This window comes from Thamnophis sirtalis, unplaced genomic scaffold (assembly GCF_051295495.1).
Source record: "Thamnophis sirtalis isolate CommonGarterSnake01/CBP01778 unplaced genomic scaffold, rThaSir2_p1.2 scaffold_13, whole genome shotgun sequence".
Taxonomy (NCBI): Eukaryota; Metazoa; Chordata; class Lepidosauria; order Squamata; family Natricidae; genus Thamnophis; species Thamnophis sirtalis.
In genome coordinates this window covers 11,550,917-11,685,024 of record NW_028261393.1, presented here as the reverse complement: position 1 = coordinate 11,685,024, position 134,108 = coordinate 11,550,917, and the positions used below count along the sequence as shown (strand labels likewise).

At 46.7% G+C, this 134,108-nt stretch overlaps 1 protein-coding gene across 1 annotated transcript; it reads right to left on the bottom strand.

Annotated features, from left to right (window-relative positions):
- Nucleotides 1-12,424: 12,424 nt before the first annotated feature.
- Nucleotides 12,425-69,213, bottom strand: KIRREL2 (kirre like nephrin family adhesion molecule 2). The gene is made up of 15 exons (XM_087728208.1): nucleotides 68,679-69,213; nucleotides 41,582-41,731; nucleotides 40,396-40,545; nucleotides 39,315-39,472; nucleotides 37,247-37,397; nucleotides 34,544-34,649; nucleotides 33,371-33,519; nucleotides 31,993-32,120; nucleotides 30,350-30,476; nucleotides 27,655-27,755; nucleotides 20,879-21,077; nucleotides 19,394-19,504; nucleotides 17,676-17,785; nucleotides 15,247-15,330; nucleotides 12,425-14,318 (listed from the first exon to the last, which is right to left on the bottom strand). The coding sequence occupies exons 1-15, from the start codon at nucleotides 68,734-68,736 to the stop codon at nucleotides 13,872-13,874; spliced, it is 2,229 nt and encodes a 742-aa protein (XP_087584334.1). The 5' UTR covers nucleotides 68,737-69,213; the 3' UTR covers nucleotides 12,425-13,871.
- Between the last annotated feature and the right edge of the window lie 64,895 nt (nucleotides 69,214-134,108).

Sequence of the window (134,108 nt, the reverse complement as noted above, 5' to 3'; positions counted from 1 at the left end):
CATTCCCTCATGATCAGCTGGGACTCAGGAGGCAGAGAAAAGATGGGGGTGGGACCAGTTGGAGGTGGTATTTACCGGTTCTCCGAACTACTCAAAATTTCCGCTACCGGTTCTCCAGAACTGGTCAGAACCTGCTGAATACCACCTCTGCAGCTGGGTGATCTTGAATCTGTCACCTTCTCTCAGCTCTAGGAAGAAGGCAATGGTAAACTACTTCTGAAAACTCTTGCTAGGAAAACTGCAGGGACTTGTCAATCTCCAAGAATCAGACATGTTTTAATGGGGGGGGGGGAAATAACTTTTAACCTTCTGGAAGGCTGTGAAGACCTGGCTGTTTTCCAGGCATTGAGACTGGTGGGAAATTGAAACCAAGATGTGTGTATTATTATGTGTAGATTATTATGGTGCCTTGGCTGAGTTGATGGTTCTAATTCGGGGTGGTGGTGGTGTTGCTTAATTCTTCAAATATGTTTATAAAGGGTGATGCTCAATATGTTAGCGCCCGTTAGCTGCTCCAGGTGATGCACAGTCATACAAACTTTCTAAATAAAGGAAGACAAGAAGCAATGGGTGGAAACTAACCAAGGAGAGAAGTAACTTAGAATTTAGGAGAAATTTCCTGACAGTTAGAACAATTAATCAGTAGAACAGCTTGCCTCCAGAACTTGTGAATGCACCAACACTGGCAGTTTTTTAGAAGATGTTGGATAACCATTTGTCTGAAGTGGTGTAGGGTTTCCTGCCTAAGCAAGGGGTTGGACTAGAACACTTCCAGGGTCCCTTCCATATAAATCAAATAAACCTAAACCTAAACCTAATTCTTCCATTCCATTCCATCCCATCCCATCCCATCCCATCCTATCCTATCCTACCCTACCCTACCCTACCCTATCCTATCCTATGAAATTTGGTTTTTGGCATTCAAGATCATTGGATATGATTATTCTACACTATCATGCTCCTATTTATAAAACTCAGGGCCTCTGTGAAAGGGAAGGATGACTACTGCGTTTGTGGTGCAATCAGAACATTGTGTGTGTTGAAGTTGTTTTAATGCAAACCAAAGATGCCTTTTAAAAAACAAGTTGACATCATATTCTTATGCAGGCCAGTGCTGTGTGTGAGGTAAGTTAAGGTGGTTCTGACAAGTGTCGTCGGCATCTTCATATCCGGTCACATGGGCGGCAAGCCACTCCCATCCGGTCACACGGGCAGCAAGCCACTCCCATCCGGTCACATGGGTGGCAAGCCACTCCTATCCAGTCACATGGGCGGCAAGCCACTCCCATCCGGTCACATGGGTGGCAAGCCACTCCCATCCGGTCACATGGGCGTCAAGCCACTCCCATCCGGTCACATGGGCGGCAAGCCACTCCCACAAAGGAGGCCACACCCACAGAGTAGGTTCGAACAGTTTTTGAAACCCACCACTAAAGATCAAGATTAAGAAGGCTTCAGATGGATTGCTGGGGATTGTATAGTTGGTTTCCTGCCTATCTCCCATTGAGAGAAAAATGCAATTTTAATGCACTAGACTTTGGGCATTGCTGCCTGCTTGTTTTATCTTGGCTCTTGAACTCATTTACCATGTTGCGCTCACTTCGTGTTTGTGTGTGTTTATTGCGTTTTTGTTTGCCGCAGAGGCCTCCGATCAGAGAGTGTGTTGTCAGTCGGGCTGTGAACAAACAAAAACAAACAAACAATAAATGTTGGTATGATGCGTTTTGCAAATAAGGACGTGAAAACCAACAGTTGACCCGGAATACAAACCCCTTAAACAACAAAATTATCCAGCTTGCGGATTAAATATCAACAGCTCAGGAAATGTATACTCAACAGCCAACTAGCTTTATCCCTGCACTTTGTTGCTTTAGTGCACTGCTAATGCGCTATATGAACAAACTCATGGCACGACAAAACCGCGGTCCACTAAAGCGTGCTCAACGAAAGCGTGTACGTGACATCAGCAGCAGCGCGACAAATACGATCGCGGAGAAAAAAGGGCACTTTAAAAAGCGCTTTTAAAGCAAGCCGATTCACGTAAAGGTAAGAGTTAGGTTTAGGTTTAGGGTTAGGTTAAGGGTTACCGTTAGGTTTAGCATTAGGTTAAGGGTTAGGTTTAGGGTTAGGTTTAGGGTTAGGTTTGGGGGGGTTAGGTTTAGATTTACGCGTTAATTTTAACTTTACCGCTCACAGCGTGCTGTTTTCGTCGCGCTGTGATGACGTCACGTACGCGCTTTCGTCGAGCGCGCTTTAGTCTACCGCAGTTTTGTGGTGGAACCGAACAAACTATCATAAAGCCAGGAAGCAGCTGACGGAAGATGGAAGCAGAAGATGGTGCCTGGCTGTTCTCCTAGCAGAAGCTAGGGTTTTCTTCCTTGCTAGGCTAGAGCTCCAGTGAGAGTTTCTGGGAGCAGGGATCCCCCAACTCCCGAGCAACATACCAGTACTGGCTTGTGGCCTGCTAGGACAGTGGTCACCAACTGGTGGTCCATGAGAAAATTTTGATGGTCTGCAGAAAAATTATTTACATTTTTTATATTGCACTAAATCAGGGGTCCTCAAACTATGACCCCTGGGATGGATACGTGCAATGAACGCTTGTGTTGATGCAGAGAGTCTCCCCCTTCGGGGTCTTTTTGTGTGGGTCGGAGGGAGAAATTCTGACTCGGGGTCTGCTTCAGCCTCCTGGTGTGGGGCTTTGGGCAAAGACTGGAGGGACGTGCCACTGGTGGCAAAGAGCCAGAGGGCCTCATTCCAGTGGGACGGCATCATAGCCTGGAACTGGCTGACCATCTAAGCCCGCTGAGCCTCCAGGTGCCGGCACCTGGCTTTGCACTCCTGCAGGTCTCTCCTCTGCTTGGAAAGCCTATGCTCGTAGTCCTCAGTGAGGTGCTTCTGCTGAGCCTCCTTCCCAATCAGATCCAATTTGAACTGAGCCAGCTGTTTTGAAACAAAATTGGCTGGGTTGGATTCCCACAATACTTTATTTTAAACCCAGGTTAAAAAAACACACTCAGGTTCACATCCATGAAGCCCAAACAAGCCATTCATCAACTTCATTTAACGATCCCATAATCCCTTGCAGAGTGGAGTCTGGGCAACTGAATGGAGCGGCGTGTTTATTGGCCCGGATGCCCTTCCTGTTGCCAATGCGGAGATATATTCAGCGGATCCATTCTCATCATGCCCAGAGAGAGAGAAATATCTTCCTCTACCTAGGATCGAACTCACGGCCCCCTGAATGTGAGGTGAGAGCTCTACGTCTAGGCCACCGCGCCGCTCCAAGCACAAACATCAGTTCGATCCTGACTGGCTCAAGGTTGACTCAGCCTTCCATCCTTTTGAAGTGGGTAAAATGAGAACCCAGATTGTTGGGGGTGAGAGGCTGACTCTGTAAACCGCTTAGAGAGGGCTGTAAAAGCACTGTGAAGCGATATATAAGTCTAGGTGCTATTGCTATTGTAGTCTGACTCTGCCCACTGCTAGGAGTTCGATCCTGACCAGCTCAAGGTTGACTCAGCCTTCCATCCTTCCCGAGGTTGGTAAAACGAGGACCCAGATTGTTGGGGGCAGGAGGCTGACTCTGTAAACCGCTTAGAGAGGGATGTAAAAGCACTGTGAAGCGGTATATAAGTCTAGGTGCTATTGCTATTGCTATTGCAGTCTGACTCTGCCCACTGCTAGGAGTTCGATTCTGATCAGCTCAAGGTTGACTCAGCCTTCCATCCTTCCTGAGGTTGGTAAAACGAGGACCCAGATTGCTGGGGGCAAGAGGCTGACTCTGTAAACCGCTTAGAGAGGGCTGTAAAAGCACTGTGAAGCGGTATATAAGTCTAAGTTAGATTATAGCTTTATTGGTTAGCCTATGGGCCACATCAAAGCACAAGGTTCAAACGCAATAAAGCTATAAGTAAGTACTGTTGCTATTAGCAAGGGAAATACTGACCTCGATTGTAGTTGCAAGGGAAGGATGCCTGTTTTTGACCCCAAGAAGATTTAATTTGTGTTTTAAAAAAGCAGAACCACCTGGATGATGGGCTCAAGACCTATTTCAGGGTTTGAAACCCCGGATCGCTTTTCTAGCATTTTCCTCGGAGTGTGCGAGCATGTTGCCCTCCCACTCTTAGCTGGAGATATCACTCTGCCTGTCTCTTGGCTCCCCCATCCCAAAATCTACATACGTTCCCGGGTTTCAGGCAAGTTACCAAGCAGATGGTGAGATGCTTCCGTTGAAACGAGGAGTATTGATCGTCTTTGGGAAGGGGGAAGGGGCCGTGGATGTTGCAACAGAATCCAGGCAATTTATTCTCCCCTTAAAAGAGGCAATCCTGGTGACTCAAGCAATTTTTCTGCCTGCAAGAGTCTTAACCATCCACGGAGGACGCCGCCGAGGTCACAGAATCTGCTTACTGCAAATATAAGGGCTGCTATCTGGAGCTGGCATATCTGTGCTGCAAAACTGCAGGCAGCCACTAGATGCCAGCAAAGAGAAGCCTGCCTGGCTTCTATTGGCTGCTTTACTGTATGTGTGGACTACAACTTTCCAAGAATTCCCCAATAAGGTGGGATGGAGTTGAAATCCACACACCTTAAAAGTTGCCAAGAAACGGTGCTGTACAAAATATGCCAATTGTATTGTTCGGACTGGGGAAGGGGAAAGGCTCCAAACAGTTGGATCGGGGGTGCGGCATGCAGGGAACGCACAAGACCCACAATTTGCTCATCCTAACTTTGCCCCAAGGGACACCCTCCGAATTGCAAGTTGTGGTTGCTCTTAGTTTTGCACACTCCAAAGAGTGCACATGGACTCCTGATCTCTAGATCTCTGAGGAACCTTGATCTCTAGATCTCTGTTGATTCATGCTCTTTAGATCTGTGGAGTCCTATTCTCTAGATCTCTGGTGACTCCTGTTCTCTAGAACTCTGTGGACTCCTGATCTCTAGATCTCCGTGGACCCCTGATCTCTAGATCTCTGGGGACTCCTGATCTCTAGATCTCTGTTTATTCATGCTCTTTAGATCTGTGGAGTCCTGTTCTCTAGATCTCTGTGGACCCTTGATCTCTAGATCTCTTGGGACTCTTGTTCTCTAGATCTCTGGGGACTCCTGATCTCTAGATCTCTGTGGACCCTTGATCTCTAGATCTCTGTTGATTCATGCTCTTTAGATCTGTGGAGTCCTGTTCTCTAGATCTCTGTGGACCCTTGATCTCTAGATCTCTTGGGACTCTTGTTCTCTAGATCTCTGGGGACTCCTGATCTCTAGATCTCTGTGGACACTTGATCTCTAGATCTCTGTTGATTCATGCTCTTTAGATCTGTGGAGTCCTGTTCTCTAGATCTCTGGGGATTCCTGTTCTCTAGATCCCTGGGGATCCCTGATCTCTAGATCTCTGTGCACCCCTGATCTCTAGATCTCTGGGGACCCCTGATCTCTAGATATCTGTGGTCTTATTGTAAGCACTGGGCTGCTTCAAATGCTTAATCCAGTCTTTAAATCCAATGAGAACCTGATCCAATGACTGACCTCATTCTCCTGCAGCCCTGGTGATAGATTGATCTTTTTATCAATCCCCCTCCTGGGTGATTCCCTATTGGCAATGACTTAATCGTGCATGACGTTGCCCCACTCGGCTGAATTAAGTCACCGTCTGCAGCTGTTGGGGGGGGGGAGAAGTCCTGCAGGGCTGGAATTATTCAATCCGCCATGCAGCATTTGCGTCTGCCTGGAGCAGGAAAACTATTGTTTCCATCGCGTGGATTCAAGTCCCGGGAAGGGAGCAACGGCACCCAAAGAGAGAAAGAATGAAAATGGGGCTTGCGTTGAAGGAAGGGAATGTGGGGCTCTTCACGGATTCCTCCCCTGTGGAAATTTAGGAATCTCTCCCCCCCCCACCCCCAGCCCAGTTTGGAGATATGAAAGAAAGGAAAGGCTAAAGGAAGCCCTTGGGACATAGGACCACTACGGAGCCCAGAATGTAAGTTGCTAAGTGAGAAATTTGTGAAGTGAGCTTTGTCCCATTTTACGACTTTGCTTGCCGCATTTGTTAAGCGAATCACTGCGATTGTTAAATTAATAACACCGTTGTCAAGAGGAATCTCACTTCGCCATTGACTTTGCAGAAAAAGAGGATCCCGTGACCCCGGGACACCGCGACCGTCATAAATATGAACCAGTTGTCAAGCATCTGAATGTAAATCATATGGCCACGGAGATGCAGCAACGGTGATAAGTGTGAAAAATGGTCATCGGTCCTGTGCTGTTGTAACTTCGAACAGTCACTAAATGAACTGTTGCAAATTCAGGACTACCTGTAGTCAAATCTGGATGTTGATGCTTCCACTTGGGGCCGGGGGGTGAGGGGGAAACCTGGGAAACCATCAGTGGATAGGTAGGAGGAGAAACAGCGGCAGTTTCAAAGAAATAAATAAGTGCGTTTCCAGGGATTAGAGAGTTATTGCTTTATCTGGTGAAGCATAACATCACATAGTTTTCTTGAAAACAATATAAAGATTGGTTTATCACTATCTTGTCCCCCCACCCCCCAAAACTAACCAGTCTGGACTACAAGCCTAGAGTTTCTTAGTGGTCTCTCATTCAACAACTAACCATGTTGGAGCCTGTTTAGCTCTGTCAAGACCAGTCAATGCCATCTGGCTCGGGGCAGTGGTGGGTTTCAAAAATTGTTCGAACCTACTCTGTGGGTGTGGCCTCCTTTGTGGGAGTGGCTTGCTGCCCATGTGACCGGATGGGAGTGGCTTGCTGCCCATGTGACCGGATATGAAGATGCCGACGACACTTGTCAGAACCACTTTAAATTACCTCACACACAGCACTGGCATGCATAAGAATATGATGTAAATTTGTTTTTTAAAAGGCATCTTTGGTTTGCCTTAAAACAACTTCAACACACGCAACGTTCTGATTGCACCACAAACGCAGTAGTCATCCTTACCTTTCACAGAGGCACTGAGTTTTATAAATATGAGCATGATAGTGTAGAATAATCATATCCAAGGACCAGTGGTGGGTCTCAAAAATTTTTGGAACCTCTTCTGTAGGTGTGGCCTGCTTTCCGGGTCCACTGGTAGAACCTCTTCTAACCGGTTCGGTAGATTTGATGAACCGGTTCTACCGAATAGGTGTGAACTGGTAGGAACCCACCTCTGGTCAGGGGTGAAATCTACTTTGCTACTGGTTCGCAAATGTGACCGCACTCCCGCACCATCTACATGCATGTGAGTGATCAAAAACGGACACGATGATGTCCGCATGGGTGGGAGGAGCGTGCTATCGAGCGTGCCTGCAAAGGTAAGTAGAACAGCAAGGGGTGTGTAGGGAAATCCGTTGTGGCTTAGATTTAGATTAGCTAGAAAGCATGAAATCCTGCTTCCTAGCTATTATAAATTGTGCGTCATAGCTGATCGTTGAAAATACTGGTTCGTCCGAACCAGTAGCATTTCACCCCTGATCTGGGTCCTCGAAACTTAATCCACAATCCAACCTCACAGATATGGATCAATGACGCATCTCCAAATTTAAAACAAAGCAGGCTGTGAGTCCATTGTTATTGGAAAGTCCTTTGTCCCGTCCTGTACTTTATAAAGCACATATAAAAATGTGTAAACTGCCACTTTTAGCCAAGTAGATTTCTTCATGCTGTGCATTTTGTTTTCCTAGTGTTGCACTGATATATGCAAGGAAGATAATCTAGTTCTAATTTTCTGGATTTATATTACCTGTTCACTTTCAGTTCCATCTGGGATATTTCTCTTGGCAGTTTAAACTTAAACAGGGTTATTTTTTTATTTTCACTAGAATATAAAACTCTACATACATATTTTTTTTGAGACCCACACTTTATGATAGTAATGGATGGAGTCTGAAGCAAAAGTGGGCAGAGACATTCATTTCTTCTCTTCTCCCTTTTCTTTCTTTTTCTTTCTTTCTTTCTTTCTTTCTTTCTTTCTTTCTTTCCTTTTCTTTCTCTTTCTATCTTTCTGTACTTCCCTTTTCCTTCCTTCCTTCCCTTTTCCTTTCCTTCTTCCCTTCCTCCTTTTCTCTCCTTTCTCCTACTCTCTCCTTCCTCCCTTCTCCATTTGATTCTCTTTCTTCTGCCCTTCAACCCACATCCCAGGGACAACTTGCTTTCCGAGTTGAGGCTTTGCAAAGAGATTTGAAATGAGACTGAAAATCAACTGCCCCTTTGTCTGTGGCAACCCATTGTCATTTATATCTTTGTCTCCAAACCCATCATGGGAAGCATTCACAAGCTCTTGGTATGCAGCCGTGATGAAAAAAAATATATTTGGCTAACAACAACAATAACAAGATCACAATGAAGCCATTTAGATCACTTAAGCATGGCCGATTATGCTGGTGAGAAGCAGAGAGAGTCAGCAATATCTCATTCTCTCTTCTATTCCCCCACTCCGCGGCATTAAGATAGTGTGACATCAGCCCCATCTGCTATTAAAAGCAGTGGCACATCAGAGTTGTTGTGAAATACGTGCACATGTACATATGTGCTGAGAAGTCCTAAGAAGAATACAAACCATGTAGCAATGTGTATATTGCTGAATGATATAATTTATTTTGATTTCCTGCTATATAATAGAAAAACCATTGTCTGCCTCATATATTAAGGGTGCTCTCCAGATGCATTAGGACTTCACTTCCCAGAATTCTTAGGCCAGGTTGGCTTGGCATGTTGGGGACTGAAGTCCTAAAACATCTAAAAACATCACAAAGCTCTACCTTTCTCCCAAAATGATGAAACTCAGTAATGACATAGCTTTTAAATGAGATTAGATAACCCATGCCCCAATGGATCGTTGTTTCAGAGGTACCATACTCCCTTATTTAAACAAAGAGAATGTCCAAGAATAGGCAAAGAAGCAGTGGGAGCAGAACTGACTTCCAACTTCCTGCCAGCTTCACCACTGAGCTTACTTGTAGGAATTTGGCAGGGAGCCTTGGAAAATTTCCTTCCTTCCTTCCTTCCTTCCTTCCTTCCTTCCTTCCTTCCTTCCTTCCTTCCTTCCTTCCTTCCTTCCTTCCTTCCTTCCTTCCTCCCTCCCTCCCTCCCTCCCTCTCTCCCTCCCTCCCTCTCTCCCTTCCCTTCCCTTCCCTTCCCTTCCCTTCCCTTTCCAGCAGGAAGGTAAATGGCTGCTGTTGGGTAGGGAAGCAGCAAGGGATTGCTAGAGTGGCTGGGAAACTGTCACAGAACGTTGAAAATTAAGATCATGTGAATGCCGCAGCAGTCCAGCAGCGCACTTGGCAGTACTAGTACTGAGGCAACCACAACTTTCTCAAATGTCACATTGTGAGTCCCGGATTTTGGAGACATTCTTTATGTTAGCCCTTTCAAAGTACATTGCTACAAAAATGGTTGAGTTTTGACCAGTTAAAGGTTATGACAATGAGAATTTTAGTAGTAGAGTGGTACCTCGGTACTCGACTGCTTCAAAACAAATTTGATACTCGATGCATTTTGATGTGAAGAAGCTGTTCCAGTACTCAGCATTTGTTTAGTACTTGAGCTGCAATAGGAAGGAGATGGCTGCAGAAAACGGACAGGACCTCAGCCATATTGGGAAGGTAAACGTGTACTGAAGTACGACTTGTGCATGCTTCCTACCTTTGGAAGCTATTTGGGCGATGGGGAAAAACACAGCTTTTATAAGTGGCAAGTTTTGAGGTGATACCCTGTTTCCCTGAAAATAAGACCTCCCTGGATAATAAGCCCAATTGGCTTTTGAGTGCATGCACTAAAATAAGCCCTCTTCCAAAAATAAGCCCTCCCCACAAATATTGCAACATAGCAGCAGCCATGAGATGACCATACTCACTGCCTCCTGCACCTCAAAAATAATAAGACCTTCCCGAAAATAAGGCCAAACGCTTATTTGGGGAGGTCAAAAGAAAATAAGACCCTGTCTTATTTTTGGGGAAAGGTGGGAGGAGTTTCTCTGAAATGGCACACTTTCAGAATCAGGATTTGGGTGGAAGACATTCTAAGGGAAGACCATGGATTCCCCCGACCTCCGTTGCCAGATATGCTTCCTAACAAATCACGTACTCAACCTTTGGTTCGCTGAACAAACCACAGCGCCCTGCAGCTTCCCAACGAGGAGCCATCAATGTAATTGAGACACTGCGGTGGTCGCGCATCATGCTGAGCAATATGCAAATGCATTACATTGGGATTCATCCGGGTCTGGGTCTATCACAACCTGCCAGTGAGGTTTTAAGGTGCAGATGTTATTATCCCTACTCTGCGATTTTTACACGGACAGAGTTTGAAGCTGAAACCTTAAGGCACGCAAAGCCCATGTGATCCCACGGCCGGAGGAAATTCCTGCCACTCAGCAAGAGAGCTCAGTTTTATGCCCAAAGGGAAGGAAGGTCAAAGGTGTGAATTTTTACGAAAGGAAAACATACAAGTTAGAAGTAATATTTTTTTTGTTCTAAGAAAAATATCAAGCGGCATAAGGCTGCCCTCTAGTGGAAGACCATGGATATAACGTGAATAGTTCAGGGTTGCGGCAGGGTTTGAGAATGCAAAACAGGGCAATGTATACAGTAGTATCCAAAGGGGATCTGCCTTTCATTTTCTAAAGTTAAAGATTCTAGTCCTCATGCACTGCCAAGACAATTCTGAAAGGTACAGGTAGATCTTGACTTACAACCATTTGCTTCGAAGATACGAAAAAGTGATTTATAACCCATGTGTCAAGTTATGACTGTTGCATTTATCGATGGTTGCAGCCTCTGTGGTCACGTGATCGCGATCTGTAACCTTCCTAGCTGGCTTCGGACAAGCAAAGTCCGAAGCCAGCTAGGATTTGTTTAATGACTGTGTGATTCACTTAAGGACCCTGGTGAAAAATGATTGTAAAATTGGGTGCGGTCTCAAGATGACCCGTTTAAAACAACCACATCACTTAGCAAGCCAAATTCCGCTACCAATTGTGGCCGTTAAGCCGAGGCCTACCCGTAATGGATAATAGACCATCAGAAATACCAAAAGCCGAAGATGGCAAAGCAGAAGCTACCAGTAAATACAAGTGCTTTGTCCTTTAGAAGAGGACTCAGTGAGTGGCGCAGTGGTTAGAATGCAGTACTGCAGGCTATTTCTGCTGCCTGCTGGCTGCCTGCAATTTGACAGTACTAATCTCACCAGGATCAAGGTTGACTCAGCCTTCCATCCTCCTGAGGTGGGTAAAATGAGGACTTAGATTATTGGGGACAATAGGCTGACTCTGTAATCCGCTTAGAGAGGGCTGTAAAGCACTGTGCAGCGGTATATAAGTCTAAGCGCTATTGCTGCATCAGAAATGGCTGGTGGGAAAAAATGTAAAACGGTCTCCATAATTCATATGATCTAAACCTATTTAAGGATTCAGATTCTTGGCGAAGAATCCTAATGCGTTTTCTTTTTTTCTCTTTCTCTTGTAGCAGCACAGAGTACCTGTTAGCTTTTTTAAGGGCATCTAGGCTACAATGGGGAGACATTGGGTGATACCCGTGTAAAACATTGCACGGGAGAAGTGGAGAACAAACAGCATCGGACCAGATCATCTCCAGGAGTGGGGTGCTGGGAGTTCAGGAGAACCTCTAACTAAGGTTCTGTGCACTTCGGAGAACCTCCAAATCCCACTCCCGGCTTCCTCAGCCCGCCCCTCCCAGGAGTACTCACGCGGCCGTTTTGGCTGCAGCAGGGGTGGGTTTCTCGCCCCGTTCCAACTGGTTCGGTTGGAATGGGGCCGGCGGCGTCCTTGTGCACGTGCGCGGCGCACGCATGCATACTAGCATCTGTGCGATGCTCCAGCTGCTCCTGGAGGATCGCGCAGGCGCTGTATGTGTCCTGCGCATGCGTGGAAATGCAGAATTCGTCAAAACTGGGTAAGGAACACGGGCGGGTGGGTGCGCCCTTCGCCGTTCCCGGAAGTTACTTACTTCTGGGTTCGCCGACCAACCGGTTCGCAGGGACCGCCGCGAACTGGTTGAAACCCACCCCTGGGCTGCAGGTAAGGGCAAGGTGCACACGGAGGCTGGGGGAGGATGGAAAACATGCCTACTGGAAGTTTGGGCCATTTCCAGCCGCCAGAGGGCCTTTGGAGCATGGGGAGGCCATTTTTGCCCTCCTGAAGGCTGAAGGAAACCCTCTGGAGCCTGGGGAGGACAAAAACGACCCCCCTGCTGTGGTGACGGAGGCTGACTAGGCCACACCCACCATGGCCACGCCCACCGAGCAATCGGGGAGAGAACCCCTTGCTAAAACTTTTGAAGCCCAGCCCTGGATCGGTCATCGCGAAAAGGCAGTTTCCAATTTCCTAAAATGACCCCTTTGAACGGTGGTGTCAGCCGTTTCCTTTGCTGCTGCCGAACGAACAGAGAGAAAAACAATCCAGCCTCGCTCTTTGTCTCATGTTTTTAAAAATTAAATATAAATATTTCAAGTGTCCGTACATTTCTCCCTCTTTTGTCTCTGGAGCAACCACGGGGTTCAAGCAGGCACGGCCCCAAACGGCCTCTTGAGAGATCTTGCTTGAAAAAAGGCGGGGAAAAGAAAGAAAGAAAAAAAAGGAACAAAAAAAAAATTGAACCAAAACTTTGTTGGTTCCGAAGACATGAAAGCAACCATGTCCTCCCCTTGTAAATGCCCTACGGGAGCATAGAAATACACTTAAGGCATTAAAAAAAAAGAATAAAAAGGAAAAGGAACGGGAGGAATAACTTAACTCGAAAGAAAACCGACAGCTTTATCCATTCCCCCATAGATGCACAAACAAGATCAATAGACCTTGCTCGTTTTTGGCTTCTTGCTCTCTTCCATGCTCTGCTTTTCTTTTCTTGCCCTCCCTTAAATTAGATTTTATTCATTTCAACCTTATTGTCCGTTCAAGTTTTCTTTTGGCATTGGGATTAAACACCACTGCCACCTGCTGGCACGTCTCAGGTGCTGCAAGTGCTTGGAAATACCGCACCTTTTCCCCCCATTAAAACATGGCACTGCCATTACCTAAGGAAGGGGAAGGAATTCCGTTGCCTTTATATATCCATCCAGGGTGCCCACCCGCCTGCTTGCTAAAGAGAGGGAAGATGGGAGTTATTTAAACCAGTGTTTCTCAACCTCAGCCACTTCTAAGGGCATGGTGGACTTCAACTCCTCCGGTTCCTCCAGCCAGCCATGCTGTTGGGAGAATTCTGGGAGTTGAAGTCCACACACACACACCCCATCTTCAACTCGCTGAGGTTTGAGAAACACGGGTGTAAACCACAGCATCGAACCAGGAAAATGAAAATACAAGCACTAGTGCCCATGCGTAAAGATTTCCCAGAATCATGCGACTGCAGGGACGGGGGAAGGGGGAGCCAAGGTGGCGCATCAGTCAGTCCCACTGCTGAGGCAGCTCGATCACCAATGGATTTGTAAGCTACACTTATGGCTGATCTCCCATGAAAGCTTGGCCACCATGTGAAATCTGGATTCTTACAGACTGAGTCACCCCCCTGTAAGTCAGGTCCAGACCCAAAAGGGGGAAACACGTTGCATCCTGGGTCCATTTTCGTGTCCTGACCCCAAAAAAAGAGTCTGTCTATTGATTGCTTCACAGTTCTAGGTTCCGGTTGGTAGAAGGCAAGCAGGATGGTGGCCATCTTGGTTGCCGGAGTAGCCCCCCTAGGCCAGTCCCCTGTTGAGGTGCCCCCCTTCCAGAGGGCGAGGCTAGTTTGGGGCCCTCGGGAAGAAATTTGAGGTCCTCAAGAGTGTCCCCTCTGGAACCGTTTTCCCCCGAAGCGAGTGTCCACTTCCGTTTCTTTCTCACGGAAGATGGGAGGAGTCCGGAAGGGGTGGGGTTCTGTCATACGTGGGTCTGCATGCGCTGTTGAGCAGGGCGCCCGTAGTCAGACTGCTGAGACAAGGAAGTGTAGGAGAAACGGGAGCAGCCCGAAGCTTTGCTGGCTTGGTCGGACTGCTCGTAACCGCTCTCGGCTTTCTCATAGCTGCTCGGCTTGACGTAGCTGGTGAAAGCCCGGCTGTAGGGAGCTGTGAGGTAAGTCGCCCCACTGTATATGTTCTCTGGAGGGAAAAGCCGCTCCTGGGTGGTGTCGTAGGCTGAGCGGGAACTGGGAGTGCCCAAGGTGTAGCGGTGGGTGTAGTCAAAGAGTTTGGGTTGCACCGGCCCCGCAGAGGGGTACAAGGACGTCGGCCCGAACAAAGGTCGGGGGGCTGGCGTGTATTCTGAAAAGCTGCTCCCCAAGCAGGGCTCCTCGTGGGCACGCACCTTGTAGTAGCCATTGGTGGGGTCCTGCGGAGAAAAAGACGGCCATGAGGTTAGAGGTGGACTCACTGCTCGGTTCTAAGTCGCCAGCTAGGAGCTGTGCCATTTTATAGGATATGGTGCTGAAGAACAGTTTTCCATGTTTAGGAATGATCGTATTTTTCAGAGTGTAAGATGTACCTTTCCCCCCTCAAAATAGGGGGCGACAGTCTGGGTGCATCTTATACACCGAATACAGAATTTTTGACCTCCCGAAACCCCGCCCCCTTTGCAGAGTTTGGGAGGCTTGCAAAGTGCTCCTGGGGAGGGCAAAAAAAGCAAAAAACAGGCCGTTTTTGCCCCCCAGCCCCCAGTGGCACTCTACAAGCATCCAAAGTCTCTGCATGCCTTTTTTTTGCAAAAAAACAGCCCATTTTTTGCTCATTTTTACCCCACCCCCATCCCAGCCCATAAGAGCACTTTAAGAGCCTCCCAAAGCTCGTCATGCCCCCCCTTTTTTTTGCAAAAAATGAGGCGTGCAAAGGGTTCGGGAGACCTGCATAATGCAAAACCTTTTTTTCCCCAAAAAATACCTCTTCAAAATCATGCTGCGCCTTATACTCCGGTGCATCTTATACTCCAAAAAATACGGTATCGGTCGCAGGTAAACCTAAATCTCATCTATCATAGGAATCTTCTCCCCCCACAACTTCCTTTCCCCTCATTTGTTTATTCATTGGAGACATCTCCATCCCACCTAAGAGCTGGAGCCTACTGGTGAAGGTCTTCTCCCGTTCATCTCCACCAACACATCTTGGGAAAGGTGGTGGCTTGAAAGACAGCGAGTGGTCTACAATTCCCCAGGCAGACCCAGAACCAAAAGGGAGGGGGAACCTGAATGCAAATCCCTCTGCAACTGCACTGGCTGGGTCAGATATGTGGGAAAATCCCGCACAGCAGCGGCTGCCGAGCTCACCTTTAGCTCCTGACTCCCTTCGTCATCCTCCAGGATTTCACTGTGTTCAGTGTGCGACGTGGCTGGAGACTCGCTGCTTGTAGCCTGGAGGCAGAGGAAGGGGGAAAGGTGAGCATTGCTATCCAAGAGGGCTTTGCATAAGCTTGGGACCCAGAATTGAAACTGCCCACCTGGCTTAGAATGGAGCAATAATGCCAGGGTATGGGAGGAGGAGGAGGGGAAGGGGAAGGGGAGGAGGAGGAGAAGGACAAGAAGAAAAGAAGGAGGAGGAGGAGGTGGAGAAGAGGAGGAGGTGAAGAAGAAGGAGAAAGAGAAGGGGAAGGAGAATGGAAGGAGAAGGGGAAGGGGAGGAGGAGGATAAGGAGAAGAAGAAAAGAGTAGGAGGAGGAGGAGAAGAAGAAGAGGAGGAGGAGGGGGAGGAGAAAAGAAGCAGAGGAGGTGGAGGAGAAGAAGAAGAAGGAGAAAGGGATGGAAGGAGAAGGGGAAGGGGAGGAGGATAAGGAGGAGGAGAAGAAAAGAAGACGAAGAAGAGGAGGAGGAGAAGAAGAAGAAGAAGAAGAAGAGGAGGAGGTGAAGAAGAAGAGGAAGGGGAATGGAAGGAGAAGGGGAAGGGGAGGAGGAGGATAAGGAGAAGAAAAGAAGATGAAGAAGAGGAGGAGGAGAAGAGGAGGAGGAGGAGAAGAAAAGAAGAAAAGGAAGAAGAGGAGGAGAGGAGGAGGAGGAGAAGATGAAGAAGAGGAGAATAAAGGCAAATTTAAAACAATAACACATCACTTGGTGGTTGCCAGACCATTGGGAGCTGCCTCTAAAAACTGTAGGCCCAAATATGAGCCAATCATGGACAGGAACATTCAAATGTCACCAAACAAGAACTTGGAGGCTATGTGGACCTTCCTGGTGGCCCATTCTATGTTCTAGGGGTGTCAGGTTCCCTCAGGGAACCAAAGCAATAGGGCAGCCACCAAGGGCTGAGCAGGGACAGCCAAAGGGCCGGATGTGGCCCCTGGGCCATAGAATGCCAGGGCCTGACCTACATACAGTACTCTAGTGAGCCACCTTCTTAACTAACTTCCTCCCAACCACATTTTCCATGTTTTGCTGCCCCTTTGGCCTCTGGAATGCAGCCTCTCCCTCCTGGGAATCCAGATTACATTCCACCACAGAGGCCAAGTGCGATATGTGTTTATGCCATACCCTCAAATGGAGTGGCTGCATTTCTATGACATGCTAGACTTGATTAGTTTTAATCTGAATTATTTTGGGGGAGAGGGGGGGAAGGTAGTGTGTTGTGTGAACGATATCCATTTAATCAGTAGAGTGCAAAGAATTGAAACAAGATTTATTCACTAACCAGACTGAATGCGCTGCGTGAACATAGCCAATAAAGATTTAGCATTAGACGGTTTGTGTTCAATAGCAACTCACTCCTTTCATTTCAAACATTCATGTGACAGGATTAGGGCTAAAAGAATGGCTAAAATAGTGCCCTCTATGGCCGTGAAGGTGAATCTATGGCACGCAGAGCCCGCTATGTGGGCAATGTGAGCCGTTGCCCCAGCTCAGCTCCACTGCGCATGTGCACGCGCCTCCCGCTGGCCATCTGGTTTTCGGGTCTCTGATGTGCATGTGAAGGGGGCACATGTGGGAGACATGCATGCATGTGTGGGGTGGGGCACACGGGGGCCACACTATTCTACAACATTTAGCTGCAGCTCCTTCTCTGCCCCTCACCAGGGGTGGGCTACGATGGGTTTGGAAGAATCTGTAGCTAATGTTATGGCTGGTTCGGAGAACTTCCAAATCCCAACCCTGGCTGGCCACGCCCCTCCCTCCCTTCCCCTCCCAGGAGTCTCCATGCGGCCTGTTTTGAATGCCAGGTAAGTTTAAGGCCCACACAGAGGCTCGCGGAAGGGGAAACACAGGCCTACTGCACATTCCGGGCCACGGGGCCTCCGGAGCCCAGGGGAGCAATTTTCCCCTTCCCAGAAGCTCAAGGAAAGCCTCTGGAGCCTGCGGAGGGTGAAAATGAGTCCCTCACCATGGTGCAGGAGGCTGATTAGGCCATGCCCACCCAGCAACTGAGCAGAGAACCCTTTGCTGAAATTTTTGAAGCACCCACACACAGTGTGTAATTTTGAATTCTACCTATGCCTCATTTGCTTGTGGTTACAATGATAAAAGGAGAAGTACTTTCTCTCTCTCCCCTCCCTCTTTCCCTCTCTTCCTCCTCCCTCTTCCCTCTCCCTCCCTCTGTCTCTCTTCCTCTTCCCTCTCTCCCTCCCCGCTCTCCCTCTTCCCTCTCTTCCTCGCTCTCTCCCTCTCCCTCCCTCTCCTCCAAAGCAGGCAGGCTTGGCTAGCTGGGACTGGATGCTGCAGAAAGAGGGGCTTGAGAGAAACAGGGGATCCCGTGAGCGCCCATCTTGGCTTACCATGGGTTCCTTGGCGTCATCTTCCACCTCGCTGGGCCTGCTGGGGCTGCTCTCGCTTGTGGTGATCTGCACGAGGATATCGGCCTTAGACAGCTGCGTTCCCCGCTTGGCTGTGGAAGAGACGGATAGCGAGAGTTTGCAGAGTGCAAAACCTTTTTTTAAAATTTGCCTCTTCAAAATCTTGGTGCGTCTTATACTCCGAAAAATACAGTAGCTATAGATTCAACCATAGTTTCAGCTGAGAAACTGGGCGTGCGAGACCAAATCTAGTCCAAAAATGCTAAGGAATTCATGGAAGCTTGGCATTCATGGTGGCACAGTGGTTAGAGTGCAGTACTGCAGGCTGCTTCTGCTGACTGCCGGCTGCCTGCAATTTGGCAGTTCGACTCTCACCAGGCTCAAGGTTGATTTAGCCTTCCATCCTTCTGAGGTGGGTCAAATGAGGACCCAGATTATTGGGGCAAGAGGCTGACTCTGTAAACCACTTAGAGACCGCTGTGAGGCACTGTGAAGTGGTATATAAGTCTAAGTGCTATTGCCATTGCTAACTCTGCCCACTGCCAGGAGTTTGATCCTGACCGGCTCAAGGTTGACTCAGCCTTCCATCTTTCCGAGGTCGGTAAATACGAGGACCCAGATTGTTGAGGGGAAATAGGCTGGCTCTATAATCTGCTCAGAGTGTTGTAAAACACTATGGGGCAGGGGCATATAAGTCTAAGTGTGATTGCTAGGTGTGTGTGTCTAAAAGAAGGGAATGACAAGTTCATTATTCCAAAGTGCCCATTAAACTGGACCGTGTGTCATCCCAATCATTTACATTGTCTGCATGATGATGCTACTATGCAAAGCAAGCCCATTATGTCAGCTGCGTAATGAGATCACTGCCCCAATAATGGAAATGAGATCATTGGCTCAATGGCATCAGCAGAGCAATGACAAAGATGTTGTCATTCTGCAGAGGACCACAAGTGTGTTCCTTGCACACAAGACAAAGCTGTGTCAAGGCCTGATCCACTGAGATTGTTTTCCCCCTTCTTCGGTGAAGCCAGAAAGGGCCCTACTTGGGGTTCCACCCCTTGCCTAACTATCCCACTGGGCTACTCAAGGTGGCCCCGACAATCACTGTTGAATGCCATTGTGTTTCTGCCAAGGATTTTGCTTAGCTCTTTGTTTCTCCGCGTTCCTAAGTTGCTAAGTTTAAGAAACATTGGCTTTGCTTTAGGGAATTTCACTCAAGAAAGTGCCATCTTTTCTTTTGGGTCTTTGGCCTGCCACACTTTCTATTATTCCACTATGCATTTTCTGTGGTGGGAAAATGGGAGGGGGGATTGTACGGAGTTAGATGCTATGTAGCCATAACAACATTCTTTCTAGAAAGCCAAGGTCATCCTTTGTCTTTGCACCTCTGCACCGGACCGGATCTGGATGGGTGGAACTGCCAGTGTGGCAGTGGGAGATTGGACCGTGTGGTGGACTTGTGGGTGTGGGGGCAAGATCTTGAACTTTCAACTGGGTGGGGAAAACCGGGAAGCTTTCAGATTCGGGTTTTCCCAGATGTGCCAACATGTCTCTCTTAATCAATTGGAACTTTGAGCAATTCTTTGCCTTGGATTCTGATTTACTTCTGGATGCTTCTTTGGGACCCTGACAGAAAGGACTGCAAAGCCCAGGGAGAGAGGAAGAGGAAGGGAGTGAGAGAAAGTTGCAGAAATCCTCACCTTTTCCGCAGCGCTTGCGTCGATAGCAGAGGGAGACAAAGACCACCAAGAGCAAGAGAGCCACGACGCCCGAGGCAGCCAAAGCCCCCAGCATCAGGACCGACAGGACCTCTTGGTAGAAAAAAAAGGAGATTCAAATTAGAAAGGGGTGACCAGCTGCATCTGATGAAGAGAACCACTGTTCCCACTCGGCTTCCTTTTAATAAGAATCTAGGAGTCTCAAAAAGGTGCTTGCAAGCAGACTCTTACTGAAATTTGATTACACGCTAAGAGATTGATATTTTAATACATTGGTCTAATGTCTATAGTTTCTAAAACACACTGAACTGCAAATGATCCCTTCCTCCCTCCATTCCTCCCTCCCCCTCCCTCATTTTATTTCCTTCTCCCTCCCTCCCTCATCTTACCTCCCTTCCTTTTTCTCCCTCCCTTTATTTCCTTCTCCTTTCCTCTCTCCCTCATCTTCCCTTCCTTCCTTTTCCTTCTTTCCTTCCTTCTTCCCTCCCTTCCTCCTTTTATTTCCTTCTCCCTCCCTCCATCTTACCTTCCTTCTTTTCTTTCTTTTCCTCCATCCCTCCCTCCTTTTATTTCCTTCTCCCTCCCTCCTTCATCTTACCTTCCTTCTTTCCTTCCTTTTCCTCCCTCCTTTTATTTCCTTATCCTTCCCTCCCTCCCTCATCTTCCCTTCCTTCCTTTTCCTTCTTTCCTTCCTCCCTTTTATTTTATTCTCCCTCCATTGTCTTACTTTCCTTCCTTTTCCTCCCTCCCTCCTTTTATTTCCTTCTCCCTCCCTCCTTCATCTTACCTTCCTTCTTTCCTTCCTTTTCCTCCCTCCTTTTATTTCTGTCTCCTTCCCTCCCTCCCTCATCTTCCCTTCCTTCCTTTTCCTTCTTCCCTCCTTTTATTTCATTCTCCCTCCGTCATATTACCTTCCTCCCTTCCTTTTCCTTCCTTCCTTCCTTCCTTCCTTCCTTCCTTCCTTCCTTCCTTCCTTCCTTCCTTCCTTTCATCCACCCATCCAAGTCTCAATTTGCAACTCTGGTTGGCTAACATCAAGGTAAAACAAATAGCAACCAATACCCTCCAATTGAACACACAACAATAATGCAAGTACATGCAAGGCCAAACACAACCGCAATCCTTTCAGAAGGGGCTCATCTCTAACTTCCTGTCTGAAGGTCTGGGGGGGAAGCCAGGTTTTCACAGCTTTACAAAAGACCAAGAAAGAATCTCAGCAGGAATGCTGATCCACGCAGCCCCAAGGAAGGCATCCTCCCTGTGTCCCAGCAAGTATCATGTTCTACAAAAGGATCTCGGAAAATTGCCATCCTTTGACTGATTGGCGATAAGCGGTCCTGCCCATAACCAGGTTCTGTGCCGCGAAGATGGATTGTGTGTTGCGCGAACTCAGCCGATGAGCTACAACAGGCTACGGAGTCCAGGCAGCCATGGCCAAGCTTAGTGCAGCAAAAGGAGGAGACGCACCTTGGCGGCGTAAGCTGACTGCCACGGAGCGTGCCCCAAAGCGGTTCCAGGCCGTGCAGTTGTAGGGAAGCGCGAAGTCATCGTCGTGAGTTGGGTCGATCAGCAGAGCTGAGAGCACCCCTTGCTCAGTCACTACGGTGTCCACCGTGAAGCGATCCAGAGAGCCTGTATCCAGAATCCGTTCGCCCCACGCCCAGGCCTAGCGCAGAAGAGAAAGGACTTAATGCAATTACTGTAACATGCTGCAGGGGGACAATACAATGCAACACAATAGCAGAGTTGGAAGGGACCTTGGAGGACTTCTAGTCCAACCCCCTGCCCAGGCAGGAAACCCTATACCATTTCAGACAAATGGCTACCCAACATCTTCTTAAAGACTTCCAGTGTTGGGGCATTCACAACTTCTGGAGGCAACTTCTGTTCCACTGATTCGTTGTTCTAACTGTCAGGAAATTTCTCCTCAGTTCTAAGTTGCTTCTCTCCTTGATTAGTTTCCACCCATTGCTTCTTGTCCTGCCCTCAGGTGCCTTGGAGAATAGCTTGACTCCCTCTTCTTTGTGGCAACCCCTGAGATCTTGGAAGACTGCTATCATGTCTCCCCTAGTCCTTCTTTCTATTAAACTAGACATATCCAGTTCCTGCAACCGTTCTTCATATGTTTTAGCCTCCAGTCCCCTAATCATCTTTGTTATTCTTCTCTGCATGCTTTCTAGAGTCTCCACATCTTTTCTAAATCATGGTGACCAAAACTGAATGCAGTATTCCAAGTGTGGCCTTACCAAAGGATTATAAAGTGGTATTAACACTTCACGTGATCTTGATTCTATCCCTCTGTTTATGTAGCCTAGAACTGTGTTGGCAGCTGCTGCACATGGCTGACTCATATTTAAATGGTTGTCCACTAGGACTCTAAGATCCCTCTCACAGTTACTACTGTTGAGCAAGGTACCACCTGTACTGTACCTGTGCATTTCGTTTTTCTTGCCTAAATGTAGAACCTGACTCTTTTCACCATTGAATTTCATTTTATTAGATAGTGCCCAATGTTCAAGTTTGTCAAGATCCTTCTGTATCTTAAGCCTGCCTTCTGGAGTGTTGGCTATTCCTGCCGGCTTGGTGTCATCTGCAAATTTGATGAGTTCCCCATGTATTCCCTCATCCAAATCATTGATGAAGATGTTGATGTTGCACCGGGCAAAAACTACAGGTAGTCCTTGACTTACGATCCCAATGGAGCCCAAAATTTCTGTTCTTAAGGGAGACATTTGTTGAATGAGTTTTGCCTCATTTTACGACCTTTCTCACCTCGGTTGTTAAGTGAATCACTGCAGTTGATAAATTAGTAACCCGGTTGTTAAGTGAATCTGGCTTGCCCCATGCACTTTGCCCATCAAAAGGTTGCAAAAGGGGATCACGTAATCTTTGGGACACAGCAACGGTCATAAATATGAGTCAGTTGCCAAGCGGTCGAATTATGACCCCATGACCATGGGAATGCTGTAAAGGTCATAACTTTGAAAATCGGTCATGTCACTAAGAGTTGTATCTTTTTATTCTTGATGAAAGTATTTTTATTCTCCTTAGGTACGCGGAGAGCATTTGCACCAGAGACAAATTCCTTGTGTGCCCAATCACAGTTGCCCAATTAAGAATGCTATTCCATTTTTATTTAATTTATTTCTACATTTCGGACTCAATTGTGGTCATTCAGCCACGGACTCCCTGTGTAGAGAGAGAGCATCTAGGTAGCAGCTTCCCTCTGGAAGTCCTTTTCGCAAAAATAAACCTCTTGGCTGACTTTTTTTCACTCGTGGCTCATACCATAATTGGGCATCAGCAGCTCTGTTGTGGGAAAATGGGAGTGGGGATTGTACGGAGCTAGATGCTATGTAGCCGTAACAACATTCTTTCTAGAAAGTCAAGGTCATCCTTTGTCTTTGCACCTCTGCACCTGACCGGATCTGGATGGGTGGAACTGCCAGCATGGCAGTGGAAGATTGGACCATGTGGTGGACTTGTGGATGTGGGGACAAGATCTTGAACTTTCAACTGGGTGGGGGAAACCGGGAAGCTTTCAGATTCGGGTTTTCCCAGATGTGTCAACATGTCTCTCTTAATACATTGGAACTTTGAGCAATTCCTTGCCTTGGACTCTGATTTACTTCTGGATGCTGTTTGGAACCCTGACAGAAAAGACTGCAAAGCCCAGGGAGAGAGGAAGAGGAAGGGAGTGAGAGAAAGCGGGCATAATTGGGCATCACCAGCTCAGAAAAGCTATTTATTACCTGTCTACATTTGCAAATCTAATTTTTTTTCTGTTTTTTTGCAGACTCATTGGAGGGGGAACCAACCTCTCACCAGGGTTTGAAAACAAAGCCCGCTGGGAAAGTGATTTGGAATTACAAACTCTGTGTTGATTTGTTCTTGGCTGTTTACAGATTAACAGAGTTGGAAGGGACCTTATAGGTCATCTAGTCCAACCCCCCCCTTGCCCAAGCAGGAGACCCTACACCACTCCTGACAAATGGCAGTCCAATCTCTTCTTGAACGCCTCCAGTGATGAAGCTCCCACAACTTCCAAAGGCAACTTCTGTTCCATCGGTTGATTGTCCTCATTGTCAGGAAACTTCTCCTTATTTTTAATTTGAATCTCTCCTTAATCAGTTTCCATCCATTATTCCTTGTCTGGTCTTTGGGCGCCTTAGAAAATAGCTTGACCCCCTCCTCTCTGTGGCAGCCCCTCAAATATTGAAACACAAGCTATTATGTCTCCCCTGGTCCTTCTTTTCATTAAACGAGACATACCCAGGTCCTGCAAACGTTCTTCATATATTTTAGCCTCCAGTCCCCTAATCATCTTGGTTGCTCTTCTCTGCACTTTTTCTAGAGTCCCAACATCTTTTTAATAGTGTGGTGACCAAAACTGGATGCAGTACTCTAGGTGTGGTCTTATTAGGGCTTTATAGAGTGGTATTAGTACCTCCCTTGATCTTGATTGTATCCCTCTGTTAATGCTACTAAGGATTGCATTGCATCTAAGTCATTTATTTGGTAGGGTGGGAGCAAAGCTTGCTCCCTTCCCTCTCCCCTCCCTCCCCTCCCCAGGGATTCTACTTCTATTTTAAAAAAAATCTTTTTAGCCTAACATTGTATTAGTGGCTGGCTGGTGATACGGCTTTCCTTTTTCACAGGAAAAAAAGAAAGAAAGAAAGAAAATGCACAGAGAGAAAAATGTGAATTGCGGAGAGCAGCGCTGTGGCGAGCTGCATCGGGGACTTCTGGTTGCGTCGGCTACTTGGAAAACTGAGCACATGAGGCAGGCGCACCAGCCAGCAATGTGCTGTCTCATCTCCTTGTTCAGGGAGAAATCAAAGGCAGAACCCCGCCCCCTCTGTGTTCCCTGCAGTTGAGAGCATCGGCGTTCCAGGCCGTAGGAATCTGGATTCGGTGACCTGTATGTGATCTGCAAATAAAGCAGCTATACCCAGACAGCTGGCTTTCGATTTTGCAAAATTCATCCTGCTTTAGCTTGGCAGTGCAAGAAAATGCTGACGGTTGAGATCATGCACTCAGACTGTTCACTCCCTAAACGTTGGGGGAAGATTCTCAGCCATCCAGGATGTGGTTATTAAAGGTGCTTTTTCCCCCCCGCAAGAGGCAACTGGATTTTCTGGATTTTTTTTCCTTTGAAGACATTTTGCTTCTCATCCAAGAAGCTTCTTCAGTTCTGACTGGATGGTGGTGGGGAATGGAAGGATTTATATTCCTTGCGGACGGGTGGTCATTTGCATTCTTTTAGACCAGGGGTGTCAAACTCAAGGCCCGCGGGCCGGATACGGGGTGCTTAGATCTGGACTGTGGGGCTGCCCTGGAAACTGAGAAGGACCGGCCTGGGATGCCTCTGCCAGCAAAAACGGAGCTCAAAAGGGACGCGTATGGCTCTCCCGAGCTCCGTTTTTGGTGTCAGAGGGTTGCAGGAGGCCGTCGCAGCCAAAAACAGAGCTGGCGAGTCTGTTTTCGCTGGCAGAGCGCTCAGGCTCTCCCGACACGAGTGACATTGAGCTGACCACACCCTCAGCTCCCCTGAGGTCAAACAGAACCCTGATGTGGCCCTCAATGAAATTGAGTTTGACATCCCTGCTTTAGACAGTCGTTGAGGCCACTTGGAGGTTTATCTGTGTCCTCAGGGTCGCAGTGCAAGTGGGTGTGGAGAATGGGTTGTCACTACTCACTACTCACTACCCTGAGGACTCAGATAAACCTTCCAGTGGCCTCAACGACTCTCTAAAAGGATGCAAATGACCAGCTGTCTGCAAGGAATATAAATCCTTCCATTCCCCACCACTATCCAGTCAGAGCTGAAGGAGCGTCTTGGATGAGAAGCGAAATGTGTCTTCAAAGAGTGCTGTTATTTTCCCGCCGAAGTGGTACCTATTTATCTACTCTCATTCGCATGCTTCCCTAGTTCTCCTTTCAGCTAAAGGGAAGGAGGATGGGAGGAGGCCCATTCAGACTTGCAAGATTCTGTTCCTTAACCTTCAAATAAAAAAAGTTTTAGTAGCTATAACTTTGGTATTCAACTTCTGCAGAGCTGGCAAATTCTGGACAGGAAACACAATACTGGAACTCATTTATTTGGCTTATAAAAGAGGTCCCTGATGTGATGCAGTTGGATACCCTGGGCTCCCTCTCTCCGGTTGGACAATGCTGGTGTCAGGCCTTCAGCCATCTTTTTAGGGGGATCTTTGGCCTGCCACACTTTCTATTATTCTACTATGCATTTTCTATTGTGGGAAAATGGGAGGGGGGGGGATTGCACGGAGTTAGATGATATGTAGCCATAACAAAATTCTTTCTAGAAAGCCAAGGTCATCCTTTGTCTTTCCACCTCTACACCTGACACCAGAGACAAATTCCTTGTATGTCCAATCACAGTTGGTCAATTAAGAATGCTATTCTATTTTTATTTAATTTATTTCTACATTTTGGACTCAATTGAGGTCATTCAGCCATGGACTCCCTGTGTAGAGAGAGAGCATCTAGGTAGCAGCTTCCCTCCGGAAGTCCTTTTCCCAAAACTAAACCTCTTGGCTGACTTTTTTCACTCGTGGCTCATACCATAATTGGACATCACCAGCTCTGTTGTGGGAAAATGGGAGTGGGGATTGTACGGAGCTAGATGCCATGTAGCCATAACAACATTCTTTCTAGAAAGTCAAGGTCATCCTTTGTCTTTGCACCTCTGCACCTGACCGGATCTGGATGGGTGGAACTGCCAGCATGGCAGTGGAAGATTGGACCATGTGGTGGACTTGTGGATGTGGGGGCAAGATCTTGAACTTTCAACTGGGTGGGGGAAACCAGGAAGCTTTCAGATTCGGGTTTCTCCAAATGTGCCAACATGGCTCTCTTAATAAATTGGAACTTTGAGCAATACTTTGCCTTGGACTCTGATTTAATTTTGGATGCTATTTGGAACCTTGACAGCTGGTTTGCATCCTCAAATGAAGCCTTGCTCTGTGCATATTATGGTCTGTAGCTTTTTCTGGGGTTGATTTAACTGTCTTGCATAGCTTTGATTTTTTGGAGAAGAGCGATAACAGGACTGCGCATCTCTGCACATCTACACTGAAAGAAGTCTCCACGGAGACAAGCAGGTAAGCCCGAGTATTTTAGCAACCTAAGCCTGCTGAGCTTTGGGGGAAGATGAGAAATTGGATTTTAGACTTATTGTTTCATTAATAATTCCACTCCAGCCTTCTTGCTGTTTTTAACTGTTTGTATACCCATCAATTACACTTCTTCTTCTTTTTTTTTAAAAAGGTAGCACTTCATTGTTTGCTAGTGGCCTGGAGCCTCTCTGAAGCACACATGACAAAGATATGAATGGGCAGAAAATAAAGCAGTTGCCATAGTTTTCCTGCTCAGCAAGGCAGTTAACTGGAGCAGCAGCCATGCAAATGAACTCACTGCCTATATGTAATAGACCCTCCTCTTCTAAATTCCTGGGGGGCTAAAAAATGTCCTTTCATCTAGCTTAGTGGAAGATTTGCCCATGTTGTCTGAATCTACCGGGTTCAGACTGGTACGATATGAAGATGTGAATCAACACTGGCCTCAGTGTCAGGGTCTTTTTGGTGTTGGCCCCTCACCTTCTGCAGAAATGTACTATGTTGATGATCCAAAGGGTTTTGATGAAGGCAAAATACAGGTAGTTCTTTAACACAAATGAACAGAGTGGGAAGGGACCTTGTAGGTCATCTAGTCCAACCCCTCTTCCCAAGCAGGAGACCGTACACCATTTCTGACAGATGGCTGTCCAGTCTCTTCTTGAAGGCTTCCAGTGATGAAGCTCCCACAACTTCTGAAGGCAACTTCAGAGAGTGATTGTTCTCACTGTCAGAAAATTTCTCCTTATTTCCAGGTTGAACATCTCCTTGTTCAGTTTCCATCCATTGTTCCTTGTCTGGCCTTCAGGTGCTTTGGAAAATAGCTTGACCCCCTTCCTCTCTGTGGCAGACCCTCAAATATTGGAAGACTGCTATCATGTCTCCCCTGGTCCTTCTCTTCACTAGACTAGCCATGCCCAGTTCCTGCAACCGTTCTTCATATATTTTAGCTTCCAGTCCACTAATCATCCTGGTTGCTCTTCTCTGTACTTTTTTCTAGAGTCTCAACATCTTTTTTATAGTGTGGGGACCAAAACTGGATGCTGTACTCTAGGTGTGATCGAATGTCAGGCCAATGGAAGCTCACTAAAAGATTGAAATACTTACGATCCTGTCCGGCCGCGGCACGCTTTCCACCAAGCATTCCAGACGGGCCTTGGCCCCCACTGCCGTCTGCTGGCTCGATTCAGCGCTGATAATGGGTGGACCTGGAAACAAAGGCCCAACCTGAGCAAATTAGAGGTTTTGGGAGTTCTCGGCGCTTTTTGAGCTTGGTTGCTTAGTTGCAGACATTTCATTATGAAACTACCGTCGGCAACATCATCAGTAGCTTGTGAGTGTGGGGTTTTGCTCCCTGTTTATATACAGCAGCTCGCCCTGCCAATGTTGCTGGCGGGGTGTGTGTGTGTGACTTTATTTTTGGGAGTTCCTTGATTAGGCATTGTTTTCTGCTTGATTGTTTGCATGGTGTTAATCTCTGCTTATCTGGTGTTAGCCGCTGGAAAAAAAAACTGGTCTTTTTCTTTAATTGGCAGCTTTTTTATTGTCTCCTTTGAATGCCGTTTAAATGTGCTTTATCTCTATGTGTATACTGATAGCTGATTTGCCTGAACAGCAATAGCACTTAGACTTATATACCGCTTTACAGTCCTTCACAGCCCTCTCTAAGCGGCTTTACAGAATCAAACTATATGTTTACAGCATATTTTCCCCCAACAATCTGGCTCCTCATTTTACCCACCTCAGAAGGGTGGAAGGCTGAGTCAACCTTGAGCCTGGTGAGATTTGAACTGCCAAATTGCAGGCAGCCGGCAATCAGCAGAAATAGCCTGCAGTACTGCACTCTAACCACTGTGGGCACCATGAATGCCAAACTTCCACGAATTCCTTAGCATTTTTGGACTAGATTTGGTCTAGCATGCTCAGTTTCTCAGCTGAAACTATGGTTGAATCTATAGCTACCGCATTTTTCGGAGTATAAGATGCACCAAGGTTTTGAAGAGGCAAATAAAAAAAAAAGTTTTGCATTCTGCAAACCTCCCCAAAACGGCCCCCTTTTTTTTTTTTTGCAAAAATGGGCCTGTTTTTTTTTCTTTTCAAAAAAGGGAGTATGAATAGCCCTTAGGAGGCTTGTAGAGTGTTCCGGGGGGGGGGGGGGAGGGGAGCAAAACAAGCAAAAAATGGGCCATTTTTTTGCAAAAACAGGGCCGTTTTTTTGTCAAAGAAGGTCATTAGGAAGCTTATAGAGTGCTCCTGGAGGCTGGGGGGGGGGGGATTGAGCAAAACCCGGGCTGTTTTTTGCTCATTTCTGCCCTCCCCAGCCCCCAGGAGCTCTCTGAAAGCCTCCTACAAGCTATGCATTGCCATTTTGGTGAAGGGAGCAGGGTTTCAGGAGGCAAAAAAAAAATGCTTTATTCAGTGTATAAGACACGCCCAGATTTTCAGCCTCTTTTTTGAGGGAAAAAGGTGCGTCTTCTACTCCGGAAAATACGGTATGTGTTGTGAGATTTAGAAGTTGTCATTGTGTCTTCTAACTACTAGTTGGTGTGCATGAATGCGCTCTGCTAGGCTTCTGCCTGCCTGCCCTACATGGCGGCTTGTTAATACTATTTAACACTGTATCTCGTATATACAATGCTTAACCTTGTAGATGTACCGTATTTTTTCGAGTATAAGAGGCACTCCCCCCCACCCCCCCAAAAGTGGATGGAGATATCTGTGCGTCTTAGACTCCGAATATGGAGGGGGGAGGGAGTTGGTGTGGCACCAAAAAACTGTTCTAAAATGGGTGGCGGCGGCTGTGCCGAATGGAGCCGAGGTGGCGCAGGGGTTAGGGTGCAGTACTGCAGGCCACTTCAGCTGACTGTTATCTGCAGTTCAGCGGTTCTAATCTCACCGGCTCAAGGTTGACTCAGCTTTCCATCCTTCTGAGGTGGGTGAAATGAGGACCCAGACTGTGGGGGCGATATGCTGACTCTGTAAACCACTTAGAGAGGGCTGAAAGCCCTATGAAGCGGTATATAAGTCTAACTGCTATTGCTATTGCTATTGGTCGGCGGCAAATGGGCTGCGGCAAATAGATGAATACCGGATGGATGCTGGGAGGCAGAGGCAGATTTTCTCTCCCTTGTTTTCCTCCCCAAAAGCTAGGTGCGTCTTATAGTCTGAAAAATACAGTCTGCTACAGATATACATACGAATGTTGTGGATGAATATGCATATGTTGCAGATGCACAGTGCATTTACAATACTGTAGATTGTTGCATCTTGCAGACACAAATTCAAAGATCACCAAAGAGAGAGCTCCATATATTCTTTTCTATTGGAAATTAGACCTCTTAGCTCCTCATTCAGAAGCTCCTGAAGACCCAGATATGGTCTTAGGCCCGGAGCTGCCCAGGCAACTGGAGACTAGCTCAGATGGCTTCATCGACAAGGTTGCCATTTTTATCCCCTCTCACCTGGGGGTTTGCATTTCTAGCTTTTATGATGTTTTGTGATATGCATTCATACTTTAAATTTTTGCTTGATTTGCTGCTTATAATCTGACTGCTGTTCATTGCCAAGCCATCTACACTGAGATGAAGCCCGTATAAACTTGAACGAACGAATGAATTGAACTTGATAGGGAGTCGCGATTTGATTACAATGGGATGGCTGATGAATAAATGAGGATGGGAAAGTCATAACTTTCCTCTTTCCTCACAGCAATTCCCCCCCCTCCATTTGGGAAATGGTTTGAACCATCTACCCCCTCCACCCCACTTTGGCAGATTCGCCCTTCTGAGCCTTGAACCCTCACCATTCACAGCCAGGGTCACTTCTTTCTCAGCCACTCCAATGCGCGGCACGATGGCTTTGCACACGTACACCCCGGCGTCCTCCTGGGTCACTGCCTTGAGATGCAGTGTGTTGCCGTTACTCAGCACCTGTGAATACAAGTTGGCTCAGTTGACCGTGTCTTCCTTAATCAACAAGCAGGGATGGGCTTCAAAATTTTTAGCCAGGGGTTCTCTGCCCAATTGCTGGGTGGGCATGGCCATGGTGGGCATGGCCATGGTGGCATGGCCATGTCAGCCTCCTGCACCATGAGGGGGCGTTTTTGTCCTCCCCAGGTTCTGGAGGCTTTTCTTGAGCCTCCGGGAGAACGAAAACGGCTTCCTGAACTTCCAGTAGGCCTGTTTTTCGCCCTGCCCAAGCCTCCACGCATGCCCTGCACTTACCTGCATCCAAAACAGCCTGCGTGGGGACTCCTGGGAGGGGACGTGTGGGCATGGCCAGCCAGGAGTGGGATTTGGGGGCTCTCCAAACTGCACAGAGTCTTAGCTTCTCCCGAACCCCTGCAAACTCTCCGCAGCTCACCCCTACAGGGAGGCCACGTGTTGCCCATCCCCATTTGAAAGGGATGAGTTGGAAGGAGCCTGATAGCATCTCCCCCCCACCCTGTTTGTATTCCCCCCCTTACTTTGGTTTGTAAGCAGCCCTGAGTCCCTCTGGGACTAGGGCGGCATAGAAATGCAATAAATCAAATCAAATCAAACCCTCAACTTTTTACTAAAAGGTGTAAGCTTTCCTGAGTTGCAGCCTCCCTTCATCAATTGCGCGGCATCTTTTGATTAAATTGATAAGTTGGAAGAGGTGTTAGCACACCTCTCTCAGTTTGGGGCTACTGCTGATTAACATGGCATTTCTCCTACAATGTCCCTTTATGAAGGCAGTGAGGGATTGGTGGGAAGAGACCTTTTTGTTAGTGGTGGGCCCAGTTTGGGTATTGTTTACCAGTTGCAAAGATAGAAATCAGAAAGATAGAAATCAGAGCCAACTTGGGTAGGCCCTAATATATGGGAAGAGGCATCACAGATCTGTTATACATCCTCTACAACAGTGGTTCCCAAACTTGGCAACTTTAAGACTTGTGGACTTCAACTCCTAGAATTCTGGCTGGAGAATTCTGGGAGTTGAAGTCCACAAGTCTTAAAGTTGCCAAGTTTGGGAACCACTGCTCTACAACTCTCGCCAAGTTCAACTGTTCCACAGCCTCCTTCTTTGTTAGCACTTGCCAAATATTGCTCTACAGCAGTGTTTCACAATCTTGGCCACTTTAAAGATGCATGGGCTTCAACTCCCAGAATTACAGGGGGTTCTGGGAATTGAAGTCTATGCCTCTTAAACTGGCCAAATTATTGGCTAGTCAAGTATATTTGTCAGAAAAGATGCTACCGGACTCTTCCTATTGAAATTGTAACTGTAATAAATGAAAAACCATCTGAAATGTGGAGAGGCCCCTCAAGGCTGTGGAACTCGGAACTAATGCTAGCGTTTGGCTCTATGGTTCAAACTTTGGCGCGAGTCTCTCATTTCTCTCCTCTACCTTCTGATGTTGAGCTTGTGCTCGCTATCAAAACGGTAGAGAAAACGGAAATGGACTGTCGAAGCTCAACTCACCACAGTGGATCCTTTCTTTGTCCAGGCCAAGGTAAGAGGTGGGTTGCCTGTCCAGGTGCAGGTAAAAGAGGCATCTGAGCCGATGTCCACTGTCAGGGGCTTGGGCTGGGAGACAAGGTGAGGCCCAACTACAGGAGCAAAAAAAGAGAGAGGAAAGAGTTGGTTGAGCATCAATGAGCCAATAAGTTGATAGAGGACTCAGGACCCAACTACATAGCGTGGCACGACAAAGCCGCGCTCGACTAAGCCGCGCCCGATTAAACTGCGTCGCTGACATCATCAACAGGGCGACAACAGCGAGCGCGGAGAAAGAAGGGCGCTTTAAATAGCGCTTTGAAAGCAAGCTGATTCAACTTAAGGTAAGGGTTAGGTTTAGGGTTAGTTTTAGGGTTAGCTTTAGGGTTAGGGTTAGGTTTAGGGTTAGGTTTAGGGTTAGGATTAGGTTTAGGGTTAGGTTTAGGGTTAGGTTTAGGGTTAGGTTTAGGGTTAGGTTTAGGATTAGGTTTAGGGGGGTTAGGTTTAGGGGTTAATTTTAGGTTTAGCATTTACAGCGTGCTTCTGTCTCCGCGCTGTTGTCGCGCTGTTGTTGACGTCAGCTACGCGGTTTCGTCGAGCGCGGTTTCGTCGAATGCGGTTTTGTGGTGGAACCAGTTCATAGTCTACCTCTTATCTCTTTGTCTGAGTGTCGATGGAGAGTCTCCATCATCCAGGTCATGGTTGTCCCAAAGGGGCTTTTTCAAGAGGCAACTGGACTTTCTTGTTTCTCCTTGAAAGACATTTCGCTTCTCATCCAAGAAGCTTCTTCCGTTCTGACTGAGGTTCTTTAATTCAGCCCAGAACTGAAGAGGTTTCTTGGATGAGAAGTGAAATGTCTTCAAGGAAAAAAAACCAAGGAAGTCCAGTCGCCTCTTGAAAAACCACCTTCGGGTCTATCTCGGAGTGTTTCACAACCTCAGCAACTTTAAAGATGTGTTGACTTCAACCTCCCCAAATGGGCCATCCATTCATTGTTTCTGTATCCCTGGTTTACCTATAGAAATTACAGGTTCAGTCTCCAGGGAAAAAGCAATAACACTTAAGACTTATATACCGCTCCATAGTGCTTTTACAGCCCTCTCTAAGCGGTTTACAGAGTCAGCCTCTTGCCCCCAACAATCTGGGTCCTCATTTGACCCACCTCGGAAGGATGGAAGGTTGAGTCAACCTTGAGCCTGCTGAGATTCGAACTGCCAAATTGCAGGCAGCCGGCAGTGAGCAGAAGTAGCCTGCAGTACTCCACTCTAGCCACTGCGCCACCGTGGCTTATAAATGCTAGAAAAAAATGCTTGCTGAAACCCCCAACCCCTTCCCTAATTCCTTCTTGAAAGTTTTGACTCACAATGGACGTCCACCAGAGTGCTAACATTGGTGCTGCCCACAGCATTGGACACTTCGCAGGACACAGGCTCTGTGAAGAAAGACTGGTCAACTGTGGCTTCGTAGCTGTCACCGTTGGCCTCTGGGATGGGGACGCCTCCTTTAGCCCACCTGTCAAGGGAGATACAGTCTTAGGAGACTTTGATTCAACATGTTATACTCTTAACACTGGGTTGGGGTCATGGCGACTGCAATGAGGCTGTGAGAATAACTTGGGAGTAGGAGGAAGAGCCATAGATTAGACAAGGGTTTGACAAGCAATGTCTCAGTCCACAAAAGAATGGAGGTCAAGAAAGCATCTGTTGTGGCCCACCAGCAGCAGAGTTAGACAGTGAGAAGATTGGGGAGGTCAAAAGAAAATAAGACCCTGTCTTATTTTTGGAGAAACACGATCGTGTCACTTTTGAACTGATCCATGATAGCTAATTCTTGCATAGCTAATTTTTACATATCAGTAGAGATAGTCCTCACTTATCAACTGTTAGTTCAGTGATTTCGGTGCTCGGCAACCAGCACACATTTATTAGTTACACCAGAGGTGGTATTCAGCCGGTTCGGACCAGTTCACCTGAGCCGGTAGTGGAACTCGTGGGTGGGCCTTTCCCCCCTGCCCCGGCTCTATGTTGTCCTATTTAGGCATGTTTTCAAGCCGCGTGCATGCATGCAAGCAAGCTACACCTACGAGCAAAGCGCATGTGTGGACGGCCGTACACGTGTCGACAGGGTGCGTGCACTCACTTTTGTGAATACCACCCGAGTTACACCATCCCATGGTTGCATGATGATCATTTGTGTCCTTCACAGCCAGCTTCTGACAAATTCAATGGGGAAGCCAGTAGGAAGTCACGAGTTATAGTCACATGACATCATGCTAAATGACTGGGGGGAGTTGCTTGCTGACTGGAGCTGGAACTGATGATTCTAAGCCTGGTGAAGTCACCTGATGTTTCATTTTACAACTATGTCGCTTAGCGATAAAAGAGGTGCAGACCCCAATTGCGGTCAGTAAGCAAGGACTTCATCTGTTTATAACTGAGCATGCAATCCTCCACGTGGCCATTAGGAGGCACCGCCACCACACAATTGCTCTATTTGAACTCTAGCGTCTGCAGCTTCATCGTATTCTAATTCTTACCGGTAACCTGTCACTTCAGGATTGGACGTTGCGGTGCAGAGGAAACCCACTTTGCCACCCTCAGGCACAGTTTGTGGCTGGACTGCCAGGATCACGACGGGTGGATCTGTAAGGTGGAGAAGAGGGACGGGGAAAAAAAAATCCCAATTGTTTTATTTTTCCATTGTACAGTTTCTCATAGGACAATGCTATTGTCGCCGTTCCAAACACCATCCAGAATTAAATCAGAGTTCAAGGCGTAGTTTTCATCAAAGTCCCAATTTAATAAGAGAGACACGTTGGTACGTCTGTAGAATAAGGTGACGAAGGGCCTTACCAATGGGGAGGCCTCGGAGGAGGAAAATGCTGAAGATGACCCAATGGTGAGTGCACCCATCTGTCTCTTCGCCTTCCAAGCCAAGCTCCAAGTACCCGAAACGGGGGTGGAAGGGGAAGTTGAAGCAGTTGTGGACACCGGTTGCACTCGATGCTTAATCAGCATGTTGATTGTAAAGCAACTAGGCATACGCACCAGGCCTGTCCCATTCGGGTTGAGCAGGTAGATGGAACGCTGACAGCTATATACCTAGTTTTGTACATAATACAATACGGTGACCCCCGCCCCCCAAAGATCATTAGCATCACAATTCTCTCACGCCCTAATCTTCATCAAGCAAGTTTTGGAAACCAATTCTGCAAAGTGGGAGAACTATTATGGGATGTGCTGCTTAGCTCTGCCAGCAGCGACGTGGCTCCCTTGCTGCCTCTTTGCAGATCTAATTGGATCCCTTGCTCTCTGTCTTGAGCGTTAGCTGCTCCATCTAAGTCAGGGGTGTCAAACTCGATTTCATTAAGGGCCGCATCAGGGTTGTGTTTGAGGGCCAGGGTGGACATGGCCAGCTCGATGTCATGCGTGTCAGGGATGCATGTGGTGGCCCGAGCGCTCTGCCAGCGAAAACGGGCTCCCGAGCTCCATTTTCAGCTGCAATGGCCTCTTGTAACCCCGTCAGCGAAACAGAACTTGGGAGGGCCGTGGGCGGCCCTCCAGAGCTCCACTTTCATTGGCAGAGGCACCGCAGGCCGGTCCTTTGCCCGTTTCCAGGGTGGCCCCACAGGCCAGATCTAAGCACCCCGTGGGCCAGATCTGGCCCCCGGCCCTATTGTTTGACACCCCTGATCTAAGTAGAATTAGATCTTCTTGGAGGCTACTCCAAAACCAGGGAGCTACAATCCCAGTTCATCGCTGCTTTAGGTTTCCTGGCCTTCTCTCAAGGATCAGCTATCTGGTTTTCATGACCTGCTGCATTAAATATTTGTCTCCAACTTAATTGTTTGGTGGTGTTCCTTTGTGCTCAGGGCTTCTAATAAAGAGTCTTAGAATGCTGAGGTCAGCTCCTATAGGCAAGCTCATATGTATAAAATTGTAGAGAATCCTAAAATTGGAAGAAATTACTTTTAACCTTCAGGTCCAACCCAGGGGTGAAATGCTCTGAAGTTTGCTACCGGTTCGCTTTGCTACTGGTTTGCTTCATGTGGCCATTGTGCCGTTTGCCCGAACCAGTAGTAAAAAAATGCTACCGGTTCAAGCAAACCGGTAGTTTTGACAATCAGCTGTGCTGTGCAATTTCTAATTGCATGGAACAGCTGAATGTTGCACAGCTGATCGTCGAAGCTACCAGTTTGCCTGAACCGGTAGCAATTTTTTTTACTGCTGGTTCGGGTGAACCGGTCCAAACCAGTAGCATTTCACCCCTGGTCCAACCCCACAGTTCAGTAGAGGAATCCAAATTAAAGCATTCAGACAGGCTGTCTTTCTCTCCTTGCACCACTTCCGATGAAGATCAACCTACTCCACCCCCAGATCACTGGCTCCATTACTAAACGGCTCTTGCAGCTCGGAAGCTTTTCCTAACATTCAGACAGAGAATCTGTGCATCCCATAATTCAAGTTATTATTATTTTTTCCTGTCTTGCACTTTAGAAATGAGAGACAACATCTCGGGCATTCTTTCTGGTATCCGAAGAATGCTATTGTATTTGTGCATGTCTTCTCAAAGTTAAGCATTCTCAACGCCTTCTTCACTTAAGAGTTTCCAGGTCACTTGTGGTAAAAGAATGTTCCCCCTTCACAAAGAAAATTATAATCTGGGAATTCATTTGTGTATGTCACCTCCTAGATGACCTTAGTCCAGATCTTGGATTGACACTCTTGATCTTTGGTTAGCAATAGGGAGAACGATACTCCGTAAAGGTTTCCTGCAATTACTGGGGGGGGGGGGAGAAAGGGGCAGGACACAAATGTAATAAATACATCTGTGACTCGGGATTAGCTCAGTTGTCTTCAGCGAATCATTACATTATGAGCCATGGTGACACAGTGGCTAGAGTGCAGTACTGCAGCCTTCTCAGCACTTCTGCTGAGTGCCGGCTGCCTGCAATTTGGCAGTTCGAATCTCACCAGGCTCAAGGTTGACTCAGCCTTCCATCCTTCTCAGGTCGGTCAAATGAGAAGCCAGATTGTTGGGGACAAGAGGCTGACTCTGTAAACTCCTTAGAGAGGGCTGTACAGCACCGTGAAGCAGTGTACAAGTCTAAGTGCTATTGCTATTAAGAATCCTTCCAAACTCAGTGGTCTACCTGGGCCATTCCTTGGCCACAAACCCAAGCGCAGGTATCTCTAACTCATCCCACCCTTCATCCGTCCCTCCTGTCTGGGATACTCACACTGAACATTAAGGGTGACCGAAGTCTGTTTGCCAGCCGGGGCTGCCGGGTTGCTGACACGACAGGTGAAGGTGCTGCTCATGTCTCGGCTGCTTGGAATTAAGAGGAAGGTGCTGACAGCCACTTCCCGCTTGCCATCATCCATCAGGGACTGGAGGAGAATAAAGAAGAAGCATTTTTTCATAGCCAAACTTCTAGCAACTCTAGGAAGACAGGGCCAGAGGTTATAGATCTAGAATGCCATAGACTGCTCACAATTCTTTGGAGATGGGCCTCCTCTCTTTCTTACACACAGGCCCACATCATGTATTTTGAGACTTCACCTAAACTTTCCCATTGGTCATAGAATTGTAGAGTTGGGAGGGACCTTGGAGGCCACCAACTGGTGGTCCGTGAGAAAATTGTGGTGATCTGCAGAAAAATTATTTGCATTTGCATGGCTGCTTAGCTCCAGCAACTGCTTCCTGTTGAGGCCCTAAGGAGCCTGGGTAAGCAGGTGAGGAGTGGCGAGTAGAGGCTGGCAAGGCGCCCCTCGACATGAGTGACATCACATTGGCCATGCCCACCCAGGCACATGACCACCTTGCCACGTCCATCCAGATGGTCATTAGGCAGGTCATATTAGTGGTCTGCAGGATTTAAAATTATGAATTTATTGGTCCCTGAGGTCCGAAAGGTTGTGACCCCTGTTCTGATCCATGCCCCTGTACAATTAAGGGTCCATAAATCATCCCCCCAAAATAGTTGTCTGTTGTGGCCCAGCAGGATCCGTTGGAGCTGCCACCAGACTCTGACAGCGAGGGGTCCTATGAGTTGGCTCTGGAGGATGTGGAGGACCCTGAACAGCGTTCCGACTCTGAGCAGGGCACAGAGAGGCTGGTTGGCCACCAGGAGGTGCCTGAGCCTTGGACCAGTGGGGAGGAGACAAGCAAGAGTGAGTCGGAAGCCAGCAGTGAGTTGTTCCTGGATGCCCAGCACAGAAGAGCTAATAGGCGTCAGGAACAGTTGTGCAAGTACAGGAGGTAATTGCACTCAGCTGGTGGTCATTAGGCTCCTCTCTAGACTATAAAAAGGACTGCTTGTGCACACGCCCCTCTTGCAGAAGTCAATGGAGGAATTAATGTCGGAGAACATTATTGTGAGCTTGGTAGGCTGGATTGCTGCCAAGGACCTGTCTGTTAATTAAATGCCGTAACTTATCTTTGGCTCGGAGTGTGTGTTGGTGTGGGACGAGGGGGGTCAGAACAGTTGTCCTAACTTTTCTTGAAAACCTCCAGTGAAGAAGCATCCACAATTCCAGGAGGAGAGCTCTTCCACTGCTTGTCTATGAAGATTCTCAATCATCCAGGTCATGGCTTGCCCCACAGTGTTTTTTTCCCAAAAGGCAGCTGGACTTCCTTGTTTTTCTCCTTTAAAAACATTTTGCTTCTCATCCAAGAAGCTTCTTCAGACCTCCAAATGAGATGATGATAAAAGTAAAAGGTTTTCAAAGGGAAAAAAAACCATGACAAGTCCAGTGGCCTTTTCGAAAAAGCACCTTTGAGTCTTCCACTGTTCTATGTAAAGTAAAGGTTCCCCTCGCACATATGTGCTAGTTGTTCCCGACTCTAGGGGGCGATGCTCAGCTCCAAAGAGCCAGCGCTGTCTGAAGACCTCTCCATGGTCATGTGGCCATCATGACTCAAAAACCAAGGTGCATGGAATGCTGTTATCTTCCCACCAAAGGTGGTTCCTATTTTTCTACTAAATGTTTCCACATAAACATTTTTTATGTGCTTTCGAACAGCTAGGTTGGCAGAAGCTGGGACAAGGAACATGAGCTCACTTCATTACGCAGCGGTAGGGATTCGAACCACTGACCTTTCTGATTGACAAGCTCAGCATCTTTGCCCCTGAGCCACCGCATCCCAGTTCTACGTAATCCCTACTTGTTTCAATACTGGGTCTCCCTCTGATGTTGCCCAAAGGGCAATTCTGACAACTAGTGATTGAAAACGGTCAGGCTTACCCCAATTCCCAGGTTGCTCCCACACTCTGTGGGAACCGGAGCTCAGCCTCACCAACTCACCTTGGAGTAAACAGTTGACTCTTGTCGCTGCCCGTCACGATACCAGGTGATTTCAGCTGCTGGCTTGGCTCCAGCTGCGCGGCACGAAAGGTTGTAAGGGATGTTGGAGATGACATGGACAATGGGACCACTGTGAATCTCAGGGTCATTGGGGGGGACTGCAAGAACAGAGGCAGAGAGTTAGGGTTGGTTACCTTGAAAGAGGCTATAGACCAGCAAGCCAGGGAATGACCAACTGTTGGCACCACAATTCATTCACTAATAGAAGAAAATATTTGTAGCTCGGGGTTGAACTGTGGTGATCTTACGCGACGAGCCATATCCCTTTCCTCGTAGCTCAATTTAGGCTTTCACGATACTCTCATGGAAAGATCCACCAGAACAGGGATGTCAAACTCGATTTCATTGAGGGCCACATAAGGGTTCTGTTTGACCTCGGGTGTCAGACCTGCAAGCCATCTTTTCTTTTTTAGGTTTCAGGTCTGCCACACTTTCTAGTGTGGGAAAATGGGAGGGGGGATATGGAGTTTGGTGATGTGTAGCCATAACAACATTCTTCTTAGAAAATCAAGGTCTGGTTTGCACACCTGACATTGGGGGGGGGCAGGGTCGGCGTGGCCATGGTGGCCATGGCAGAAGGTTGCAGGAGGCTGTCCCAACCGAAAATGGAGCTCACAGGGTGTGCCTGTGGTGCCCCAAGTGCTCTACCAGTGAAAATAGGTTCCTAAGTTCCGTTTTTGGCTGGAACGGCCTCATGCAACCCTCTGCCAGCGAAAACAAAGCTTGGGAGGGCCACGAGCGGCCCCTGCAAGCTCCATTTCCTCTGGCAGAGGCACTGTGGGCCAGTCCTCTGTTGTTTCCAGTGCAGCCCCCACAGGCCAGATCTAAGCACCCTGCGGGTCCGGTCATTGAGTTTGACACCCCTGAACCAGAAGAATCAACAAGAGACCTTGGCAGACAATATTAGATGTTTGACTTTCTCTTGGCGTATATTAGTTGGGGTAGCTTTTCAGGAGACCCAAATAGAGATTTTGAAACACTGGGATCGTCTCATCAACACAAAAACAGGAAGGGAACTCACTAAGTACAGTAAGTTTGGCTCGCTGGGAGCGCAGGGCCGCTTGTGTGGCTTGGCACTCGTAAACAGCATCGTCGTCTAGTTCAGCATAGTCGATGCGTAAGTTGTGTTGACCGGCAGACGCATCTCCTACAATAGAGTAGCGGGACCAACCTGTGGAGAAAGCCATAGGATAACATGTCAGCTGTTACCGGGTAGACCAGATTGGAAACTATGACCAGATAAACTAACTCTACTTATTCTAAAGTTAGATTATTAGAATCTTGCAAGTCTGAAAATAAGACACCTCCCGCCATTATTTTTGGCAGCCAAGAATTTAGGGATGGTCTCTTCTTAGTCTCTTGCTATGCCTGCTATACAGCTGTAGGCTACGCTCCCTCTTATCCGATCATTCTCTAGGCAGCACCTCTTTGCCCCGTCTCCCAAGGTCTTTCCCGCACATCATTACAAGGATGAAATTAGGATTGAAAAATCCAGTTCTGTGTTGCTCAGGATGAGATTGATTTATGAACAACACCTATTGCAGTTTGTGGTAAGCCACTATTTCTCCCAATAAGGTTCTATGAGTGTCCTTTCCCCAATCATCTACCATGTCGCTCTTCTGCCCTAGGCTTCCTTAACAAGCATGAAGCAGAGTCTTGGTCCCGGCAAAACCTCTTTTATTAACACGACTGTGTATTCCTTTCATTCACAGTCAGCAAGGCATGGCAAAAACAAAGTCAAGTCTTTCAGAGGAATATTTATCAACACGAACCTTATCTCGCTTGGAGAGCGGCTAGTTTCCAAATGCAGGGCAAGGCAACACTTGGCACAGAGTCTCTTATAATCACAAACAGAACTTTCCACTCTTGAAACGACTGAAGGAATGAATTGTTTCCTGCAAAAGCCCACTCCCCATTCGCTCCTCTTTTGTTTCCTATGGGAGGGGCCAATCACCTGCAAGATGTGGCTTTACTCCCAAATCGACCCCACTTTCTTAGTTGTTCCTGTTTTCTGGCAGCTCTGCGCATGCGCACACTGGGAACAGGCTCCAGCTGTTCCTCTGCCTCACTGCTGTTTAGCTCCCTTTCTGCCTCCAATGCAGAGCCCTCGTCTGAGCTTTCCTCAACCCCAGGACTGGACCATGTTCCTCCCGAACCTCCTCACTGTCTGTCTCCGGGCCACAACAATACAGTCATGATAGACCTACCGGGTAAGTCTCTCTCTCCCCCTAAGGCCAGTCCATCTTTGGTCCATTGAACCATGCCACGGTAGCCCATGATCACACATGCTAATGTCACCGACTGACCGGAGACAATCACTTGATCCATAGGCTGTTGAAAGAAATAGGCGGCCAACCCTGTGAAAACAAAACAAAGATTTAAAGTCAGACTGTTTAGTGATCCTAATAGAGAAATCAGGACTTCTTGGCTGGAGCTTCAGAGGAGATATGCTTGAACCGATTTGCTGAATTCAGACTGATCGTCTGCCAAGACCAGCATTTCGCTTCTGCCAGTGGCCCATTTATCTTGGAAAGTTTACAGGAAGGGAGAAAACACAGGCTTATCCAATATTGTCTTCAGAGCCTGCTACTACTGTGTTTTCCCAAAAATAAGACAGGGTCTTATTTTCTTTTGATCCACAAATAAACACTTGGCCTTATTTTCGGGGAGGTCTTATTATTTTTGAGGTGCAGGAGGCAGTGAGCATGGTCACCTCATGGCTGCTGCTGTGTTGCAATATTTTTGGGGAGGGCTTAATTTGTGGGGGAGGGCTTATTTTAGAGCATGAGCTCAAAAGCCCGATTCTGCTTATTATCCAGGGAGGTCTTATTTTTGGGGAAATAGCGTAGTGGCACACCACTTTTCTATACACGGAGGATCGACATCGTTATTTTATCTAAAAGCAGCCCCCCCCCACCCGGCCTCACACACGTAAGGTGTTTTTTGTGATTAGCGGTTCTGAATTAGTACATCTTATTTTTTTAGGTAAAATTATGCCACCTGTAAGCCAATCCACCCATTTTCTGAAAAGCTGCAGTGTGGATGGCAGACAACAATATGGGGAAAATTTTCGATGCTCCTATCAATATGCTAATGGGATATTTGCTTTGCATGCAAAACATTTCAGGTTTCAGAAAGACTAAGAGAGATCTTCGTTTGAATTTTAACTAGAGGCATTGCAGGACATGAGAGTGGTGCCTGATATAGGCCACTGCCAAGGATCTGCCAGGCGACATTTGGAATTTCTCTCAAGTGGGTCCTGGAGATCTTGCACTTTGCTTTGTTGTGAAGAAACCAGGGGAGGTGCTGAGTGAGTGGGGATTATCCATTGCACAATCGACTTCTCAGCACTCTGGTGCCACCCTGGTTTTCCATTACAGTCCAAGCAAAGGTGCCAAAAGAGAATTCCACCAGTGGGCCTTTTTGCGATGGGGAGGAAGAGCAGGAAAGTACAGCCACAGCTCCCCATCCCTCGCATTGCAACTCGGAGTAACACTCTCAAATCCTGCCTGGATAGCCAGTAAGAAAGGCCAAGCGTTAGGCGTAAGGTAATGACATGGAAAGCCCTTTTTCATTCTTTATAGAAACAATAAAATAAATATCCTTCCAGTTTGCAGGTTCTGTGTTTTGCCACCACCAACACCCACTAATAATCAGAATGTGTTTCTTGCATTTTCCCGGTGTAATTTCTCTTTCAGTGGCCAAGCCATTTCCCACTTCAATTCAAAGCTTGCTTACTCAGAAACAATTCCTACTGAATTAATTCAACGGGGCTTACTCTAGAGTAAGGGCTGCATTCTCCCTCTCTTTTGTGAGAGCTGAAAAAGGCAAAAATGTGGAGGCGAAGAAAAGGGAGATAGAGCGTGCCTTGTTTTATTACTTTTAAAGATGATACCGTTGCCCTCAGGTCCCTGCCGTAGCCTTATCTCTCCACACAGATGCTCAGGTGCAGCCTGGTGCGCGGTGAGTTTGCTCTTCGCCAAGGAAACTTCTGCCTGGCTCCACAGTACTCCTACAAAACTACTTTCTTTCCTGCCTTCCTGCCTCGCTCTTGGCGAATGCATTTAAAGGTAGCTCAGAGTTGGCAGGCATCCAGGACTGTACACAGACAGGTGTGCGCATACCAATGTACCATTGGAGGACTAGATTCCTAGACCTCAGACTTTGCTTTCTACTTAACGTATTTTTCGCAGTATAAGATGCACCTTTTTCCCTCAAAAAAGAGGGTGAAAATCTGGGTGCGTCTTATACACTGAATACAGCATTTTTGGCCTCCCAAAACTCTACCCACTTTGCAAAAATGGCTGTGCATAGCCTTTAGGAGCCTTCCAGAGTGCTCCTGGGGGCTGGGGAGGGCAAAAATGAGCGAAAAAAGGGGCCGTTTTGTGCTCATTTTTGCCCCCTCAGCCCCCAGGAGCACTCTATAAGCCTCCTAAAGGCTATACATGCCCTTTTTTGGGGACAAAAAACGGGCCCATTTTCACGAAAAACAGATCATTTTTGGGAGGTCTGCAGAGTGCAAAAATCTTTTTAAAAAAATTTGCCTCTTCAAAATCTTGGTGCATCTTATACTCCGGTGCATCTTATACTCTGAAAAACATGGTAAATCAAAGCAGGAGCAGACAGTCAACATGATCACAGTGACACGCATGTGAACAGATCAGCAGATCCTGTAACATCGATCTTATTCTATCTGTTTATGGACGGCTTTAAACTTTTGAATTCTATTCTTTAACGAAAGAGTGAAATAGATTTATAAAGGAACAAAAAAGAGGTTTTAGAAAGAGCGCAGAGAAGAGCAGCAAAGATAATTAGGGTGATGGAGGCTAAAACATAGGAACTGGGTATGGCTAGGAGTCTAATGAAGAGAAGGATCGGGGTGACGTGGTAACAGTCATAGTCAATATTTGAGGGGTTGTCACCAGGAAGAAGGGGACAACCTATTCTCCAAAGCACCTGTGGGCAGGGAGAAGACGTAACGGATGGAAAAAGACAGATCCAACCTACAATTAAGGGGGAGTTGCCTGGCAGTGAGAATGGCTTCCCTTCAAAAGTTGGAGGTGCTCCATCACTGGAGGTTTTTAAGAAAGAGACTGGACATCGATTTGTCCAGAATGGCACAAGGTCTCCTGCTTGAGCAGAGGGCTGCACTAGAAGACCTCCAAAGTCCCTTCTAACCTTGTTATAGCAATAGCACTTAGGACTTATATACAGCTTTACAGTGTTCTACAACCCTCTCTAAGCAGTTTACAGCATAATTCCCCCAACAATCTGGGTCCTCATTTCACCCACCTCGGAAGGATGGAAGGCTGAGTCAATCTTGAGCCTGGTGAGATTTGAACTGCCAAATTGCAGGCAGACGGCAGGCAGGCAGAAGTAGCCTGCAGTACTGCACTCTAACCACTGCGCCACCCTGGCTCCTTTTACACCTTGATTTTGTTAACTGCTGCTTCTCATGTAGGCAGACTCTTGAAATGAGCGCTGTTGCTATTCAAGAGGTGTCTTACACACACAAATGTCATAGTTGCTCCATATTGATTGCTGATTGGACCCAGCATAGTCCAATCACAACTACATAAATGTTCGTAAATGATAATACAGATCCATATCCTTCAAATATGGGTTCCTTGGCACCTTGAGGGTAAACAGTGTTTCCACGCAGGTGTCCTCCAGGGATCTGTAGGTCTTCCAAATCCCATTAGGTTGACTTGTGTTAGGGAAAATGGGAATTGTAGTTCAATACACCCAGAAGATTTAAGTTAGGGTATTGTTTCCCAGCTGAAATAAACCCAGTTACCCATGAAAAGCTGTTCGCCCTTGACGGATCTACTCCTTGCCTCTTTTGGCCACCAGGAAGCTCTTAAGATTCAAGGAGCTGAACAGAGTCTGTTTTGCTGCACAGATTCCTCCAACATAAAGCCTGCTTAACTGCAATCCAATAAGGGCTGGCCTTTTGTTCTATTGTTGAGAAGTTTACTCACTCCATCAAGATCTGAATAGTGGGATAATCCCTTCAAGAGGGTCAAGAAGATTGCGACACAGAATCAGCTGAAGACAAAGGCCTCGATGGCAGTCAAGAAAGGCATTTTTTCTTGACCTAAGCACAGTACACAAAATTGTCTGCTACAACGTCCTACCTGTCAACGACTTCTTCAGCTTCAACCTCAATAGTACATGGGAAAATCATCAATACAAATTAGCAATAGCAATAGCAGTTAGACTTATATACCGCTTCATAGGGCTTTCAGCCCTCTCTAAGCGGTTTACAGAGTCAGCCTATTGCCCCCAACAACAATCCGGGTCCTCATTTTACCCACCTCGGAAGGATGGAAGGCTGAGTCAATCCTGAGCCGGTGAGATTTGAACAGCCGAACTGCAGAACTGCAGTCAGCTGAAGTAGCCTGCAGTGCTGCATTTAACCACTGTGCCACCTCGGCTCAAGGTAAACTGCTCCAAACTTGATGGCAGAAAATACGACTTCAGCAAGAGGGTGATCAACACCTGGAATGCTCTACCTGACTCTGTTGTTACATCCTCAAACCCTCACAGCTTCAATCTCAAACTGTCTACTGTGAACGTCGCCCCATTCCTAAGAGGTCCGTAAAGGGGGTGTGCATAAGCGCACCAGCGTGCCTACCATCCCTGTCCGACTGTCCCCCTTTATTTGTACTCATTTCCTTTGTTCATGTCCATGTCCATACTTATACCTGCTATCTTGCACATGTTTGACAAACTAATAAACAAAATAAATAAAATAGAATAAGCCACTTCTCTTGGGCTTTAGATACTCCAGAGAAGCAGGACCAAGTTCAGCTGATCAATCTTCTGAGAAAGGTTGAAGTGAACCCTGCTTGCGACTGGTATGAATTCTTAAGCCTATCATCGTGAGCATCAAGAAACGGGTCAAAATGGCTTTTAAGGTTGGTGACTCTTGTCCTAGGTGATTTGTCTACATTTCTATCATTTACAAATACGCCCACAGACACACTCTTATGACCAACCAAATACCATCTGGGGGTTTCCTCTGGAGACTTTCAAGAGCATTCTACCACTCACAAGGGCACCAAACACTGCAGTGTTACTTAAAAGCTGTAAGTCAGCTCACCACCTATGACCCCGGAAGCCATTCTTGGCTCTAGGAAATTCATGCTGGTTGCTTTAGAGAAGTTACCGTCTTCCAATTCTGGCCAATGCAACTCCGATGTAGGAGACCACAGACAGCTGTGCCAGCAAGAGCCTCTACAAATAGCAGAAGACAAATGGAAGAGGCATGGCCATGCAAAGGGATTGAACTAGGAACTCTGGAAGAGTAAGGGTGCAGGGGCTGAAAGTCCAGGCAGCAGGGCGGGGTGGAAATGATTGAGATATGATTGAGCTCTTTCTTTCTAACCACAGTACATTTGTTTCTCTCTTCTTCATAGCTGAAATGGACAAGGAAAAGTGGAGTCTTTCAAGTGACTCCAAGCCTTTGAGAAACACGCCACTGTTCCATCTCAAAAATAATGATGACAGCCTGTCACTCACAGAATGAATAGCGGAGTAATTATGTGAACTTGGGATGGGCGTGCATGCGTGTCACATTCTCCAAAGTGGCGTCTGCTCGATTTTGTGAATTGAGGAGAGAGAGAGAGAGGTTTTGATGTTTCAATTATTGTTATGTTTCACCTTCTCCTAGGAACCATTAGGAACACATCTGACGGGTGTTTAGTTTTAAATTGTGGACTGAACGTCCCACGAAGGACCTCCAGTCTGGAGCACAAAGCCATATTTGGGCCTACATTTCTGAGGCTGGTGAGAAGTTAGCAGATCTGGCTTCTGTTGACAGCTTGGGAGGGCAGGACTCACAAGAAGTGTCTGAACGTAATGACTTATCGGTAGAACAGGAATAGACTGTGAGAAGAGGCAGAAACGGTTATCATCTATCTGGAAGAAGTTCTTTTGGTATGAGAACCAGCTGCCTGCGCAAGACAAGTTAAGATTAGAAACAAAGGAATCTCAGATTAGCTCAAGGAGGTGGGCAGTCCCCACACATCTGAAGTAGACGAATGACTTTCAACGAACTCAGATCAACAGGAGGCACCAGGAATGCAGATATCAAAATAGACATTAAGAGGCAGCCAGGATCTCCAAGGTTGTATTCCTATAATAAAAACTTAAAAAGTATTTGAATTAACTTTACTTTGAATTAACTTTTTCTTTTACTGATTTGTAGAGTTGTACAAATTGGGTGTTTTGCAGGGGCTCAGTGGCTAAGATACTGAGCTTGCCGATCAGAAAGGTCGGCAGTTTGGCGGTTCGAATCCCTAGCGCTGCCTAACGGAGTGAGCTCCCGTTACTTGTCCCAGCTTCTGCCAACCTAGCAGTTCGCATGCATGTAAAAATGCAAATAGAAAAAAATAGGAGCCACCTTTGGTGGGAAGGTAACAGCGCTCCGGGCACCTTCGGTGTTTAGTCATGCCAGCCACATGACTACGGAGACATCTTCGGACAGCGCTGGCTCTTCGGCTTTGAAATGGAGATGAGCACCGCCCCCTAGAGTCGGCAACGACTAGCACATATATGCGAGGGGGACCTTTACCTTTAGTTTTTTACAGTTGTATTGGCTTGTAAATTAACGGTCTGGGCTCAGGCAACATGGAAAGCCATAAAAAAAAACCTAACCAAGATTGCAACCAATCTGAATTAGCATCTGGGGTGAATGGAGCCACCAGATATGGAAGTGGGTAAACCACATTGTGTGAAAAACCCCTAGAGTGACAATGGGCCCTCTCCTCTTTACATGCTTTGGTGCAAGAGCTGTTGTGTTAAACCGCAACAGGCAGAGTCTCTTGCCACTGGCCAGGCTGCCTGGAGTTGATATGGATATATAAACCCAAAAACATCTGGAAGGCATTTGGTGCTTTTGCCAAGAAAGAAGCAACAGCCCAATGGTTACTGCAAGGGAGGCCTGCTGAGAACCAAGTATTCCCCTTTCCAAAACACTTACACTCCCTCCTCCCTCCACTGGTTCTCTCCCACTCTCCCACCCTACATCCCTCAGGCTCCAGGACGCCCTTGCCTCATATTTCCATGCTTCACAGCAAATCCCTTTTGAAGCAGCACAGAGGCTAAACTGAACTGCTGAATTTCTTCCTGGTAATAGGCGTGAAATCTGCAGCCCATTGTGCCAAAACTGCAGGGGGAAAAAAAAGGGGGGGGGGACACGAAAGCACACATAACTCTTGTCCACCCCACATAACTAGAGCGGGTATCTGAAGGGGAGATGGGCCGATCCTCCACCTAGGCAAAAGTTAGCCCAGAGGGTTCAGGAAGAAATTCACCTTTGGGAATTAATTAGAATCATGAGCGCGAGATATTGTGGCCTGCCAAAGGCAGTGAATTCTCCACCTCAGCCATTTCTGGATAATCCCTTGTTCCTCAGCTCTGGAAAAAAAAAAAAAAAGCAGGACATCTACTTCTTCTCCCCGATGGTAAAAGTGTGAATGTGCCCCCCCCCAAAGGTCCACCCGGATCTTTTAAGTTGTCAGTATACACGTTTCTCTACCCTTCCTGCCCATTTCTCTCCCTCCTTCCATCTCTGCTATGGCTCTGCAGTCACAAAACTGATTCCCTGCCAGGCAACCTAATTAAGGAAAAAAATTCCTATGATGAAGATCGGAGGGGGGAAAAAACGGGGGTTGCGGCTGAGACACATTTTGTTAAAAAGTGGCTATCAAAAAGAGAAAAGGAAAGGAGGAACAATAGGAGCAGTCCATCAATGGCAAAAAAAGTGTGTGTGGTGGGGGGAAGTGGGTGTGGATGCAAATGGTATGTCGTGGACAAATAAATCCATGGATGCTTCTCACGAGATCTCAAATCTTCTTGAACGGTTACGAGACCGATAGAAATATCGGAATAAAGTTGCTTCTCACATTCATTCAAGACAAATTTTTATTTATTTATTTATTTATTTTGCCCAGCATGAATTGGACAACAGATAAAAGTATAAACATGATTATGAATACATGAAATAAATACAAATACAAAGGAACATTAGGACAAGGACAGTAGGCACGCTGGTGCGCTTATGCACGCCCCTTACAGACCTCTTAGGGATGGGGTGAGGTTGACAGTAGACAGTCTAAGGTTAAAGTTGTGGGGGTTTGAGGATGCAACAACAGAATCAGGTAGAGCATTCCAGGCATTGACCACTCTGTTGTTGAAGTCGTATTTTCTGCAATTGAGTTTGGAGCGGTTTACCGCAAGTTTGTATTTATTGTGGGCTCGGGGGTTGTTGTGGTTGAAGCTGAAGTATTCATTGACAGGTAGGACATTGTAGTAGATAATTGTATGTACTACGCATAGGTCGGATCGAAGTTCTAAGTTGTCTACGCCCAAAATTTCAAGTCTATTTCAAGATATTCTGTTGCGAGCAGAGGAGTGGAGGACTCTTCTCATGAAATATCCCTGGACTCGTTCGATTGTCTTAATGTCTGATATGCAGGGTTCCAGACAGATGAGTTGTATTCAAGAATTGGCCTAGCAAAAGTTTTGTATGCCTTAGTTTGCAGTTCTATATTACTGGAGAAGAATGTCCATAATGAAGTAATAATCCGAGGCAAGAGGTTCCTCAAAATTCCAATTTATTAAAAGAGACATGTTGGCACATCTGGGAAAACCCGAATCTGAAAGCTTCCAGGTTTTCCCACTCAGTTGAAAGTTCAAGATCCTGCCCCAACACCCACAATCCATCGCATGGTCCAATCTTTCATTGCCACGAAGGCAGGTTCCTCCCATCCACATCTGGCCAGGCGCAGGAACAAAAGTGACCTTGACTTTCAAGAAAGAATGTGATTATGGCTACACATCACCCAACTCCATATAACCCCCTCCTCCCATTCTCTCACGGTAGATAGTGTGGCAGGCCTGAAATCCAAAAGGCAAAAGATAAGCTTCCAGGCCTGACAAAGAAGGTGTTTCATGAACATCTTTCTGGACTCTTGCTTAGTCAGATGGAGCACCTCTTCCAGCATGAACAAGCAGGGTATAGATCTCAGCTTCCATTCAAACACCCCATCCGTTTCAGTGATTCTCGGAAAAGCCATCCCTTGACTTGGTGTTGGACAGTGTCTTTTCTCTGCTGGACACCAAAAACGCCTCAATATGTGACCTTCGGGGCTTCGTAGAACCGAGGTGTGGCTCAATCTCCAAACTGATTCTCTTTGGCCCAGAAAATCTTCCAGAAGTGAGCCAGGAAAGAGAGAAAGATGACAAGGGAGCCATGAGAAAAAGACACACACAGAGAGAGAGAGTGGCCATATTGTCACTTTGTAAGCTGGGAGGGAGAATTGCCAGAGCTGGCAGCTTGAGAAGGCCCGAGTTGGGGGCTGGACAATAGACCCCTTTGTATCCAGGGCTCATTCAATTGCCATCAGTTCCGCCTGCCCTCCTGTCTGGTTGACATACCTCTCCCACTCAGTGCCTCTGCCACTGCTTCTGACCCACACATGCCCCTCGCCTGGGCAACCACCCCACCGAATCCTTTGTTTCCACCCATGTTGGAAACGTTCCACCAAGCTGCAGAGGAGGGAATCTGGGGTTCGAAGAATATTCTGGGGGAACTCATGGGGGGCCCTTTTCAACTCCCACTCCCACTTTTGCAGATAATAGTTTACAGTGAAAAAGCCCCATAAAAAATGCTGTATATAAGATTCAGAATACATACATGAAGATAGTCGTTGACTTACAACCAGTTGGGATGAGTTCCATCATTAAGAAATGTGGTCAGTGAGCCATACTTGATTTTGCAGCAGTATTTTTTTTTCCTGCTGTGGTCATTAATAGCAGTGGCACTTAGACTTATATACCACTTTACAGTGCCTTACAGCCCTCTCTAAGTAGTTTACAGAGTCAGCCTCCTGCCCTCAACAATCTGGCTCCCCATTTTACAGACCTGGGAAGGATGGAAGGCTGAGTCAACCTTGAGCCTGGTGAGATTTGAACTGCCAAGTTGCACGCAGCCGGCAGTCAGCAGAAGTAGCCTGCAGTACTGCACTCTAACCACTGCGCCACCATGGGTCATCGTAGGATGCTAGTCTATTATTGAGTAATGACTCACTCTGTAGGTTTGGCCCTACAAAGATATCTTCCGTAAGTGCAGGTAGTCCTCGACCTAGGACCAAAAATTGAGCCCCAAAGTTCTGTTGCTAAGCGAGATCTTTGTTAAGTAAATTTTTTTCACCTTTCTTGCCAGTGGTTAAGTGAATCATTGCAGTTGCTAAGTGAACCTTGGCTTCCCCATTGACTTTGCTTGTTAGATGGTTGCAAAAGGTGCTCACATGACCCTGGGACACTGCAACCGTCATAAATACGAGTCAGTTGCCAAGCCTCTGAATTTTGATCATATGACCACAGGGGATGCTGCAATGGTCGTAAGTGTGAAAACTGGCCATAACTCACTTTCCCCCCCGGTGCTGTTGTCATTTGGAATGGTCATTAAATGAATAGTTGTAAGTCGAGGACCACTTCTCTATTCAAAATTGAGAGGAGGGATAAAGGCATACTGACCAACCCGGGTGTGGCAAAAATGTTAGGACAGATCCCCCCTTCTCCCCAATCTCCTTTCTGCTTTTATGGGAGATCAACTGGATCTCCTCCAAGTCCTTCACCACCTGATTTGGCAACAAAAACCAACATGGCCTTTGTGCCATTGCCCTGAAACGCACCAATCCTGGCCACAAGGACCCACCTTTGCTATATATGAGTCCTTTGTACTGACAGGCTTTGCAGACCCCTGCAGTATATGTTGCCATAGCTTCCTGGCATCAGCCCAGACCTGAAATTAGGTCATTCCCAGAAGCCAACAGATGTTAATTTTGTGCATTTGTCCCCGTAAAGCTGGCTACTCCTTCCCCTCTGCCCTGAATTACATGGCCTATGAAAATCCTCTAAGCGCTTATGCCCAGCCCCTTTGTCCAGCTGTTAGACAAAGCGTGGTTTCTGTCAAAATACCAACGATATATTAGTTTATGCCTCCGAAAACGGAGCGAAGCAGATATCTATGGTATATCCTGGCGCACTTCTAGATGTGCTGGTACTGCAACTGTAGCAGAGGTGGTATTCAGCAGGTTCTGACTGGTTCTGGAGAACCGGTATTGGAATTTTTGAGTAGTTCTGAGAACTGGTGAATACCACCTCTGGCTGGCCCCGCCCCTATCTATTCTCAGTCTCCCGACTCCCAGATGATCAGGAAGGAATGGGGATTTTGAAGTAACCTTCCCCTGGAATTTGGCGGAAATGGAGATTTTGCAGTAACTTTCCCTTGAAGTGTGGTGGGAATGGAGATTTTGCAGTAACCTTTCCCTGCAGTGGAATGGGAATGGAGATTTTGCAGTAACTTACCCCTGGAGTGTGGTGGAAACGTAAATTTTGCAGGAACCTTCCCCTGGAATGTGGCGGGAATGGAGATTTTGCAGTAACCTTCCCCTGGAGTGGAATGGGAATGGGGATTTTGCAGTAACCTTTCCCTGGAGTGGAATGGGAATGGGAATTTTGCAGTGACTTACCCCTGGAGTGTGGTGAGAATGGAGATTTTGCAGTAACCTGCCCCTGGAATGTGGCGGGAATGGAGATTTTGCAGTAACCTCCCCCTGGAATGTGGCGGGAATGGAGATTTTGCAGTAACCTTCCCCTGGAGTGGGGTGGGAATGGAGATTTTACAGTATCTTTCCCCTGCCATGGCCACCAAGTCACGCCCACCAAGCCACACCATGCCCACCACGCCCACAGAACCGGTAGTAAAAATGTTTGAATTCCACCACTGAACTCCAGATGCCTCAGCCAACATGATGTTGGGATTGCGGAAGGGAAAATCAAAAATTTAGAGCAGCAACCGAAAAGGCAAATGAGTGGAGGAATTACAGATTCCTTTTATGGTCTCCTTGAAGCCTAGTTTCCTCACGAACTCATGAGGATAATGGCTTGTTTTATTTTAATGTCACCTTCGATACAACTAAAAGCGATCTTCAATTTGAAAGGCTAACCATATCGAGTGCAGTCATAGAGAATCTTCAGCACTGACCATCAAGCTGTCGGTAACCAGGTAGTGGAATTAACAATTACAAGTCCCTTGTTCTCCATGGTAGCAATGTATATTGGATATTTCTATTGAAACACTAGCATTATCTTAAGGGGATATATGCATATATATGCTGGTTGTCACTTTTAAAGTCCTTCATGGCCGAGGTGGCGCAGTGGTTAAATGCAGCACTGCAGGCTACTTCAGCTGACTGCAGTTCTGCAGTTCAGCTGTTCAAATCTTACCGGCTCAGGGTTGACTCAGCCTTCCATCCTTCCGAGGTGGGTAAAATGAGGACCCAGACTGTGGGGGCGCTATGCTGACTCTGTAAACCGCTTAGAGAGGGCTGAAAGCCCTATGAAGCGGTATATAAGTCTAACTGCTATTGCTATTGCTATTCAGGTTATCCTGCTGGTCACATCTACCCAACTCATCAGAGCAGGGAGGCAGGGAATGTGGCAGATCCCATTCCCAAGGGAGATACACCTGGTGAGACACAGAAGAAGAGCCTTCTCCGTGGTGGCTCCCTCTTTCTGAAAACATAATCCCTGCAGAAATTAGAATGCCCCCCCCTCTAACACCTTTCTGGAAGGCGCCAAAGACCTAGTTCTGCCAGCGGGCCTGGGGAACCCAGAGTGGGATATGGCTCATGTGATCTGCTGTGGCCAGGGCAGGGGGTTGATTTTGTTATATTGTACTATATTAATTTATTTGATTCTTTTTGTTAGTTTTAATTGTTTTAAATGTCATTTTACATTCTGTAAGTCACCTTGAGTTGCCATGGGTGAATAGGTGGCAATATAAAATGAATGAATGAATAAATAAATGAACAAATAAATGAATGAGTGAATAAATATGCAAGTTACATTAAAATCCCATGCCGATTTGAAAACGTTTTAGGGATGAGATGTAAAAAGTCTATCTCTTGGCATTGTTAGGGTTAAAGTTTAAACCTACATTAATGGAGCCCACTGTTACCCCTTCAGACGTAAAGCATAACTCTCAGCATCCTCCTCTGGTCTCCAGCAGCTGTGTTTGAATGTTGGTCTAAGATGGTGTTTTTCAACCAAAGCAACTTTCAGATGTTAATGTATTTCAACTCCCAGAATTCCCCATGCTGGCTAGGGGATTCTGGGAGTTGCAGTCCACGCCTCTGAAAGGTGCTGTGGTTGAGAAATGCTGACCTAGCATTCATAGCATTTCCTACAAAGCTTACATCGTGCTCTGAAAAAAAAAATAGAATACGGCAGAATTTCCCTTCTCCTCAAATCTTCCCCAAATATCCAGGTCAGAGAATGAAAATTCACCCCGAATGAAATAACTGTTAAGAAATGCCAAGGCGGATGGTTAGTTTCCCATCTTTCATTTTGCTTTTATTTATTCCCAATTCATATTCTTGGTTCCTGCCCAAACTACCAGTTCTGCCTTTTAAGTACATTAGGACACTGATTGATTGATGTCCCAATTCATAACATGTAGCAATAGCACTTAGACTTATATACCGCTTCACAGAGCTTTACAGCCCTCTCTAAGCGGTTTACAGAGTCAACCTCTTGACCCCCAACAATCTGGGTCCTCATTTTAACCCCCTCGGAAGGATGAAAAGCTGAGTCAATCTTGAGCCTCTCAGGATCAAACTCCTGGCTGTGGGCAGAGTTAACCTGCAGTACTGCATTCTAATCACTGCACCACCACAGTTCTTATATTTATGAACTCTACTCCACAAGCCTCAAATTCAAGTGTCCATAACATAACAAGTTTAACATTGAGTAATGGGGACTGGGAGACCATTTTTCCTTTGAAAAGTGATTTCTTAGATCCTCACAAGGCCTATGCCATCCATAGGCAGAGCCAAAACCAATAGTAGGTAAGGCCATTTCAGTCTCCTGCCTTTATACCTCTGTAATTAGCAAAGAAATCAAGCCACAGGTAGAGGAAGCGTACATAACCACCTATCTCTCTACCTTCTGCTTGCTCTTTCTATTGTACAGTGTTCCATTCATTAAGATAAATGTAAAGGTTCCCCTCGCAGAAGAGGTTCCAAATTTTTTTGAAACCCACCACTGACACACACACAAACACACACAAACACACACTCACACAGAGAGAGAAAGAGAAAGAAAGGAAGAAAGAAATAAATAAAAAAAGAAAAAAAGAAAGAAAAAATGAGAGAGAGAGATGAAAGAAAAAAAGGAAAAAGGGACAGAGAGACAAAAGGAAGGAAAGAGAGAGAGACAGAGAAAACACATGGCCGGCAAGCCACTCCCACCAGGTCACATGGCCGGCAAGCTACTCCCACAAAGGAGGCCACACCCACAGAGTAGGTTCGAAAATTTTTTGAAACCCACCACTGATCTGTGCCATGCACAAGGCGACAACTATCGTGCCCTAACAACATGACCTAACTTTAAAAACGACATTACAACCATTTGGTTAGTGATCATTCAAGACACTGAAAAAGTGACTTACGACAGGTCCTCACACTTACAACTATCATAGCGTCTCTAGAATTGCGTGATCAAAATCCAGGCTCGTGAAACGGACATGTATTTATGCTAGCTGCAGTGTTCCAGGGGTCACCTCATCCCAATTTTACAACCTCCCCAGCTGACTTTCAACGAGCAAAGTTGAAGCCAGCTTCACTTAACGATTACGTGATTCATTCAACTGCGGTGATTCGCTTAACATCTATGTGCGAAAAAGGTGATAAAACCACTTAAAATCACTGTCTGGTTTAGGAACGGAAATTCTGGCTTCTATTGTGGCCATAAGTTGAGGACTACCTAGAAATGCCACTGTCCAAGTAATATGATCCAGTGGTGGGATTCAGCCAGTTCGCACGTATTCGGGAGAACCGGTTGTTAACTTTCTAAGCAGTTTGTAGAACCGGTTGTTGGAAGAAATCTCCTTTTGTTTTTTCCTACTTTAGAGGGCTAATCCTGTAAGGATGGCAGGAAGGAAACATTCTGGTGTTGTTTCTAGCCTCATCTTTATTGCCCTGCTTACAGAAACTGCCTCTCCGGTTAACCCTTATTACATTGTCGCAGCTAGGGTGAAGCGCCCATCAACCTGAGTGACGTTGTGTTGGCCACGCCCACCCGGTCACATGACCAACGAGCCTCACCCACCCATCTGGTCATTAGGGCAGAGAACTGGTTGTTAAATTATTTGAATCCCACCACTGGTAAATCCCTTTCTTTGTCCTGGACCTGCCTATATTTTCAACTCAATGTTTCTCAACCTTGACAACTTTCAGATGCTCCTAACTCCCAGAATTCCCCAGCCAGCTCTGGGAGTTGGTCTACGCATCTTAAAGTGGACAAGGTTGTGAAACACTGCTCTAATAATGGTTTGCCCAGGGATAAACCATGTCTTGGGAGCAAGAGCCTCCCCTTATGTCAAATGTTGTCATTAATCCAGTTTGTGTTATTAGGTTAGGGCTGGGCTGGGCTTTTGGCCATCAAACAGATTCGGAGGCTTCTATTGGTTTGTCTAACCAAGGATTTGGAAAAAGGGGGTGCTCTGAGGCGCGACCCAACCTTTTGAATCCTTCACTCCCTGTGAAATTATGCTCAGCAATCATCCCATCTTTTGGGCTCCTGCCCATCGATCTAGCGGCCATTAAGCATATAATAACTGCAGTTTTTGAAGTCTTCGGTATCTCCCTCCCCCCCTCCTCTTGGGAAAATTCAATCTTTCTGTTTCCTGCAACAATTTTACTTGGTAATAATCAATGGCTATCTTAAAGCATCTCACCAGACGTGTTTAAAAATCAATCCAAATGTTTACCGCCGCAGGAAATTAAGGGGGCAGGCAATTACTTTGTGACAGAGAAGGAGGCTTGGAAAACACACACTTCACACAACATGTGAAATAAAGGCTTTATTTGATCCAGCAGCAACATCTGCTTTATGGAGTGTAAATGGACTTAGAAGAGCTCCAGGAGAGGAGACAGGTGCTCTATATTTTCACCCCAAGACTTAAGAGTTCATTAGCTTGGGCATCGGCTCCTCTCTGCTGTATTGCTGCCCTTCCTGTACTAGCTGTGGTGAAGGAACAAGATCTGAGGATGCAAACACCCAGTTCTACAACCCGTCACATAAGAAAATGTTTGAGAAGGACACGGCAGCCAAATCTTGGGCTGAGTGGGAGAAACTCCAATCAGCTCCCCTTTTGCCTCCATCCTAAGATGACCAAGGTCAGCTTCTATAGCCCATCGGCTTCTATAGCCATTGCAAACTGTATTCTCAGATTAAGGCGTTTATATAGGGACAGATTCTATAGCGTTCCCTCTCCAAAGCACTTATACACCAACGTGGAAAGAATGATAGATTTGTTTTCCTTTTGAAAAAGCCGGGGATCATGTTGTATTATCATCATGGCTTCAACATCTAAGGGACCGGTTTGGACAAAACTCAGCAGCACTTTTTCGTGCGGCTGTTGATAAAAATAGGATTGCCAACATGATTGCCAATGTCCGATGAGGGATATAGGAGGAAGAGGAGGAGGAGAAGGAGAAGAAAGAAGAAGAAGAAGAAAGAAGAAGAAGATGACCAATAGCACTTAGACTTACATACCACTTCATAGTATTGTATTTGTATTGTATTTATTTGTCTTGTATGCCGCCCACTCCCGAAGGACTCCGGGCGGCTCACAATAGACAAGGGAAGGGGGAAGACTAGGCAAAGACAACACTTTAAAAACAAAACCGCAACATTCACAATTTCCGCGGGGCTGGATGTTTCACAGGCCCCCCGATCTGCTGGAGCAGCCAGGACTTGGTGGCTTTGCGGAAAGCCGGGAGGGTCGTAAGGGTCCGGATCTCGACAGGGAGATCATTCCAGAGGGTTGGAGCTGCAACAGAGAAGGCTCTCCCCCGAGGGGTCGCCAGCCGACATTGGCTGGCGGATGGAATCTGGAGGAGACCTAACCTGTGAGATCTGATCGGTCTATGGGAGGTAATCGGCAGGAGGCGGTCTCTCAGGTACCCAGGTGCTTTTACAGCCCTCTCTAACTGGTTTACAGAGTCAGCTTCTTGCCTCAAACAATCTGGATCCTCCTTTTAGCCACCTTGGAAGGATGGAAGGCTGAGTCAACCTTGAGCCTGGTAAGATTCGAACTGCTGAACGGCAGCTAGCAGTCAGCTGAAGTAGCCAGCAGTACTGCACTCTAACCACCTTGGCTCAAAGAAGGAGGAGGAGGAGGGGAAGAAGAAGAAGGGGAAGAAGAAGAAAAAGAAGAAGAAGAAGAGGAGGAGGAGGAGGAGGAGAAGGAGGAGGAGGAGGAGGAAGAGGAGGAGGAGGAGGAGAAGAAGAAGAAGAAGAAGAAGAAGAAGAGGAGGAGATTATAGGTAGTCCTCAACTTAAAACTGTTCGTTTAGTAACTGTTCAAAATTAGAGTAGCACTAAAATAAACCCAATCCTCACATTTACAACTGCTGTAGCATCCCCACAGCCACACAATCAAAATCCAGGCAATTGGCCTGTTTTTATGATGGTTGTAGAGTCTTGGGGTCATGTGATCATCATTTGCGACCTTGCAAATGATTTCTGTTGATTTCTTGTTGATTTCCAACAAGCAAAGTTGACGGGCAAAGCTAGATTTATTTAAGGACTGCATGACTTAGTTAACTGCAGAGATTCACTTAAAGATCAATCATAAAATCACATGCGACACACTTAACGACTGCCTTGCTTAGCCTGGCCTTAATTATGGTTGTAAGCCGAGAACCTCCTGCATTCCAATTCATGTGTAGAAGTCAGAGCTTTAACTTTTGAACCTCAGGTAAGAAGCAGTAGGGTGGTTTCTAGTTTACGTCGTAAGAAACAAATGGTGGCTGCTCTCAGGTATAGTTTGATTTGTTTGGATATAGTATGTTATATGAATATAGTAGTTATACAATCTTAGTTCAGATTTAGGGTTAAGCATGCTCTACAGCAGGGGTCACCAACGTTTCGGACCTCAGGGACCACTAAATTCATAATTTTAAATCCCGCGGACCACTAATATGATCTGCCTAATGACCAGCTGGATGGGCGTGGCTAAGTGATCATGTGCCTGGATGGGTGTGGCCAACTCAATGACACTCACGCCAAGGGGTGTCTCACTAGCCTCTCCTGTGCCAGCCACTCCTCCCCTGCCTGTCTGGGCTCCTTAGGGCCCCAACAGGAAGCAGTTGTTGGAGTTAAGCAGCCACCTGGAGAAAGAGTTGGCAAAGCAGCTCAGTTCAAATTGGATCTGACCGAGAAGGGGGCTCAGCAGAAGCTGAGGACTACGAACATGGGCTTTCCAAGCAGAGAAAAGACCTGTGGGAGTCCAAGGCCAGGTACTGGCACCTGGAGGCTCAGTGGGCTAAGATGGTCAGCCAGTTCCATGCCGTGATGCAGTCCCACTGGAACGAGGCCCTCTTGCTCTTTGCCACCAGTGGCACTTCCCTCCAGTCTTTGCCCAAAGCCCCCCACCAGGAGGCTGAAGTAGACCCCAAGTCGGAATTTCTGCCCCACACTGACCCACCCAAAAAGACCCCAAAGGGGGAGACTCTCTGCAGCAACACAAACGTTCATTGCTTGAACGATCCCAGGGGTCGTAGTTTGAGGACCCCCGATATAAAAACTGCAAATAATTTTTCTGCAGAGCATCAAAATTTAGTTGGTGACCACTGCTCTAACGTCTACCTGTACTGCCAAATCCTGAATGACCATTGTAGAAAGTCATCGTTCTAATTTTTTTTTTGCTGCCATCTAATGACTATTTGGATGTTTCCATCCTAGCTTTAATAGGAAATAATTCCTATGTCTTACTTCACAAGTTTGCCAATAACAGAGGGAAGACAAACCTGTAGGCTCTACTTTGGACAACTATCATCCCGGAGCCCCTAACCAGAGCTAGTTTTAAAGAAGGCCTTGGCACTGGCAGGAACACAAATACAAAAGGGAAGAAAGTTATCTCAGAGGACATCCTTAATTCAAGAAGTTGTTTTGAGTGCAAGAATTGAAAATCAGTGCAATGCAATGGCTAGAGTATATCAAGGTAATCTTTACCCTACAGATTTAAAGCATTTCCCCCCCAAATTTCCCTGTCATTACTCTGCCAAACTTAGCAGTAATGTGGACAGCTTCTCTATCGCTTCAACAATGCTTGGGTGATGCAACGGAGATGCTCTAAATCAGTACTGCAGAAGCAGGGGTGAAATCCAGCAAGTTCTGGAGAAGCGGTAGCGGAAATTTTGAGTAGTTCAGAGAACTGGCAAATACTACCTCTGGTTGGTCCCAGAGTGGGGAGGGAATTGAGATTTTGCAGTATCCTTCCCCTGGAGTGGGGAGGGAATGGGGATTTTATAGTATCCTTCCCCTGGAGCGGGAAGGGAATGGAGATTTTGCAGTAACCTTCCCCTGGAGTGGGGAGGGAAGGGATTTTGCAGTATCCTTCCCCTGGAGTGGGAAGGGAATGGAGATTTTGAAGTAACCTTTCCCTGGAGTGGGGAGGAAATGTGGATTTTACAGTATCCTTCCCCTGGAATTGGGGGGGGGAATGGGGATTTTACAATATCCTTTCCCTGGAGTGGGGAGGGAATGGAGATTTTGCAGTTTCCTTCCCCTGGAGTGGGAAGGGAATGGAGATTTTGCAGTAACCTTCCCCTGCCACACCCACCAAAATTGAATTTTACCACTGTGCAGAAGTGATCTAGGATTGGGGGACAACGAGGAAATGTTAATTTAGCCTAGGGAGCATTGAATCGGCCACCATCTTTCTGTCCTCACCAGTTTGCAGTGACCATAAAAGAGAGGTGGGTGAGAGGAACCACATCTAGGTGGATAAAAGATAAAGGTAAAGATTCCTCTCGCTAGTTGTTCCTGACTCTAGGGGGCGGTGCTCATCTCTGTTTCAAAGCCGAAGAGCCAGCGCTGTCCGAAGACGTCTCTGTGGTCAAGGTGCACGGAGTGCTGTTACCTTCCCACCAAAGGTGGCTCCTATTTTTCTACTTGCATTTTTACCTGCTTTCAAACTGCTACGTTGGCAGAAGCTGGGACAAGTAACGGAAGCTCACTCTGTTACGCGGCGCTAGGGATTCGAACTGCCGACCTGCCGATCTTTCTGATTGACAAGCTCAGGGTCTTAGCCACTGAGCCACCATGTCTCTGATGGAGAAAAGATGGGGCGCCAAATTTAGAGATAAATAAACCAATCCACTCTTGGACCTCTATTTTTTTTTCTTTCTTTCTTTCTTTCTTTCTTTCTTTCTTTCTTTCTTTCTTTCTTTCTTTCTTTCTTTCTTTCTTTCTTTCTTTCTCTCTCTCTCTCTCTCTCTCTCTCTCTCTCTCTTTCTAGTTTAGTTTCATCTCCGCAGCCTAATTTGAGAGGGGAGGGGGGTGCACGCTCAGTGTTGTGAAGTTGTTAAACACTTGGGAGTAAAATTCCTCCAATGATCTGCTCTGCATGTCACATGGAGATCTAACAATAGAGCTTGATCTACCTTCTGGCCATCCCTGGCGAACACAAATCTTGGAAATCCCTGGAGAAAGGCAAGGACATAAAATGTAATTAATAAGTACTCTGGTTTCGGGGGAAAAAAAAACAGGATAAGATGAAGCTAATTTGTTCTGATCCAGCAGGGGCTTCTCTGAGGTTTGTCCATTGATTTCCAACTTGATTCATTGGAAACATCTCTTGTAACAGGATTCCAATACTTCTGGCAGGGTAATATAAGGGCGATCTATGGATTACCCTCTCACTAAATCTTCCACCAGATATCTGGAGATCCCAACTCCCAGAGAAGGTTAGGGTTAGTGCTCATCTCCGTTTCAAAGCCGAAGGGCCAGCGCTGTCCGAAGACGTCTCCGTGGTCATGTGGCCGGCATGACTAAACGTCGAAGGCGCACGGAATGCTGTTACCTTCCCACCAAAGGTGGTCCCTATTTTTCTACTTGCATTTTTTAACGTGCTTTCGAACTGCTAGGTTGGCACAAGCTGGGACAAGTCACGGGAGCTCACCCTGTTACGCGGCGCTAGGGATTCGAACCGACGAACTGCCGACCTTTCGATCGACAAGCCACTGCGTCCCTTTGCCATCCCCTTAGTGGAAGTCAAAGGGACCCAGGGTCCTTGCGGCAACCCTCCCTCAACATCCCTCCGCGAGGGCTGTACCAGCTTAGGAGGCTGGGAATTGTGTGCAGTGCCACATCCGGAAAGCATGAATTTCTCATTCTCAAAAAAAACTGAGGTGGGCCAAGTTGGTGAATAGTTTCTCTCTGCCATTCAATAATTTGTTGTTTGTTTCAGATGAAATGATGTACGTGTGTGTGTGTGTGTGTGTGTGTGTGTGTGTGTGAGAGAGAGAGAGAGAGAGAGAGAGAGAGACAGAGACAGAGAGAGAGACAGAGAGAGAGAGAGAGAGAGAGAGACAGAGGGGAAATGACGCACCCATCATCCCAACATAAGCTTCCAGAGAGGGGTTCAAAAGATCACCTTGAGTTACAGCAATGCTTATTGCTTATTTTTACTTCACCGGTGCACCGATGATCATTTTTGTCCACTTCCTACAAGGAGCCTTTTGCTGGGGGTGGGGGTGGGGTGGGGGGGAAGGAACGGGGAGGCCCCTCCCCTCCCCTTTCTCCATCATCCCTGGTGTTGCTGTGGCCGACTCTCCCCTCTCCTCCCCCTTCCCCCTCCCAAGCCTGTGTCAGCGATAGGCAATGGGGAGAGTCATTTGCATAGCTTAATACAGGCAAGGCAGGGCATTAGTATTCAGATAAATGCACTCCTTGCAACTTTGCCAACTTGAGATCACTGCAAATTTGAGTGGATTTCCACCGAGACAACAGAAGGCACATCCCTTAGGCCAGCTTTTGCTCCTGCCAAATTTCAGTCACACAGCTTCTCAATGAGATGGCTGCATTTAAAATTATTTTTATATATGTGGAGAGAGAAAGAGAGAAAGAGAGAGAGAGAGAGAGAGACAGAGAGAAAGGAAAATAATCCTTTTTTAAAAATCATTTGTAGAGCCAGTTGGATTTTGCCGGGAAAAGTGGAGGGGGTGGGTGGGACGAGGTTGCTTTGCTTTATTTATCTCTCTATCTATCATGGTCTGCACTGAGCAAACTGAAGCAAAGGGGGAGGTCAGCCTCCTAGAGGATGGGAAGGTGGGGGGGGAAATGGTAATGGTTTGACAACAAAACGCTCAGTGTATCTGTTTTGTATTTATACCGCATGAACAGATTGGGGGGAATTGTAGGCACAAGCTTAGGGGTATCCGTGGGGAGAAGGAAAAATGCCAAGATGGCAAGGCCCAATCCATGCTTACCAAAGGACCATTCCTTTCCCCCCACCCACCCTCTTTCATGTGTACCGTAACACATGGTAACAAGGGATAAAGCTTATATCACATGGTTGTGTGGTTGCCATTTGGCTTGGCCCCCTTCCTGCGACAGCTTTGCACAAGATCTTTTGCAGTTGAGGAGAACTTGAAGATATGGGAGTGGGGTGGGGGTGGGGGCGTTTGGGGAAAATAAAACAGAAGAGGGGAGGAACTAACGTGCCTTATTCTAGGTTTACCCAAAGAGCCGGGTTTTGTGAAATAGCTTTTGTGTCCATGTTGCCATTTCGTTCGGTTCAGGTGAAAATCCACCAGATGCAATTATACAACAGCTGGATTAGGGCTTAACTTGATCTGTTGGGTGGTCGTGGCTTATGTGACAACCCAACCCCACTGCTTTCCTCGCCGTCTATTTTATGGTAAAGGTTTCCCTCGCACATATATGCTAGCTGTTCCCGACTCTAGAGGGTGGTGCTCATCTCTGTTTCAAAGCTGAAGAGCCAGTGCTGTCCGAAGACGTCTCCATGGTCATGTGGCTGGTATGACTCAACGCCGAAGGTGCACGGAATGTTGTTCCCTTCCCACCAAAGGTGGTTCCTATTTTTCTACTTGCATTTTTTAACGTGCTTTCGAACTGCTAGGTTGGCAGAAGCTGGGACAAGTCACGGGAGCTCACTCTGTTACGCGGCGCTAGGGATTCGAACCGCCGACCTTCTGATCGACAAGCTCAGCGTCTTGGCCACTGAGCCACTGCATCCTTTTTTTAAAATTGTGGGTGAACCCAAATAACTCTGCGTACACCAGAGCAGCCGCTCATGTTTTCAGGGCATCTTGCAAGAAACTCCACAGCTGCATCGTAATAGTGGATGGGTGGGTTTTGCTCCGCTCAGAGGAAATGTGTCCTCTGTTATAGGTCTCCCCCGAAAAGCATGCAGATGTCCTACGTCATTACTCTCTGTCTTGGCACCATGACAGATACCTTGACCTACAATTCTGACCCTCTCCGATTCAGTGGCCAAAGTAACCGCAGTTCCGCAGATCAACCTTTCCTAACCTGGTTTCTCCAAGCCCTGATGATATTGTCAAGACTAGAGTTATGAGAATTACCAAGCATTGGAATGGCAAACCCAGGCACTTCTGAAGGGCAGCAGAGAAATGCTGGGACACGCCCCATCACCGAGTAAGCCTTATTGTGAAACCTATTCAAACTTCTGAGTAAACAAGCAGAAAAATATATATTGGATGAGATAGGGAAAATATAGCCGACAATGTGGCTAAATTAAAACCATTACGCTAAATTATAGATCATTTTAATCAAGGCTTTTTTCCCCCAGACAAATCTGGCTGAGCCTACCTTTAACGCATTAAGTTATGAACTGTGGCTCGATTCACACCACATGCTAAGACAAGACCAAGCAAATGAACTAATTACTGGTTGATGAGATCTTCTTAGGTAGAATGTAGGCATATCCCTCTAAATATGTGGAGCTGAGATCATCATTGTAGCTACTTCAAGAAATCCACCAAGGCCAACCAAGAATAACCTACTACGCTTCCTTTGACCAATCCCTGCTCCAGAATATTTTTCCGAATCTTTGCTGAACAGAAAAATTCAGAGACCCAAATATACCAGTGCCACGTTCACACCATATACATTAAAATGGGGGTGCTCTGTTTGCATAGCGCCCCAAACTTTAGATTTGTTTACACGTTGGTGTTGATTGGCTTAGTGTGATACACGAACACAGCCTGTTTAGGGCGATGATGATCGTTCAACTTATTGTGCAAATTCAGAAAACGGATTAATCCAGGAATTAGATTTAATGTGTTATGGGAACACAGTACGGCGGCTGTGTGAGTGTGTGTGTGTGTGTCATGCTGGCAAGAAGTCTGAAGAAACACCACTAGAGAAGAACCAGAGTGACAGAGTGGATCTTGCGGCACAGATCCAACTGGCAGGTGATCCCAGCCACCAAAGCAGACCACCTCATTCATTTGGGCTGCCAAACCTGAAGTTAATTCTGGGAAAACGGGTACGGCAAACGCATCAACAGCATTGTGTTTAACAACGAAGTTAACGTAAGCAAGCTTTTGGATGACACAGAGCTCTTCATGGGTCCAAAAAAGCACACCTCCAACTGGGAAAATAATCCACTTGGCAACCGCGGGACTCCGAAGAGGTGACATCCTTTGGAAATCCAACTTCTCTCCCTCCCCTTGTGCTCCCCCTCCCCACCGGTGCCCCGTTAGGCTCCCATATTCCGGATGCTGCCTCTAGCTGTTGCTCAAGAGATATGATCATTAAAGAATCGCGCCCTCCCCCCTTTTGCTGCCTCTCCCCCTCCCTCTCCCCCCCTTGTTCCAGCGAGGCGCAGGCACCCCAGGATAAGAGCACCACGGCCACTCAGCAACCATTAGTGTTACTGCAAAGGAACTTGTAGCCATAGGGCAGCCAGAGGAAGCCAGGCATGTAAGTGTGAACTCTGTCCTCCTCTCCCCACACATCCTGACCCCCTTAACTCTTCCCCCGGGGGGCCATTTTTCTACGCTCCCATCTCTCCTGTCACTAAGGCATCTGACAGCAAGAGTTGCCGGGATGCCCAGTCTAGGGAACAGGAAAAAAACAACGCTCAGCTTTCTCTCCCTCCCTCCCCCCCCCCGCCCGCCTCTCCATTCTGCTGCTTTCTCTGTCCCGCTTAAAAGGGCCGCTGCGCCTTTAAGAGTTGCAGTCCGCATGACAGGGATAAGTTTAGCAGGTGCACCTTTGGTGGTGGCTGCACTGCGACTGGACAAGCCCCTTTTGGAGGTCTCTTGTTCTTAGGTGAGGCATCTTCGTCCACCCACCCCCGGCGCCTCCCTGTGCTCCTCTGCCAGGCTGACCCTGCCCAGGGAGGCAGCCTTGGCATTCTGGCTGCGGGCAAGGGGAGAAGGCAGCCTTGTCTGCATAGGAGGAAGAAGGCAGCTCTCTGACCCCCACACCCACCCATCCGCCGGGGGCCCCTCCGGCTGCAGTTCAAGAGTAACTATTGTTCTCTCTTTAACCCAGTTGCAATTCTCCCCATCGAGAGGAGAGGGAGAGCTTTCCCCAAAGGAGCCCATTGCGGGTCCGTAGCCAAAAAAAGGGCTGAATATATTTGCATTCTCCTCTACCGCTGGGAAAGCAACTCAGGCAAGATCTATTCCTAGGTTGCATCCAGCCCATCTACGGGACTCACTCATCCCGAGTCAAGGCAGACTAATTACCGGGAATTGGCATACCGAGGGAGGCTGGCTGTCCCCTCCCCTTCCTCCCCATGGGTCTGGTTTGGCTCAGCGGAAGAGCATATAAAAAAGTATGGCATCTGGGCATGTGCAGAGTGCACTTCACCTAGGGGTGGTGCAATGGCAAACAAAGGGCTAATTCCCCCCCCCCAAGGGTCGTAAGGGGAGGCTAATGGCTAAGAACATTGTTTGGCCCCCTAAGGAGACCAGGGGACTCCCAGGCTGAAGGCAACGTGGACAGGGAGGTTGTGGTGTGTGTGTGTGTGTGTATCCCAACGCATCTAGAGGGAACTAGGTAGGTTGCTCCACATCTTTATGCCTTGGGTTTCAAATTGGTGTGTGTGTGTTGGTGTGTGTGTGTGTTTAAGGCCTTTTAAGCAGAGTGGTGGGGAGGGGAGGAGGAGGAAAGAGTTATGGGACACTGTCCTCCAATGTCAAAATCTCCCCTCAAAAGAAAGAGGAAGGTCTCACCGGCTGTCTCAGCAGAGCCCCCCCCCCTCTTCCACGCCCCACCTCCACATTTCTAAGGGGGGGGGGGAAAGCCCCAGGCAAACGCTTTCAAACGGCCCCGGAATGCCAACGCGGTGGGAAAACTACAGATGGGGTGGGGGCTGGCAGAGGCGGCTGGGGAAGGGCGCGCCGGAGCTGCGACTGCCTTGGAGGGGAGCGTCTCAAGGTTAACCGCGAGGGGGAGTCCGTCCGAGAGGGAGGGAGGCCACGAGCTCAACCCTGACCCATGCACGCCCCCTCCCCAACACTCTTCTTTAACGGCGACCTGAGTTGGACCCCCCCCGCCTCTCCTCTCACCTGCAGGAGGCTAATTCTGCGCCCCCCCCTCCGTTACCCCAAGACCCTCTTCTGTGGAGATCCTGAAACTCCCATCTATGGGGAGATGGGTGGATGGAGGGTGGGTGGGTGGGAGAAGGGAGGAGAAGACCCCCTTTCTCCGGATGCGGGAGAAAAGCTCCTCTCTCTCTCTCTCTCTCTTGCAGTGGCTTGCGCGGAAAGCCCACCGCGTCCTCCCTCCCCTCCACGCTTCGCGAGGAGGGAGGCACGCCGTACCTCGAGCGAGTTTTCCTCAAGGTCATACGTACAGTACATGCATACTCCTCAAGGCTGGCAGGCGTAATTCGGATGAAACCCCCCACCCACTCACTCTTCCATCCGATTCCCCACCCTCGGTCGGTCCATCCTTCCCCCCTCCCCAAAAAGGCAGGATGCCAGATTCTCCTGCCTCCCCGATGCCTCCTTTGGCTCTAACCACTGAACCGCACCGTTCTGAAGCCTTAGACAGTGTTTCCCTCCCCTTTGGGAGGCTCTTGCGCCCCCCCCATCTCCCATGCAGCGGACCCTCCCCTGCGATCCTCCCTCCTTCCCTCCCTCTCTCCTTTAAAGTCCTTGCAACCTAGCCATAAAAAAAAACACCCTACCAACTATTTCCTTTCCTAGAATAAGTTGCACAGTGCTGGATACTTTCAGGTAACCAGCAAAACCCAGGGAGGAGGAAGGAGGAGGAGGAGGAAGGGGTGTGTGGGGTCTCCTCCATGGCTTCTTCTAACCCACCGAATTGGGGGGGTGTCACCCCACCCACTCTTCCCGGCTGCCTGCCTCCCCCCCATCCAACTTCTCCGATCGCCCCCCAAAGCCACAAGAAGCCATGCAAACAGTACAGTACCTGCGTGCGCAAAGTAGCTCAGGGCAACGGTCCAAGGGAGCCAGGTCGCCGGCTTCATGGTGGGGAGGAAAGGAGGGCGAGTGAAAAGGCGCCGGTGGGAGAGGGCGTGCGCTCGGGCTGGGACGGGGCTCGCTGCGGGAGCCTCCGCTTCCACCGGGCCGCCTCGCCCTTCTCCTTCCCAAAGGCTGGCTTCCCGAATTCCACTGCCCGGCGGCAGGCTGGCTGGCTGGGTGGGTGGGTGGCTATGCTGAGTGGATGATTCCAGCGGTCCTTGCAGTTCCCAACGCGGGGCCGAGATCCCGCTTCGGTCTTGACCTTGATTCCTTATGGGTGGGCAAAGCAAAAAAGTGAACCGAGGCAGCAGCAGCAGCAGAAAAAAAAAAAAGGGGGGGGGAGACAGCCCGGCAAAAAAAAAAAGGGGGCTAAAAGCGGCCCGGAGGCCAAGAACTAATCCCGGGCTTGGCACCTTCTCTCTCTTCCCGCCCCCCCCTTCCCCTCACTTCGATGCCCGGGACCCTCCAAGCGGCTCCCCAGCTACTTGGCACACTGTCGCCGTCCACCTCCAGGGAGCTCGTGCTCATTCAGCAGGGCAGAGGCTGACCACGCCCATCCCGGCTCCGGATTGGCTGCCGGGGAGGCTGCACTCATTGCGGGCTGCGGGAGGCGGCGGGAGAGGGCGGGGGCGAGGGGTGGTGGTGGTGGAAGGGATGGGATGGCATCGCACGCTCGCCGCCGCCGAAAGCCGCCGCTGGCTGGCCGGCAGGCAGGGGCGACCCCGCTGGCTGCCGCGGACGGAGCGGGATCATCCGCTTCGCCAGAGCCGGGGATCGCGGGAGTCCGTGATCCCTGGAGGGGGGGGGCGTGGAGGGGGGGGTGTTAGGAGAAAGCAGTACTCGTTGTTGCCGAAGAGCGTGCGTGGCGGCCTGGGTCTGCGCTTGCAAGGCTGTTGGGGAGGAGAGTAGAGTAGAGTAGAGTTAGAGTAGACCCCCGGCGGGCGTGTGAGCTGGGGTACTTGCCGTATAATCCCCTCGCCTGGACCCGCTTCCTAAAAAACCCAAAAAAACCCGGTCCGATTTGCAGAACGCACAAACTTGCTTGGGCAGGGGGTTGGACTAGATGACCCTTCCAACTCAGTTAATCTATTACAAAAATCCCGGGCCGGCCCATCCCCCTAACCAGCACGAGATTGCAACTTTGTGTGTGTGTGTGCTCTGGGTCGCGAAAATGCAGCGAACGATTGCATTGAATGCATTGGGGAGGGGGGAGAGAAAAAAATCAGAAAAGGTGGCATGTATAGGATTTGCAACCATTAGTGGCTTAAACGCCATTGGGGGAACTCTTATTAACGGGGGAAGGAGGGGGGGCTTTTGCTGCTTGCCCTCAGCCTTGCCGGATCTCTTGGAGGGAGGAGGGGGGAATAGAATGTATCTTTATTGGTCATGGACCAGCAATAGGCATCACTTTTTACAATATATATATATCAAAAAACCAGTACTGAGATTAATAGTGGCTAATAACATCCCTGTTAAGAAAATGCATGTTCTCAACTGTTAGGGTCACTCCCTAGTTTAGGTGGGTGAGAAGCCGATTAAGTATGTGAGTAAATATAATGTTCCAAAAATGGTTAGAGATAACTCCAAAAAATGGGTATAAGTTGACAGCTATAATTCTCTAACCATTTTTTTTCTTGTGGATATTGCAGCAACACAGTGGAGGGAGGGGGGTGTTTGGCCCAAATCTTAATACCCCGTTGAGCGGAGAATCCACCCTTCCACCTCGCTACCTTTTTGACTTGCTTCTGCCTCAACGGCTCTTTTGTTGAAATCCGCTGTGTGTCGTCCCCCCCCCCCCGCCGCCCCCCAGCCGCCAGGCTTCCGCTCCCTACGGTAGTTCCTAGCGCCGGACTCTGTGCGCTGCAAAGTGTGGAAGTTGCATTATTTATTTGGGGCACTGGAGCTGGGAGACTCTTCTCTGACCCGCTTCGCTGGGAAAGGAGAGCAAGAAAAAAAAGAAAGAAAGAATAGATTCCCTATGAGCTCCGGGGAGAATCGGATTCACAACAACCTGATGCAACAACTGCCTGGCTCAGCAGGGCGATTTCCTGACCCTGGGAGGGGTTGCTTGCTTCCCCTTCATTTGCATGCATCTGCATTTCGCCCCCTCCTTTACTTCGGGTATCCTGTATGAGAAAGCTGAGGCTCAATTACCTGCAAAGCCAGTTCGGGTTGCTGCTTTGCTTGCCTAATTAATACAACTATAGGCGCATCTCCTCTGTGAATCGCCTAAGGATGGAGAAGTCCATGCCCCAGATGAAGTGCTGCTACGTCCTTCTGGTGGAATGCATTTGGACTCCTCTGTTTAATGGGCAGCTGCTGGATCTCCTGGTGGCTCCCCTTTGAAGTATTAGGTTTGATTTTCCTTAACTTTCCAAGATCAGTCAAGGTCAAGGCCAGGGGTGGGCAATCTTAAACACTCAAAGAGCCACAAAGGTCCTAATCAAAAACACCCCCCCTCCGGTTCAATTCTGGAGCCGACCGGAAGTAGGGTTCCTCCAGCATAGAGTCTCCTGCAGAGGTGGGTCCCTACCAGTTCGCACCAGTTTGGTAGAACCGGTTCGTCAAATCTACCGAACCGGTTAGAAGAGGTTCCACCAGTGGACCCGGAAAGCAGGCCACACCTACAGAAGAGGTTCCAAAATTTTGGGAAACCCACCACTGACACACACACACACACACACACACACACACACACACACACACACACAAAGACAGACAGACAGACTGACTCACACAGAGAGAGAAAGAGAAAGAAAGGAAGAAAGAAAAAAAGAAAAAAAGAAAAAGTGAGAGATGAAAGGAAAAAAGGAAAAAGGGGCAGAGAGACAAAAGGAAGGAAAGAGAGAGAGAGAGAGAGAGAGAGAGAGAGAGAACACATGGCTGGCAAGCCACTCCCACAAAGGAGGCCACACCCACAGAGTAGGTTCGAAAATTTTTTGAAACCCACCATTGGTCTCCTGGCATGCCATGCTTCCCCCTCCTCTCAACCAGAAGCTCCTCTCAAAATTGTGGCGCCGACCAGCGACAGGGAGCCACAGTAGAGAGATGAAAGAGCCACATGCAGCTCCGGAGCCATGGGTTGCCTACCCCAGGTGAAGGCTGAGATTTAACTCAAGCCGTCTCTTCCACCTGTGGTTCTATTTATCCTTATGTACCAAGTGAATTTAGCCAGCAACTGCAATCTATTCCTGATCTCTGGGGATTTGAGAAAAGGAGCATTCTGGGAAGGGAGGCACATGCTCTCTAAACCGGATTTATTTAGGGCTTACCTAAGGGCTTTAAAGTGTTCACAGCAGCACATACACCTTGGTCTAGTCATCCTTGGGGATACTATTAAGTTTATACCCATACTACAGGCAGGGATGATGAAAAACTGAGGCCGGGAAATTCCCTTTGTAGGTGGAATTACAGATGCGCTCAGGTGATGAAAGGATTCTATTATTATTCCTGGGCTCCATCTGAGATTGGACATTGGGGGTTGACTGCTGATTCCTGGTAAGCTGTACGAAATATTTTCTATAATGAAAATGCAACGAAGCGAACAGTGGCTCGGAAAGAGGAGAAAGTCATCCTTTCTTCCCCCCCCCCCCCTGTTTCCTTTTTTTTTTTTTTTAATGACAGTTACCCTTTTTTTTTGCATTTCCTGTGCCTGGAATTTGAACGGAGAGCCTATCTGATGATCATCTTTCTTCGATCTTAAAATAGCTCTCTTTCTGCCTTTTCTTTTTTTGCCTGTGCTAGCAAGCGTTCGCACATGCGAAGCAAACCACGTGGGGCATTTTCCAGGCCTTGCTCCTGCGGAGAATGAATGGACCTACCTCTGCGGAGGGTTTGCGCTGATGTGTGGGAGCGTTTTGTTTGGGATGGGGGGGGGGAACCCAGGCACACACCCTACCGCTGCCAACAGGAGTTTTTGTAGGGGCGTGCATAAGAGCAGCAGCGTGCCTAACGTCCCTGTCGTACTGTCCCCATTTATTTGTACCCATTTCCTGTGTTTTTATTCATGTTTATTCTTATTCCTGTTTCCTTGTACATGAGTGACAAACTAAAGAAAGAAATAAAATAAAAATAAAGGGAGCAGGCCGTTCCCTTCAGCCCGGAGAGATGCTTTGCAAAGCCAGTCCTGTGGCTCTGGGTCCAAACCAGTAGTGGGTTTCAAAAAAGTTTGGAACCTCTTCTGTAGGTGTGGCCTGCTTTCTGGGTCCATTGGTGGAACCTCTTCTAACCTGTTCGGTAGATTTGACGAACCGGTTCTATCGAATAGGTGCGAACAGGTAGGAACCCACCTCTGGTCCAAACTGACAACTTCCTTCAACAATTTCCTTCTTTGGGAAGGCAGGTTAATATACTCATTGCTGTCTGCTCCCTGGTCCTATTTCCTTAACTCCCTCAGTTGCTTTCTCAGTTAGGCACAGCCCTTTAGGTGATTGGCATGCAGGAATGTGGGAAGTACAATTAGCATCCTGCATACATCCCTGATTCTATATTAGATTCACTGCTGTGTCTGGAATTGGATCTACCAGATTTCTCCCCCCCAAAACGACTACTTGCATTCCGGGAAAGCTGGAAGGCAGCTGCAGAAAGGGGTCTGTGGGGATCTCTGGAGTGTTTTAGGCCAGGGCTGCCCCCTCCCCACTTGTCCTCCCCTTTCTGTCTTCAATCCTTTTCTGTTTAACAGCACCAAATCGAGGCTGCCCCTGAGCTGACCTCCTTCCTGGTTCCCGGGTGGCATAGCCTTCTGAAACACCCAGCCGAAATGCTGTTGGGCTTCGGAGTCCCCAGCCCCCTTTTCTTACCATACGCCGATCCCACTAGCATCTGTTCCCAATTATCTCTTGGAAGTGTGTGCAATAAGCAGCTGAGGGGTGTGTCTGTGTGTATATGTGTGTGTGTGTGTGTGTGTGTGTGTGTTTGTGTGTGTGTGTAGTATAGGGAGACTCGTCCCAGTCTCAATGGGTGGAAACTAATCAAGGAGAGAAGCAACTTAGAACTGAGGAGAAATTTCCTGACAGAACAATTAATCAGTGGAACAACTTGCCTCCAGAAGTTGTGAATGCCCCAACACTGGAAGTCTTTAAGAAGATGTTGGATAGTCATTTGTCTGAAATGGTATAAGGTTTCCTGCCTAGGCAGGGGGTTGGACTAGAATACCTCCAAGGTCCCTTCCAACTCTGCTATTGTATTGTATTGTATTGTATTGTATTGTATTGTATTGTATTGTATTGTATTGTATTGTATTGTATTGTATTGTATTGTATTGTATTGTATTGTATTGTATTGTATTGTAAGAAGCAATGGATGGGAACTAATCATGAAGAGAAGCAACTTAGAACTGAGGAGGAATTTTCTGGCAGAACAATTAATCAGTGGAACAGAAGTTGCCTCCAGAAGTTGTGAATGCCCCAACACTGGAAGTCTTTAAGAAGATGTTGGATAGTCATTTGTCTGAAATGGTATAGGGTTTCCTGCCTAGGCAGGGGGTTGGACTAGAAGACCTCCAAGGTCCCTTCCAACTCTGCTATTGTATTGCATTGTATTGTCCCCCTGTAGTATGTTACAGTAATTGCATTAAGTCCTGTGCCCCTCAACTTCTTTGGGTCGCTTCAGGCTGGCCCAGCAAACTTTCCTAGACCCCCAGATCCCAGAGATGTCACCGTCTTAACATCTTGCATAAATGGGACCCAGATCATCATTATCATCATCTTGTTCCATATCCATCATCGGACGTTGGCAATCATGTTGGCGATCCTATTTTGATCAACAGCCACACACACAAAAAAAGTGCTGTTGAGTTTTGTCCAAACCAGATCTTCCACCTAGTAGTCCATAATCAAAATGACTGAGTCTCCCGCCTGGTCTTTCCCAACCTTGGCTACTTGAAGACGTGTGGACTTCAACTCCCAGCATTCTCCAGCCAGCATGGCCTTAAGTCCTAGCCTCTCAGAATGCAGAAGAGTTTTTAATCTCCTCGCTGAGAAATGCAATTGTGTTAGAAAGAACCAGTTTGGTGTAATGATTAAAGTACTGGTCTAGGAACCAGGGGACAGTGAGTTCTAGTCCTGTCTTTGGGATGAAAGCCACTTGGGCGACTGGACAAATCACCAGGAGACAGTGAGTTCTAGTCCTGTCTTAGGCATGAAAGCCAATTGGGCGACTGGACCAATCACCAGGAGACAGTAAGTTCTAGTCCTGTTTTAGGGATGAAAGCCAATTGGGCGACTGGACCAATCACCAGGAGACAGTGAGTTCTAGTCCTGTCTTTGGAATGAAAGCCAGTTGGGTGACTTGACCAATCACCAGGAGACAATGAGTTCTAGTCCTGTCTTAGGGATGAAAGCCAGTTGGGTGACTTGACCAATCACTAGGAGACAGTGAGTTCTAGTCCTGTCTTAGGGATGAAAGCCAATTGGGCGACTGGACCAATCACCAGGAGACAGTGAATTCTAGTCCTGTCTTAGAGATGAAAACCAGTTGGGCGACTGGACCAATCACCAGGAGACAGTGAATTCTAGTCCTGTCTTAGAGATGAAAACCAGTTGGGCGACTGAACCAATCAGCAGGAGACAGTGAATTCTAGTCCTGTCTTAGGGATAAAAGCCAGTTGGGTGACTGGACCAATCACCAGGAAACAGTGAGTTCTAGTCCTTTCTTAGGGATGAAAGCCAGTTGGGCGACTGGACCAATAACCAGGAGACAGTGAGTTCTAGTCCTGTCTTAGGGATGAAAGCCAGTTGGGCGACTGGACCAATCACCAGGAGACAGTGAGTTCTAGTCCTGTCTTAGGGAGGAAAGCCAGTTCGGTGACTGGACCAATCACCAGGAGACAGTGAGTTCTAGTCCTGTCTTAGGGAGGAAAGCCAGTTGGGCGACTGGACCAATCACCAGGAGACAGTGAGTTCTAGTCCTGTCTTAGGGATGAAAGCCAGTTGGGCGACTGGATCAATCACCAGGAGACAGTGAGTTCTAGTCCTGTCTTAGGGATGAAAGCCAGTTGGGCGACTGGACCAATCACCAGGAGACAGTGAATTCTAGTCCTGTCTTAGAGATGAAAACCAGTTGGGCGACTGGACCAATCACCAGGAGACAGTGAATTCTAGTCCTGTCTTAGAGATGAAAACCAGTTGGGCGACTGAACCAATCAGCAGGAGACAGTGAATTCTAGTCCTGTCTTAGGGATAAAAGCCAGTTGGGTGACTGGACCAATCACCAGGAAACAGTGAGTTCTAGTCCTTTCTTAGGGATGAAAGCCAGTTGGGCGACTGGACCAATAACCAGGAGACAGTGAGTTCTAGTCCTGTCTTAGGGATGAAAGCCAGTTGGGCGACTGGACCAATCACCAGGAGACAGTGAGTTCTAGTCCTGTCTTAGGGAGGAAAGCCAGTTGGGCGACTGGACCAATAACCAGGAGACAGTGAGTTCTAGTCCTGTCTTAGGGATGAAAGCCAGTTGGGCGACTGGACCAATCACCAGGAGACAGTGAGTTCTAGTCCTGTCTTAGGGATGAAATCCAGTTGGGCGACTGGACCAATCACCAGGAGACAGTGAGTTCTAGTTCTGTCTTTGGAATGAAAGCCAGTTGGGTGACTGGATCAATCACCAGGAGACAGTGAGTTCTAGTCCTGTTTTAGGGATGAAAGCCAATTGGGCGACTGGACCAATCACCAGGAGACAGTGAGTTCTAGTCCTGCCTTAGGCATGAAGCCTAGCTGGGTGACCTTGGGCCATCCCTCTTTCTCAGCTCAACCTACCTCTCAGGGTTGTTGTTTTTTTGGGGGGGAAAGAAGAGGATGAAGGAGTACCATGTACGTTCACCACCTTGAGTTACCCATGAAGAAATAAAGGCAGAATAAAAAAATAAATAAATAACACTTATTCTTACCAAGGGCCACTGGGAACCCGACGCCGTGGGAATTAGGTCCACGCCACAAGCCCTCTAAATAGATTGCAGATTGCCGATGAAAGGGTGGGAGGAAGACATTTAAAGAGATTGCTGGCACTTTTGTTTTCCTTTTGTGCGATGGGAGATTAAGCTGACCAGGAATATTGGCTGAAAGCTTCAACATCTTTACCTCTTAAATCGCCCACATGTGTTAGTAAAGCCTGCCTCTGACTGAGCAGCATTTACATTTGCCATTGGCAGATGGCAGGTAAAGCAAGCCGCACACACACCTGCAGGTCCTATATTTATAAAAGTGTGCATGTGTGTGTTTGCAAACGCAGGGATCTTTTAAAAAAAAAAAACGTATGTAAGTAAGAATTCAAAGTGTGCATTGCAGCTGGCAGTGGGGAGTGGCAGTAGTGAGGAAGCATCAAGACCTGAAACAAAACAGACACCAGATCCAGCCCAAGAGGATTTGAAAAGAATATCCTGAAGATTTAGAGATTAAAGTGTGTGTGTGTGTGTGCAAGAGGACACTAGCGTGTGCACTGAGCGGTCAGGGTTATCCTCTGCCAGACCCGGAGGATGAAAGACAGGCAAGGAATGAAATCCTGAATTCAAGCCTTTGTCGAAGAAGGTATTTCTGTGAGTTCGATCCTAGGTAGAGGCAGATATTTCTCCCTCTGGGCACACCGAGAATATATCTGCTGAACAAAAATCCGCATTGGGGACAGGAAGGGCATCTGGCCATTAAAACACTCTGCTAACTCCCATTCAGTTGCCCAGACTCCGCCCCGCAAGAGATTAAGAGCCGAGGTGGCGCAGTGGTTAGGGTGCAGTACTGCAGGCCACTTCAGCTGACTGTTATCTGCAGTTCAGCGGTTCTAATCTCCCCGGCTCAAGGTTGACTCAGCCTTCCATGAAATGTGAACCCAGGACTGTGTGGGCGATATGCTGACTCTGTAAACCGCTTAGAGAGGGCTGAAAGCCATATGAAGCGGTATATAAGTCTAACTGCTATTGCTATTGCTATTATGGGGTAATTTAATGATGATGATTGAAGACGGTATTTCTCATTTGGCAACTTCCAAGTAGGAGGACTTCCGCTCCCAGAATTCTCAGCAATAGCCAGGCTGGTTGGTAAATTCCTCGAGTGGATACCAATGCATCTGGAAGTTATCAAGGTTGGGAAACGTGGGCTTATAGCCGTGATGGTAAACCTATGGCAGACCTGCCAGAGATGGCGCGCAGAGTCGTCTCTGTGGGCAGGCATGCCGCCGCTAGCTGCTCTTCTGATTTTTGGTGCTAGTCTTCGCGGGAGCTGGAGCACCAGAAAACTGCCAGAAAACCACTGGAAAACCGCCCCCAAAACAGGCTGTTTTTCAGACCATTTTCAAGCCATTTTGGGTTGTTTGGGGGGGGCCACAAATGACCTGAAAAAAGGCCTTTAAGCGGCCCAAAAAGCAGCCTGAAACAGCCAAAAAGAATGTTGCACTCATTTGGCCCTGAGTTGCTGCAAATAGCCAAAACGTTGAGCCAGTTGCCCAAAATGCAACCACATGATTGTGGATGGGTGTATGCGCAGCCACCATAACTTTGAAAATAGGTAGTGAGTAACTTTTGGGGGTCCATTATAACTTGAGGGATTGGTGGGAAGTCAAGGATTGATTACTTGTAATATAAATATGAACAAGAAGACTTTGCTTCTGGATCTAGTTTGACAAAGATTAGAGTCCTCTATGTGTTCAGTTCAAATCCTGGCTATTTTAAGGACATAAAGGTAAAGGTTCCCCTTGCACACACATGTGCTAGTCGTTGCCGACTCTAGGGGGCGTTGCTCATCTCTATTTAAAAGCCGAAGAGCCAGCACTGTCCAAAGATGTCTCCGTGGTCATGTGGCTGGCATGCGCACGGAACGCTGTTACCTTCCCACCAAAGGTGGTTCCTATTTTTCTACTTGCATTTTTACATGCTTTCGAACTGTTAGGTTGGCAGAAGCTGGGACAAGTAACGGGAGCTCACCCCGTTACTCGGTGCTAGGGATTCGAGCCACCAAACTTTCTGATCAACAAGCTCAGCATCTTAGCCACTGAGCCACCACGTCCCATCTATTTTCTTGGTTTACAGTATGGAAAAAAAACCCCCCAACAATTATATTTGCCTTTTCTACTGAGATTAGTTTCAAGCTGAGCATCAGATTGACCTTTCATCTTCCCCTTTCTTCGTATTGACTGCATGTTGCATTTATTTAAATCAGCGTTTCTCCAAAACGTGGCACTTCTAAGCTGTGTGGACTTCAGCTCCCAGGGATCCCCAGCCAGCACGAGGGCTGGGGAATTCTGGGGGTTGAAGTCCTCACACCTTAAAAATAGCCAGATTTGAGAAACGCAGATTTTAAGTACTCTGTAAGTGGTTCCCACGTTGCCTTTGGAGGCAGTGCGCGTTCATAAATGTATTTGTTTCCCTTGAAAAGAAAGCCAGCTACAGAAGGGCTTCTCCCAGAGTCTGTAACAAGCAATTCTATTCACACAATGCACTTTACCAGGTCAGTTACTAATCTGGCAGCTGCATTTATGCACGATGTCAAGTTTCGTCTCATAATAGATGTGGGTATATTTATAGTGACAGCCAGAGCCATGCATCAATGTTCAGCTTCTGGAGAGGTAGCTGTGTGCATAGCTGTGTGCACCCAAGCAAGGTGTATTTGCAGGTGCCCGTCCACCGAAGGGCAGAAACCAAAGCCAGAAATGTAATCTCTATAAACTTCCCCAAAGGCAGGACCGAATCCAAATGAATGGCAGTGCACCTGGGTACATATTGATGTTTCAGGAAAGCATTGCCCACTTTGTTTTCCCAGGGCTCTGCTGCTTGCAAGGCCAAGTCATTCGATTCCCTTCCCTTTTGATCTCTGACTTGTGGAGTAAGGTGCTGAGAAGCACAGCAGCTGTGCAAATCCCTGCCGCGGTTCTCCTTTAGCAGGGACAAAACTTTTGGCTCGTCCTTTAGCTTGGCTCTAAAGAGAACTCTTGAGTTGTTACCCCCTCTTGCTTCTCCCCGCCACCCCAATATAGGACCATAAGGGAAGATCTTGCACCTGGTCAGCGGGGACAGTTTTGGGCCTCCCTTCCCCAGGTGCTGGGATTCTCAAACCTCCCCCAGAACCTTCTGCCTACGCAGGACCAGCTCCCACCTCCCTACGCCTTTGATGTCCCCACTACAGCCACCATGTCGGATGGCTGTAGCGGCTGTTTGACGGCAGCTGGACTGCGGAGCATTCAGCCTGGGTTCTGGTGGGAGAAAAGCCACATGTTTCCAAGGCTGGCTGGCGGCAGGACGCAGCTCTCAGCTTCCTCTCCTCCTCCTCTGACGGGTTGCAAAAAGAGATGCCTTCAAACAAAGTTGGCGGGGAGGGTGGAGTTTGGGCCTTTTTTCACGCATCCCTTTCTGGTTTTGTCTCCTTTTCTCCCCCTCCTCCTCTCCCCCTGCCCCATTCTGTATTCTCTCAATAGAAGCCCAGCAGGAGAGACCAGGCTTGGGCCCAGCGCTTGCAACGGCTGGCCTGGGAATTCCAACAGATTTTTCAGATGGGTTTTTTTTTTAATTGCTGGGCTGGATCCCTTCTTACCAAATGGTGTGACAAGAGCAGAATGGGGTGCAGGGGGTGGTTTGTTTTTTGTTTTTGTTTTTATTTGTCAAGATCAAGGTTGCTGGGAGCAGGGATGGATGGATGAGAAATCCAGCTCTAGTTCCACTAGAAACACCTGAACTTAACCGTATTTGTCAGAGTATAAGACGCACCAAGATTTTGAAGAGGCAAATTAAAAAAAAAGTTTTTGCACTCTGCAGATCTCCCAAAAATGGCCTGTTTTTTGCAAAAATGGCTTTGTTTTTTTAATCACAAAAAGGACATGCATAGCCTTTAGGAAGCTTGTAGAGTGCTTCTGGGGGCTGGGGGGGGAGGGGAATGAGCAAAAAACAGCCAATTTTCTACTCATTTTTGCCCTCCACAGCCCCCCCCCCCGGAGCACTCTGGAAGCCTCCTAAAGGCTATGCATGGCCATTTTTATAAAGCGGGCGGGGTTTCAGGACACACCCAGATTTTCACCCTCTTTTTTGAGGGAAAAAGGTGCGTCTTATACTTGGAAAAATACGGTAAGTCAGATTGATGCCGTGGTCTTGGCACCTGGCAGCCTGCCTGCACCTCGACACTCCCAATTCGGCATTTCCAAATCACCCTGTAGTGAGAAAAGAGCGGAGGGAGGCACGGTCTGGGAAAACGGAACAGCCTTTTTGCCGATTCCCCCGGGGAACGGAGAAGAATGTGTGGTCTGCAGAGGAGCGAGCTCAGAATATTATTATGAATACGATTAATTATTTATTTCCCGGGGACTCGTCCTTCCCGCAAAGCCCCGGAGGAGTTTATAAGCGAACAAGAAAAACTTCCAGAAATCAAGAGATTTATGATCCGGGGAAGATTGTTCTCAAATTCTCCTGTGTCAACAAGTTGCTGTGTTTGTCCCCAAAGGATGCATCAAACCCTGTCCAGCCAGCCGAGTGTTTTTTTTTAGTTTCGTATAGCAGCTTGATGGTTTTTAAAGATGGGATAGTGAAAGGCTAAGCTGGACGTGGCATGTGGTTGTGTCTTTCTCTCTTCTGCCAATTCCATCTGGCCAAGAAACCTACCTGAGAGGACTCATCTTCTGGGCTTAAGCGTAAATGCCATGAGACCGATGCCATACGACGAACGGTTGCAGGAACTGGGCATGTCTAGTCTAGTGAAGAGAAGGACCAAGGGAGACATGATAGCAGTCTTCCAATATTTGAGGGTCTGCCCCAAGAGAGGAGGGGGCCAAGCTATTTTCCAAGGCACTCAAAGGTCAGACAAGAAATAATGGATGGAAACTGATCAAGGAGAGATTCAACCTAAAAATAAGGAGAAATTTTCTGTCAGTGAGAACAATCAACCACCTTGCAGATGAACAGAAGCTGGTTGTAGTTGCTCAAGATAGGAATAGACACCCATGGATGTGTGTTACATCAGGAATAAGTATCCTGATGTGCTGGACATTAGCCCATCCCATGTGCATCATTGCGAGGGAGTTTAGTTCAAAACATCTGGAGATGATCAAGGCAACTAGCTTTCTATATATATGGTGAATTATATTTTCAAAGCCATATGCTAAATAAATAAATTGGATTGGACTGGATTGGACTGGAATGGATTGGACTGGATTGGACTGGAATGGATTGGACTGGATTGGAATGGATCCCACAATAAATATATTTTAAGGTATCTCAGTAATGACAAAGCTTTTGACCTTGGCATGTTACAAGTTGAGGAAAATGTCTAACTTGATCCTATTCTCGTGTCAACCCACCCAAGCAATGAAGAATTCTTGGTCTCCTCCACATCTGGAAAGCTGCACTTGGTGGCAGTGCCAAGGCTGCCTGAAGGAGAGGTCCAGGCCTTGCCTTCAACCCTAGTGTTACCGCTGCCACTCAAGAAGGCTACCTCATGCCGTTCCCCAAGGTGCATGAGCCTTGGGGAATGGCATGATTGTTATTGCTCTCCAGGAACTTCTCTATGCCAATTACCTTAAGGCGGTGGTTTCTCTTTTTGGGGACAGGACCCCTGCATCCCACCCAAGATGAGTGCATGAGTCAAAAAGAGGGCCATGAAAATATTTAAAGACCCCCTTGCATCCTGGACATAAATTGTTTCAACTCCTGCCCTCAAAATGACACTATAGAGCACTGCACACCAGAACAACTACTAGACACAAGGACAGTGTTTTCCCAAACGCCATCACTCTGCTAAACAAATAATTCCCTCGACATTGTCAAGCCATTCACTAAGGCTGCATTACTATTCCTATTAGTCTTCTCATCGTTCCTATCACCCATCTCCTCCCACTTAAGACTGCAGGACTGTAACTTTGTTGCTTGTATTCTTACGATTTATATTGATATTGATTGTTTCCTGATTGCTTATTTGTACCCTTTGACTATCATTAAGTGCTGTACCTTATGATTCTTGACGAATGTATCTTGTCTTTTTATGTACATTGAGAGCACATATGCACCAAAGATGAATTCCTTCTGTGTCCAATCACACTTGACCAATAAAGAATTCTATTCTATTCTATTCTATTCTATTCTATTCTATTCTATTCTATTCTATTCTATTCTATTCTATTCTATTCTATTCTATTCTATTCTATTCTATTCTATTCTATTCTATTCTATTCTATTCTACTCTACTATACTCTACTCCACTCCACTCCACTCCACTCCACTCCACTCCACTCTACTCCATTCTACGCTATGCTACTCTACTCTACTCTACTCTACTCTACTCCACTCCGCTCCGCTCCGCTCCGTTCCGTTCCATTCCATTCCATTCCATTCCATTCCATTCCATTCTATTCTATTCTATTCTATTCTATTCTATTCTATTCTATTCTATTCTATTCTATGCTCTGGGTTGCTATGAGTCCTTCACTCTTGAAGCAGCTTCAGGTAATGGTTTTCCACGGCCTGAAAACCAGAATTCACAGACTTAATTTTTCGACATTGTTTGTGGTGGTCATTAAGCAAGCACCACAGTACTTAAGCAATTCAATATTCCCCAGTAGTTGAAATTTTTTTGGCTGGAAACCAGAAATAAACACTGGAAACTGGCAATTTTTTTTGTAAATGGTGGTTACCTGATCGCAGTGCTGCAAAAAACTGTAAAGCTGAAATGATGGCCAAACATCCAAAATGTGACCATGGGGGTGGGATTTGCGGCCGTTGTAATTTAAAAAACAGTTGTTAAGTAGCTTTTGTGGGTTTGCCCAAAAAATTTATGAGCCGTGGTGGCGCAGTGTTTCGAATGCAGTACTGCAGGCTATTTCTGCTGCTTGCCGGCTGCTTGCAGTTTGGCAGATCGAATCTCACCAGGCTCCAGGTTGACTCAGCCTTCCATCCTTCTGAGGTTGGTAAAATGAGGACCCGGATTGTTGGGGGAAATATGCTGACTCTGTAAACTGCTTAGAGAGGGCTATAAAACACTGTGAAGCAGTATATAGGTCTAAGCGCTACTGCTATTGCCAATGCCGTAACGTCCGATGGTAATTGAGGAACCAGTTGTAAATTGAGGACTACCTGTATGTAATTAATCTGACTAGCCAAGGTGGCGCAGTGGTTAGGGTGCAGTACTGTGGGCCACTTCAGCTGACTGTTATCTGCAGTTCGGCTGTTCAGATCTTACCGGCTCAAGGTTGACTCAGCCTTCCATCCTTCCGAGGTGGGTGAAATGAGGACCCAGACTGTGTGGGCGATATGCTGACTCTGTAAACCGCTTAGAGAGGGCTGAAAGCCCTATGAAGCAGTATATAAGTCTAACTGCTATTGCTATTGCTATAGCGCATTTAAAAACTTTGGGAGATTCACACAACACATTGAACCATTACTTAACCAAACGGGCTGATTTTTCTCATCCACTAAGCTTCAAACCAAAGCACCTTAACCGAGATTAAAATAAACGAAGCTAAGCATTGTTAGGCTATTGTGTGTGCCTGGCCACAATCTCGTCTTTGTATCATCATAATAACTTGCTGGGCTAAGTTAAGATAGACTGCTAGTAGTTGGCCTATCATAAACCAGAGAGCTTCTTGGTTGTGTAGGGATAGAAACCTAAGTCTTGCTATGTTGAGTCTAATGCTCAATTGCCATAGCACAAAAATAATATCGCAGTCTGGTTTGAGCCTTCATTAAAAAAAATTCTGAGGTTTTAAGCCATGCTGAATCTTGGCATATGTACCAATGATCTTCCTAAATTGGATTTGAAGCCTCTCTAGCCATCATTACACACACAATCACTCTGTTTCTTTTTAAAAGAAACTGGTGCATTTAAAAGAAATTGAAATGCATGCACAACCCTTTTGGAATCACACTTTAAGAGTCAAAAACGGAGAGGCAGGGAGGAAGATGTGTCCTGGGGAAAGGACCAGAGGTGGGTTCCGACTGGTTCAGCTGAACTGGTAGTGGTTTGGCAGCCTAGGTTGCTGGAACCAGTAGCGACCCAGGCCTGCCACCCCCCTCCCACCCTAAACTGGTTCTCCTACGGGACTGCCATTTTGATTTTCAGTTCTGCGTATGCACAGAACAATAGTAATTTCACAAATGCATTCCCCCCCCCTTTTTTTTAACGTTTTGCACATGCACAGACCTAATTTTGTGCAAATTCACTCTGTGTGTGTCTGGCATGTGTGTGTGTGAGAAGCATGCATGTGTGAATTTTTTGTGTGTGCACCGAACTGGCAGTAATGCCGAGAGCAACCCACCCCTGGAAAGGACGTCATGTTTCATGCCAATAGCCAAAAACTACATTTATTACTTAATAAAAAATAGTTGTATCTTGTCCATTTAGGGGTCAGACTTAGTTTTCTTGGTATTCTATAGGTCAGGGGTGTCAAACTCAAGGCCCGGGGGCTGGATCCGGCCTGTGGGGGCCCAGGGGAAGGATACTGCAAAATCTCCATTCCCTCTCCACTCCAGGGGAAGGATACTGCAAATCTCCATTTCCTCCCCACTCCAGGGGAAGGATACTGCAAAATCTCCATTCCCTCCCCACTCCAGGGGAAGGATACTGCAAAATCTCCATTCCCTCCCCACTCCAGGGGAAGGATACTGCAAAATCTCCATTCCCTCCCCACTCTAGGGGAAGGATACTGCAAAATCTCCATTCCCACCCCACTCCAGGGGAAGGATACTGCAAAATCCAATCCCTCCCCACTCCAGGCGAAGGATACTGCAAAATCTCCAGTCCGTCCCCACTCCAGGGGAAGGATACTGCAAAATCTCCATTCCCCCCCGGGGGGGGGGGCAAGCCAGAGGTGGCATTTGCCGGTTCTCCGAACTACTCAAAATCTCCGCTACCGGTTCTCCAGAACCTGTCAGAACCTGCTGGATTTCACCCCTGAAGCAGTCCCCAGGTTCTCCTTAACAAACCCTGAGAGTTTCTGACCTATGTCTCATCTCTTGGGCAATGTTCACAATCACATCAAACATGACACGGTGGTGGCGGTTGTGTTTAACTGTTAAAAGAAAACAGGAGCCCAGCTGGTTTTGCAAGCCAGAGCTATCCCAGGTTTTGAGAAACCAGCCCCTGTTTCTGAGTGAAGCTAATCTTGTTTGCTTTTTCTTTGAGCCTGGAAATTCCAACCCACCCTTTGACCTTTATCGCTCCCCTCTCACTTCTCACAAACCCATGACACAGACTCATTCCGGTAAATCAATTGTTTGAAGTTTGATAATCCCACCCTGATCTTCAAAATGTGTCGTTTGCAACATTTGTAGAATTCTTCCCCTGCTTTCCTTCAGTTTTTTTTGATCCAAGGGAGAGGGAATCTGCTGCGGAGGAGACCCGTTTTAGTTCATCTTGTTGACCTTGAGAAAACTCAAGGCAATCATTTCAAAAGGCAGTACCTTCATTTATTTTAATTTTAATTTTTTTTAAAAAAAGGATGAACGTTTGGGGACTTAGAAAAAGTGCGCCGGGCCCCATGGCTGAAAACCGAAAAGAAGGCGAAGAGGAGGGGTTCGATTTTGTAGCGTTTTTGTGCTGCTTGCCGTGTTGCGTGCAGCGATAGAGATCCTAAGGCATCTTTTTTTCTCCTTCGCCAAATCTTTGAAGCTGGAACTCTCTGTACACTTATTAAAAATGATGCCCCCTTGAAGAGAGAGCGACAAACGCTGCACTTCCACCGAAGCGAAGCCTGTCCCATCCGCTGCCCCCAGCCAACCGCCTCGCTTTTTTTTTTTTCCAGGCCAATTCAAAAGTAGGTGAATGTCAGCCATGGAGTGGAAGCAACACAACGGTAAAACCAGTGTAAGAGGGTAATTATACACCGTGCATATATTTAGCAGGGAAAGCATGCAAAGTGACAGCATGAATAGGGGAATTCACACATTGCCAAATTAATATGCACAGCTTTCGCTTTTTAAGTGATGTTGGAATCGGCACAAGCAAATAATGACAATGTCAATCACGGATTTTGTAAGCTGACTGGTCTACATGCTCTTCCTTTCGGAGAAGTGGGTCTTTGGCCTGGTAACTCATGAAATGTACGTGTCAGCAAGCAAGAACACAGCATGTGCGCCAGATAAAACTGTAGAGAACATCCAATTATATTCTGGAATGTCATCGAGTGATTGTCCAAATTTACTGGGTGGAATTATCATCATCATCATCATCATCATCATCATTTATTACTGTTAATTGGTTAGGGTTGCACCATCTGTTTTCATGCTTTTATTCTAGATTTTTACTCTGCCGTGTTAAATTGTTGATGGCATATGTTTGATTATTGAAGATTATTGCAAACTGGTGGTGAGATTGCATTTTGGCTAAGTGCTAAAGACAAAAGAAGGAATGGAGGGAGGGAAAGGGAAGGGGAGTGGCTGGGAGGGGAGGAAGGAAGGGAAGAAGGGAAGAAGGAATGAAGGGAAGGCAGGGAGGGAGAGAGAGGGAGGGAGGGAGGAGAAGGGAAGGAGGAAGGAAGGGAAGAAGAAACGAAGGGAAGGCAGGGAGAGAGAGGGAACGAGGGAGGAAAAAGGAAGGAGGAAGGCAGGCAGGGATGAAGGGAAGGCAGGGAGGGATGGAGTGAAAGGGAGGAAGAAAGGAAGGGAGGGAGGAAGGGAGGGGGGGAAGGGAAGGGGAGGGAGGAAGGGAGGGAGGGAGGGAAGAAGGAAAGGAGGAGTGAAGGGAAGGCAGAAAGAGAGAGGGAGAGAGGGTGGGAGGAAGGAAGGGGAAGGGAAGGGAAGGAGGAAGGAAGGAAAGAAGGGATGAAGGGGAGGGAGGGAAGGAGGGAAAGATGGAGGGACAGAACAATGAATAAATGAAATAATGAATGAATGAATAAAGGAAGGAAGGAAGGAAGGAAAAGAAAGGGCAGGAGGGGACATCAGTTTTGTCCTAAATTCCTGGTAATTTCGACACATCTGTCACATTTTGGTGTGAAAGTCAGCGTTTATTTTTCACAACACAAAAGCAACATAGTTCAGAAAGTGCTCATCTGGAGTGCAATGCGCTAGTGATAATTTGCATGAAATCAAACCACTGGACAACAGCATTATCCAAAGTTTGAACATTGGGCAGGGAAATCACTGGATCTGGATGATGTACAGAGCGAGTCAAGGAGCTGATGAGCCAACGGGGTGCTCTGTGACTTCAGTGGCGTGCAGGTGTTCCATTGCGACTGCCCACCTTCACTTGCCAGCTTTGTACAAAGCTCAGGGGAATTGTAGGGTGAGCTCATGGAAGGAAGCAGGTAAAGCCAAAGCCCTAATTATCTCCGGTGGGATATAATCTTAGTGCCATGAATGAAGTTGAAGTTCTGGGCCGGACGGCAGCTGTAGAAGGAAGAGAGAAGCACGAGCAATGGAAAAATAAACAGCACGTTAACGATTTGCTAATTAAAGCTCAATTTTCCAGACAATAATAACTTGCGCATCTCACGGGAGAGAAGATTTTTCCATTGCAAAGGATGCTATTGTGCTTCTTGCATGCGTGTTGAACAGACTGGCTGCTCAAACACACACAACTAAAGGGGTAGTCCTCTACTAACGACCACAGTGGAGCCCCAAAATTTCTGCTGCTAAACGGAACCTTTTGGTTTGGTAAATTTGGCCTCATTTTACGACATTTTCTTGCTTAAGTGAATCTGACCTCCCCATTGACTCTGCAGGTCAGAAGGTCACAAAAGATGATCCTGGGACACTACAACCATTATGAATATGAGCCAGTGGCCAAGCGACTGAATTTTGATCAGGTGGCCACGAGGAGGCTGCAACAGTCATAAGCGCCAAAAATGGTTTCTCACTTCGAATGGTCACTAAATGAAACTGTTGTAAATTGAGGACTACCTCTAGTTTGGCCGTTGATACTTTTTAAGTAGCCAAGGCACTAGCAGAAGTGGTATTCAGCAGGTTCTGACCAGTTCTGGAGAACCGATAGCAGGAATTTTGAGTACCATATTTTTCGGAGTATAAGACATATTAACGTTTTGAAGAGGCAAATTTTTAAAAAAGGTTTTGCACTCTGCAGACCTCCCCAAAATGGCCCATTTTTTTGTCCAAAAAATTGCATGCATAGCGTTTACGAGGCTTGTAGAGCGCTCCTGGAAGTGGGGGGGGGGGAATTGAGCAAAAAAGGCCTGATTTTCACTCATTTCTGCCCTCCCCAGCCCACAGGAGCACTGTGGAAACCTCCTAAAGGCTATGCATGGCCATTTTGGTGAAGGGGTTTCGGGAGGCAAAAAATGCCGCATTCAGTGTATAAAACGCACCCAGATTTTCAGCCTCTTGTTTGATGGAAAAAGATGCATCTTATACTCCGAAAATGCCCCCATCTATTCTCTGCCTCCCGAGTCCCACCTGATCGGGAAGGAATGGGGATTTTGCAGTAACCTTCCCCTGCCACGCCCACCAAGCCACGCCCACAGAACGGGTAGTAAGAATTTTTTGAATCCCACCACTGCCTCTAAAACACCCAAAATCTTCCAGTGTCATTTGTTCATCCATTTCTTTAATCTTTTAATTAGGAGGAATGTTGATTGAGGATTTGAAAAGATATCAAGAGAAGAGAAAGGGGTAGCCAGTCTAATTAAACAAGGATAAAGAACAGACCACATGGCAAGCTGTTTCATTGACAGATGCACACGTGTTAAACGGCTAAAAAAGAGGTAAGGGACATTCATCAAAGGCGCTGCGGTGATTGAACGATCATAAATGTTTTATGTTGTCAAATGCTTGACATCTCCCATAGTTTCTGGCATGGGTAAAGATCATTCGGCATGTGCTGAGGATTTAAACGACAGCAAGGAAATCAGCGGTAGGATTCAATCTTTTTTTACTGCAGCCTCTGTGGGCGTAGCTTGGTGGGCGTGGCATGACTTGGTGGGCATGGTTTGATGGGCGTGGCACGGTTACTACAAAATCCCTTCCTGATCAGCGGGGACTCGGGAGGCAGGGAATAGATGGGGGTGGGGCCAGCCAGAGGTGGTATTTACCGGTTCTCCGAACTACTCAAAATTTCCGCTACCGGTTCTCCAGAACCTGCTGAATACCACGTCTGGAGCAAATCTGCAGCAATGGCAATGGGAACAATAAAGTTTTGCAGCAACATGACGGTTTTTTAAAAAAAATTTCAGCAGCATGATTTTGGGTTAGTTTTGCCAAAATAAGTTTGGAATGGAAATGAGAGACAAATGGTTGTCAGCCCTCAAATTTCACAGTGTCCCTCCCCAGGAGTGTGATGAAATCATGTCAGTGGAATGTGCCCACTTCATTTCTAGATTTTGGTGGGGTGTGATTTTAACCATCTGGGCATTGGTGAACAATCTTCCTATGACCTTTCCCAGTCTTTAAAAAAAAACCCATCATATTTATATATTTATTTGAATAAAATAACACCACACACAAAAGGTCTAAAAATGATCTGGCCTCAACTTGTATAGGTAGTCCTTGACTTACAACAGTTTGTTTAGTGACCGATCCAAGTTATAACGGCACTGAAAAAATTGAGTTTGACACCCCTGCTATAGGTAGTCCTTGACTTACAATAGTTCATTTAGTGACTGTTCAAGGCTACAACAGCACTGACAAAAGTAACTCATGACCCTTTTTCACCCTCCAAATTTAGACGCTTGGCAACTGGCTCACATTTATGACGGTGGCGGTGTCCCCGGGGTGGGTGGGTGTGGGTCATGTGATCCCCTTTGGCAACCTTCTGAAAGCAAAAGTCCACGGGGAGGCCAGATTCACTTAACAATGGTGCTACTAACCATGGCACGACAAAACCGCGCTCGACTAAGCCGCGCCTGATTAAACCGCGTCGCTGACGTCATCAACAGGGCGACAACAGTGAGCGCGGAGAAAGAAGGGCGCTTTAAATAGCTCTTTGAAAGCAAGCCGATTCAACTTAAGGTAAAGGTTAGGTTTAGGGTTAGGTTAAGGGTTAGGGTTAGGTTTAGGGTTAGGTTAAGGGTTAGGATTAGGTTTAGGGTTAGGTTAAGGGTTAGGATTAGGTTTAGGGTTAGGTTAAGGGTTAGGTTAAGGGTTAGGTTTAGGGTTAGGTTTAGGATTAGGTTTAGGGGGGTTAGGTTTAGGTTTAGGGGTTAATTTTAGGTTTAGCGTTTACAGCGTGCTTCTGTCTCTGTGCTGTTGTCGCCCTGTTGATGACGTCAGCTACGCGGTTTCGTCAAGCGCGCTTTAGTCAAACGCGGTTTTGTGGTGGAACCCTACTAACTTAACGATGGCAGCAAGGAAAGTTGTAAAACGGGTGCAAAATTCAACTGAACAACCGTCTTGATTAGCAACAGAGTAATTTGGTGTTCGATTGGGGTTGTCAGTCCAGGACTACCTGTATGGATGTCACTGATGATATTGTGCAAGTGTCGCCCGTCAGTCCTGCAGCCAACAAACCAAGCAATTCAGCGAAAAAAGTGATTCGTGACCATTTTTCACACTTACAACTGTTGCAGCATTCCCACGGTCAGGTGATCAAAATTCAGATGCATGGCCACTGACTCATATTCATGACAGTTGCAGTATCCCGGTCGACCCCTGTTCTTTAGCTGTTCCCTTCGTCTGGCAATTCTGCGCATGTGCACACTGGGAAGAGGCTCCAGCTGTTCCTCTGCCTCACTGATGTCCAACTCTGAAGGCAACTGATAATTGGCGTCCAGCTCTGGCCCCCTCTCTGCTTCCGATGCAGAGCCCTCGCCAGAGCCTTCCCCAGACTTCAGGACTGGCCCATGTTCCTCCCCAACCTCCTCACTGTTTGAATCTGCTGCCAATTCTGCTGGCCACTGGCGGGCCACAGCAGGTAGCTATCTCTTTTGGGTGACCCCAAGTGGCTTGCTAATTACAACATCTCATCCAAGATGCAAAAACTGCCAAATTGGGCAAGATATTGTGGAATATGACACCCACCCGCCCACACACACACACACACCCTATCAGGATTTTTCTAATGCTTCCCAACCTGCAATAAGGACCACAAAGAACCAGCATAGCTGGCCTACTGGTAGGACTTTTTCCTACTCACACACGGGAGGACATTTTTAAAAGCGGAGAAAGGGCGCAGGCGGATGAGTTTAATTCAATGCAGGCCACTCTGTTGCCAGATTCATTCCTGAAAGGATTGTCGGGGCAGAAAAACCTGTGTGTGACACAGATTTGGACAAGGCCACTTATTTTATATGTCTCAGCATGCTTTCCATTCATGCCAGGTGGAATTCATTCTCTTGCATTTTCCTTCCCCCCCCCTTGAATGTTCTCATGTGAAGAAAGCAAATTGCTTTCCAAAAATGTCTTTGGTAGGAGGGGGATGGAGTGCGGTGCTTACATACTAAGCAGGTGGCTCAAGGGTGTGTGGGAATGTCCTGCTTTTTCACGGCGGCCTTTATTTTCTTCCTACGCTTCTCTTAGATCACAGAAGAAGACATCCCGAGGGATCTTTTCTTTGGAGACTTTTTCTGATCACAAACGGTGAGCAACTGAGGAGGTTCAGATCAGCATTCCTCAACATCGGCGACTTTTTAAGGGGTACGGATTTCAGCTCCCGGAGTTCTTCACTCAGCTGTACTGACTGGGGAATTCTGGGAGATGAAGTCAGTGGTGGGATTCTAATTTTTTTTTACTACCAATTCTGTGGGCGTGGCTTGGTGGGCATGGCTTGATGGGTGTGGCTTGGTGGGCGTGGCTGTAAAATCTCCATTCCCTCCTGATCAGCTGGGACTTGGGAGGCAGAGCATAGACGGGGGCGCGGCCAGTCAGAGATGGTATTTATTCGTTCTCTGACCTACTTAAAATTTCCACTAACGGTTCTCCAGAACTGGTCAGAACTTGTTGAATACCACCTCTGGTTGAAGTCCATACCTCTTAAAGTTGCCAAAGTTGAGGAACAGTTGTTCTAAATCAGGGATTCAAACTCAAGGCCCGGGGAGTGCTTAGATCTGGCTGCCAAGGCTGCCCTGGAAACAGCGAAGGACCGGCCCACTGTGCCTCTGTCAACAAAAATGGATCTCCATTTTTTCTAGCAGAGGGTTGAAGCAACCCGGAAGCTGACCTGGCTGTGGCCATTTTTGGGCTTCAGTGCTGCCACAGCTGGAGCTATGGGAGAGGAAAGAGGGAAGTAGAGATAGCTAGGGTGCTGTAGCCAAAATAAAATACTTTCTCTTGGGAACCAAGGACATTTCCTCCAGCTGTCCAGAAGGAGAGGACTGGAGTCATCTAGCAACTGGACTGTATCCTGATTGGACCGTGCAACTGATTGTTTGGAGAAAGTGAAAGAACTTTTACTTTTAACTGGTGAAAACTGTGGGAATATTTAGAGACGGTTTTCACCAGGTCGTGCCAATATGACGTCCAATAAATCTATTCTTTGTGGAATTCATCTGCTTTGGAGTTTTGATTGCTATGGGTGTGTTATTTGGAACCCTGACAGGAGGAGGCTATCCCAGCTGAAAACAGAGCCCCCACTCCCAAGCTCCATTTTTGCTGGAAGAGGGTTGCAGGAGGCCATCGCAACCAAAAATGGAGCTCAGGAGCCCATTTTCGCTGGCAGAGCACTTGGGCCATGATAGATGCCCCCCAACACAAGTGATGTCATGCTGGCCATGCCCACCCCATCCATGCCCATCCTGGCCCTCCAAGATCAAACATAACCCTGATGTGGCCTTCAATGAAATTGAGTTTGACACCCCTGTTCTAGATTGTGAAAGTTAGGGAAAGGTGTTGAGGATAAGGACTTACTCCTGAAATTGCTCTGGGTCACATGGCCAGAACATGGGAAAGATACATAGGATTGAGTTGCGAGCATCATTCTGGATGCTTGTGCACTGTAGGTATGCACTGGGAGGATTTGGGCCGTGTGAATTCTGGTCCATTTTCCAACGTCTGTAGTTGTTTTGCTGCCTTCTCCCTGCACACCACATTGGGCCATGTTCTGCTCGGTCTGAAGAATGGTAGCCTTCTGATGGACAAGTGGGCCAACAGGGAAATGGACAGGCCTTGCTCCTTCAAGATCACTTCATTCTGAGTTTCAATGGACTTAAGTAAAAAAAAAAGGAGGAGTCATAGAAAGAGAAGAAGGAGGGGAAAAAAGGAGAAGAAAGGAGTACACTGGAAGGAGAATAAGAAAGAGAACCAGAAGGAAAGGAAGGAGGAGGAGAAGGAGGAGTGGAGGAGGAAGAGACATAAATGTTACGATAATGCTTTTATCCTTCAATATGACTTCATTCCAAGTTTTGATTGACAAGTAAATAAAGGAGTCTTAGAAAGAGAAGAAAGAGGAAAAAAGGAGAAGAAAGGAGCACTGTAGAAGTATAAGAGAAGCAGAAGGAGAAGGAGGAAGAGGAGAAGGGAGGAGGAAGAGACATAAATGCTGCAATAATGCCTTGATCCTTCAATATGACTTCATTCCAAGTTTCAATTGACTTAAGTAAAAAAGGAGGAGTCATAGAAAGAGAAGAAGGAGGAAAAAAAGGAGCAGACAGGAGTACAGTAGAAGGAGAATAAGAAAGAGAAGCAGAAGGAGAGGAAGGAGGAGGAGAAGGAGGAGGAGGGAGAGACATAAATGTGACGATAAAGCCGAATCTGAATTTCACCTCACTTGCTTTAAACTTATTAATTATGTATCACCAAGGCATAATTACTGTCTCCTAACCAGTTCCAGGTTCTTAGATAATTCAATTAAACAAGATTACATGTAATAAAAAAAAATGGAATCTGCTCGCTTTCAGATAAAGGAGGATCAAAAACACCGCTCAGAGAAAAGAGGAAAAGAAATCCTCAATCCTTCGGAGAAGAATAGACAAAGGAATGCTTTTCTGGAAGAGAAAGAAACTCCCGGAGAAACTGTAGGGCACACACCCCAGGCTCCCCTTGTCTTCCCTCCTTCGGCTCTGCTCCGGCATTCAGGTGGTTTATTCCCTCCCTCGTCCGCTTTGCTGGTGGCCTGCTCCCTGTCGAATGCCTCCATAGACGGATGACAGCCGGCGTGATGGACGGTGTGTACCCGCCTGGTCCCCCATCTGCTTCCCATGCTGGAGCAGCATGGCCGAGAACTGTCCTCGCTGTGGGGAAGACAGGGAACAGGACTGCTCCAGATGGGGTGTCCCCTCCTCCACGGGCCTCGCAGCCATCGCTGCTGGCGATACATGCGGTGGGGAGGAGGGGGAGGAGAAACAGGAAAAATTAAAAAGAAAAAGAAGGAATCCTGATTTGTATGTGTACGTCAGAGGTGGGTTCCTACCGGTTTGGCCTGGTTCGGCTGTGTAGGTAGTAATTCGGCTGGCCACGCTCCCAAACCGATTCTATCAGCACCCCTGTAGGAACCGCCATCTTGTTTTTTGCTTCTGCGCGTGCAGAAGCTTTTTTTTATACTACTTTTTAGTCAATTATTTTACTACTGCACATGCGGACATAGCGTGCATCAGGCGTGCACGAAGCATGTCCTTGAGCGAACCGGCAGTAACAGAAGCTGGAACCCACCCCTGTTGTGCGTGTGTGCGTGCGTGCGTGTGTGTGCGAGAGAATGGGGCTACTGGATGGAACGTGCCTTTCTTGAAAAACATTACAGGTTGCGCTTCACTTAACAACGGTTCAAGAAGTGACCGTTCAAAGCAGTGGTGGGTTTCAAAAAATTTTGGAACCTCTTCTGTAGGTGTGGCCTGCTTTCCGGATCCACTGGTGGTAAATTTGATGAACCGGTTCTACCGAATAGGTGCGAACTGGTAGGAACCCACCTCTGGTTCAAAGTTATGACGGCACCGAAAGAAAAGTGACGCAAGGCAGTTTTTCCACGCTCTTCACCGTCGCAGCATCCCCACAGCCACGTGATTGACATTCAGATGCTTTGACAACTGACTCACATTTATGTTCATTTCATTGTCCCGGAGTCACCTGATCATCTTTTGTGACGTTCTGACAATCGGGAAACCAGACTCGCTTAAGAACCGTGTTCCTAATATAACAACAGCAGGCAGACACTTAACAATGGTGGCAAGAAAGGTACAGATACCAATTAGCAGAGTTGGAAGGGAGATTGTAAGCCATCGAATCCAGCCCCCACCCAAGCAGACCCTACACCGTTTCTGACAGGTGGCAGCCCAGTCTCTTCTTGAAAGCTTCCAGGGATGAAACTCTCACAACTTCCGAAGGCAACTTCTGTTCCTTTAGTTGATTGCTCTCACTGTCAAAAATTTTCTCCTTATTTCCAGGTTGAATCTTTCCTTGTTCAGTTTCCATCCATTGTTCCTTGTCTGGCACACAGGTATTTTGGAAAATAGCTCGACTCCTTCCTCTCTGTGGCAGCCCCTCAAATATTGGAACACTGCTATCATGTCATCCCTGATTTTTCTCTTCACTAGACTAGCCATGCCCAGTTCCTGCAACCATTCTTCATATGTTGTAGCCTCCAGTCCCCTAATCATCTTTGTTGCTCGTCTCTGCACTCTTTCTAGAGTCTCAACATCTTTTTTTAGAGTATGGTGACCAATAATGAATGCAGTACTCTAGGTGTGGCCTTTAAGTTAGTCAGTTACTTGAGAAGTTGGGTGCGACCCATTGCAACCCCATGGACAACGTTCCTCCAGGCCTTCCTCTCCTCTACCATCCTCTGGAGTTCATTTAAGCTCATGCCAACTGATTTGGTGACTCCATCCAGCCACCTCATTCTCTGCCGTCCTCTTCTTCTTTTGCCCTCAATTCTTTTCCAGCATGAGGCTCTTCTCCAGTGAGTCCTTCCTCCTTCTCATTATTAGTTGGCCAAAGTATTTGAGTTTCATCTTCAGGATCTGGCCTTTTAGAGAGCAGCCAGGGTTGATCTTCTCTAGGACTGACCATGTGGTCTCACTATAAGTGCAGTCCTACCATAGGTCATAAAATGGGGGCAAATCTCTCACTTAGTGACAGAAATGTTGGGCTCAATTGTGGCTGTAAATTGAGGGCTACGTGTATTAGAGGGCTGCGACCAAGAATGGGACGAGGGTGCAGATTGGTGTTGGTGGGGCAAAAACTTTGAGGTTGGTTCTGAGCTTCATCCCTGGAGGGTTTCAAGAAGAGACTGGGCTGCCATCTGTCAGAAATGGTGTAGGATCTCCTGCTTGGGCAGCGGGTTGGACTAGATGACCTACAAGGTCCCTTCCAACTCTGTTAATCTGTATCTTTCTCTCATGGAAGGCCAAGAAGAGAAATCTAGGGGAAAGTTTCTGACATGTGTGCAAAAAGTCACTCCGTCCAGTGACGGATGGCTCTCCCGCTGAATCAGCCTCTGCTCTGCTCAGTTAAGGGAGTGAGCCAGGATGATTCTTTTTTTTAAAAAAAAATCTTCCCCCAACTTTCCTTTTCTTTTCAATTTACAACCCAACCTTTTGGTTCAAGTGGGCCCCGAGGGTAACTTTGCAATCATCTTTATGGTTATTGTTATAGCTGCACATAATGCGGTGCAGGATGCTGTGGGATACGAAAGTGACAGGCCCTTGCTTATGGTTTACCATCCGGAGAGAAGGCAAGACTGCCCCCTCTCCCCCCCCCCCAGCCACTCACACACCCAATCGAGACGGTGCTGTCTATCGTAAAAACGATGTAAAAATAACGGTAATATATTGCCAGGTGTTAAAGCGAGGAGGGTTAGGAGAAAAATGGATATTGCAGGAGAGGGCGGGCAAGAGTGAGGCGAAGGTGTCCTGGCAGGGTTCTAGTCCTCGTGACACTTTGGCTGCGTGCTCCACCTAGCAGGCTCTTTCTCTGCACGAAACTTCATCATGCCTCGTTTTACTGGTGTTTCCAGGGGTTCACAGCTTTGCATGCTGACCTGCTCGCTTGATGGATTCTCTGGCCAATGTGGATTAAGGGGTTGGGGTTGGTGGGGGAGAGGGAAAGTAATCGAGGCGAGAGGAGTGGGATCGGTTCAGAGCATTTCTAGATCTCATCTGGTGTTTAGAATGGACTCCAAACATTCTCAGCAGAATTGAGCCAGTTTGTTCTAGCACAATGGTTCTCTACCCAAGAACCGGAGGGCAGGACAAGAAGCAATGGGTAGAAACTAGGAGAGAAGCAACTTAGAACTAAGGAGAAATTTCCTGACAGAATAATTAATCAGTGGAACAGAAGTTGCCTCCAGAAGTTGTGAATGCTCCAACACTTGACGTTTTTAAGAAGAGATTGGATAACTATTTGTCTGAAGTGGTGTAGGGTTTCCTGCCTGAGCATGGGGTTGGACTAGAAGATCTCTGAGGTCTCTTCCAACTATTCTATTCTATTCTATTCTATTCTACTCTCCTATTCCTATTCCTATTCCTATTCCTATTCCTATTCCTATTCCTATTCCTATTCCTATTCCTATTCCTATTCCTATTCCTATTCCATTCTATTCTCCTTGGTAAATTTAAAATGTGTGGATTCAACTCCCTCATCCTCAAATTGCCATGGTTGAGAAACACGGGTTTAATGATTAAAGAACTGGACTAGAAACCAGTAAACTGTGAACCCCAATCCTTCTCTAGGCATGGAAACTGGCTGGGTGATTCTGGCCCAATCCTTCCATCTCAGTGAGCCCACCTGTTGTTGTTGTTGTTGTTGAGAAAATACGAGGCAGGAACTACCTGAGGTTGTATAAAGGAAAGTTGGGATAATAATAAACTAAATAAACTAAGTTACTTCGGGCATGAGTCAAGTGGTTGATAGTTTGTTGTTCATAACATGTTTTACCAGGATTGTGTGTGTTCACACAATGTCCCACACTTGGTTATTTTTAACCTTGGGATTTTTAAAAGATGGTATATATGCTGGCCATGCAATTAGCAGAAAGTACCATGTCAATCCAGAAAAAGGAGAGCCACAGGTTAAGGGTATTAAGGGAGAAACATGACTGAGTGACTGACTGTCACTCAAAAGGTGACATTCGGTGCGCTCTGAAGAATCTTTGGATCCCCCTTTTTAAAACTAAAATTAGGTGATGGCATAAAAAGTGAAACTAAATATTTTCTCGTGCACCCTTTTTTTCTATCTAAAAAAATCCCTCCCCCTTAACAAAATTTTCTGTTTTCCTCTGAAATTACAATTTATTTCAGTAAGAATTTAAAAAAAAATGCTCTTAGAATTTGAGGACAAAATTTAACCACGGAATACCTTGCCTTCCTTTTGATGGGGTAACTTGACAATTTCACTATGTTTTTCATTTTTAAGAAGACGCCAGATCCAATTTGTCAAACCTGAGTATTTTTTTTTAGAGGTTTACATTGAAATGTGCATGTATTTTGCTGCCCATTGCAAAATTTGCTTGCACCTTTGCGGAACATTCATTTTTTTTTTTTTTTGCAAACAGTTCTTTCTAATATGACAAACATTACATTATTTTCATGAATATATGCATTTCTGTACAGATCTTTTCCTATTAATATTTCCAAGAAATTCTTGGCGAACTGCATTGTAACGTTTGGAAAAGTATGAATTTCAAACGATAGCTAAGTTTTGATTCATGTATCAAATGGGAGATGAACTTTGCAGTCAAACTCCTCTGGCCTTTGTATAAATTAACTACTAGTCCTGATGCTGAGTAGTGTTGATCCAAAGAGGAAGGCAGGGCTTCATAAGATTAGTACAGGAGAAGCAAGGTCCAATTCACTGTTGTTTAGTGAAGTCTTTCTTTCTTTCTTTCTTTCTTTCTTTCTTTCTTTCTTTCTTTCTTTCTTTCTCTTTCCTCCCTTCCTCTCTCACTCCTTCCTCCATCCCCCTCACTCCCTCTCCTTCTCTCTTCCTTTTCCTCCCTCCCTTCTTCTCTCCCGTTTCTTCATTCCTGCTTTCATTTTCTCTCCCTTTCTTTTCCTTCCTTTCTTCCCTCTCTTTCTTTTACTTTCTTGCTTCCCTCTCTTTCTTTTCCTTCCTTTTCCCCCTCTCTTTCTTTTCCTTGCTTCCCTCTCTCTTTTCCTTCCATCTCTCTCTCTCTCTTTTCCTTCCTTCCTTCCCTCTCTTTCTTTTCCTTCCTTGCTTCCCTCTCTTTTCCTTCCTTGCTTCCCCCTTTTTTCTTTTCCTTGCTTCCCTCCTCTCTTTTCCTTCCATCTCTCTCTTTCTTTTCCTCCCTCCCTTCTCTCCCATTTCTCCATTCCTGCCTTCATTCTCTCTCTCTTTCTTTTCCTTCCTTCTTTCCCTCCCTTTCTTTTCCTTCCTTGCTTCCCCTTTCTCTTTCTTTTCCTTGCTTCCCCCCTCTCTTTTCCTTCCATCTCTCTCTCTTTCTTTTCCTTCCTTCCCTCTCTTTCTTTTCCTTCCTCCCCTCTCTTTCTTTTCCTTTCTTCCACTCTCTTTCTCTTCCTTCCCTCTCTTTCTTTTCCTTTCTTCCACTCTCTCTTTCTCTTCCTTCCCTCTCTTTCTTTTCCTTTCTTCCCCTCTCTCTTTCTTTTCCTTCCTTCCCCTCTCTCTTTTTCTTCCTCCCCTCTCTTTCTTTTCCTTCCTCCCCCCTCTCTTTCTTATCCTTGCTTCCCCCTCTCTTTCTTTTCCTTCCTTCCCTCTCCCTCTCTCTTTCTTTTCCTTCCTCCCTTCTCTCTCTCTCTTTTCATTCCTTCCTTCCTCTTTCCCACTCTCACCTTCTCTCTCTCTGTCTCTCTGTCTCTCTCTCTCTGTGTGTCTTTTTCTTTCCCCTCCCTTCCTCCACTTTTGGACTGTAGCCCTACATCAGCCTTGTAGGGTGCTGCATGTAACTGGGACAGCTTGAGAGAAGGTGAGCTTTGAAGATGCTTTACACCCTAGAAAATGCACAGCTGGAAAAGAGAAGCAGAGGAGAATGGGCAGATTCAATTTAGAAAGGCAAATGGAAAGGAGGAGGAAGGTTGGCTGGCAGTTTTGCAATATTTTAAAGGAACGTTTGAAAGAAAGGAGAGAAATAGCTACTTTTATTTAGGACAGGTCCCCATTTCTGGCTAGGGATGTACAGAACTAAGCACATACAGCATTTTTGAGTGGTTGCTGGGGATGGGGTGGGAGGTGCTCACCAAAATGAGTAGGTGCTGGATGAAGAAATTGGCAGAGTCAAGGCGAAAGCAGATCTGGGTTTTAGTTGAGCTTTAATTAAATCCAACCATATGGATGAAGAAAGAGAACAGGACGAACCTTCGTATATTTAATCTCCGCTCCTCCTTTTTAAAACAAACAAACAAACAAACAAAAATCCCTGCAATTTGATGGTAAGTTTTGAGTGCTATAGAAAGCTTCGGTGGTCCCCATGGCCTCAGATTGCGAAAGCCTGATTGAAACTACAGAAAGGTTTAGAAATCAGAAGTATGGATCTGCTTTGTTTTTGACTGATGTCAGCTTGAGTCAAGGATAGGGGAGGCAGCCCATGGTTGACCTTTGGTGGCTTTGCAAAGAGATAGTCAAGGATATCCAATTCACAAGTACATAGCAACAGCAGCAAAACCACGAGTGAGCCCCCACCCTTTACTGAAACAATAGAAACTCGTGATCATCAGGAATGACATTTTAGTTCTTATGATCAGGATGAGCTTCTGGTCCGTCCATCCATCCATCCATCCATCCATCCATCCATCCATCCATCCATCCATCTATCTATCATCCAATCAATCAATCTACTGTATATCTATCTATCTATCTATCTATCTATCTATCTATCTATCTATCTATCTATCTATCTATCTTTCTTTCTTTCTTTCTTTCATCTAATCAATCTATCTACTGTATATCTATCTATCTATCTATCTATCTATCTATCTATCTATCTATCTATCTATCTATCTATCTATCTATCTATCTATCATCCATCCATCCATCTATCCATCCATCCATCCATCCATCATCTAATCAATCTATCTACTGTCTATCATCTATCTATCTATCTATCTATCTATCTATCTATCTATCTATCTATCTATCTATCTATCTATCAATCATCTATCAATCTATCAATCTATCAATCTATCAATCTATCAATCTATCAATCTATCAATCTATCAATCTATCAATCTATCAATCTATCAATCTATCAATCTATCAATCTATCAATCTATCAATCTATCAATCAATCTATCCATCCATCCATCCATCCATCCATCCATCCATCCATCCATCCATCCATCTATCTATCTATCTATCTATCTATCTATCTATCTATCTATCTATCTATGTATCATCTATCAATCCATCCATCTATCATCTAATCAATTTATCTTCTGTCTGTCTGTCTGTCTGTCTGTCTGTCTGTCTCTCTATCTATCTATCTATCGTATGTATGTATATTCCAGAATAACTTTGGAGCGCCTCAAGCAATTTCAACCAAACTTGGTACACAGATGACTTAACCTCTGGAAACAAATACTGGGGGGAGGGGGGAGACACCCCTGGTGTGTGTGTGTGTGTTCCAGCATAACTCTGTAATGCCTGGCCTGTTAAGGAGAGCAAGTGGGGCGTCCTAGAGCGGCAATTGTTTGTGATGTCAGTTCCTTCACAGCTTCCCTTGAAAAGCCAGTCGTGACATTCGTCCTCCACTGGACCTATGCGGAAGTGCCTGATGGATTTGGGACAAAGTGCCAGGATCGTAGACAGAGCATGGGAGGGGGAAGGAGGAGGGCAGGGATGATGCCCCCCTGGAGTAGGGGTAAGAAAGGCCCCTCTCAATGGTTCCCTGTCAGACAAACGCTTCAACGTCTATAGATACTGGGGCAACACCAGGTTATCGGCTAGTATATATTAAAAAAACTAAACACGTGACTTGAGAATTCTCTAATCATATGTCCTTTTGCGTCAATCTTTGCAAGATTGAGAGGAGGGAGGGGGGAAGAGGAAGACAACAAGGAATGCATTTTGGAGGCGCAGTCGGAGATTACTGGAATGTCCTTGGAAATCTTCCAAGTTATTAGCAGAGATAGCTCGAGATGAATCTTTTCCCAAGCAGTTACAAGGAGTAGTTGAGCCTGGCTTGATGTCACTTAACCAAATAACCAGCTTATGAAGCTTGCAATTTTACTAATGACTGATTGAATGAAAAAAAAAAAATCTGAAGAAGGACCATTTGTGGGACAAGAGAGTTACCCTGAGGGATAGACATTTCCAGCACAGGTGCTTTCCAGATGTGGAATTCCGCAGGCAAAATTCCCTAGTTGGCAACTGCTGAGGATTCAGAGAACTGAAATTCACATTATCTAGAGCAGTGATCTCCAACCTTGGCAACTTTAAGACTTGTGGACTTCAACTCCCAGAGTTCCTCAGCCAGCTTTGCTGGCTGAGGAACTCTGGGAGTTGAAGTCCACAAGTCTTAAAGTTGCCAAGGTTGGAGAACACTGATCTAGAGGACACACGCATTTGGGGAAGAGGCAGAGTGCCCAAGGGTGATAGAAGAGTCGAAGGGACTGGGATTGTAAACTAGGTTGCGGAGATGCAAGAGGGAAAATATTACTTACTGCTGTGAAATATTTGTGCAGAATTCGTTATGAACATTCTTGATGCTTGTGAAGGAAGGGGGGGAAATCAATTGGAGTCTTAAATAGAGAATAATTGGAGATATACGCATTATAGGGTGTATTGATTATGGCTAGAATAAATTTCAGGAAAGGAAGGAAGGAAGCAAAAGAAGAAAGAAAATGGAAAAACAAAACAAAAGAAAGAAGGGAAACACACCATTTGTATTGTTGACTCTAATCTATCTCTCTTTCATTGTCATCCAAAGGATTGTTGTGAAGATAAAATGGATTGTAAGAATCTTCTGCCACCATACGGAGGCATGCATATTTAATAACGTTTAATAGCTAATGAGCAAAGGGAGGTTATGGAACTTCAAACAAGGAATAATATATGGTGGTCGAAGGAGAAACATTTGTTTACTTTCCCCTCCATTACATCCTTCACGATTCAAATGACTCTCCCCTCCACTTTTGAAATATATTTCTAAAATTAGATCTCTAGCCCATATTTCCTCCAGGATTTAAGACCACGTCCTAAAGTTTCCCCCTTTTTACCCCCTCCATGAAAAACAGGACCGAGGTGCTTTCCCCCCTAAAGGACTCAGTCTGGGGATTAAGGTCACAGCCACTGACATGTTTTCACCAGGGCATTTCCACTGGTTTAGAATGGTTTATAAAGTAATATTCGACATCTACTTGTTAAGGAATTGTTTAGAAGGAGGGCTTTGAAAGCCAGGTTTTCCTTTGTGCATTGTGATAACTGGTTTGGCTCTGCAACCCAACAAGACAGACACAGACTTCAACGGATAATTAGAAGTGCAGAAAAAAACAATTGCTACTTACCTGCCTTCCATTGAGGACCTGTACACTGCACAAGTCAAAAAGAGGGCTGTGGAAATATCTACACACCCCTCACATCCTGGACATAAATTGTTTCAACTTCTGCCCTCAAAACAACGTTATAGGGCACTACACACCAGAACAACTAGACACAAGGACAGTCGTCCCCCCCCCTCCGAATGCCATCACTCTGCTAAACAACTAATTCCCACAACACTATCTACTAAGATTGTATTACTATTGCTCTTCTCTTCCTTCCTAGTACCCATCTCTTTCCACTTATGACTATAACCACGTTGCTTGTATCTTTACAATTTCTATTGTTTTATTTAGTCTCCTAGTATGATTTGATTGCACTATCACTAAGTGTTGTATCTTTTTATTCTTGATGAATTTATTTTATTCTCCTTATTGCACACTGAGAGCCTATGCACCAAAGACAAATTCCTTGTGTGTCCAATCACACTTAGCCAATAAACTGCATAACAGCAGAATCTTGCAAGTCTGATTATGCTAGATCTCCTCCCCCTTCTTTATAACTTTGTGAATTAGGGAAGTGTCTGTCTGAACAACTAGACACAACTACACAAGAACAGTTTTTCCCCAAATGCCATCACTCTGCTTCACAACTAATTCCCACAACACTGCCAATAATTTACCAAGAATGTATTACTATTATTCTTCTCTTCCTTCCCAGTATCTATCTCTCCCCACTTAGGACTATAACCATGTTGCTTGTATCTTTACAATTTATATTGTTTTTATTGTTTCCTAGTACGATTTGATAGCTTATTAGTAATTGTGACTAAGTGCTGTATCTTTTTATTCTTGATGAATGTATTTTATTCTCCTTATGTCCACTGAGAGGATAAGCACCAAAGACACTCCTTGTGTGTCCAATTACACTTGGCCAATAAAGAATTCTATTCTATTCTATTCTATTCTATTCTATTCTATTCTATTCTATTCTATTCTATTCTATTCTAGTCTAGTCTAGTCTAGTCTATTGTTCTTGATGAATGTATTTTATTCTCCTTATGTCCACTGAGAGCATAAGCACCAAAGAGAAATTCCTTGTGTGTCCAATTACACTTGGCCAATAAAGAATTCTCTTCTCTTCTCTTCTCTTCTATTCCATTCCATTCCATTCCATTCCATTCCATTCCATTCCATTCCATTCCATTCCATTCCATTCCATTCCATTCCATTCCATTCCATTCTATTCTATAAGACTGCCATTGAAATCCCATCTTTTTCACACCAATTGAAGAGCGAGGAAGGCCTCCCTCGCATTGTCTCTCATTCTTTACATCTGCACATAACCTTGACCTGACTGAATCTTTGTTTCTTTCAGGTGCTTATGCTCTACTTGTTCAGAATAGCCTCAATACCTTAGGGATGTTCCCCCCTCCCCTCCCCCGCTTGCTCAGGAGACTGTGAAGCAAGAGAAAATCGGGGCTTCCGTAGGGAGAAGATTTATGTTTTCGGGTTTTTTTTCCCCCCCAGCCTGCTTTGAAATGCATCTGTTAAAAAAAACAAAAACCTTTGCTTTCCGCAGATATGCACATTGTTGGCATTTTACGCATGAAAATTTAGTTTCATGATGGCGAACCTATGGCACGGGTGCCAGAGGTGGCATGCAGAGCGCTCTCTGTGGGCACACGGGCCATCGCCAGCTGCTCAAGCTGGTCTTCGTGGCTGCCGGACTGCCAGAAAACAACTGGAAAATTCCCTGAAAAATGGCCAAAAAAGCCTGGCTGTTTTCTGGGCTGTTTCCGGGTCATTTTTGGCCTGGAAATGGCCTGAACACACCCTTGAAAACAGCCAAAAAACCCGCCCCTAAAACAGGCATGTGCGTGCCAGCCAGCTGGTCCTCAGATTTCCAGTGCTTTGGCATGTGCAAAGACCAGCTGGTTGATGCACAAGCTTGTGCTGGAAGCCCAAAGACCAGCTGAATGGCACCCACATGAACTCCGGCCAGCTGGTCTTCGGCTATCCGGTGCTCCAGTGTTGCAGAAAATGACAGGCGTTAGACTTCTCAGGATACAGGAAAAGTTTATTTGGCAGCCAGGTTCAGAAAGCTAGCCCATGGCTTAGCATTGCAAGTTCTGAACAACCTTCATTATCGAAGCACACGTTCTTATACATTCTCAAAAGCATTGCAACACGGAAATACTTAACACATTTCTTAGTGGTTACCTTGAGGAGAAAGCCTTATAAGGAGATGAGGGTCTTACTTCTCCTTTTGTTTCAGGTATGGCTTACATGTTATTAATGAATTTTAATTGAACTTTGTGGTTTGGACTTTTAACACAAGTTTTGACATAGGGACGTTGGCGAGAACATCTTGTGGTTAGTGAATGGGGACACTTCCTTTATGTAACTTCTAACTGTCCCTGTTATTCTATTGCAGGTTCCGACTCTTGTCTATGTGACTTTTAATATAGAAGTAAAGGGGTTCTAAGAGGCTGTCCAGCCTGACCCAGTAGGTTTCACACTTAATGTCCAAATCTCACTTTATGGCTGCTTTACCAGCATGCACGCACGCACGCACATTCCAGTTTGGGCACTCGATCCTGAAAAGGTTCAACATCACTACTTCAGTTGCTTCCTGTGCCCAAATGTCAGAGGAGAGCTGGACCCCTCTGGAATATTGATTGTGGTCTGGCTCAAATCCCTGCCAATCAAGTTTTCAAATAAACTCCATGTTTGGCTATGGACAATACCCTGAACCCACAAACAAGCCAACTAATGTTTAGTGAGCCCTGGGGAAACCTGCTAACTTGGACATGGGTGGAGAAGGAAACCACTGGCTCTGAATGCTGAAGAGCAGCTTACTCATTACAAATGCAGGTTTCCTGAGATCTGGTAAAATGCAGCTTTGGGTGTTGCTAGCCTGGGAAGCTGCAATGTTGACCGGGAGAAGCTGTAAATTGCCTGAAGGATGGTTCCAGGTTCCATTCGCTGGCATACATGAATCTAAGATTAGAAAGGAGCAGGAAGAGGGAGGAGTAAAATGCAAATGTAAAATTAAGCTGGCCTCTGGTGACCCCCACAGCCCCATCGTACTGTTTGTTATCTATACAGTTAGTCCTGGACTTACAATCGTTCATTCAGCAACCATTTGAAGTTGCCACGGTGCTGAAAAAGTGACTTACAACCAGTCCTTGCAAGTAAGATTATTGCAGCATTTCCAGGGTCAAAACTGGATTTACGATGTGGCAGCATCCTGCAGTTATGTGGTGGCGCAGTGGTTAAAATGCAGTATTGCGGGCTAATTCTGCCGACTGCCAGCAGTTCGATTTTCACCAGCTCAAGGTAGACTCAGCCTTCCATCCTTCTGAGGTGGGTAAAATGAGGACCCCGATTGTTGGGGGCAATAGGCTGACTCCATAAACCGCTTAGAGATGGCTGTAAGAGCCCTCTGAAGCCGTATATGTCTTAAGTGCTGTTGTGATGTGATTGCCATTTGCGTTCTTCCCAGCTGGTTTCTGATAAGCAAAGTCAATGGGATAAGCCAGGTTCGCTTAATCGCTGTGTGATTCGCTTAACAACGGTGGCAAAAAAGACTGAGAAATCAGATCCAATTCATTCAACAGCCTCCTTGCTTAGCAACAGGAATTCTGTTCCCAGGTGTGGTTGCAAATCAAGGGTGACCTGCAGAACAGATGTGGTTTTTACTTTTTTTTCTTTCAGGTTTTTTATTTTTTATTTTTCAGTTTCTCAATCCAACCTCCTGTCCTGAGATTAGTGATTTCCCATTCCAGCACTAACCTAGCCCAACCTTATTTATCTCTTTTCCAGAGCAGCAAAGGTTCCGAGCGTTACTTCCAGTGGTGGGTTTCAAAAATTGTTCGAACCTACTCTGTGGGTGTGGCCTCCTTTGTGGGAGTGGCTTGCTGCCCATGTGACTGGATGGGAGTGGCTTGCCGTCCATGTGACCGGATATGAAGATGCCGACGACACTTGTCAGAACCACCTTAAACCACCATCTTTGGTTTGCGTTAAAACAATTTCAACACACGCAATGTTCTGATTGCACCACAAACGCAGTAGTCATCCTTACCTTTCACAGAAGCACTGAGTTTTATAAATATGAGCTTGATAGTGTAGAATAATCATATCCAAGGACCAGTGGTGGGTTTCAAAACTTTTTGGAACCTCTTCTGTAGGTGTGGCCTGCTTTCCGGGTCCACTGGTGGAACCTCTTCTAACCGGTTCGGTAGATTTGACAAACCGGTTCTACCGAATAGGTGCAAACTGGTAGGAACCCACCTCTGGTTACTTCCCTCATTCTGCCAACTAAAATCTCCCCTTGAGCTGAACTCTACGCTATTCTGACCAAGGCTTCCCAAGAGCATGAAGTAAACTCCTTGTCCCGACAAAAACCCCTTTTATTAATTTACTGTGAATTCTGCTCATTCATATGCAGCAAAGTCTTTCAAGGGAGGATTTACAGTCACAGACCTTATCTGGCTTGGAGAGCTGCCAGGCCAATATCTGCAAAACTTGGCTAGGAATCTTGGAGAGTCACAAACAAATTAAGTGAACTAATTGTCTCCTGCAAACTCCCCTCTCCTTTCGCTCCTCTTTTATTTCCTCTGGGAGGGGCCATTCATCGTCCACCTGTGGCCTTACTCCCAAGTCGACCTCTGTGCTTTAGCTGTTCCCTTCGCCTGGCAACTCTGTGCATGCGCACACTGGGAACAGGCTCCAGCTGTTTGTCTGCCTCACTGATGTCTGAAGGCAGCTGATAACTGGCCTATGGCTCTGCCCCCCTCTCTGCCTCCGACACAGAGCCCTCATCAGAGCCTTCCCCAGACTCCAGGACTGGCCCATGTTCCTCCCCAACCTTCTCACTGTCCGAATCTGCGGCCTCTGGCTGCTGGCAGGCCACAATAGACTCTCAGTGACCAAGTCAACACATCAATGTAGTTTTCTGTGTGGTAGGATGATTTATCGCTGCCTTGTCACAGAATGTGGTTTTGAGTTCTCAGCCTTGCTTACAGCTCTTGCCAGATTGGATCCCACTTTGCTGTTTGAGGCCGAGGGATCTATTAATAAGAGACTCAAACTGTGGCAGCCGAAAGCGGAACGGGAGCCATGGTTTTCTACAAAAACGAGTGGTGTTTTTTAAACACAAACCGCTAGGCCTGGCTGCATCTTGACATCTCCAGGGAAGGGAAGTTGCTGTCACACGTATGCGAGGCAGATGCATATTTTCTCACATGTAAATTTGAGTTTGTTGAAAGAGGCTTATCCCCAGGTAACCGTGACTGCAGAAGGAGTTAATCAATGCAGAATAACTGACACTATCTGCCAATTCCACATGTGCAGCTCCTGATGCAAATGAGCGTCCCAAGTGATTTTTTCTCCCCCCTCCTACATATGCCTCCACCGGGCAGGACAGAAATATCACTGGTTGCTTCAGCCAGATCCTCATTCCAAATCCTAAGGATAAAGAGGTGAATTCACAGCAGGTAGGTTTGAATCCGTGACCTTCCGTCGTTTCCTCTCCGAAACACAGTTTCCCCTAAGCGAATGCGCCCGCTGCTGAGTTATGTAGCACTTTTCGATCAGGTCATGAGGGAAAAAAAACATCAAGGCATAGTTTTGATAGCTTTAAAAATGGAATATGGATCATTCCTGTTATCCGATGGGACTCTGCAGGGATTCATCCTGGTCCAACAGATAATGCTGAAATCAGTTTGGATTATGCCCCGATTTAACTATTCCATCATTCTTCTTCTTCTTCTTCTTCTTCTTCTTCTTCTTCTTCTTCTTCTTCTTCTTCTTCTTCTTCTTCTTCTTCTTCTTCTTCTTCTTCTTCTTCTTCTTCTTCTCCTCCTCCTCCTCCTCCTTCTCCTCCTTCTCCTCCTTCTCCTTCTCCTTCTTCTTCTTCTCTCTCTTCCATCCTCCTCCTCCTTCTCCTCCTCCTCCCTCCTCCTCCTTTTCCTCTCACTTCCATCCTCCTCTTCCTCCTTCTTCTCCGTCTCTCTCTTCCATCCTCCCCCTCCTTCTCCTCCTGCCTCCTTTTCCTCTCACTTCCATCCTCTTCCTCCTCGTCCTCCTCCCTCCCCCTCCTCATTTTCCTCTCACTTCCATCCTCCTCTTCCTCTTTCTTTTCCTTCTCTCTCTTCCATCCTCCTCTTCCTCCTCCTTCTCCTCCCTCCCCTCCTCCTTTTCCTCTCACTTCCATCCATCCTCCTCTTCTTCCTCCTCCTCGTCCTCCTCCACAATCCTCCTCTTTCTTTCTCCTTCTCTCTCTTCCATCCTCCTCTTCCATCCTCCTCATTTTCCTATCACTTCCATCCTCCTCCTCCTCTTCCTCCTCCTCTTCCTCCTCCTCTTCCTCCTCCTCTTCCTCCTCCTCCTCCTCCTCCTCCTCCTCCTCCTCCTCCTCCTCCTCCTGTCTGTCTGTCTGTCTGTCTGTCTGTCTGTCTGTCTGTCTCCTTTCATAAACGACCAAAGAGGACGACAACTAAGGACCATTTTTAACTATTTCTTTCTCTCAACAGTATTTGAGAGCCATTTTCTTCCACACGCAACCCCTCCTCCCCCTTTCCTCTCCAAATCTCTGGCAGTTGGTTTAATCTATAACCAAGTATGGGGCCTTCCCTTCGGGCTTTGTGTATCTCTACTGAGGCGGGAGGGTGCGCCTTTCTCCATGGAGACCCGGTTCCCCCCCACTTGAGGTCAGGGACCCATATTGTCGCTCTGTGTTTTGCTTCATTAAATCTTTATCGGAGTTCATTAAAAGTGTGGTTTGGACATTCCTGCATAGTCTATTAATCCTGCCTGATGCTCTTCCCCTCCCCCGCTCTCCCAGTGGCCCCCACTGTGGGCACAAAAGAACCATCTGTTTCTGCTGTGTTTATTCCCTCCTGACATGCTGGCAGGGCAGGGGGAAGCGATGGCAGCCCCCCCCCCTTCCTTCCCCCTCGGTCTCCATCAGGCTTTACCTCTCCGGGAAAGTCGGTTCTCATTCACTGGAAACATCCCCTCATGGAAAAAAAAAACAAAAATGCTATGCAGGAATGTGCTCACCTGTTAGGCCCTTCCATTATTTTGCTTCTTCAGTTCTAGCTCCTTGTTTCTCCCTCTGGTCTGAAGGGAGCTTATGGCTGTAGAAAGTTAGCACTAGGGGTGAAATTCAACAGGTTCTGACAGGTTCTGGAGAACCGGTAGCGGAGATTTTGAGTAGTTCGGAGAACCAGCAAATACCAATGGCCCCCAGAGTGGGAATAGGGATTTTGCAATATCCTTCCCTCTGAAATGTGGAGGGAATGGAGATTTTGCAGTATCCTTCCCCTGGAGTGGGGAGGGAATGGGGATTTTGCTATATCCTACCCCTGGAGTGGGGTGGGAATGGAGATTTTGCAGTATCCTTCCCCTGGAGTGGGGAGCGAATGGAGATTTTGCTATATCCTTCCCCCAGGAGTGGGGAGCGAATGAAGATTTTGAAATATCCTTCCCCTGGAGTGGGGTGGGAATGGAGATTTTGCAGTATCCTTCCCTTGGAGTGGGGAGGGAATGGGGATTTTGCTATATCCTACCCCTGGAGTGGGGTGGGAATGGAGATTTTGCAGTATCCTTCCCCCAGGAGTGGGGAGGGAATGGAGATTTTGCAGTATCCTTCCCTTGGAGTGGGGAGGGAATGGGGATTTGGCTATATCCTTCCCCTGGACTGGAGTGGGAATGGAGATTTTGCAGTATCCTTCGCCTGGAGTGGGGAGGAAATGGAGATTCTGCAGTATCCTTTCCCTGGAGTGGGGTGGGAATGGAGATTTTGCAATATCCTTCCCCTGGAGTGGGGTGGGAATAGAGATTTTGCAGTATCCTTCCCCTGGAGTGGGGTGGGAATGGAGATTTTGCAGTATCCTTCCCCTGGAGTGGGGAGGGAATGGAGATTTTGCAGTATCCTTCCCCCAGGAGTGAGTAGGGAATGAAGATTTTGCAATATCCTTCCCCTGGAGTGGGGAGGGAATGGAGATTTTGCAATATCCTTCCCCCAGGAGTGAGTAGGGAATGAAGATTTTGCAATATCCTTCCCCTGGAGTGGGGAGGGAATGGAGATTTTGCAATATCCTTCCCCTGGAGTGTGGAGGAAATGGAGATTTTGCAGTATCCTTCCCTTGAAGTCAGGAGGGAATGGAGATTTCAGAGTATCCTTCCCCTGGAGTGGAGAGGGAATGGAGATTTTGCAGGATCCTTCCCCTGCCACGCCCACCAAACCATGCCCACCAAACCACGTCCACAGAACTGGTAGTAAAAATGTTTGAACTACACCACTGACCTGTTGTCCTGTTTAGTGGTACAGCTGACCTCTGTCATGGCACAGTGGTCTTGATAGCCTGACAAAAAGAATTGTTTAGGTTATCTATAGGCAATATTTCATTTATTGCCCTCTTTTTTTCTCCTACCCCCCCTCAATTTCCCCCAACCATTGTTTGTGAAGCTAGCGTTTTCAAATTTGTTTCTTTTTTATTCTTTTATTCTGCCTAGAAAAAGCATTAAGTGTCGTCAACTTGTTATGATATTGTGATTTAAAACTGGTTTCTGTTTTATACACGCCGTCAAGAAATCACAGCTACATAAATATTGCTTTGATTCTATTCCAGTAAATTACTTCCCACTGAAATCAATGAGGCTTAAATTAAGTCATGATTGCCTTAGTTTCAGCGAGATCTTAGTTCAGCTGACGTAGTTTGGATCGGACTGGAAGTAAATAAATACAAGAATGCAATTTGTATTAGTATCATTATACGTTTCTCTCCCCCCCGCTGTCCCGGTTCTGGTTTGTTTCGACTGCATCATTTCTAGTTGGCATTGATTAGATGGTGGGATTAGCTTCTTCAGGATATATGTAAAAATAAGAGAGAGAGAGAGTCTCTATTTGGGGCATGAGGAAAAACACTTAAATTACGTGGGGTCTGAAAAATGGGCAAGGACCATGGGTGAAAATTCTCTTCTCTTCATGTGGAGCCTGCAAACTGAATTTGGAAGGCTGGAGACCCAGAACAATGTAGAGATTATGGGGTCGGATAAAAAGTAGGGTAACATAGGTTCAAATTCAGCTCCTAGCCACGAAACCTCTTTGGGCCATTTCTCTCTCAGCCCATCCTATATCACAAGGTTCTGAGGAGAAAATGGAGGTGCTGTGTATGCAGGTTGCACACCGAGAGCTGATGCAGCGGAGACAAACTCCTTGCGTGTCTAATTACACTTGGCCAACAAAGAATTCTAATAATTTTAAGTGAAACTGGTTTCTCCATTGACTCTGCTTGTCAGAAGGTCACAGAAGGGGATCGCATGACTTTTGAACATGGCAACCGTCATAAATATGAGACAGTTGTCAAGCATCCAAATCAGAGGTTGCCTCTGATGGCATTCAGCAGGTTCTGACCACTTCTGGAGAACCAGTAGCAGAAATGTTGAGTAGTTTGGAGAACCAGTAAATACCACCTCTAGCTGGCCCCACCCACATCTATTCTCTGCCTCCCGAGTCCCAGCTGATTGGGAGGGAATTGGGATTTTGCAGTATCCTTTCCCTGGAGTGGGGAGGGAATGGGGATTTTGCAGTATCCTTTCCCTGGAGTGGGGAGGGAATGGGGATTTTGCAGTATCCTTCCCCCAGGAGTGGGGAGGGAATGAAGATTTTGCAGTATCCTTTCCCTGGACGGGGGAGGGAATGGAGATTTTGCAGTATCCTTTCCCTGGACTGGGGAGGGAATGGAGATTTTGCAGTATCCTTTCCCTGGACTGGGGAGGGAATGGAGATTTTACAGTATCCTTCCCCTGGAGTGGGGAGGGAATGGAGATTTTGCAGCATCCTTTCCCTGGAGTGGGGAGGAAATAGAGATTTTGCAGTATCCTTCCCCTGCCAAGCCACGCCCTCCAATCCATGCCCACAGAACCGATAGTAAAAAAATTTGAATCCCATCACTGATCCAAATGTAAATTCTGTGAACATGGGGCGGCCGCAATGGTCATAAGTGTGAAAAATGGTCATAAGTCACTATTTTCAGTGGGTTGCAATGTTGAATCGTCAGTAAATGAACTGTTGTAAGCCGAGGACTATTTGTATATAAAAACTGAACAGAATCAACATGAGCAGGCCTGCCATGAATGATTTGACAGGGAAGCTAGGATTTGCTAGCAGAACATTCATTTTCTGGGCCAAAATGCCAGTTTTCCTCCCTGCTGTCTCCCCCCTCAAAACAGCGGGATGCTCCTTAGAGTCCCCCCAGAGCTCCTCTCTATTTCACTCCCCCCCAAAAGCTTTAGGAGAGATGCAAAACCCCTTCCTGAAACAGTTGCAGTTTTAATGTGACAGAAGGAGAAACGATTAAATATATCCATATGCAATTAATTTAATTCTAATTAAATTTAAATGAAAAGAAATCAAATTAGATCCTTACCCAGGCCCTTCAGCTCCAGTGGAAAGTGGGTCTTTGCGCTAAGCCATACGCAGCAAATTGTGCAAACTCAGCTGTTGGGCTTTCAAACCATAGCTTACGACTTTGCATAATTTGCACACCCAGCAGGGGGCGGCTTCTTCAACAAACCGTGATTTAACATGTTGTGGGAATCCAACAGTAATCTTGAGCCTGGCATCCTTGCTTGTTTTTCCTCAATGTAAAAAACTGACTTTGCCCCATTTCCTTATTTTCGAATCCTTATATTCATTTCAGGGTGGCTCAGTGGCTAAGATCCTGAGCTTGTCGATCAGAAAGGTCGACAGTTTGGCAGTTCGAATCCCTAGCGCTGCATAACGGAGTGAGCTCCCGTGACTTGTCCCAGCTTCCGCCAACCTAGCAGTTTGAAAGCATGTAAAAATGCAAATAGAAAAAATAGGGACCACCTTTGGTGGGAAGGGAACAGCATTCTGTGAGCCTTCAGTGTTGAGCCATGCCGGCCACATGACCACGGAGATGTCTTCGGACAGCGCTGGCTCTTCGGCTTTGAAACGGAGATGAGCACTGCCCCCTAGAGTTGGGAACGACTAGCACATATGTGCAAGGGAAACCTTTACCTTTACCTTATATTCATTTCAGCCTGTTTTATGGTAGCAATTTGTTTTGTTTTTTTAAAATCCAAAATATGCCTTACTTCATGCAAACAGGTTGGGTATGCCTCCATAGACAGGTAGTCCTCAATTTACGGCTACAATGGAGTCCAATTGCTTCTGTTGCTAAGCGAGACATGTGTTAACTGAGTTTTGCCCCACTTTACAACCTTTCTTGCCACGCTTGTTAAGTGAATCACTGCAGCTGTTAAGTCAGTAACTCGGTTGTTAAGCGAATCTGGCTTCCACGTTGACTTTGCTTGTCAGAAAGTCACAAAAAGGGATGAACATGAACCCTGGGACGCTGTGACTGTCATAAATACGAGTCAGTGGCCAAGTCTCTAAATTAGGATCAGTGACCATGGGGTTGCTCCAATGTCGTGACTTGAACAATGGCCACAAGTCGCTTTCTTTTCAGGGCCGTTGTAACTTTGAACTGTCACTAAATGAACTGTTGTTAAGCCGAGGAATATCTGCAGAAAGAGAAAATAATTCTTCCGCTTGGCTAATTTTGCCAAATTTGTTGTTGTTAGTTGCAAAGTCGTGTGCGACCCATTGTGACCCCATGGACAATGTTCCTCCAGGCCTTCCTGCCTTCTACCGTCCTCTGGAGTCCATTGAAGCTCACGCCGACCGACTGCTTCGGTGACTCCATCCAGCCACCTCATTCTCTGTCGTCCCCTCCTTCTTTTGCCCTCCATCGTTCCCAGCATGAGGCTCTTCTCCAGGGAGTCCTTCCTTCTCATCAGGTGGCCAAAGTATTTGAGCTTCATCTTCAGGATCTGGCCTTCTAAAGAGCAGTCAGGGTTGATCTCCTCTAGGACTGACTAGTTGGATCACCTTGTAGTCCAAGGGACTCGCAGGAGTCGTCCCCAGCACCAGAGTTCAAAGGCCTCCATTCTTTGGTGCTCAGCCTTTCTTATGGTCCACCTTTCACAGCCATGCATTGCAACTGGGAAAATCTATAGATGTGACTATAGGCACTTTTGTTGGCAGGGTGATGTCTCTGCGTTTTAGTATGCTGTCTAGATTTGCCATAGCTTTCCTCCTCAGGAGCAAGTGTCTTTTCATTTCTTGGCTGCCATCCCCATCTGCTGTGATCTTGGAGCCCAGGAAAATAAAGTCTGCCACTACCTCAAAGAATTTGTGCCAATGTTTTGGCCTCAAAAAGTTTTAAGGCAGCAGGTACTAACTGACCTCCACCTGTATAAAAGAAATGTTTGATTGCATTTGAGGACCTAATGGCTACTTGCAATGTGTGATCCAGGTGTGCCTTCCATGTCCCTAGCGAGTGGAAAACCACACCAAGGTATCTAAATGTTCTAACCTGTTCCAAACTATATCCTCCCAATTTCCATGAGTATTGGATTGGTCTTTTAGCAAAAACTAAAAATTTTGATTTATCGAAGTTAAATTGGCAGCTTGTTTTGCCTGCAATAGCCGAGTGTTGCCCTAATTGCTCTCTTCAGTCCTATGGGGGTTCGTGAAATGATAGCGGCGTCATCAACGTATAAGAGAATTGGCACTTTGCGTTGTGCCACTACCTCCGTTTCTTCCCCATCCATTTGCCAGGAATTGAGAGGGCTGGATGGCATGATTGAGAGGGCCGGATGCCATGCCAAAGTTAGAACCCTACAAAATGGCACGGGGAATCTTAACCAACACTGTGTGGTCTGTGATTTCCTCCTTGTTCCATGACCCTGAGGTAGGATTTGCAAAACATGGCCAGTGGCTTTCCTGAGCTATGAGTCCTTTTGCAGAGCCAACATTTTTGGCACTGTCTCTCTTGCCTAGATGGGGCCAGCTTCTTGAATTCAGACAGCAGGAAAATGCTCAAGGGCTCCTTCAGCCATTCACTGACTGTGTCCTGAATCCAGGAAGTCTTTAATGCTGATCCTAGGGAATAGCTAATCCCCTAGAATTGACTGCAAGTAAAAGACAACACATTTTATTGCTCGTTACATAAGCCTGGCTCTTTGGAGAGATTTTTCTGGCTCAAATAACACCTCCATTTCTCCTCAGGAGAGATGGGGGGGGGGACAGCCTTGAATTGTGGGACTCCCCCTGAATACGTTCATCTAGGGATTATCTAGGGCAGTGTTTCTCAAAGTCAGCAATTTTAAGATGGGTGGACTCTTAACTCTCAGAATTCCCCAGCATGCTGACTAGGGAATTCTGGGAGTTGGAGTCCACCCATCTTAAAATGACTGAGTTTAAGCCACTCTGATCTAGAGCTTCAGGGCACTGTTGATTCATATAATGTTGGCTGTCACCGTGTTTCTCAACCTTGGCAATTTTAAGATGTATAGACTTCAACTCCCAGGATTCCCCAGCCAGCATGCTGGCTAGGAAATTGTGGGCGTTGGAGTCTACAAATCTTAAACTTGCCAAGATTAAGAAATGCTGGGCCAGATGAAAATGTTGTTATCTATCTTCACCCATTAGTTGTAGCATAAGGGGAAAAATATTCTGAAAGATGAAATAAGTCAAAACGTTTGTCTATTCTTGCATAGGAAAATCAAGCTCAGGGCAGCGGATCACTCAATGTGAGAAATTGTAATTCCAGCTTTGATGAGGCAGGTAATGAGTTCAGAACAGAGGTGGGTTCTTACTAGTTTGCACCTATTCGATAGAACCGGTTCGTCAAATCTACCAAACCGGTTAGAAGAGGTTCCACCAGTGGACCCGGAAAGCAGGCCACACCTACAGAAGAGGTTCCAAAATTTTTTGAAACCCACCACTGGTCCTTGGATATGATTATTCTACACTATCATGCTCATATTTATAAAACTCAGTGCCTCTGTGAAAGGTAAGGATGACTACTGCATTTGTGGTACAATCAGAACATTGCGTGTGTTGAAGTTGTTTTAACGCAAACCAAAGATGCCTTTTAAAAAACAAGTTTACATCATATTCTTATGCATGCCAGTGCTGTGTGTGAGGTAATTTAAGGTGGTTCTGACAAGTGTCGTTGGCATCTTCATATCCGGTCACATGGGCGGCAAGCCACTCCCACAATGGAGGCCACACCCACAGAGTAGGTTCAAACAATTTTTGAAACCCACCACTGGTTCGGAAGTACAGCAGCTTTCCATCCATTAAAAAGTAAAAATCTGGAAAAACGTAATGAATAAAATCTGGCTATACCCCAGATTCAACTCTATGCATTATTCCTCTTCCTCCTTTGCTACTCTTGCTCCAATTTTTGGCTTAAAGTGCTCAGGACAAACTGTATGGAGTTTCTTTCTCCCAGCTCCCACATTCCTACCAGTATCCCAAAGGTGCTTGGGATTTCTACAGATTTCTACCAGTAGTTTCAAAGCAGTAATTGAAGTTGGTTATTGCTTTCAAAAGAAACATGTGATCCATTTTATAGCTCAAAACAGATTAGTCCTTTATACATGAAAACAAGTCCAGTCTTTGCATGGATGCCAAAAATCTAAACATAAAACTCAAAGGATACAGTTGAAAAGACAGCACCACCACCAACAAAAAAACCACCTAAATTAATTCAGAAGAAATCCCATTTTCCTCAGTGTTCTAGATTAGGTACGTCCACCAGATGTTCAAGATTATGGATCGCATCACCCCTAGCCAGTGCAGGAAGTGAGAGCTGTAGACCAACATATCTGAAAATGGTTGAAGGTTTCTTTATTGGAGATGCACTTGGGCAGGATTGGTTCACAGATCTCATTTTGTTTTAACCATGGTTTCATTAAGCGAATAACAATCGACTGGTTCATCTATCCAAAGCACCTGAAGACCAGACAAGGAATAATGGATGGAAACTGACCAAGGAGAGATTCAACACAGAAATAAGGAGAAATTTTCTGACAGGGAGAGCAATCAACCAATGGAACAGAAGTTGCCTTCAGAAGTTGTGGGAGCTTCATCACTGGAGGCTTTCAAGAAGAGATTGGACTGCCATTTGTCAGAAATGGTATAGGGTCCCCTGCTTGAGTGGGGGGTTGGACTAGATGACTTATAAGTCCCTTCCAACTCTGTTAATCTGCTTCTCATTCAGCCTGGATGTTTTCATGACATGCCATTGTAGATAACTGTGGAGAACTTAATCGCTTCTCCCTAAAGCTTTTCTTAACGAAACAGGAGGGCAGAAACTTCTACCCGCCCTAATGTTTTTCAAGTACTTAGTGCAGTTATTTCAATTGACTTTGATTCCCACAATTCTTAGCCGGCTCAGAATCTTGTAGGTTCACTGCTTGTTAGCAAGTCTACATACCACTGGGAATAATCCTGCTGCTTTGAGAATGTACAATTAACAACTTTCCACAACACTCTGGATTAATCTCCGGAGTATTATGGGAAATTAAGAGGGCAGTGAGACTCAGCTTCTTCTATTGCAGGTACGGTTGGGGAAGTGGGCAATTAAAAGGAATCTCCACGTAGGTCAGATGTGTCCAACCTGTGCTCCGCAGGCCATACGCAGCCCAGGACATCTAGCAATGCAGCTCCACAAAATCATATACTTTTAACATTATTTATCCACAAGAGTTCGCTGTAGCCTAGTGGTTAGAATGCAGTCCTGCAGTTCATTCTGCTGATTGCCGGCTGTCAGTAGTTTGGCAGTTCGAGTCTCACCAGCTCAAGGTTGACTCAGCCTTCCATCCTTCCAGATTGTTGGGGGCAAGAGGCTGACTCTGTCGGCTACGGTGGTATGGACAGATCTTTTGGTATGGACATGTCCTGAGAGCAGCACCTGCCAAGACTGGCAGGTCTTGGCAACTAGAAGTCAATGGCTGGCGATCTTGCGGGGAATCCAAAACAGAGATGCCAAGAGACACCATCAACAAAGACATGGAAGCCATTGATCTGCACCCCAGAGATGCTGCTGGCCAGAGGTGGGTTCCTACCAGTTCGCACCTATTCAGTAGAACCAGTTCATCAAATCTACCGAACTGGTTAGAAGAGGTTCCCCCGGAAAGCAGGCCACACCTACAGAAGAGGTTCCAAAATTTTTTGAAACCCACCACTGATCCTTGGATATGATTATTCTACACTATCATGCTCATATTTATAAAACTCAGGGCCTCTGTGAAAGGTAAGGATGACTACTGCGTTTGTGGTGCAATCAGAACATTGCGTGTGTTGAAGTTGTTTTAACGCACACCAAAGATGCCTTTTAAAAAACAAATTTGCGTCATATTCTTATGCATGCCAGTGCTGTGTGTGAGGTAATTTAAGGTGGTTCTGACAAGTGTCATCGGCATCTTCATATCCAGTCACATGGGCAGCAAGCCACTCCCATCCGGTCACATGGGTGGCAAGCCACTCCCACAAAGGAGGCCACCCCCACAGAGTAGGTTCGAACAATTTTTGAAACCCACCACTGCTGCTGACCATGTAAAGTGGCGTTCAATGATCCGGAAATGGGACCTTGCACTTGCGGATATACGCTAGGAAGAAGATTCTGGGTCTGCAAACCACTTAGAGACGGCTACAGAATACTGTGAAGTGGTATGTAAGTCCAAGCGCTTGTTTTGACTTAGGCTTCCTGAGAAAGCATAAATCACAATCTTTGTCCCCAACAACCCTCTTTTATTTAAACGGCTGTGAATTATGGTCATTCACAGCCCATAATGATTCACAAACGGTCTGTGCATTGCCCCCAACAATCTGGCTCCTCGTTGTACCCACCACGGAAGGATGGATGGTTGAGTCAACCTGGATCCGGTGAGAATTGAACTGCTGGCAGCCGGCAATCAGCAGAAGTAGCCTGCAGTCCTGCATTCTAACCATTGCGCCGCCACGGCTCTTATCGTCATAAATCTAGAACTGCTTGTCGTGTGAAACCTTTTCTTTGGCAGCGTCCTATGCTATAGAGTTCCACCCTTCCTGAACGCTTGTCTGCTTTGTCTGGGTTGAAGAGGACCATCAATGGAAAAGTCTCATCTTCAAAGGGACCTGCCTCGTATGATCACTGAAACGATACGCTGGCTGGATGAAAACCTAAAGGGTCCTTATTAAAAGCAGGTCCAGGAATGTGAGATTGAAATCTTCAGGAGCTCTGGTCTTCATTAACTCTGGGATGGGGAGCCTGAGGGTCTTATGAAGCCCCTTAGAGCAGGGGTGCCCAAACTTGGAAACTTTTAGACTTGTGGACTTCAACTCTCAGAATTCCCCAGCCAGCATGGACACCCCTGTCTTAGAGCTTTTGATTGGTTCCCAGAGCATCTCCTAACTCGCTGCTCACCTTTTTTAGGGGGTGATGGTGGATTTGCTGTTTAGCACAAGCTGCACTTTCCGTCTCATCACTGCAAGATTTCTCATAAGCTTTACACTTATTCCTGTTTTCCCCGAAAATAAGACCTCAACGGATAATAAGCACAATTGGGCTTTTGAGTGCATGGGCTAAATTAAGCCACCCCCCCAAATAAGCCCTCCCCTAAAATATCTAACCGCATGGGCAGCCAGTCTCCAACATTTCCTGGGGGGGGGGAAGGGAGAGGAACTTGCCCCACTTGCCCTGCATGCACCTGGCATACAGGAGGAACAGCCTCGCAGAGGCTGCTCCTGCAAACTCTAGCTCCCGTGCCCCTTCTCTTAGTGGCGGCTGCAAAAAAGGGCAGCAGGCCCAGCAACGTTAAGGCTGGCAAGAGTGCGCCAGAAACAGAGACAGAACTTCCAGCCCTCTGTGGCTCAGCTGATCAGTGGGCCGAGGTTAAGGGGCTTCTTGCACCTGAAAAATAATAAGACCTCCCCAAAAATAAGGCCAAGCATTTATTTTGGGATGGGGTGGTTAAAAGAAAATAAGACCCTGTCTTATTTTTGGGGAAACACGGTACTAATTCCCCACTGTAAATTTTAAAAAAAATTGTTCACAACCCAGCAGAAAGAGCACCATGGGGGATCATGTGTGCGTGGGAAGGCTGATCGTTTGCTCCCGTAGCCTCATCTTGGCCAAGATCCCAGCGAATTTGAAGCTGGAACCCTTTTGCTGGTTTCTTTTCTTTTCTTTTCTTTTTTTTTTTGCCCCGATCTTGGCAGATGCAAACCCTTGGCCCGGTTTTTGCCAAGGGTGGCTGAGGAGAGGGTATGTTCTTCCGCAGCTAATCCTGTTATCTCATTAAGAGCCCTTTAATGGACCAACTCCCCTTCCGTTAATTCGGAAAGGAGACGAGGAACAGGAGCAGCGTGTGCGAAAGAAGAAAGGGACAATGTTAAGTCAACATAGACTGAAGCATTGTTTCAAGAGCCTGTCGGTGAGGGTGGGAGAGAGGGAATTGGGGATAGTGGAAAGGACCAAGCAGAATAAACACAGGGCAGCTCTTGAGTAAGCGATTTTTTTTAAAAGTGATTTTATTAATATTTATAGGCCGCCCTTTTCCCTGAGGGGACTCAGGGCGGCTTACATAAAATGGGGAGGGGAGGGTACAGACAATAGACACAAAATAGTACATAAAGGTAAAATAGTAAACAATATTCATTCATCATTCGGGTGGGGCCAGATTATCTTTATCCCCAGGCCTGACGGGCTAGCCAGGTCTTAAGGGCTGTGCAGAAGGTCTGGACGGTGGTGAGGGTACGAATCTCCATGGGGAGATCGTTCCAAAGGGTCGGAGCTACTACTGAAAAGGCTCTCCTCCGTGTGGTTGCCAGTCGACACTGACTGGCAGATGGAACTCGGAGGAGGCCTAATCTATGTGATCTAATTGGTCGCAGGGAGGTAATTGGCAGGAGGCGGTCTCTCAAGTACGCAGATCCACTACCATGAAGGGCTTTATGAGTGACAAGTAGCACCTTGAAGCGCACCCGGAGATCAACAGGTAGCCAGCGCAGGATAGGTGAACCTTTTTAGCATCGATTGGGAAAAAAAATCACATGTTTTTTTAAAAAGCTTTTTGTTTATTTTTGTTACATAATAAAACTTCTTGTGCAAACAGAGTGTTGTCCGAATTCCTCCTTTAACATCCCCACCAAAAAGCATAATTCATTTGACATTATATTTCCATTATTTCCAATTTTAGCCGTATTTTCTTCTCATATTTTCCAGTTTCTAGGTTTTAACATGCACAAGCAGTACACTTTTTCTTTCTCTTTAAAAATAAACAATTTATCATTTCTTTTCCATCTATTTTCCATTAACCATATGAATCTTCAAATTTCAAGTTGTACATAATCAACATAACATAATTATTTAACAGCTTTAAGGTTCTTAATATAATCCCTACACGTTCTAATTAGACCATATTTTTACCTTGTTTACAATATTTCTCTCTACTGGATCATGTCATTCTACTCTTCTCCTATTTCTAAATTTTCTTTCCTCTTTTTCTTCTTTTTATGTGTCTTTTCTTCTGCATTTTCCCTCTCACTTTTCGATAGATTGAAAAAAAAATCGCATATGTTTTTGTGTGTATTCGAAACATCCCCAAACAATTAGCACCCTATTCCTGAGAGAAGGATTTATGGCTATGTGAATACAGTTCAGCTATTGATCCGGTTTCCCTTTAAGGCAAAACAGATGTTTTATTGCTGCTTTTATAGACGTGGCTTTGACTATTGAAGGGGGGAGAGAGAGAGAGAGGGAGAGGAAGAGAGAGGGAGGGAAGGAGGGAGGGACAGGAGTTGAGACTGGTTGCAACCTTAGTGGAATGTGACCTCCTGGTGCAACACGGATGCGCTGGCTGCCTTCACCGCGATGCCCATCTGTGGCTGAGTGGGATTTTCACACAGTCGGAAGGTTTAAACTGGCAAGGCTTTAAACCTTTCTCTCTTTGCGGATTAGACCCTCCGTGGCTTGCGAGGGCATATGCCACTCCATTATGCTCAGCGGGGCACGCGCACACAGCTGCCAGCAGGTTGGACAGCCTGTTGCTCGCTTGCTACCCTCTGCCGGGTGGTGCCTGGCACAGCGCAACATCCACTGTACAAGCAAGAGGCAGGATTTGTTTTCTCAGGCTGAGACTAGGAGGACGGTGGGCTCTGGGATAATGTGTATCTCCACTCCAGATGCACAAATCTTGGAAGTTCTGGTCCTCTTCAAATACACACACACACGCACACACACACGCACACACACACACACACCACGCGCACACACACAAACACCATGAACCAAAGGACAATAATGACTGGATGGAGACCTTCCAAGCAGGGGTGGGTTTCGACCGGTTCGCACCGGTCCCTGCGATCCGGTTGGTCGCCGAACCCGGAAGTAAGTAACTTCCGGGAACGGCGAAGCCCCCCCCCGCGCCCGCGCGCGCCCGCACACCCGCGCCCGCTCCTTACCCGGTTTTTACGAATTCTGCGCTTCTACGCATGCGCAGAACGCATACAGCGCCTGCGCGATCCTCCAGGAGCAGCTGGAGCATCGCGCAGACGCTAGTACGCATGCGCGCGGCGCGTGCGTACATGCGCGCGGCGCGTGCGTACATGCGCGCGGCGCGTGCGTACATGCGCGCGGCGCGTGCGTACATGCGCACGCCGCGTGCGTGCGCGAGGACGCCGCGTGCGTGCGCGAGGACGCCGCGTGCGTGCGCGAGGACGCTGCCTGCCTCGTTCCAACCGAACCGGTTGGAACGGGGCGAGAAACCCACCCCTGCTTCCAAGTGAGGAAGAAGGTGACTATTAAGAGAGATGAGCCTGTGAGTTTCCCCCCCCCATCCAGAACATAGAACAATAGAATTGGAAGGGACCATTGAGGTCATCTAGACTAACATCCCCCCCCCGCAACCATCCAGAACATAGAACCACAGAGTTGGAAGTGATCTTGGAGGTCATCTAATCTAACCCCCCCACACAACCATCCAGAACACCAAGTAACAGAATTGGAAGGGATCTTTGAGGTCATCTAGTCTAACCCCCTGCACAACCGTCCAGAATACAGAACAGCAGAACTGGAAGGTACCTTGGAGGTCATCTAGCCTAACCCCCTCCACAAGCAGGAGAGTCTACACCCTTTTTGACAAGTGGCCATCCAGAAGGATGGAAGTATGAAATGTTTCTCTGGCCAGAGACAGGAGACAGCCTCTGTGTCTTAAAATTCAGCTTCTACCAGTTTGCAGAGGTTATACTGATATGGTGATGCACGTGGAGCAATGGATTTGCAAGTTTAGATCTTTTCTTGAGGTGGGGGTTGGTTGGAGGTGGAGACTGGGGGAGATTTAAGTAAAAGGATCACCTAAATCGGATTGGAGAGTTAACACTCCCAGGCTGAGTTTACAACTCCTGTTTGAGTCAATTAAGTCAGTCAGATATGTAACAACTGCTTTTGTAATGCATATAGTTCATTTTAAAATCACACTTGGAATACTGCATCCAGTTTTGGTCACCACGATGTAGAAAAGATGTGGAGACTCTAGAAAGAGTGCAGACAAGAGCAACAAAGATGATTAGGGGACTGGAGGCTAAAACATATGAAGAACATATGAAGAACTGGGTATGTCTACTCCTATGATCGCAAACCTATTGGCACGCATGCCACAGGTGGAACGCGGAGCCATATTTGGTGGCACACCAGCCGTAAGCTCCGGCACTCATATGTGCTGGCCAGCTGATATTTTGCCCTCCCAGAGGTCCAGGGGATGCTGTTTTCACCCTCCCCAGGAAAGCCTCAGGAGGCTGGGGAGGGCAAAAAACAGCCTCAGCGGGCCAACTGGAAGCTCAAACTTCTAGTTGGCCCATTGAGGCCATTTTTCACCCTCCCCAGCCTCTGGAGGTTCTCCTGAAGCCTGGGGAGGGCAAAAACGGCCTCCCCCAGCCCCCTAGAGGCTCTCCTGAAGCTGGAAACATTTTTTGCCTCCCCTGTACCTGCAGAAGGGCAAAAAATCAGCTGGCTGGTGTGCGGATGTGGTTCAGCTGAACTGGTAGGAATTCACCTCTGCTGGCAGGGGAGGGGTGAGCAGAGGCTGGCGAGGCACCTCTTGACGTGAGTGACATCGAGTTGGCCATGCCCACCCAGTCACATGATCATCTAGCCACGCCCATCCATCTGGTCATTAGGCAGATCATATTAGCGGTCCGCGGAATTTAAAATTATGAATCTAGTGATCCTTGAGGTCCAAAAGTTTGGTGACCCCTGGGCTAGAAACACTTCCAAGGTCCCCTCCAACTCTGTCATTCTATTATTTTAATCTCGGTTACCCTACTGGTCTGAGACCATAAAGAAAAGCCTAAAAGCCTGAACTGACCAGTTTAATTTGATTAGTATGGTTTAGTTAGTCTGATTTGCAAACCAAGGCTGTTTGGTTACTTTAGCACCCAATGAGTGTTTTCATACAACCAGGGGTGGGTTTCAACCGGTTCGCGGCGGTCCCTGCGAACCGGTTGGTCGCCGAACCTGGAAGTAAGTAACTTCCGGGAACGGCGAAGGGCGTGCCCACCTGCCCGCGGTCCTTACCCGGTTTTGACGAGTTCTGCGCTTCCACGCATGCGCAGGACGCATACAGCGCCTGCGCGATCATCCAGGAGCAGCTGGAGCGTCACGCAGACGCTAGTACACATGCGTGCACCGTGCACGTGCACGAGGATGCCACCGGCCCCGTTCCAATCGAACCGGTTGGAACGGGGCGAGAAACCCACCCCTGCATACAACGTTCGTAACGAGGTCAGTTAGATTCCACAGCAGGATGCATTTCACTCAACTTGCTAACATCGTAAAACTTCATGCAGGCATTTTGCAGCCTTAGAATATTGTGCACAATCAGCTTGTTTACTTCCTTTAACACTCAGTTTCTTGTGAACCCAGAAAGTAGCCTAATTCAAAGTAAGCCTGTCACCCAGACCAGCTCCGTGATGCTTCTTATTGCTGTCACAAGGAGAGAAAGAAAATCTGCCAGAAATGTCCTGCCAAATTTCAGTGATGCATTTGAAACCAGAGGGTGAATGTGGCTTGCGGTTACCCAAGTTTGCAATAGGGCGTTGCAACATGCATTTGGCAACAATTGGATAAAGCAAAGCTCCTTTATCTGTTGATCTTAGCAAGCCACAGAGGGTTGTCTATTGTAGAAAGTTAGCACCCACCCGTCTCCTAGGAAAATGATATATTTTGACAAATATTAAAAAGGCAGAATATTATATTTCCCTGGATGAGAAATGGAGAAACATGCTCTTGAAAGGCAGCCCCCCATCTTTCTTAATAGCTCCCAGCAGATATTTGGTGCCCATTGAGAAAGATTGGACCAGCCTATCTACAAAACGAAAGACCTCCAGCTCCACGATGGTGGGATTAAGACATGACCCTTCAGGACATAATAGGATTAACTCTCTAGCATCTAACTCACCACATTGCACCAACTCCTGGGGACATTGCAGCACTTTCTAGGCTTCAACCAAACTTAGCTCAGACAACCTATAGAGCCAGCTATGACCCCCTACAACAGCCAATAGAATACATGTTCTTGCACAGGAACAGGAAGCTCAAGTGTCTTTCTCCCGGCTTGGAACTGAACCAGATGCCGAATGCCATCTCTGATGTGCAGCCCTCTCAAGCTCTGTTTTTGTTGGCAGAGGCACTGTGGGCCAGTCCAGGGCAGCCCCATGGGCCAGATCTAAGCACCCCAAAGGCCGGATCTGGCCCCTGGGCTTTGAGTGATGCCCCTGTCCTATGGGATTGGTGAAAGTGTGTTTTCCCTCTAGTTGAATCCACATGGCATACTTAATCTGGTTACTGAATTAACCTATTTTCTGAATTCACGTACTAAATCAACTTGTGAGCTAACCAACTGGGTTTGATTTGCAAGACATACCAAGCCACCAAAAAGGAAAAAAAATGCACACAAGGTTAGGTCTAGCTAAAGTTGGTAAACCTAACAGACTCAATTAAATGTGTTGTATAAACACAGCTTCTCTCTTATTTCTCTCTCCCAGGCTCCCTGGGCAGTTCTCAGAACAGAGATGAGAGGCAAATGGTTTAGAAGTAGAAATAGAAGACATATAGAAGTGCAAGAAATTAATAATCACCCATTAATTCTGTGAAGAAACACCTGCTGTGGTCTACATTTTCTTTCATTGCATCCACTCGAGAAAATGAACAAATAATCTGGATTTTTTCCATCAAAAGTTTTCTTTTTGAGTGACAGGAAGGAGCCATTTCTGCTCTACAATCGCATCTCTGTAAATCAATCTCTCCCCCGCCCCATCTCTCTCTCTCTCCCTCTCCCTCCGTGCTTTGTTTTAAGCAGAACGCAGTTTACCAACCATGACAATGGCTCACTTGAGGTTAATAAACTGCTGAGTTTTGGTGCTTGGTGGGGCTGCAAAAACTGCAGCAGGGGATGGGGACTAATTGCCACGCATCTGGCAAACCACAAAACACAATTAAAAGCTTGGGTGTATCTTGATGGGTCAGAAATCCTTCCGAAAGAGATGGTATTCAGCAGGTTCTGACCAGTTCTGGAGAACCGGTAGTAATTTGGACGGGCTTCTACCTGCACTGATCACCAAACAGAAGGTGACATCAGCATGCATGGAAACTGATCAAGGAGATATTCAACCTGGAAATAAGGAGACATTTTCTGACAGTGAGGACAATCAACCAATGGAACAGAAGTTGCTTTCAGAAGCTGTGGGAACTTCATTACTGGAGGCTTTCAAGAAGAGACTGTACTGCCATCTGTCAAAAATGGTGTAGGTTCTCCTGCTTGGGCAGGGGGTTGGACTAGATGACCTGCAAAGTCCCTTCCAACTTCCAAAAAAGAGAGTGGGAAACACATCCAAGCTTGCAAGATTCTGTTACTATAGCTTTAAAATAAAAGTAATCCTGGCCTAAAAGATTAACAGATCTGTTAATCTGTTAGGTGAGGATTACTTTTATTGTAAAGCTACAGTAACAGAATCTTGGAAGCATGGGGGTGTTTACTATTCTCTTATTTTATCTTTGGGAGAACTAAGTGGAGGATTGTCTGAGATGTTTACTCACATTACATTCTTGGCCTGGGCTCAGATCCCTCTTATCTGCCCCTTGCAGATAATGTAGTGGCTCTTTTCCTGTCTTTCAAGGCCATTCCCTCTGTCCTCTTCTTTCTGTGGATTGACCAACCCGCCTTCCAACTTCTGCTCACCCCCAAAGATAATTATCTGTTCAGCTCCTCCAGCCAAGACTTGGCAGGATTCGCAAGTGGACTCTCAGCTAGTTAGGAATTTGGATTGCAAATTTGATCAAAGGCCAATCTGTGAAGGAAGGCGTATCAAAAAAACCCCACCAAATAAAAAACAACAACCAAGAAGGTTACTGGGACCATGCGATTGAAGCTCAACTCTCTTTAAACAGTTTGCCTTGAAGTCAAGAGGCTGTTAAACATACTTATAATTGCTATTTCTGACCTGGCATTGGGGAGGGAATGGGGATTTTGCAGTATCCTTCCCCCAGGACTGGGGTGGAAATGGAGATTTGGCAGTATCCTTTCCCTGTCATGCCCACCAAGCTACCCCACCCCCTCAGAACCTGTAGTAAACATTTTTTGAATCCCATCACTGAAATGCAACCTTGGTATAAAACAGAGGCAGGTCACATTTGGGTAGCTGGTCGGGGAAGGTCACATGGACCTTACACATTTTGGGGAAAGCCAGGGCCCGGATGAGTAAGATTAGATTATGAGCTTGAGCAAAGCTCAGGATTTTCTGACATTGTTTCCCCCTGGAATATCTGGATAGGATGGGATTCTGGGTTTGGTGGTTTTTTTTTAATGTCCTCTTTCTCTGAAGCGATAACCATCAATAGCAGGGAAGTGGTTTAGCTTCTATTTGCTAAATATCCCAGGGCGCACCACTTGAATTCCTCCCATATGATCTGTGAAGGGCTGTTGTTTCGTTGCACATATTGGAAGGTGGAGTAAATCACGTCCCCTTTGCTTGGGAGACTGGAGTGGGAATAAAACTTTCCCCTTTGCTTGACACTGAGAGAGCCTCTGGGTTCTTGCAATAATAGATTGGCACTCTCCTACCGTCCTTCCGCGTCACAATGACGGACAATTTGCCAGAGAGCTGCATACAGATCCATCTTGCAAGCCAGCAAGTGATTTGAACAGAGTGGAATAGCTGGCGCAATCGGCTAAGGAGCATTAAAACGGGACATCGAGCCAGCTCTTCTCCTGTGTAGGATTCGCATGCGCTACCAGGTCAACTTGGGTTGGGAACTGGCAGCCTCACAAGCCTCTTGTGGCTGTTGCGGCTCCATTAAGCACCCTGCCCCGGCAACCGCGTTCTGGCTTGGCTTGAAAATAAAGCCTCCGACCAGCGGGAGCCATTCTGCCAACGGGAACGATAGCCTTGAGTGTCGTGATTATTTTAATTCTTTTCTCCATGATTGTATTTTGAACGATTGAATGCCACCCACGGTCCAAATGAATAGGGGCGGCTTATAAATATGGTTAAATAACAAACCAATAAATAGCTAGCCGGCAAGCAGCCAGCCTGGGTGAAAAATGGGCATCCCAATTCTATTTTCACAGCACACACACACACACACACACACACACACACACACACACACACAAACACACCACCCCTACATAAAAAGAAAGGCTGAGTTCACACCTTATTCTAAACAAGTGATGATGAACCCAGGAGACACATGTCAAATAGGTAGTGGATCTGGCTATTTGAGAGACCGCCTTCTGCCAATTACCTCCCTGCGTCCCATCAGATCGCACAGGGTAGGCCTCCTCCGAATTCCATCCGCCAGTCAGTGCCGACTGGCGACTACGCGGAGGAGAGCCTTCTCAGTCGCAGCTCCGACGCTATGGAACAATCTCCCTGTGGATATCCGCACCCTCACCACCGCCCAGGCCTTCCGCACGGCCCTTAAGATCTAGCTATCCCGTCAGGCCTGGGGATAAAAATCTCAGTTTGTCCCCTCCCGAATGATGAATGAATGTTGTGCTTTATTTTTAATATTATGTATTGTCTTATGTCTTTTGTCTTTGTACCCCCCTCCCCGTGTTTTGTAAGCCGCCCTGAGTCCCCTCAGGGAAAAGGGCGGCCTATAAATTATAATAAACACTCTAAAAACACTCTAAAATAGGACAAGCCACATTTTGGGTGACACTCCAGCATTCACCAACACCCAACTCTTCTCAAAAGCCCGCTCCGTTCTCATGTAATTTTAGCAAGCGGTGTGAGAATGGGGTGTGTTCTAACACGGGCTTTGGAGCCTCTGAAAATCCCACAAGGTCCTGCTTTTGCTGGTTTTGGAGGGCTGCAGAAGAGCATTCTCTGAGCTCACTTCGAGAACGAAGGCCTCGTGCGGCCTGGAGCACCTCAGGTGGGCTGCAAGGGCCTTTCAACAGGGAGAGAACATTGCCTGAAGGTAAGTGGAGTGTGGTAGATCTTGTGGAAGGGGCGCAATGGCTCAGTGGTTAAGGATACTGAGCTCGTCAGCTGGAGAGCTGGCAGCCTGGGTTCAAAACCCGAGCTCCGTTCGATGGGGTGAGCTCCCGTTTACTTGCTGCAGCTCCTGCCAATCTAGCAGTCTGAAAGCATGCAAATGTGAGTAGATAAATAGGTACCACTTCAGTGGGAAGGTAACAGCATTCCGTGGGCTCCATGCTGGCTCCATGACCACAGAAACTGTTGTCAGATACCGCTGGTTCCCTCGACCAAGAAACGGAAATGAACACTGTGCCCTAGAGTTGGACATGACTGGCAGGGAAATTTTTACCTTTATCTTAGATAAGTGATGGCGAACCTTTTCAGCACCGAGTGCCCAAACTGGAATGTGTATGCATGTGCATGTGCTGGAGTACCAGAAGCCCTAAGACTAGATGGCCAGCGTGAGCATGCCTGTTTTTTGGCTGGGTTTTGGGGCAGGCTGTTTTGGGGGGCTGAAAAACAGCCCGTTTTGGGGCTGTTCTTGGCTCCAGCACCCATGAAGACCAGCTGGCCGCCACGCAGATGATCCAGAGGAGCAGCTGGTGATGGTGTGTGTGCCCACAGAGAGGGCTCTGCATGCCACCTCTGGCATAGCAATAGCAATAGCAGTTAGACTTATATACCGCTTCATAGGGCTTTCAGCCCTCTCTAAGCGGTTTAGAGAGTCAGCATATTGCCCCCAACAATCCGGGTCCTCATTTTACCCACCTCGGAAGGATGGAAGGCTGAGTCAACCTTGAGCCTGGTGAGGTTTGAACTGCCGAACTGCCGAACTGCAGTCAGCTGAAGTAGCCTGCAGTGCTGCACTCTAACCACTGCGCCACCTCGGCTCTATACTCAGTTCTATACTCGGCTGCGTGCCATAGGTTCACAATCGGGGTAATAGATCCTGAAGAGTCCTGGGCTCTGGGGGCAAAGCTCGCCGGCTTTGGAGAACAATGTGAGGCAACCTTTTTGAGTAGCAGTGGTGGCACTAAGGCTGAATTCAAGGCCTAAGCCTCTACCTCAGGCCCGGCCTCGGAGCTGATGTTCAGGAATGCCTAGGTAGAAAATTGTTTCTTTGTGTCTCGTTGTGTGTGCCTCTGTGTGTGTGTTGTGTGTGTACAACATGCCAGCAGAGTCAAATTAGGCATTATCTGAATTTTTGACATGCCGAGCCCAAAGGCTTTGCCCTCACTGTTCTAAGCCTTTCCATCAATTATTTTGTTTTCCTGGATTAAAATGTCTGCTGGTGTTGTAATAGGGTTTTGGAGGCTCAGATTCAGCCATCAGAGTCTACTGGGTGACTTTGAGTCAATCCCTTTCATTTGACCCAGCCTAACTCATTATTTTGTGCAAAAAAAAAATAGAAGGGACCTTACAGGTAGTCCTGGCTTAAGGGCCATTCATTTAGCGATGGTTCAAAGTTACAATGATGCTGAAAAAAGAGACTGATGGCTGGTCCTTACATTCACAACAGTTGCAACAGCCTCATGGTCACCCAATCAAGATTTGGGTGTTGGCAACCAGCTTGTAATTAGGATGGTTGTCTTGTGGTATGTAACCTCCATCTGCAGTCTTTGGAGTCAGCTTCCAACAAGCGAAGTTAATGGAGAAGCGATCAGGGAGTCACAACGTTTGGTCACATGATGTTTCATTTAACAGCCATGGCTGAGAGAGATGAGCGGTTCAAAAATGTGAAAAACAAACAAGCGAGGTTGTAAAAATCAGGCACTGTCATTTGACACCCCACTTAAGTCTTCTCCAAGGCACCTGAGGGCAGGACACGAAGCAATGGGTGGAAACTAATCAAGGAGGGAAGCAACTTAGAACTGAGGAGAAATTTCTTGACAATTAGAACAATTAATCAGTGGAACAGAAGTTGCCTCCAGAAGTTGTGAATGCCCCAACATTGGAAGTCTTTAAGAAGATGTTGGATAGCCATTTGTCTGAAACGGTATAGGGTTTCCTGCCTAGGCAGGGGGTTGGACTAGAAGACCTCCAAGGTCCCTTCCAACTCTGCTATTGTATTGTATTGTATTAATGACTGCCCCCCTGAATGAATTTTATTGATAACAACAGTGAAGATACGCAGGATCTATTTCCTAGTCAAAAGGGGACGAAACATGTCTGCATTTCAGAGCAGTGAAATAATATTTGGAAATATCACAGAATAGAATAGAATAGAATAGAACAGAATAGAATAGAATAGAATTCCTTCTTGACCAAGTATAATTGGACACACAAGGAATTTGTTGTTGGTGTATATGCTCTCAGTATACATAAGGAGACTAAAAATACATTCATCAAGAATAAAAAGATACAACACTTAGTGATAGTCATGATTGCTAATAAGCTATCATATTGTACTAGGAAACAATAAAAACAATATAAATTAAAAGATACAAGCAACATGGTTATAGTCATAAGTATGGAGAGATACTAGGAAGGAAGAGAAGAATATGATTGATAAATTATTGACAGTGTTGTGGGGAATTAGTTGTTAAGCAGAGTGATGGCATTCGGGGAAAAAACTGTTCTTGTGTCTTGTGAAGTTGTGTCTAGTTGTTCAGACAGACGCTTCCCTAATTCACCAAGTTTTAAAGAAGGGGGAGGAGATGTAGGACAATCAGACTTGGAAGATTCAGCTATTATGCAGTTTAGTCCACCTCAATAGATGTCGTGTTAGCCCTCCTGTGGAATTGATTTCCTGGTCTGGTCTTCTTAAGGAGGCTGAGCTACAGGCACTTCGAATACGTCATCTGAGAACTGGGTGAAAGAACTTGAGATGTTCCATCCGAAAGAAAGAAAACTTTAGGG

What these genes read in the sequence shown, in the direction of transcription:
- KIRREL2 (XM_087728208.1), bottom strand. Translation starts at nt 68,736, where the DNA reads ATGAAGCCGGCGACCTGGCTCCCTTGGACCGTTGCCCTGAGCTACTTT. An exon ending in GAGCTACTTTGCGCACGCAG is followed by an intron (nt 41,732 to 68,678) that starts GTACTGTACTGT and finishes TTGTTTTCACAG; the next exon opens with GGTTGGCCGCCTATTTCTTT. An exon ending in AGCCAAACTTACTGTACTTA is followed by an intron (nt 39,473 to 40,395) that starts GTGAGTTCCCTT and finishes CTGTTCTTGCAG; the next exon opens with TCCCCCCCAATGACCCTGAG.